Raw genomic sequence first — 112,912 nt, 5'->3', positions numbered from 1 at the left:
AGAAATTACTACTGAACCAAATCTCACACAAACATTCACTTGTCATCTAAATCATATGGTTTAATATGTCAGAGTCTATAACCAGCATTGTTTCAAATTCAATTCATATACACAATAATGATTTATGAATCTTCAGAGATCAGCCAAATCAAGTATGACTCAGGTTGCCCTCACAGACAAAGAGATCCACTACTTAATATATTTTTTGTATACAAATCAAAACCCTCTCACTCATAAAAGAAGTCACCAACATAGCACATGCACCCATAAGCTTGCCTTTATCATCTAATGCACTCCTTATAGCTGAGTTTCAAGAGAAAGTCACTTACCCTTTTCTCATTCATTCATCTTTACCATAATAAGCCCCCCTTTATATATATATATATATATATATATATATATATATACATATAGGCATCAGCCACCCTCAACATAGGTTGATGCCATAAATTAACGTGCACATTGTCTTAACTAAACCAGGGCCAAATGAACTAATTCAAATTCTAGACCAACTTTCCATTAGGCAGTTAACAGTCGTACAATAGTCACCCTCAACTTAGGTATTTTGCCTAAGTTTAAATACACATTGGCCATTAATTGTTCAGGGACAGAGCTAGGAGTCAACATCTGAAAGAGAGTTAACTAGAATCCTTGGTGATGAAAAAAATTAAAAAAGACTCAAAGAAGGGTTCAAACATGGAAAAATTATTTTTGGTGGGGTTAATTACTTTGGCTAAGTATAATAAAAGCACAAGGTGGCCTGCCATCACTTCTTATCCTATCAACTACAGAACAACATCACTTAAACCAGGCAAGTTTTAGGTACTATACTATGTCAGAACTAATACAAATACTCGTACACATAGTGGAAAATAAGTCACACTCATTCCAATATTCTTAAGATTTGCATCACATGTCATGTATATTTATAGGTTAATTCCAACTACAAATTCACTAACAGTCAAGCACATATCCTAGGAGACAAATAAACAGTCACATGGAAATAGTCCTAGCTTTGTGCCAACATCATTCATCATCCATATTTATGACAAGATACTAACAAAAACATTACTTTTATTCCATGGACCAACATAGAAAACATAACCAGACTTTAAAACAAGAAAAATGCAAAACTGAAGTTAAACCTAGAAAATAAAAATGCAAACTTAACATGGCCCTAGACATGCTGATTCTACTAGATAGCACATGGTACGGTTCATAATATCAGGAACACAACCCCCCATGATACAAGTACACCACCCCAACATAAAACCATATGCATAGTTCTCAAAGCATTAAATTGAAGTACAAAGGAATAGATATACTTGTTTTACCTCTTATTCATCTGAGGCATCTGTGAAGTGTGGTGAGGCTCCTGTGACCTCACCTGGTGTAATTTTGGCCCCTATGGTGCTAGGGGCACTCAAAACCTTACCCTCTTGGATTGGATGAAACATCTGTTGAACTGATGCTGAACTTTACCACATTGCTGGGGCTACACTAGTAGATACTCATACTGCTCCATCTTCCTCTTTCTTATTTCTCCTTTCTTCATCTTTCTTTGATTTCTTTAGAGATCTCTTCAGATCATATTGTTCTTGTTGTTCCGATGTTATTTTTGCTATCTTTCTCCACTTTTTCAACTTTTTTTGCAGCTCTTTCATCCATGTTTTACTTTTTTTGTCTTTCACAGGTCTTCCCATTACGTCCATAATTCCTTCATCATCATCACTCATCACTAAGGCTTGGTCAAAAATAATCTGTTGTGGTTGCCTTTCCTTTAACTCTGCTCTATCAGCCTTCGCCTACTCAAATTCAGCCATGAGCTTGGCAAGATCAGGAAGGGACAGTGCATCTACCCTTTTGTTGATGCAGTGCTTCATGTTTTCCATGCCAGCTTGAATAGTATGGAATGGACAGATTACCTCATCTACAATTCCATCAACAAAAGGCTTAAATTCTAACGCCCACTATCTCACTGTCTCTGAAACCTCTTTTACAGCTTTAATGATTTTGCAAAATTTTCATGCGTCAACCTGTATTTCGCAAAGTCTGATCCACCCATAGATTGTGCAAAAACCGAACCTGCAGAAGTACTTAGAGGCACATACTTGGGTGGTACATATGTGGTGATAGGCAAAGGCATACCTTTGGGAAATTCTGTAGCATCAGGAACTGGTGCAGACTGAGTTTGATAAGCTGGAGGCTTGGTGACACACATCTCAAACTTTGAGTCATCTTTCAACTTCTCAATATCCTATCTATGTGTAGCCAGGATTTCATTGTCAACTCCACGAATCAGGGGCACACCGGACTATTTACATAACTTAGTGATTAAGAATGGGAACGGAAATGCACTGGTTGTTTTATATGCCCTCATGAACATCTCATATAAAATAATCTAGCCGAAGTCAACTTGCAACCATGAAACTAAGCTTGCCACTAAAATGGCATGGTGTTTATCCAAGTTTTCATCACCTTTTGTTGGCATCAACTTTAAGCGAATAACAGCCCACCAAAACTTAGGCTTGAAGCTAATGGAATATTTTGGACAATGCTCCCATGGATTAGTCAACCTAGAGGGGTTACAATTATCAGCCAATAATGAAGCCACCCCAGGCCTCTGAGTGGATGCAGTTCTTAACCTATACTCAAGATCAGGTATAGCAGGGAGAGCCTCGTATTCTAGCCTAAAGAGCATCCTATTAATTGTTTGGGCTGAAATATTGATAGTGACTCCTTGGACAGGTATGGACTCTCTATTCATAAGCTTGCAACCAACGTCCCCTTTGGACATTCCATTTCTACTTGTGCAAGATAATTGGCAAAGAATTCTCTTACCCAATTCAGTTGATATTCTCCTGGTGGCCTGCTCATCCATGCTAGTTCATACTCATTGAAATGGTATTCCAACTCAGGAATTCATGTAGCTCTGTTGTCACAATCTGATTTTCCTCTACGAATGTCCTTTTTATCCCTCTTGCTGTAGGTGTCAATCCATTATGAAATTTCTCTCGTGCTCCCTCTATTTGCCTTCTAATCTTCTCTCAAACTTGGGGATCCTTATGATTGATAACATTAGTATCCTCAATTTTAGTAGCTACATAAGTCGCTTCCATTTGACCTCCCATGTTAGCAGCTTCAGTTTCATCCTCAACAGGCTCGGGTTGATTTATAGCTATCGTTGCCCTATGTAGGCTTGAGTTGATACTGCTTGTGCTACTGTTGCTCTCCATTTTAGACTGGGAGAGCGTGGGAATTTACCTTTCACATTGCCTAGTTTTGTAAGCAAGAGCAGATTTGCCATAACTTCTTTGAGATCTTCCTTCTCTATTTTGTGGTCCTTTGTGAGCCATAAGGCCTGGAAAAAAGTAAAGACCTAGTTTATAACACAAAAACATCCAAATAGTGAAAACTTAGACTTGACGGCCATACTGGTGGTCCTTCAGGTAACTGATGGTCCACCAGGTGGGCCGTCTGGTCCTATCCAGAAGACCAAAAAATTTAGAGAGTTTCAATAATCCATATAGTGGTCCGTCGCAAAGTGGACGGTCCACCACTTTGGCTGTCGTATCTTAACAAATGGGTGTCATTTCTGGGGTTCTTGTGACGGTCCATTTGGTGGTCTGTTGCATCATTGACGGTCCACCATTTCAATCGTCACACCTCCTTCTTCATATTCAGGATTCAATTCGGCATTTTGTTAAACATATAGCATACAACCCTAAATTTTTTGGCAAAAATTGATACCAACTTCATATTTATGCACACAATTTCACACTTTTAAGTATATGGGTTACTCAGAATTCTCCCATATAGTATATATTATCGTTCAAACCTCAAAACAAGTTAAATCAAAAGAAGAAAAATAAGATGAGCTTTTATCAACTAACCAATTATATATTTCATGTCTTTGCAATTCAAAAAAAGATGAACAGGGTGATGGTCATACCTTGGTTCTGCAGTAGCTTCTTTTTTACTTGCTTGCAAATTACAAAATCAAGCTTCACTTAAAACTCTATATTTTCTCTCAAGGTTGTTTGTGATGAAAATAAAGAAAAGAGGTGGTCACTTAAATAAGGAAAAAGAGAGAAGATAAAGAGTCCCAGAAAGAGCAAATGCCTTCAGATGCTTTGAATCCAAAGGAATTTGGTCAGTTGAAGAAGTTGAAAAGGGTACAACGTATGTAACCACTCTTTTAACTCTTTAAAATCAATTGGGCCAAATACGGGTCACTTAAATAAAGAAAAATTTTAACCCAACCCAACCCAGTGCTAGGATAACAGCTTTGGCTACTACAACGGCCCGTCAGAAATTTGACGGACCATTATTTGGGTTGTCGCTCCTTACCAGAACAAGGTCACTTCAGTTTCATTTTGATGGTCTAAGTGGCGGTCTACCAAATTTGTGATGGTCCACCACTTTGGCCATTGTACCTTACCAACAGTCCAAGTGATGGTCCACCAACTTTGTGATGGTCCACCACTTTGGCCATCGCACCTTACCAGAACCTGGACAACTCAGTTTGATTTTGATGGTCAGTGTGGTGGTCCACAAATTTAGTGATGGTCCACCACTTTGGCCATAAACTTTTTCTAGTGAATGAATTTTTCAACCTCTTTGCAACGGTTGAAATGGTGGTCCTTCAAGTGGCTGGTGGTCCACCAATTTGGTTGTCACTTTTGTTCTAGTAGCTCAGATTTTCAACCCTTTTTCCAATTGTATTACTCCTTTTTTCTGCATTTTAAATCCTGTACACTTCACAAACACATCAAAAATGCACTAGAACAACAAAATAATTTAACTAATGCTTTACAACAACACACAGCGGGTTGCCTCCCACCAGCGCCTTATTTATAGTCACAACATGACTCAGTTATCTCAATTACTCAGACTTCATCGAGATAGATAATATCAATACGTCTTATCTAGTCTATTCGACCAATATATAGTTTCCCACGCTGCCCATTTACATTGAAGAAACTTTTGTCTTCAATTTCAAGTTCCACTACTCCAAATAAGTAGACTTGACTCACTTTAAATGGGCTAGACCATTTGGATTTGAGCTTACCTGGAAACAGTTTGAGTCTAGAGTTGAACAAAAGCACAAGTCACCTTTTGGGAAATCCCATTTTTCAAACCTACGGTCATGGTACTTCTTCATTATTTCCTTGTATAGGTCAGCCCGATCATAAGCTCCAAGATAGAACTCGTCCATCTTATTCAGCTGCCCCAGTCTCATATTCGCTGCCTTATTCCAATTCAGGTTAAGCCACTTTAGTGCCCACAATGCTTTATGCTCTAGCTCAATAAACAAATGACACGCCTTTTGATAAACCAATTGGTATGGCGACATGCTAATAGGTGTTTTAAAAGCCGTTTAATAGGTCCATAAAGCATCATCCAACTTCCTAGACCAATCCTTCCTTCTAGAATTTATAGTCTTGGCAAGTATAGCTTTAATTTCCCAATTAGAGATCTCTACCTGCCCACTAGTTTGCGGATGGTATGGTGTAGCCACTTTATGCTGCTTAACTCCATATTTTGCCAAGATAGCTCTGAACATCTTGTTGGAAAAGTGTGATCCTCCATCACTGATGATGGTACGTGGTACCCCAAAGCGGGAGAAAATGTTTTTCCTCAAGAATACAACAACTCTCTTACCTTAGCTATCTGCTAGAGCCACTGCCTCAATCCATTTTGACATGTAGTCAAAGGCAACTAATATATACTTCATCCCAAATGAGCTCACAAACGGACCAATAAAATCAATGCCCCAGACATCAAATAACTCTACCTTCAGCATTTTAGACATTGGCATCTCATGTTGCTTTGAGATGGACCCTTGTCTTTGACATTGGTCCCACTTCTTCACAAACTCTTAGGCATCTTTGAACAAAGAGGGCCAATAGTAGCCACTCTGAAGCACTTTCCTTGCCGTCCAATCACCTGCAAGGTGACCTCCAAATAGGAAAGTATGACTTGCTTCCATTATGCTTAACATATCTACTTATGGGATACACCGTCTAATAATGCCATCTGTACACCACCAAAAAAGATATGGCTCATCCTAGAAGTAATGTGTCACATCATGGAGAAACTTTTTCCTTCGATGAAAGGAAAGATTCTCTAGTATCACTTCACTCACCACATAATTCGCAAATTTTGCATACCAAGGTAATTTTTTTAGCACTACAGCCAATATTTTCTTATCTGTAGAGAAATCATTAATATCTAACTCATTCATGGATGTCTGTTTGCCTTTGAGTCTTGATAGATGATTTGCTACCTGATTCTTACTTCCATTTCGATCCTTGACCTCAAAGTCAAATTCTTGAAGTAGCAATACCCACCGTATCAGCCTTGGCTTAGAATCCTTTTTCGCTATTAAGTACCTCAAGGCAGCGTGATCAGTGTGCACCACTACCTTGGTACCAAACAGATATGCCTGAAAGTTCTCAAAAGCATACACAACTGCTAGAAGTTCCTGCTCAGTCATTGTTTAACTCTTTTGGGCCCTATTCAAGGCCTTGCTTCCATAATATATCAGAAGGAATAGTTCCTCTTTCTTTTTGCCAAGAACAACTCCAAGTGCCTCCCACTGGCATCATACATAATATCAAACGGTTTTAATCCATACACACCCTCCACCTAGTAACATGCCTGACTGGGATAAACTCATTCTTCTCGTTAGCCACAACTACCCTGCCCCCTATTTTGGGTACGTACTGAATAGAACTCACCCACTTACTATCTGAAATAGGATATACTACTCCTGCGTCTAGCCACTTGATGATTTATTTCTTTACCACCTCTTGCATAGGTCGGTTTAGATGACACTGATGCTCAATAGTCAAAGCACAATCCTCCTCTAGCTGAATCTTATGTGTACATATACCAGGAAGGATACTGATGATATCTATAATTGTCAAACCAATACCTCTCTTATATCTCTTAAGAATAGAGATGAGAGCTTCCACCTATTTCTCACTCAGATAAGAAACAATAATCATAGGAAGTCTATTCCTACTGCCTAGGAACACGTACCTTAAATAATCGGGCAACTCCTTGGGTGTAAATAACAAGGCTTAGCAGGTGGACTTGGATGATTTTTTAAGTCTAAATCCAACTTATTGGGTGTATATGAATAAGACCCCATGCCTATTAAGGTACACATCGTCTCCTCACAATCTTCAATACCATCATGATCAAAATTCATCAATACAGCAGCTAAAGTCTCCACCGTAATTTTTTCTTCTATAGGTACTTCCTGCTCTTCCTCATAGTAAACATACACAATAGAAAATACGCTTATGTCTTTATGATATTTCATGGATTGACATACATCAAATCGAACTGCTTTATTAGTTAGCCTGAATAGTAGCTCATTTTCCTTCACATCAATGAGTAAACTCCCAGTTATGAGGAAAGGTCTACCCAAGATTATGGGAACCTCGAAGTCCACCTCACAATCAATAATGACAAAATCATCTGGAAATATAAAACTGGACACCTTAACTAATAAATCATATAGAATCGTCACAGGCTTCTTCACAGACCTATCTTCCATAACTAATCTTATGTTCATGGGAGTAGGATCCCCCAAACCCAGTTTCTTATACATAGCAAATGGCATCAAGTTTATACCGGCTCCCAAATCACATAGAGTTTTTGCAAAATCAAGAAGCCCAATAGTGTACAGAATAGTAAAGGCTCCTGGGTCTGTCTTCTTCTGCACTAAAGACCTTGTAGAGATAACACCACAATGATAGATATTGTCCATTGGCTCATAGATAACTATCTATTTCTTTATGAAAAGGTCTTTTATGTATTTTGCATACCCGGGCATCTGTTCCAATGCTTCCACTAATGGCAAATTAATTTTCAACTAATTAAGCATGGCCATAAACTTTCCAAACTTTATGTCATCGGCCTTCTTTGTCAATAGATGGGGAAATAAAGGGGGTGGTTTGGGAGTGTAGTAACTACTACTTCAGTCTCCTTTCCATTCCTCTTCTCCAACTCATTACCCTGCTGATGAGTGGATGGTGTATTATCAATAACTGCATCCAGTCTTATAGAATCCACTAGATAACTTTCTTCATTCTCAATATCCTCTTCCATCATGTCTTTACTCATATCTTTTCCCACAGATGGGCCTAGTAATACCTTACCACTCCGTGTGGTAATTTCCATGTAAGAGCCATCATTTTGAGAGTTCTAAACGATATTACTTGGCAACGTTTTGCTCTTTCTCTGATTCAATACTACTGAGAGTTGGCTCAGTTACTGCTCTAACTGTTTGATAGAAGTAGAGTGTGAATTTACCAATTGACTCATGGTAGATAAATAACTCTTCATAGTAATCGCCCAAGAATTGGTAGCCTCAACTCCCTTCAATATTTCCTCTATTATGTCCTCCATGGACATCTTGCAAGAACTAGGTACAATATTATCTCTGCTTTAAAAAGGTACATATAGTCCACTCCTATCATTGTTGCTCTTCCAGTTCCCTTGATATCTATCTTTACAATAAGCTTTGTCATAATAGTTCCGACCTTGATTTTCTTGGCTGTTGCCTTGGAACCCCCTAATTATTTAGATAGTTCACCTCTTCTTCCTTGGGATGCAACAGCTTTCACCTTCTCTATTTTTCCAGATAATAAATGCTTAGTCAATAAATCCATCTGTGTCTTCAAGTATACCATGTCCTAGTAACATTATTCCTCTTTCTTGTGCTGCTCTACAGTCATACTACCAGACACAGTAGGGCTTGCTACCGAAGAATCCCTAGTATGCCAAGCTCTACTCTATTTGGTCATCCGATCAAGCATCTTCGAAGCCTTTGGAAAAGTAGGTTCAACAAACAACCCTTCTGCAATATTATCCACGACTGGCTTTATGATAGATTTCAAAGCCCGATAAAGAGTCTCTATCAAGTGAATATCCATCATGTTATGGTTCAGGCATTGCATCAGCAGGTCTCATGAAGTTCTTCAGTGGGAAGTTGTCAAAAGTTACTAATTTAATCTCTCAATTGTACCCTCCTAGAATATGGAAAGAACCTTTTTACGAAAGCCTCTTTCAACTGCCTCCAGTTGGTTACAGAGTCAGGAGTCAATCTAGTTAGCCAAAGTATTGCCTCTCCAGGCAGAGAAAACGAAGAAAATGCAGGCGAATAGTATGTTGACCCACTCCTGGATTATCAAAAGACTTGCAAATGATGACAAAGTTCACCAGATGCATGTTTGACTCATCTCCAGGAAGACCACCAAACAACCCCTTAAGATGAAGGAGTTGAATTATCATACTAGTAATATTAAATTTAGCTCCAAGTACTAGAGGTAGAGGAATGATAGATTTAGTTGCACCTACTCTATCCATTCTATCTTCATCATCATTCAGATCAAACTGCACTGTTTGATGCTCTTTCCTTGCCCTAAAGGGCCGATTTCTATTTACATTGCAGTTTACTGGTGCAGCCACATTCTTTGTAGGCCTTGGGTTGGCAGGGTCTAACAAATCATCATCCCCTAAATCATCATTATCAGGATTAGGACGACGTGCCGGTTGTCCATCATTCTACTAATTAGGTTGAGCTCTAGCCAGAGCAACTAGTCTTTCAGCATTTTGAGGGTCTGCCATCCTGACAATTAATTGTGGTTCCGGATGTATTGGTAATAATGGTGCACCTGATCTCCATTTACTTGGAATACATAATAACTACCCTACACAGAGCAAAAACAACAAATAAAAGTAAAATTTGGGAAACTTGACCAAAGGTCAATTAACAAACACAAACTTAATTACAACCGTATTCCCTGACAATAGCACCAAAAATTTGATACACCCAAATTACAAAACTCATTAGAGAGTGTAAGTGGTAACTATCAAATATAGAACCCAACTAGGTTGGGTGTCAAATCCCATAGGGAATACTGTGTTCACTAAGTATTATGGTTATTACTAGACTGTTGATCGAAGGTTCCAGAATAGAAAGGGATTTTGATTTATCAATTATATTCAAATATTTGTCATAGAAAGTAATCCAACTGTAGGTTATATTACTAATAGTATTTCAATAAGAGAAGTCAAACTAGAGTTATGGTTACCAAGATGCTTAAGCAGCTAGGGTTGTGAACTATTTTGGATTCCTAATGAACAATTCTTATTGCAATAGTAATTGAATTCTTTGGTTTACCCATTAGTTTCTCAACCTAGTTCAAACTTAAGGAACATAGTATTAAATCAACTATAATCTCACATGGGTTGATCCGGTTAAAGCATCTACCCTCTGTCCAAAGGTTAAAGCCTTTAGATTTATGTAAAACCTTTATTTTCCCAAGAAGCACTTTTCTATTTGAACAAGTGTTGTTCTTTGGCTCACTTTTCAAGTTTTCAACCAAGAAAATAATTAAAGTGAAGAAGATTTTATGCAATATCAATTACTTATAGGAATCTACTAGATTCACAACCCAAAATCAGCTTTTCATATCCAAGCTCCCAGAACCCTAGTTATGGGGGCTTAGCAACACATTTCCACCCAAGAAAGAAAAGAAACCATTGTGTTATTTTAATTCAAAGTTTACTTAAAAAGTCTCAGTTGTTGTTCTTCAATCTTCAATGGAAAATATAATGAAGGAATCTAGATCCACAAATCTCCAATGAATCTTAGAGAAAGACTATGTAACAATGTATTTTTAGTGTGGAAAAAAGCATAAGAAATCATAAGAGAGACTTGATAAAACCTAAAATTGGGTATTTATATGTTCCCAGCCAAAAGAAATTTAAAATTCAAACTTTAAAAACCCGTATCAAAAGTGACAGCCAAAGTGGTAGTCCATCACAAGGATGATGATTCTCCACTTGGTCAATCGCAATTGATCCTAGAGAGTCACTTTTTGGATAAGACTGCCAGTCAAAGTGGTGGTTTGTCGCAAGACTGATGGTCCACCATTTAGACCATCGCTGATAATCCTTGAGAGTCATATTTTGGATAATCTTGATGGCCAAAGTGGTGGTCCATCGCAAGACCAATGGTTCACCATGTTGGTCGTCGCTGAGCATTCAGGTTACCTGGTTCTATTTAGAGATGACGGCCAAAGTAGTGGTCCGTCGCAAGACCGACAATCCACCATGTTAGCCGTCGCTGGGTCTTCTGAAGTCATGGCTTCTATTTGGACTTGACAATCCACCATTTTGACCGTCAAAAGTGTTTTTCTGTGAATTCTCTGAGTCTTTTCCTTCAGCTAAATTCTTACCCAAAAACAATAAAAACTAGAATTAAATTCAACCTTGGTTGCTTAAAAATATGCAATTTTCCGAAGAAAAATATGAAAAATGTTTTGTCAAAAGTTGGAACATCAGTCAGCTCATCCAAAAAACTATTGATGGTACATAACTTTTCAATTCTACATGAAATGTATCAGGTTAGTTCAATAAAGTACAATAAACCTACAGAGTTGAGAAGCCATGGGGAACATAATCCTAGTGTTCACCTACAACTGTTTACAACCGAAGTTGATATTCGCGACTAGTTCAATATTTCTATCTAAATCCCTTTATTTACTTTTCTAGTTCTACCCTTTGATTACTACAATTGAGAGCCATGATTCCATGTATTTCCTTATGACTCAGCCCCAACTTTTTTTTGGTTTCTATATTTGACAGCGATCGTATCATCTTTAAAGTAAAGGTGTAGCTTGGATGTCACCAAATTTTAGTGTCGTTGACGGGGAATATGGTGTTAATTTGTGAATTATTGTTGAAGTTTATGGGTTTTTATTTTTTTGTTATTAATTAGGTATACGTTGGTGTATATCTAGCACATAGAGTAGAGGTAATCCCTTATTTACAGTGAATCCAAATCTAGAGAGGATCCTAAAAACACCTAGTAGGATGATGGAACAAAAAAGATATGATATTCCTAAGGGGGTTTGTGTTAATGTGCCTACCCCTCCTCCTAAAGAAGTTTAGGATACCTTTGATTAGTAGATAGGAGTGCTTTTAGGATAAGCCATTAATAAGATGAAGGCAATAGAAGAAGCTCAACGGATTGGTAGGGAGGCAAAGTTAGCTTAGCAGAGACAAGAAGCAAACCATCGAGCAGTACTCGATGAAAATTAAAATAGAGCTAAAGGTTCCCTTGTTCAAGTGATCCCAACATATTAGTATGTGCAGCCATATATAGATGATGATGAAGAACTAGAGTACATTGAAATGGTAGAGACTGGAGCCATTATCCCTCCTATTTTATCCCCAGGCATTAAGTTTGACATAACGATTATAATGATCAAGATTTTAAGTCTTAAATGTGTATGTTTTGGTTTGCCTACAGATGATGAAAACATGCATCTTGCGAATATCATTGAGATCTAAAGTTGGTACACTATACCAGGGTGAATTTGGAAGCTCTTAGACTGAGGTTGTTTCCCTTCTTACTTACAAGAAAACCATCATTATGGCTAAGTGAACTGCTAAGAGGATCTATCACTACCTGGAATAAGTTACGTAGGTAATTCTTAAACTGGTTCTTTCTTTCATCTAGGATGTTATCGCTTAAGGATGAGATCTATAATTTCAGGCAGTTGTAGTCAAAATCTATGTACGAGGCATAGTTCAGGTTCAAGAAAAAACTAAGTATGGTGCAAAACCATCAGATGTCAGGGACGAGCTTATTAGAGATAGTTTACAGAGGCTTGACCATCAATTCCAGAGCCATGGTAGAAACCATCTCTGGAGGATCTTTTATGAGACTACATTGAGAGACAACTTTAGAGATGTAAGATCAAATCTCGTTCACTAATTGAGGGTGGAAAACTTAGTAGGTGGAGAGAGGATCTGGCACATATGCTATTGGTGCCTCCTGTGACCAAAAAGTAGCTGATGATTCAGTATCGCAATAGATTGCACTGCTAAGGACTGATCTTGGGTTACTAGCAAAGCAATTTGCAGTAACAAGTTCAGAGAAAGTGAACACATTAGGAGCACAGAGTTCAGCTGCCAAAGCTTATGAGACAAGAGTTAGAGGAGGAAACAAACTATTTGAAACATTAGTTGGTGGGTTTTTGATCCCTAGGGTAAGAGAACCAAGGTAAAAAATACGATAATAGATATTGAGACCATAGTAGGGAGCAAGATGGTGACTGGAAAAAGAAGGATGACTATAGAGAGAAAGTAGATAGATATATTTATCCTAGCAAAAGAGATGCAGCATCAAGAATAGAAGAGATGTTATATAAGCTAGTAAAATATCAAGAAAATTAGGAGATTATCCTCAGGAGATTAAGTTTGACATTTTAGGGTCGACCCAGAAGGCCGAATCCTATGCCACTACTATTAAGTAGTTTGAGCACTAGTTCAGGTAGATGTCAGCCACACTGATCCAGAGGCATTGTAATACCTGACTCTAAAATATGTTTTCCATTATATGAATCCTCCCTTGAGTCGTATTCATAACATATGAGTGGTGTTTTGAAATAATATCCAAATCAGTGTAGCCTGGTGAGCAATCTATTAAAAGTATGACTTGACCCTGGGAGTCGTCATGAAGGGTACGAGTCAAATGAGGCCAAGTCATGAGAAAATCAATGATAACTCCTTAAGAATCTATACAAGATATAAGTAAGGGGTTAAGAGTCATGTGAACATGATGTAAGTCATAGGTTAAACTCATAGGTTGATCAGTGTGTGCCCTCTTAGAGACTGCCAAGCTTACGAGTTATGGAGGCTAGTCGTACCATTGCATATATGTCACAGGGTAGACTTGTAAATACTTGCAAGTAAATTTTGAGAAGTTAAGGGGCTTTTTAGTCTTTTCCCCTTATAATTCTCAACCCACACTCCTATAGTAAGGATAGGCATTACTTTTCCCCTCTTTTCCATCGATTAAACCATACAAAATCTCTCATTCCATTCTCAAGAATAAGATTAAGGATTCTCTCAAGATCATCTTCCAAGTCTCAAAGATCATGTTTACTTCACCAAGCCAAGAACTTCAAGGTATGTAGAGTTTATGAACAAGGATATTCTTTCAACCTTGTGCCCAAAACTTATTTTAAAGTTAAAGTTGTATGATTTGTAATTAGGGTTCATACCTAAATTATATTGTCTTGAGATTATGAAATTATTATGTGATTGAAGTATTAAAGTGCATACATGTTGTCATCTATTTATGTTTCGACATAAAGAATTTCTATGATGATTTGAATATCATAAGTTCGATTTGAAACATTGATTAAAGATTTCCAGTTGAGTTTTAAGTATGATATTGTATTACAAGTTATATGAAAGAAAATATGAAATTTAAGGCTTAAGTATAAGCACTAAGTTTACAAATAAGTTTGATCTTTTGATTCAATAACAAGACTTGAAATCCACAATCGTTCATCTTGATTATGATTTAAAGTAAAGAAAGCATAATTGGTTTCCAGTATATAAACTCTTATGCTATTTTAAGGTAGATTTCTTAAGTAAGAGCACATATATGTATATACTTAAGGAGTATCATTTATCACCTAGAAGGGAATGCAGATGAGTGTATCCTAAATTTCTAAAAACTATGAGCCAACGTAGGTTAAGTTTTTTCCAATATATATGAAGTTAAGGATGGTGATCACTAAATTAAGATTCTATTCTGATGGAAAAGATAGAATAGCTCTTCCCAATATGGGTAAGATGTTGGACTCCATGGTAACTCACATGGTTTAAGTCGGTTAGAAGAATCTCCGATGAAAAGGATTAAAAGTAAAGATTTTGAGAAACTAAGAATTATGGCTTACTAAGTTATTCATATGCTTCATGATTTAAGATTTATGATCTTGAAGTTTTTAAGTTTTACTCAAGTCTAGGGTGAGTCATTTATGTTTAGCTTGCATCATTTAAAATTTTGTAAATTTATTCAGTTATTGTCTTACTATCCATTCACCCCCACATGCTAAGTATATTCTAGAGGTACTATTTGACATATATGTTTGTGTGTTGCATTGTCTTATAATGTAGGTTCTGGTGCCTGTTTGCAACAGCACGAGTAAATTTGGCATAATTAATTACATTTCTCCTTGTGGTAAGTCCTCATAGTCCGAGGGACCAGATTATCCAATTTTCCTTATGGATAATAGTACTTAACCATTTTATTTCAGTTTTATGTTCGGGTCTGTCCCAGTGGCTCTTTAGTCATTAGTAGAGGCTTGTCTGATAGTGAATGTTTAAATTTAAAATCAAGAATTTTGTGCAATGATTTCTAAGTTAAAGATTCACTTTAAGTTATAAGAATTCTTATTTTTAGTTTTTTCCATATGATAGCCATCCTAATTACATGAGTTTTAAACTGAAAAGATATCATGGGTTAGCTTGAGGCTATTCGTAGACCTTAGCACCATGTGATGTCTAGGGGGTGCTCTCAGGGAATTAAAGGCAGCCAGGTACCCTGCCAAGCAATCCTATGCAAAATCTAAAAAATAAAGATCATGTTCATTCCATTACCACAAGGAATGGTATGAATACTATGGATCCCCCATTACCTATTGTGGAAGCACCGAGTCATGAGGAGGCTTCAATTGATAGGACACTTGTGTTGGTGATAGAAAAGGCAATAGGTGGTAATGATGCAGTTGGTAAGGAAAAAGGTAAGGGTTTAATTGTTAAGAAAGAAATAAGAAAGATTCCTAGACCATCCCCACCGTTTCTTCAACAACAAAAGTAGAAAATAAAGGAAGGAAAATTGAAGCAATTCAATGAGATATTGAATAAGTTGAGGTTGAATATTCCTCTTCTTGAGGTGTTAGAGCAGATTCCTAGATATGCCAGGTTTATGAAGCATTGGTCACAAAGAAGAAAGGAGCTATGATTGAGGATGTTAATGGCTTTTACCACTGTAGTTTAGTCACTACTAGGTCGCTAACCTAGAAAAAAGTGATCCTGGAGCATCCACTGTACCATGCACTATTGGGTCATCCCAATTAGACTGAGTTTTATGTGACTTAGGAACCAACATAAATTTGACGTCACTGGCTATATTCAAGAAATAGGGATTGATCCCTTCTAAATCGATTGCAATGCAGATATTGATGGTTCATCGCATGGTGAAGAAACATGTGGGAATTTTATTTGATGTGATTGTGAGAGTTTATAACTTTATCTTTCCAGCTGACTTTGTTTTTCTAGACTGTGAGGTTGACATCGAGATACCTATCATATTGGGGAGACTATTTATGGCCACAGGTAGCGCGATAGTTGATATGGAAAAATAAGAGTTGAAGTTTAGATTCAACGATGAAGAGTTCACGGTATTTGGGTCCAAGAGAGGTCACATAGGAGACTTGAAGGATCTAGATATGCCATATGACTAAGCCCTTAAAAGGGCCAGACAATTCTATGTATACTGCGGTTGTTGAGAGGTAGAGGCATGCAACAATAGAAGAAAGTGCATTTTCTAGTAGTGCACCACTACCACCATTGCCTCTACTAGTTGATATGCCCCCATTTAGGGAGGCTTATGACACGGACTCCTAGTGCATCCCAGGTATGTTCTTACTTGTCTTTGTTTTGTATTATTTTAGCACATTGAGAAAGTGCATAGTTTTTAGTTGGGGGTAGCTAGCCACTGTGAGTTTTTGTTATCGTGCTTTTTTACTTGTCAGCTATGGTATGGTTGTCAAACTAGCATGTCTAGTTTAAATTGTGTCATATTGAGATTTGTTTTGTATTGTGTTATATTTTTGTGTAACTAGGATTCAAGTATTTAGAGTAGTATTCATGTTTTGATTAATTTTTGAGAAAAATAATACCCTTCAAAAATTGTGTTTTAAAACAGTGTGAATGTACATATTTATGGACATTATGGATCTTGTTATCGCATTAGGATTAAGGACATGATAATTACTTACTGACAATTGCATAAACCAGATAAGTAGTAGTTTATAATATTGACTTTAGCTATGCGTGTGTGAGATGATACTTAGTTCCCCTTGTGTGTTGAATTCTGAACTTTCCCAATTAGTTTTGCCTAGGTTGAAGGATAGGCGATTAGGAAAGGACATAGGCTATTTTTTTATTTTAGTCTACTTTTAGCCTAAATGATATTCCCTTTATGAAATAGTATCCCTTGATCCCTGTTTTGAGCCTTATACCCTATTTTTCTTGTTTCACCATATCACCTTCCCATTTGTATTGTATTAACCTATTTTTGCCCTGGTCCTCCTAAGATATTGTACACCTCAACTCAGGCAATCTAAGTTGAGGGTGGCTATCACGGGGGTATGTGATGTAAAGTGGGTATGTAGAAGGTAAAAATAAGAGAAAAAGTTATTAGAGTTGGGTGTGGTTGCAAAAAGAAAATAAAAAAAAAAAGAAAAGATGTGTTTTAAAATAAAAAGAGAAAAATAAGGGTGGAAATAAAGTGAAAATTGGCTGATAAGTGGGATCCCAAAGGTTATTATAGTACCATGGAGTCTTATTCACTTAATATGTCCATATATACCATACCAACCCCCAAGCCTACATTACAAGCCGAGAAGTGTCCTAAAGTGATCCCAACTTGATTTTCTGAATACTAAGGTACAGAAAATAAGGACGATATTAGTATTTAATGCATATTGATTGGAACTTCTCTTATGAATGTGAGTGTCTCTTGATTGTCCCTTTATTGATATGCATTATTTTATATGTGTGAGTGGGACATCTTTGTTGTAAAGGCGTATAAGTCATATTGCTAGCTACTTACGTGGTTGGGTACTTTAGCTTTTACATATGCATCGTTGTCTATTGCTAATATAATTTCATACCTTGATCCCATTGTGTCACACTGTTGTACTTCATGTTTATACACAGTTGGTTTGAAAAGGGAGATAACAGAGGGGTGTTGTGATTTAAGCTTAAAGGTTGATTGACTATCTTGAATAGCTTAGATCTCCTAGTTAAGCATCATGTTTTGTTTTATTGTGTTGTGTTTTGTGGGCTGAGAAAATACAAACGTTCTAGGTTTTGGGTATTGGTGTGCTATAGAAATATAGCACTTTCAATGCTTAAAATGTGGAAAATATGTAAGTTTATGAGGTTGTTTTGTTATATATGATGCGTTTTGGGTATGTTTTGCAGGAAACTAGGTTTTGAATGTTATGTTCATGAAAAATATGAAATAAAGTATTTTTGGCTACTTATATGATCAATTATGGGTGTTCGTTACACTTTTCGAATTATTTGTGACTAAAACATGTGCGAAAATTGAAGAACTGCTGAAAAAAGACTTTCCACACCTACTTAAGTCAATAAGCAGACCGCATGTGGGTAAAGCATGTGTCAGAATTCCAAAATCCCGAGAGCAGACCTACAGGAATTTTTGGTCTGAGCATATATGGTGGCCACATGCTCCCATCCTCCGGACGCATGTGCCATATGCGCCCAAGGCCAGGCTGCATGTGGACACAACATGTGGTCACCAACCCTTTTTTCTCCTTTTTCATTCGGTCTTTGGTTTTAGGTTTTCCTCATATACTATAATTCCCCTTATGTATTTTTTAAGTAGAAGTAACACACTTTTGATATTTACAAATATATTTTGATTTCGAGATTAGATTTTGGTCTCGGAATTCTCTTGTATTGATTTTGGTTAATTAATTCTGTTATGGTTTTGGGTTTTTTCTTGTGATTATTGTGATTTCATCTTCTTCTTTCAATTATTAATATTGTTGATTACTTCACAAGTATGAGCGGCTAAAAACCCTTAGCTGGGGTTGTGAAAACCCTAGAGGATTGAAGAAGTAGAGAAAGTGCTATTGTTGTTCCTAACCAATACCCATGCATGCATTGTATTATTTTTACTTTAATAGTTATCTTAGCAGTTGCAAACATTAGGATCCCCCCTAGATTATTGCTACTTACTCCAAAAAAAGAGTAGTGACTAGAAAAAAATAATGACAATAGTAATATGAAGTTTAGTTATTAATCCATGCTACTAGGTATTATCTAAGTAAGATAGTTAGGTTTCATCTAGTAACTAGAGACTCAAAAGGTAATAGTTAACTGGGATCAAGATAAGGGATAGTAAGGCGACATCTTGAGACTCAAAAGGTAAAGGTTGAAATCTGTCAGCTCATCTAAAAGACTGTTGATGGTAGATAACTTATCAATTCTTCATGCAAGGTATTGGGGTAGTTCAATAAAGAACGATAAGCCTACCGACTTGAGAAGTTAGGGAGAACAAAATCCTAGTGTTCCACCTACGACTGATTACAACTGAATTTGATATTCGCCACTAGTTCGATATTGCTACTCAAATCCCCCCATTTACTTTTACAGTTCTACACATTGATTATAACAACTGAGAGCCCTGATTCCACGTATTCCCTTAGGACTCTACCCCAACTTTTATTGGGATACTATATTTAGCAGTGACCACATCATCTTCAAAGTAGAGGTATAGCTTGGGCATCACTAGGACATTGTTGAAATCATTGGAATACGTGTTGCACTCAATAAAAGTAAGAGAAGGTGTAGTATCAGCACGTAAAAAACCAACAGTGTACTAGTAGGGTCGTTTGGACATCCCAAGATGAGAATATAAATACTTAACCATAACGTAGTACAATAAGTTAATGCATGCTCACCTTAACTACACCTTAATACAATAAGCAATATTTAGAGTAGTTTAGAATTCCTAGCCATAAGTCAATATATCTATAAGTATGCTAACCAATCCAGTCAAGTCAAGCAAATACAACAACATATATATATACAATGCCCGGTTCACTCATGTAATTGTCAAACTCACTTCTACCTTATATAGATACACTAAGGGTATTATAACCACCCTCTAGTCATGACCATTAGAGTAAAAGTCACGTCCATGTACCTAATCCCGCACACGTGCTTGATAAACTTATTCTACCAATATACCATGAGAATATCGAATTAATAAAACATTCCATAATCAACAATGGAATATAACAAATTATATACAAAAAAGATATTAACCAACACTTGTAATGTCCACAAGATTCACATATAATTCTATTTAAAATTAACTACACTAATCAACTTGAACTAACAAAAAATTCTAATAAATGGTTAACATGTACATATAACACAAATTGGATTAAACTGTGTAACCATCACCTACCTCAATCCAAGCTTGTACAGCTCAACTAAGACTGAGCCATACTTTTTTGTGTAAATTTTGCATTCTTTTAGTCTAGCAATAAATGTAAAACATAAAATCAATGAAATGACCTTCCCTATTGAGGATTATAACTCAGTCCTAACCCCTAAGGCCAAGTTCATAATCATTCCCTCCTTGTCCTTGCGCTTTTCTACCATAATTCACCTAAAGCTACCAATTTCATGATTAATTTAGTGAAATAACAACATGCAAGAGTAATTTTAACAATACAAAGCCCAATAATTTTATAACTAAATTATATTTTTTTGTACCAAAACCCAACGACAATCACCCCTTAACCCTCCCCAAACTGTGTAAATAGCAATTTTAAGGCTAGATTGTTAATTTACTAGTAACGAAGAGTGAATACTTACTTTAAAGGAAAATGATGGAAAATTAATGATGTTTTCCCAAAAATGCTTTTTAAAAAAGTAAATTATTTTGGGGGTGTTTTAGAATAAGGGAACAATTTATGTCGCTATAACGATATACTTTGTTATAATGGCATTGCTATAGCAACACATGTTGCTACAGCAATCCATTCGTTGTAGCGGGACTTTATCTGCTTTTGAGCATGTTGATATAGTGGCATGCACGTTGCTCTAGCAACATCGATAGGACAGACTATCTAGTTTCCTCTAAATATCTCTTTTTTTCACGACACACCTTAAATCGAAGATATCTCAAATAATACCCTTTACACTAAGATCAATTTGGGGAGTTCTACTTGCCTGAATTCAATTACATAAAATCCTATGGCTTCCTTATCATCTTAGTTAAATATAAATCAAAACAAATACTGCCACACTTAGTCAATCTATTCTCCAATTGCCCTAAACCATACCTCACCAGATTTCATTTAAGATTAACCTAGCTTAAAACTTAAAATTTCAAATTTAGAAAGGACCTTATCCCAAATTCTTAAATAAGAGATTTACATATAACAACGGAAAGGGTTATTATAGGATAATTCCCAGATTTATTTTCTAGTAAACACAATTTGGGCCTTCTAATTTGTTTTGATTGTAAACTCAAGTAAGTAGGTTGAATGAAGACATAACTAATTTAAGAGATTTAAACATTAAATAGATCATCTGGTATGTAACAAGCCTAGTTAAATTTAAGGTGTAATAATTCTTATTGTGATTTTAGACTCTTGTTATATTTTGATGATTTTATCCTTCTTCATAGTAACATTTTGATATTTTTGGTTTTTAGGAGTAGGTGACATGGTTTCCAAGGTAGATGGTTGAGTATTATGTGAGTTTACATTTTGGAAGGTTAGAAAATTGATATGGTTGAATTCAGCCAACATCAAAATTAGATATGGCTAAAGCATATGACAGAGGTCTATAGTTTTTCTTGATAAAATTGCTGAGGAAAATGGTTTTTCTAACAGGGTGGTGGATGTAACTTGGAGATTGATCTCTAATAATTAACATTCTATCTTGTTAAATGGGCAGGATTTTAATTTTTTTCCACTCCACTAGAGGGGTTAAACAAGGGGATCCATTATCTACCGCTCTCTTTATATTATCTGTTGAGGTGTTGACAAGGGATCTGAATAATTTATTTGAGGACCCTTGTTATGTTGGATATGGAATGCCTAAATGGAGCTCTAATATTAATCAACTAGCATATGCAGATGATAACATAATTTTTCTTCCCCTAATGAATACTCTCTTGAGAGAATTATGCAGATTTTGTAGGATATGAGCAACAATCATGGTAGAAGGTAAACAAAGACAAAACTTAATTTTATATGCATCAAAATACTGGTACTAATATGGTGCAACAGGTGGAGAAATGTACAGCAATGAACAAGGGATCTTTTCCTTTGAAATATCTTGGTTGTCCTATTTCCTACACAAAAAATAGTAAAGAGCACTAAACTGATCTACTAGACAAACTTCGAAGAAAATTATAAGTTTGGAAGGGTAGAATGCTCTCATATGGGGGGGAGAAAGTTCTTTTGACAACTGTATTGCAAAGCATGCCAATATACATCCTATCTGCAATTGTTCCTCCAAAGTGTGCTATTAAGCAGTTGCATAGGATATTTGTAAAGTTTTTCTGGAGTACTAAGGAAACTGGTCGGAGCAAGCATTAGTCTATATGGGATAAGGTGTGCTTACTAAAGAAGGAAGGGGATAGGTTTTAGAGCCCTGAATGATGTCTCTAAGGCCATGTATGCTAAGTTATGGTGGAGATTTAGGATTCAGAGTAACTTGTGGACTAATTTCTTGTGGAACAAATACTACAAGAAATAAATACCATCTTTAGTCCAATGGAAAAGTAGTTCACAGGTGTGGAAAGCTATGTTGAAAAACAGGGAGAAAATTGAAAATTCAATATGGTAGGAGCCTAAAATTGGTACATCTACAATTTGGTTTGATAATTGGAAAAGCATAAGCCTTTTGTTTATGAAGCTTTCTAATGTATACACTTGTCATTCCTGAGAGATGTAGGATATTTCTTAAATAATGAAGGGTGGAACTTTGGGAGAATGTAAGAAGTAGTCCCAGAAGAAGTGGTTGATCATATCAGAACTTACATGAATTTGGTTAAATTTGAGAGTAAAAGCAACAGACCTTGGTGGACCAAAACCAATAGTGAAAAGTTCACTATTAAGAGTGCTTGGGAGATTTTACGGTAGAGATATGAAATTTCAAAAAATATGTAGGATATTTGGTGTCAAGGTATTCCTTTTAAATTCTCTTTTCTAACTTGGAGGGTATGGTGGGGAAAGGTACCAGTTGCAGCTGTTATGCATCACTGGGACCCTAACATGTCCTAGGATTATGTATGTCGTAATGCTTCAACAAGGGAAACTATTAATCATTATGTTCTAAAAGGAGAAGTAGCAGAGAAAGTGTGGCAGCATTATTATGAAGTAGTAGAAATAATTGATATTAGGTTAAATATAAAACAATGCGTAAGATTATGGAGGGAGAAAAGTGGTAATGCTACAGTTAAATTTTTCTATCAAGCGATTCCTATATGGAAAAGAAGAAACAATAAGATGCATGGTGGGTCTTACAGCTAGAGAAAAATTTTTAGGGAGATAAACGACTCAATTGCAAAATTTATGAAACTCAAATTTAAAGTGGAGGTTGTAGGTAAGGATTGGCCTTATATGGTGCATGTTCTAGAGGGCTATACACCTATGTACTTGACAAGAATTTTTAGGTGGTGTTCACCCCCTCAAAGCTGGTTGAAGCCAATACTGATGAGGCTTCTAGGGGAAACCCAGGCCTTAGCTCAGCTGCATTTTGTTTAAGGGATGGATGAGGTAATTTTTTTATGGCTATGGGTCTAAAAATCCCTGATACAAGAAGTTTGGCAGCCAAAGCAACAACAATAAAGGAGTGCCTAACTTATTACAGAAGTTATTACATTCAAAATCTAATTTTGGAATCTGATTCATGAAGTATGTGTCAAATTATTCAGGGAAATTAGGAGATACCATGGTGTGTGATAATGGAGGTCAACATCATCAAGGAATTGATGGAAAAAATATTAGTAAGAGTATTACATTCCCTTCAAGAAGGTAATACTCTAGTTGACTTTTTAACTAACCTAGTATTTGATTTTGCAGGGAATTATATATTTTATAACGTCTCAAAATTGCCAGCAAATGAAGGAGCATACTTGAATTAGATTAAAAAAGGCAAACCATATATTCAGAGAAGAATTCAGCATAACTAAGGAAAGATCAAAAAGGTTCTACATAACTTGAACAGATAAGAAAACAAGCACTGAGAAGCAGATGAGTCAAATACACAGATGTACCAAAGTGAAAACATTTGTTCTATGTATATAAATACCTCACCTGGTGAGAGCTTGGGGGTGACTATTGAATTGAATATCCATACTTTGGCATGGTAGTTTAGATTTGTTTGCACTTTAAGCTTAGTTAGAAAAATCTATTTCAAGTTGTCAAAAACAATTCAAAAGTTGGTACTATGGACTTCTGATTTCTTAGATTTGATGGTGGTATTAATCTTTATCGATGTTCACTCTATCCATATGAGGAAAAAGAGTAAATAGTATGAAAAAGGAATAGAGGATCTTACCTTCAATGGTTTCAATAGAACTGAACTCTTGTAGATTGAAGACAGGAAATATGTAGATTGTAAAAGCTTCAAGCCTTCAAGAAAATGGAGCATCGATTGAGAAGAAAAATGGAGAAACTTTCCTAATCTTGATCTTTGACTTATTTTATGTCTAATCCTGACATTTTTGATTTAAATTTTTATCTATTTGTATTACTTTTGGTCTTAATAAATGGGTTGGTGCCCACCTTTAATTTGAAAAAAAAATTCAACATTTATATAAGTTGAGATCGTATTAGAATTTCATCATTGCCATAAGCTCTAGAATGTGATTTTGAGTGAGTTGGATTATTGTTTTGGGTCTTGAGGAATTTATATGGGTTTTGAAAGAGATTTTTAGTTTTGAAAGTTAAAAACTTAAAGAGTTGACCAAAGCCAATGTTCAAGGTTAGAAAGATAATTTTCAAGTTTTGATAATTCTGCTAGGTTTAAAGGGTAATTGTAGTTTAGTTGAAGGTTTGGTTTAGTTTCCAAGGCTATTGGATGAGTTTAAGTAGTGGTTTGGGAATTTGGAGATTTCTAAGTTAAGAGTTAACTACAGCCAACATCTGGGTAAGATGACCTTGTTTGGGTGTTTCGATGATTCCATTAGGTCTTGAATGTAATGTACACCTATAACACATGTATGTCATTCCTTTAAGACTAGGATCAGGGTGTACGCCTACACCATATGGATTTTATGTCTTTGAGGCTAAGATCAAAGTGTACACCTACACCATATGTATTCATGTATTAGAGGCTAGGATAGTGATGTATGCCTACACTATATATATTTATGCCTTTAAGTCTAGGATCAAGATAATTGCCTATACCAATTGAGTTTTATGCCTTTAAGGCTAGGATCGGGGCATTCGCCTACACCACATGCATTGCATTTCATATGGTTATGTATTTTGACTTTTATTATTATCGCTGGTTGTGTGAGCGGCGTTTAGGTCTGAGTTTGTTGTTTGCTATATGGTGGTATAAGATGAACTAAGGAAATATAAATTTTTCTGTGAGTTGTTGGTAGTAGGTTAGATTATTTGAGGTTACAATTTGTTCTATTCTGATTGTGTTCCATTATATTGCATTTATTATTATGTGATTATGATTGGAAACTATCAAGATTATGGGGGTCAGGATAAGTTGTTGTTTGTTGGTTGAACTACTTGTTATTTATGTGATTTGCATTAGGAACAGGAAAAATAGATTAGTGATTCTATATATATTGAGTATGGTGTATTGTGGTTTTAATTTCGGTTATGTTGTTTCTATTATTATGTTCTCCTACATGCTCAGTACATTATTTTTTACAGACATCCCCATTGCCTAGTGCCATTGCATTCATGCGTTCATATTTTCAGGTAGATAAGGATCCTCATTATGTATGGTCAGGTTCAGTTGATGGTTGGTATGCGTTGTTTCTTTTTGGAGTTATTGAGTTTGGAGTTGTCTTTTTCTTTATAAAGCTAATTGTTAATGTTTGGTCCCTATACTGACTAGCGTTTAAAGGCTTATAGACATTTGTTGTGGGTCTTGTAGCCAGTTGTCACCTTGTTAGTCATGTTGTTTGTTGTAGTTTACCAAAAATGACCTAGACAGCCTTGTGGCAACCCTCATGTGTTGTTTTGTTCATTTTCAATTGGTACGTTCGGTCAAGTGAGGCACCGGTGCTGGTTGTGCCTCCCCGGGTGTGAGACATGACTAAGATGCTAGAGTTGGTCTTTTTTATTATTGAGTTGTCATCTAAAATTGTTACTTGAAGCCTAGCGAATGTTGCTGAAAAACCTACACATTGTAGGTCATGGTTTATACTACCTTGAGCAAGGAGGTTTTTCATGGTATATTTTAGGCCCTTTACTGTGTTGTTTAAGTTTTGTCGTTCAGCCCAGTTCAACAAATTCATAAATGTTATGTATCAATTTAACTGGTTGTACAGTGGAAAAAGTATTTAGAAGTCTTATATTATTGTTGAGTTGGTGCCTAAATTATGGAAAACTTTTTCCTCCAACCGAATGGCAAAAAAAAAAGAGGGAAATCCTAATGTGTGCGCGGAACTCACACTTCAGCTCTTCCATGACACTCTATCAACAATCGAGGGTACTAGTCCATTCCAAATTAGTAACTAGATATCGAGTCCCTTAAAATAAAATTATATGTTCAAACGCCCGTATTTTGGGTTAAATAGCTTCTTGTCAATAGTTACGACAGGAAATTAAAGTGAAAGTGACATTTTGTCCTTGCTTAGCTTTTACTTGCTTTTTCTTTACTAGCCAACATTGAAAGGCCTAAAGAATATGTACTAGAATTTTTATGAGAATACAGAGAGAATGAAATACTTTTTGAGAAATATCAATTAGTATTACTGGCTTAACAACGTAACTTATTTTGAGAGAAATGGCTAGTAGATAAGACAAATATTTGATCAAAGCAATTTCTTCATTATCAATGTTCAACCCCTTTCCTCACCACTTCATATGTCTTTAAATTTTTAGCCTGTTGGTCCTTCCTCTCCCAAAACCTCATTCGGTAGATCTCTCATAATTTTCTCTATAACCTTTTTTAGTTTCCCAATCATAAATCTCTCTACTTCCTTGAGCTCTTTTGATATATCATAGCTAATTTTTGGACCCCATTCCCTTGCATAATTAAGCCATGGAGGTTCCACTACAGTGGAACCCAAATACGCTGCTGCTATTATAGAGAAGTTTGCTCCAATGTCCATCAACTTCCCCTTTACTGTATCATTTTTGATTCCTATATCCCCACTCCCTTACAAATATTGAAGATATCAATACCAGAATATGAAAGACATGGTTATTTGTTTATCTCCATATTTTCTTTGTCTTAAATCATTAATAATTTGTTTAGATAAGCTTTGAATTGTTAGTTGTTTTTTTTAGTGTTTTTGTTTCAGTCAAATTCCAGGTCTATTAGTTATTGATTAGGAGTAAGTTGAGTCCTAGTATCAAGCAATGACTTGCTTATACGTTTGTAAGCCTATATATACAGACTATTTGCATCAATAAAGGATTAGTTCTCTGATTTTTCATCAAATTTTCTGTCAACTTTTTTGTTTAATATTCAACACCTGGTATGAAAGCCAAACTCTTCTAGGTGCTGTCAGGATGGGTGATCTTCAAGTAGTTAGTGGAATCAAGAAACTCAACAACTAAAACTACAATTCTTGGTCTACATGCATGATGTCGTACTTGCAAGGCCAAGACTTGTGGGAAGTAGTAAATGGAAATAAGGTTACGTCTCCAGAAGCTGAAGAAACGAATGGTATCTTACGAAAATGGAGAATCAAAGCGGGTAAAGCAATGTTCTCCTTAAAGGCCACAGTCGAAGAAGATGTACTAAAGCATATACGTGATGCCAAAACTCCACAGGAATCTTAGGATACATTCGTTAAGTTCTTCTCCAAGAAGAATGATACGAATCTCCAACTCATAGAGTCTGAGTTGCTGTCAGTGTCATAATATGACATGACGATCTCACAGTACTTTTATAAAGTAAAGTCGCTATGCCGGGAGATTTCTAAGTTGGATCCGGAGGCTCCTATTGGTTATACTAGGGTGAAGTGTATCATCATTCATGGCATGAAGCTAGAATTTAGGAGCTTCATTGCTGCCATACAAAGATAGCAAGTTCAACCGTCGCTGGTAGAATTCAAAAATTTGTTAGCTGGTCAAGAAGCCTTAGCCAAGCAAATGGTAGAAGTCTCGTTGAAGAAGGAAGAAGAGGCACTCTATGCCAATCGAGGCAGGTGGAATGCCAAATAGCATACCACTGGTATATCCAAGAAGAAGAAGAATATGGCAAAAAGTCATCAAGGCGGAGAGAGTGTTCGTGCAGGAGGAGCTTTACAAAATTAAGACGACTGTAAGAAGTTTCTAGGGAAGTGTTACAATTATGGAAAAAAAGAGGTCTATGGCGAAAGATTGTCTAGACGGAGAGAGTGTTCGTGCAGATGCATTCTTTTCTGTAGCAGAAGAAGGAGAATTGGCTCTCGTTATAATGACAGAGACAATTGATTATGAGAAGGATTGGATTGTCAACTCGGGATGCTCAAATCATATGACGGGGGACAAAGAAAAGCTACAACACCTATCAGAGTATAAAGGTAGCAGGGTAGTCGTAATGGTGAACAACTCAAAGTTACCAATAGCTCACATTCGTAATACAATAGTTTCTCCTCAACATAGTGATATCGAGGTACCGTTCCAAAATGTTTACCATGTCCCAGGTATGAAGAAAAATCTTCTCTTTATGGCACAGTTAACATTTTCTGGCCATTTTGTTCTATTTGGACTATAAGATGTGAAGATCTATCAGGACCTGGATATTATAGAAGAGCCAGTGATGAAAGGTCAAAGATTGGAATCAGTTTATGTAATGTCTGTAGAAGCTGCATATGTAGACAAGACGAAAAAGAATGAAATAGCAGACGTGTGAAACATATGGCTGGGTCACGTTAGCTTTTCCAAATTAGAGGTAATGATGAAGAGGTCGATGTTGAAGGGACTTCCACAACTTGAAGTGAGAAATGAAATAGTATGTGCAGGCTGCCAGTGTGGAAAAGCACATCAACTTCCTTTTGAAGAATCCCACTTTCAAGCAAGAGAATCGTTGGAGTTGGTGCACTCTGATGTGTTTAGGCCTGTGAAACAAGCTTCCATAGGTGGGATGAAGTACATGGTGACTTTTATTGATGACTTCTTAAGGTATGTGTGGATTTACTTTGTGAAAGAAAAATCTGAAACTTTTTCAAAGTTTAAAGAATTTAAGAAGGTAGCAGAAGTGGATATTGGCAAAAGAATTTGTTGTCTACGCAGTGATAATGGGAGAGAGTATACCTCAGAGAAGTTCTGTGATTTCCTTCAAGAAAGCCAAATATGTCATCAGTTCATATGTGCTAGCACTCCACAATAGAATGGCATAGCAGAAAGGAAGAACAGGCACCTGACAAAAATTTGTCAAAGCATGATTCACGCAAAAACATACCAGGATGTTTTTGGGCAGAAGCAATCAGGACGGCTGCATTTGTGGTCAATAGGCTTCCTCAACAAAGGTTATGTTTTATTTCACTTTTTGAAAAATTATGGAATATGAAACCTTCTGTTAGTTATTTTTGAGATTTTAGATGTGTTTGCTATGTATTTGTACCTGATCATTTTCATAAGAAAATAGAAAACAAGGCTATCAGATGTATTTTTGTAGGATATGACAGCCAAATAAAGGGTGACGATATGGTGACCCAACAATCGAAATGTGTTACATATCCCGGAATGTGGTGTTCGATGAATCTTCTTCATGGTGGTAATCAGACAAGGAAGTACTGCTAGAATTAGATGTTCTTAAAAATGTGGTGCAATATTCTCAAATCCAATTGGGTTTAGGAGAAGCAAAAGATGTAGATGATGAAGACAATGTCGAAGAAGGTGTAGCCCAATTTCCCTGGCAAACTGGTGTGTATCAACAACCATGTGAATAAGTTGAACCTAGTGGAGTGGAAACACCAACTCAGCTCAAAAAATTAACAACATTCAGAAAGCCAAATCCAAAGTATGCCAATACCGCAATAGTATAGGAAGAAGGTGTAAATGAGCCTGAGACATTTGAAGAAGCATTTCAAGATCAGAAGTGGAATAAAGCTATGAAAGAAGAAATGGCAGCACTAAAACAAAATCAGACTTGGGAGCTTATACCAAAACCAATTAATGTGAAGCCAGTATCTTACAAGTGGGTGTTCAAGATAAAGGGTCGAGCAGATGGGTCAATCAAAAGGCATAAGTCTCATTTGGTGGCTCGTGGATTTTCTCAACAATATGGAGTAGATTATGATGAAAGTTTTAGTCTAGTTGAAAATCATAAAACCGTACGAGTCCTATTAGCACTTGTAGCTTGTAAAAATTAGAATTTATGGCAAATGGACATGAAGAATGCATTTTTTCATAGGGAGATGGATTGGGAGATCTACATGGATCATCCAATTGGATTTCAAAATCAAGATTACCCTGAGTATGTGTGTAAGCCACAGAAGGAGCTTTATGGATTAAAACAAGCACCGGGGCCTGGTATGGTAAGATTGCTGAATTTCTTACTCATAGTGGGTATTTGGTGACTAGTATAAATGCTATCTTGTTCGTCAAAGATAAAGAATAGAAAATAGCTATTATACTAGTATATGTGGATGATTTAATCATCACAGGAGATTATGTAGAAGAATTTTTTGAACTAAGGAAAACTTGTCAGTTCATTTCCAAATGAAAGAACTTGGACAGCTCAAGCATTTTCTTGGTATAGAGGTTAGTTACTCTGAAGAAGGAATATTTCTCCATCAGCAAAAGTATTCCAGAGATTTGATAAAGAAGTTCGGAATGCTTAAGTGTAAGCCAATCTCGATGCCAATAGAGCCAAACTCAAAAATATGTGCTCATGAAAGAAAAGATTTAGAAGATTCTACAATGTACTGACAGTTGGTACGAAGTCTTATTTACTTAACTTTAACAAGATCAAACATCTCTTTGTAGTTGTTATAATGAGTCGATACATGAAACATCTAAAGAAACCTCACTTGGAAGCAGTTTGCCAAATTCTAAGATATGTGAAAAATATGCTAGGCTATGGTATTATGTACAAAAAAGGTGAAGATTGTAAACTCGTTGGTTACTGTGATGCTGACTATGCAAGTGACCATAATACTCGACGATCAACTACTGGGTATGTTTTAATGCTTGGGTCAGGAGAAATTTCTTGGTGTTGCAAAAGACAAGCAACAGTTTCTCCCTTAACCACTGAAGCAGAGTACTGAGCAGCAGCGATGGAAGCTCAAGAAAGCAGTTGGCTTATGCAACTGTTAAAGGAGTTGCATCAACAAGTGATGTATCCAATTCCTCTATATTGTGATAACTTATCAGCAATACGTTTGGCAGACAATCCAGTTTTTCATGATAGAACTAAGCATGTGAAGGTGCATTACCATTTTATCCAAGAGAAAGTCTTGCAAGAGGAAATTGAATTGAACTACGTTAGAATAGAAGACCAAGCTACAGATTTATTTACAAAAGGCTTGAGTGGTAATAAGTTTGTAAGATATTATCATCATCTTGGCGGGGTGAACAAAGTAGAAGCTAGTGTTGAGGAGGAGTATTGAAGATATCAACACCAGAATATGAAAGACATGGTTATTTGTTTATCTCCATATTTTCTTTGTCTTAAGTCATTAATAATTTGTTTAGATAAGCTTTGAATTGTTAGTTATTTTTTTTAGTGTTTTCATTTCAGTCAAATTGCAGATCTATTAGTTATTCGTTAAGAGTAAGTTTAGTCCGAGTAATAAGCAATGACTTGCTTATATGTTTGTAAGCCTATATATACCGGCTATTTGCATAGTTCTCAGATTTCCCATCAAATTTCCTGTCAGCTTTTTTGTTTAATATTCAACAGCAAATTTTTTCTTGGTTTTGGATAAGCAGCGTGTCCGTGCAATGATGAGTACACCACAGGTTTGTTACCACTTTGAAATTCAAGCTGAGAAGCACTTACCCAAATGCCTCCACTGCGTTTTGAAAAGTATACACCTTGTAACTCCCCATTGAAGTTGCTAATCCTCAATGTAACATGTTCCAGTCGCCAACGTGCTCTCCAATTTTTCCTAAAGTAATGGTCATGAATTCAAGTTTAGCCTTTGCAGGTTCATTGAAGGGATAAAATAGCCATACAGCAATATCAGTATATGTTGCACCAAACATTGGTTTAACGTGTAAGTAGGTGGCGGCACCCAGCAAATCGCCTTTCTTGATGTTACTTTTTGCTGCATCATCAGTCGGTAGGTCCAACCAGTAAGCACAATCATTTAACCACCTTGAGGAAGATTTGAACCCGTGGGCTGAATACCAACAGGCAAAGATTCTTGTCCTTTTGTATATAGTAATACTCCATTCTGAATAATCTAAGTTACTGATGTGGGATAGTTTTCCTCATCTGGATGAAAGTAAATCAGTGGAGAGTATGCTTTAACCAATGCTTGAACTTGGTTAAAATTTGGCCTAGCAGATATATTAGCTTTGACGTTCTTTAAATAAGCTAGTGCATCTGCAGCTCTATTGTTCTGAACCATAAACAAGCTGTTTGCATTCTTCTGTCTCTAGGTCTGGATAAGTACACATTCAACCCATTGGTGCCCCAAATCCAATCATAACTTTCACATCCATCTGTGAGATCATCACGAACACAATGGACCTATCCACAGAAGACTTCTAAGGCGAGGTTTTGACAACATGGCCTATGGCTTTATAACACTCAGGAGGTATTGGAAGCCAGATATAGCCGACACTATCCTGCTTGATTTTTAAGTTCTGAATACTCCATACAAGGGTGTAGTCCGTTGGCATCTTGAATGTACTACCTAGTGTATCTTTCCCAGCAAGATTCCATCCAAAAAGGGGCATATTATTAGGTTGTCTATAAGAAACAAACATAAATAATCCATTTGGTAAATTTGTTGGTTCAAAGAATGTAGATCCAAGATCATCTGGTACACCTTCATAGGCAGACCAAACTTTACTTAAGGATGATATTTGAGACACATGTAATCCTCCAAGATCAATGAAGCCACTTGCAAAGCATCCACCTAAAATTTTGTAACACATTGTGTTGGAAATGAACTTCACTTAAAAATCAAAGTTTGAAAATTGTGAGCAGAAACCATTATTTCCCTGGATGAGATTCTCCTCGAATCAATATTTCAATATAATTTCACCAGCATTTCAAATACTAAAAATACTATCGGACAGAGCAACATTTACAAATACTTATTGGAAATAATGAGGATGCTCAAATGAATGATAATTAACAAGTAATCAAATATTAATCATGAGAAAGTAGGATTTACAACATTGATTTTAAGAAAGTACCTAAAGGCCAAGTGGGCAATGGAGAAGGAAGTCGAAAGGAATTATCAGTAGAGAGTGACATGATGTTTTTTATTGAGGCATTATCCAGAAAAGAAGTTACATTTAAGTTGTCTCCCATGGTTGAGTCTTTCAAGGGAAGATTTGAACAACTGACTCTTACAGCAAGTGCTGAGACTAAAACTATACAAGAGACAAGCTTATTCTGCATGCGATAGAGAAAGTTGAGACAGTATATGTAAGAGATACTTAAACTAAAATATCCCAAAATACATCAACTAAGATGGTTGGTTAATCTTGAAGGGAGAGCTAAATCTGGTAATTAAATAAAGCAACAATTTCTAGAGTTTATCTGCTTCACTTTTTGTGCAGTTACAATTAGCATATTCAGGAACTTCGCATATTTCATAAAATGTTCAAAAATAAATTTAGGATGACAGTACCATAACAGAAAAGGTCATTACATACCAATATAATTTAGGATGAGGTTAGCATAACAGAAAAGGTCATTACATACCATATGCAAAGTGTTCAGTGCATTTAATTATTAAAATAAAAATATTAAAGTGCATGACAATTAGTAGGCATAAGGTGGAGAAAGTGGTATCATTATTCTTGTAACTCACCATATTATCTTTTGTTGTTAGTGGGTATAAATTGTGGTAAAAGATGATCGTTAGTTTTTGTAACTCATATGACCATTAGTTTCTTATAACTCCATGGTCATTAGTTACATGTAACACATGTAACATCAAGACTATTTATCTACTCACATTACTACCTACATTATCCCATTCATTATATGGAAGAATTCTTAACTTATAAATAGAGGTGTTTCTTATTTTGTTATGGGATAAGAAAAAAATGATAAGAGTAATATAATAGTAAAAGAGAGAGTTGAGACAAAGAAAATATTCCAAGTGTTCAACTATATTCACTATACAAAATAAAGAAAAATATAAGTGAAAAGGAGAGTTGAGATAAGGAAAAATTTTTAAGTCTACAACTATATTCACTGTACAAAAGAGAATTTAATATGTTGAAGGAAGGTGTTTTTGTGGTAGAGTTTTGGACTCTTCAACTAATCCGGATTTACTTGAGTTATACATTGTTGATAAGCTGTTGTATCCTCGAGGGAACAAATCAAGAGTTATACTGCTAGATCGATGTAGATTATGCCACTGTGGACTTGAATCTCCTTAAAGAGAGTGAGATATCTGCATCTCAATCTAGAGCAAGATTATTTTATTTTCTTTATTTTTTGTTGATTTTACTATTTCAACTATAATTACTATAATTTGTATTACACCAACAATTTTAAGAAGATCCATCTTTTGTTACTGTTTGAAAAATTGTAGATATCAAGATGAGAGATCTCAACATCTCAATGTTACTAGTCTCTTCAAGAGATGGAAAATATGAAGAGTAAAGTATTTTCTATTTGCTCAACTCAAGTGAAGGAAAAGATAAAAGAACTTTTTTACTTGTTGTGGAAGAAAGGTAAAAAACATTCTACCTATTGTTTTAATAAATAAAGTTATATTACTTTTCATGAACCTAGAGTGGTATTCAAATTCTTAAAATTGTGGGAGGTAATGAAATGAGAAAAAAAAATCACCATAAAAATGTGACATTGGCACTTTTGGAATAGATTAAAAAAGTGTTACCAGTGCATATTTATTATTGAAATAAAACACATGTCATTATTAATTTGCATATGACTTGATGTCTTTAAATTTGGCTCTAACATTTTATCAAAGAAAGAATAAAAAATGTTGAGTATCCATTTGATATTAAATATTTGGGTGAGATAAATTTCATTCTAGGAATGAAAAATACCCTAACATGTGTGATAAAACTTTTCTTGACAAGTCACATTATGGTGATAACTGAAACTGTGGAGTACATTTTGTTGGTTGTATGAGCCATGAAACTCCTTGTAATTCAAAGTTATGAAAACGGTATGACAAATTAAAAAAGAGTTTTGTTATCCTAATAAAATATGAGATATGTATCTAATTGCACTTGGCCTGAGATTGAATAAAAGTACTTAAGCAGATTATACAAGCAAATTGAGTACATTTACTTTTAAAAAATTGTGGCTTGTTTTATTAAAATAAATCTTGTTGTATTTAAAAGTGTTTTTGATGCAAAATGAAAAAAAAAACTTGATGCTATTTGTTGAAATAAAAAATCAAATTATTATTTACTAACTCTATCGTGAAGGTTTAACTAATTATTTTAGGTTCAACTAGTGAAAAAGTGAATTAATCAATTACTTTATTTTGAAAAAGTAATTTCTCTAGTTTTGAGTTATTTGTGATTGCACCAATATTATTAATGAAGCTTGAAGTTGTTATTATAGTGATAAATTCAGACCCATGAGAATAAAATAATATTGTGATATCATATTTGATAAGTGGTACCACTAACATTGAATATGCCAAATTATATGATATCTTGCAGATGAACTAAGCAAGGCCTTGGCAAGATAAAGGGTCTGAATCACATCAAGGGGGAGGAAGGAAGCCTATAAAAAATCATGAGTCATATATGATGAAACCCAATCTGAGGACTAGAGATCCTATAATCAGGTTCAATGGAAAGAACGAATCATATGGTGACTTAATGTGAAATGCAGTATTGTTTAATCCTTTATACGATGTGAGTGTATTTTATTATTGTAATGATTTGTGAAGGTTGATTCTAACAACTCTTAATAAAATTTTATATCTCGCATGAGTGGGGTGTCAAAATTACAGGACCACCCTTAATAGATTTCACCTATGTGGGTGTGGAAGTAGGTTACTTCCCCATGAGAATTGTGCTTATTCTCAAAAACACTCATGAAAAATCGAAATAGCACATGGCCGTAATGTGTTGGCTATTAAAGCTTATGTCAACACCTTGATTGTTGTGTGTAAGCAGTGATACTTTATTTTCCTTAAGCAGTCATGGTTCAAGTCTAAAACCACTACTAACTCTGGAGTAAAGGTTACTGTTTACTAAGTGGAGGTTCAATGCAGAACACACCTTTATTATGCCTATAGTCTTCCTTCAACTAAATTGGTGATAACTCTCTTATAATATTAAAACGAGTTAAAAAATATTTATGCATTTTATTCTTAAAATAAAATACAAAAGTTCATGACAATTAATAGGCATAAGGTGAAGAAAATGGTGTCATTATTCCTGCAACTCACCACATTATCTTTTGGTGTTAGTGGATATAAATTGTGGTAAAATGTGATCATTAGTTCTTATAACTCATATGACCAATAGTTTCTTGTAACTCCATAGTCATTAGTTGCATGTAACATATGTAACATCAAGACTATTTATCTACCCACATTACTACCCCTCATTCATCTTATTCATTACATGAAAGAATTCTTAACCTATAAATAGAGGCGATTTTTCCTTTGTTGTGGGATAAGAAAAAAGATGATAAGAGCAATATAGTAGTGAAAGAGAGAATTGAGACAAAAAAAAAAATTCTAAGTCTTCAACTATCTTTATGATACAAAAAAGAGTAACTATACAAGTGAAAGAGAGTTGAGACAAAGAAAATATTTTAAGTCTACAATTATATTCACTATACAAAAGAGGGTTTAATATGTTGAAGGAAGGTATTTTTGTGGTGGAGCTTTGGACTTTTCAACTAATCCGGAGTTGCTTGAGTTGTACATTGTTAATGGGCTGTTGTATCCTGGAGGGAACAAGTCAAGAGATATACTGTTGGATAGGTGTAGATTATGCCGCGGTGAACTTGAATCTCCTTAAAGAGAGTGAGATATGCGCGCCACAACCGAGAAGAAGATTATTTTATTTTTTTATACGTTATTGATTTTATTATTTCAACTCTAATCAGTGTCACTTATGGTATATTACACCAAACATAAAGTGAATGACAATTGATTAACAACAAGATTATATATGGGATAACTTTTTGGACCTTTTTGTTTCGAGATCTTTTTGGTTGAAAGTTGTTGGATTATTTCAAATTAAGTATTCAATTTTGCACGTCATATAAATTTCATAGTTTTGACTATCATGGTATTACCAAATTTTTTTTTCCAAACTAATGTCAAATAAGAGAAAATGACTTTTCTCCATAACTGAGGTAAGTTATTTAAAAAAAAAAAAAAAAGGTAATCAAATGTAAACAAAAAAATCCTAAGAAAATAACAAAAAGGTTGATTGTTAGCCACTTTTGAACCTGTAATCAAATGTAGTCATCATTTGAAATGCAATTGAAAGATAATCATTTTATAGTGTCAAAATAAAATTTTCATTTAAAAACTCCATGAAAATTCCTGGAGTTTGAAAACTTCGAAAAATACTGGAGTTTCAACTATGGCGGTTCCATGTATTAGCTATAAGGGCATACTTGTCCGACTATTATTTCTGCATTAAAAACATACTTTTTCTGTTTCAAAATAATTGACCTTCTTATTATCAAAAGTAATTATTTCAATTTAATTGTCTCATTTATTATGTTCTCCCAAGATTACCACTACTATTAAATGACTACATAAAGTATATATACTTATATTTATACTTTTCAAGCATAATTAATAAGGCTATTTTATAAAATAGATGTCTAATTAATATTTTCTTTAGGAGAGTGTCAAATCAATAAGAGTCAACTATTTTGAAATGTAGAAAGTAAATTCTAGTGGTTTGGTTTATTCTCGAACCTCGAACATAAGGGGATTTTTAGTACATCGAACTATTTTTCTTATAAAAAAAATTTAAAACACTAAATATAAAAGTTTCAAGACACAAGCTATTCTCCCTTTATCTCAATTTATGTGGCACTTTTCATTTTTCGCAAGTCAAATAATTTAAATTTGACCGTAATTTAGACATGAAATTTTAAGATTTTTTTGAAATATAATTATATAGTTGAAAACTACATAACTGTAAGTCATAATAACTGATAATTTAAAATATTTAAAAGATATATTAAAAAATTATCATAAAAAGTAAATATATTTAAATCTCAAAATTCAAAATATATCACATAAATTAATACGGCCAAATATCAATTAGCAGTACTAAAAATGGATATTTTTCCAAATCATTGGATGTGTGAGATTTAAAGTCATAAAATTGCATGTTTTGCCCTTTAGTTTTTGCCCCTGCTGAGACATAAGTTTTTTAGAAACTAAAGTGACGTACCTAAATAATTTCTGAGATATTATGATACATAAACATCAACTTCTGTCTCATAAAAAAAGAAAAGTTATTTCCTTCGTTTAAATTTATTTTATTTTACTTTTTTTGTTAGTCAACTTCAAAATGAAAGTCTCTTTCCTCTTTTAATAACTCCATTTTAATTTATTTGTCCTACTTTCATATTTCTTTTATTTTAAATTTGTTGTCTTACTTTTTTTTTTTTTAATTTGTTTCAAAAAAACTTCTCTTCCCTTTTTTGGGAACTCCTTAATTAAAATTTTTGTATGACATGTTTAAAACCACAAAATTAAAAAAATTGATATATTTTATATATATATATTTAGTTTAAAATCACTAAATTCAAAATTCTTCTTTACTTTCTTATACTTTATGTAAAGCCAAAACAGAACAATCAAATTGGAACGAAGGAAACACTTATTGGTATGAGTTACATAATTAAAGCACAAAATAAACAACAACAACAACAACAGACCCAGTGTATTCTCATAAAGTAAGGTCTGGGGAGGGTAAAATATACGTAGTTCATACCACTATCTCCGAAGGACCTTCGGCTCAGACAAGAGAAAATATCAATTCATGACTATCAGACTTAGCTAATGTTTAAAATAATTACTTTTTGCAATTAAAATTTAGATTAAATAATTATATATACATTTCATTTGTATTTGAGTACTCATATATTTTAAGACTCATATATAAATTTCTAATTTCGAAGAGGCGACTCTCTAATTTTGGGGCTCTTATTCATTTATACTTATACACAAAGCAAATTTCGAAATTCATATACAAATATCTAAATCGAATTTATATTTGTTCATACAATTTTTAATTTGTATATTTGGTTACCAAACTATTGCTACATCCTATAATCAAGCAAAACTTTAGCTATAATGTCTCATTGTCTAAATATCAGCTATTTTTTAAATTTTGTCTAAAATGAAGGTAAAATTGAAAAGAGAAAACTACATAAACAATCTTTAAGCAACAAAGTAATTACTCGTGTTTGCCCTACCTATAACCAAAAAATTATATGAATGGTCCTTATAATAGTGTGTGACTTTGATTTTTTATTCCTCATAAGAAAAGTCTTTAACGACTAGTCTTTCTTTCTTTTTATATATAATAGAAGTATATTTTTGCCCCTCTATACCTCAAATCTTTTAAAACTTTTCATGCACATTTATCTTTCAACTTCTATTTTTATTCATTTTTTATTTTTCTTGATTTTTATTTTTTCTTTCTTTTTTTCTTATTGTAATTTATTTGTCTAATTCTTTATTTTCTCTTACTTTTTTTCTCTTTTTTATTTTTTTTCTCAAACATTATATATTTCTTCATTTCTCTCTCTCTTTTTAATTCATTTGTCTCAATCTTTTTTTTATTTTTTATTTTTATCATTTCTCTATTTAATTTTAATTTTTTGTAAACTTTATTTTTATTTTTTTTATCATTTTTATTTTTGTCGATCTTTATTTTTCTTTTATTTTTCTCATTTTTTTAACCTTTATTTTTTTCTTTTTCTGAATCTTTTTTTTCCTTTTGTTTATTTGTTTTCTTCTCTTTTTTTTCTTTTTTCTTAGTTTGTATTATATTTTGCTAATAAATAAAAAGTTGGATAATCCGCAAGAGATCTTGTTTCGTTGACATTAAAGTAAATTTAAGGGAATGATTTTTTGTTTGAAAGTCCTTTGGAATAAGTTTTGCCTCTAAGACAAAAATTATAGAATATATCATAAATCAAGACACAACATGGTAGTGTCAAGTCTTACTCCTGAGCATAATTTATTGTTTGAAAACTCCTGAGTCAAGTCTTCCATTTAACACAAGAGTTGTAGGACATCCCATAAATCAAGACACAATATGGTAGTATCAACACTTGCCCAGTGGGATTAATTTTTTTTTGGAGGTTTTTAGGCTAAGTTTTTTCTTAGAGACAAGACTAATAGAATATCTCATAAACCAAGACACAATATGATAATGTCAACTCTTGCTCATGAAGCGCAACTTGTGGATTAAGTATTATCTCTAAGGTCAGAGTTATAAGTATCTCATAAATCAAGACATGATGGGTAGTGTCAGCCCTTGCCCATTGAGCATAATTTGTTATTTGAAAGTCCTTGGACTAAATTGTGCCTCTAAGGCAAGATTTATAGAATAATTCATAAATTAAAACATAATGTGATAGTGTCAACTTATATCCATGGGACATAACTTCTTGTTTAAAAGTTCATGATTTATGAAACATCTCATAAATCAAGATATATGAGGTAGTGTCAGCTCTTGCCCATGAGGCGTAACTTGTTGTTTGAAAGTCCTTAGGTTAAGTATTGCCTCAAAGGCAAAAATTATAGAACATCTCATAAAATAAAACACAATGTGGTAGTGACAACACTTGCTCATGGGGCCTAACTTGTTGCTTGAAAGTTCTTGGTCTAAGTAGTGTCTCTAAGGAAAGAGTTATAGAACATCTCATAAATCAATACACAATGTGATAGTGTCAACTCTTTCTCACGAGGTATAACTTGTTGTTTGATGGTCTTTGGGCTAAGTCTTGCCTCTAACTGAAGAGTTATAGATCATTTTATAAGTTAAAAACATAATGTGGTTATGTTAACTCTTGCCCAATGTACGTAACTTGTTGTTTAAAAATCCTCAAGATAAGTCATGCATCTAAGACAAGAATTGTAGAATATCTCATAAATCACGACATAACGTGATAGTGTCAACTCTTGCTCATGGGGTATTACTTGTTGTTTGAAAGTTCTTGGGTTAAGTCTTGTCTCTAACGAAAGAGTTATAAAACATCTCATAAGTCAATTCTTGCATATAGAACGTAACTTGTTGTTTGAAAGTGCTAAATCTTACATCTAAGATAAAATTTATAAAACGTAGCATAAATCAAGATACAATAAGGTAGTGTTAACTCCTACCCATGAGGCATAACTTGTTGTTTGGAAGGAATCTTGAAAAAAAATAATAAAAGTTTCAAAAAAAAATGAAGTCAAATATTAAAAAACTAGAAATAAAAAAATATAGAATTTGAGAGAAGAAAAGAAAAAACATAAACGTTGATAAAAAAAGAAAATAAAATAAAATAAAAATAAAGACTGAGAATTTTTTTTAAAAAAAGAAAGAAAATAAAAACAAAGACTATAGAAAATAAAAAAAATAGAAATTGAAAGGAGAAAAAAGGAAAAAAAATAAGAATTGAGAAAAAATATGAAAAGAAAAATAAAAAAATAAAAAAGAGATGAAGATAGAAAAATAGAAGTTACGAGGATAAAGAAAAATAAGTAAAAATCGAGAAAAACTAAAAGAAAAAAACAGAAGTTGAATGATAAATAAATATAGAGTTTTTAGAAATATTTGAGATATAGAGGTGGAAATAGTTATTTGCATTATGGATTAAAAGAAGAAAATTTAATTTTATAAGATTTTTCTTATGAAAGATTTTTTTTTTAAAGTCACTCGGTTCATTTATGCACTTACTTAGACGCAATCCCATTAATACAGTTAGCTCATTCTGTGGGCATAGAATGGAATCTCCAGAAAAGAGTGAAAGGATAAAGTCATTGCTTCTTTCCTCAATCCTATTGCAAAATTCGGAAATGAAATACAAAAACACACCTTTGAATGCATGAAATTCTTTTCATACTATGGTTGCAGTGCGTCAAATCACTTAATTATATATTTACCCCATTTAAGATAATTAAGTAAAAAAAAAGTAAATGTGAAATCCACAGAATGATATAAGAGAAAATTGGGTATGTATATTTATCTTGAGAATATGAGAAGAAATGTATGCCATGATGATCGACGAGATTCACACACAACTCAACAGCTCAACAGCACTAGGTAGCTGGTAGCTACATTTGTAGTCTCATCTCCATAACTTTTTGCAGGTGTTTTGCTTGATGAATTAAATAAATGAAGAAGGAAGGGGGTATGGGATTATACCTTTTTGGACAACATACAACTGATTGGTGGGGATATGGTGGGGATGTGAGGTTGGTTGGTTTTGTTGCTTGTCATTTTCAGCTTTGCATTTCTATTAATCAATTGCGGTTCAGCTGCCACAGGTGTTGCCGCATTGGGACATATTTCTTTGTTTTAAAATGGTTGGTCCTCATTAACTTCATATTTTTATTAAGAAAATATTTATTAAGATTTTATTTTATTAAATTAATCTTATTAATTATATTTTAAAAATATAAATTTGTGTAAATATATTTTATTTAGTTATTTAATATTCATGATAGTATTAGAAGAAAATAATAAAATTCGATTGATTCCATCAAAGAAAAACTAAATTAAAATAAATATTTTTAAAAAGAAAGTCAACTAAAATGAAACAGAGGGAGTACTAATTATCTATTGGAGGTAGCAAATGCATTTCTAGCCTCTTCTTACACTTTGTTTGGTGGTTTTCATCACATGGTATGATATATTTACTAAAAGATCATGTTTATTTTGAATGTTTCTGAAAGTGTATGATATGATATGATTTGATAATTATAAAAATTATCACTTTATATAATCACCGACTGATCGTATTCTATGATTTTTTTTTAATTCTGTCCTTACTTAATATTACATAATCTTATTTTACTATTTATCTTATATCATTTAACTCTACGCCTACCCCAACTTCCAACACCACTAGCTCCCCTCCCCTCAAACAAATTATTTTATTTTTTAAATTTCTTTTTTAGAAAATTTTAAAAGAAAAATTCTTATCCTACCCCCTAACCCCGATCCAAACCCCAATTTTCTTAAATCGTTCTTTTTAAAGATGTCAAAATATTTTTCTTAACCCTTCCTGTAAGACCTTGCAAAAATTCCTAAGCTTATTTCAGTCCTTTAAGCTTGTCAAGGGAGTCTCAGACTTAGAAAATTCTATCTAAGTTTCAAGACTTACTTTGTTTTTTGCCTTCAAAAGTTGGCAATCTCATTTCGTGACCTTAATGTCCTTTAATGGTCGGTATTCTTGCTAATTCATGGTCAGGGAGGTCAATAGGTATTTCCGGACAAGTTTCAAATTTTTCGGACCTCGTTTAGACCACGTTTGGTGTCCCAAAATAGTGGACCAGCGTGATCTTAACGTGCTGCGTTGCCTATCAGTTGGTTAACATTTTTGCAGGTTTCCAGAGCCAAAAGTACTGAGGCTTGGCGCGATCATGGCTCGACGTGTCAAGTATCGCGTCGGTGCCATTGACGCATCGCGTCGCACAACGCGTCAGTGCCCAGTTTTAGTCATTAAATGATTGCATCTTTAAGGGTAATTAGGTCATTTTTCTTGACCTTCAGCCCTCATAAACACGAAATTTAGCCCTCTTTTGGCTAAATACATTCCTTATTCCACAATTGCTCAAGAATAAGAAACCCTAGGTAATCAATTTTAAGCCAAGGATTCAAGCTTTCCTCCATCAATCTTTAAGAAACCATCCACCTAGGTATGTAAAGTGTTCATACAAGGATCCCTTTCATCCTTGGAGTTCAAGAAACCATTTTTTAAAGCTTAAACAATGATGTTCATGTTGTGGATTGAAATTGTGTCCATGATGGAATCTTTATGTATTCCTTGATATTATGTTAGCATGTGGATTGAATTTCATGAAATTGAGTTGATTAAAGTAGCCATGATGTAATTGTTTAGTATTCATTCCAAAGCCTAAGTATATGCATCCCATGTGTTTGATAAAATGGCTAAGTGAGTAGAATCGTGTTTTATGACCCTTTGTTGATCTAAATGATGAACTTAGGCTACAACTAGATGTTCAAAATGACTCCCATGCTAATTCTATATCTTATAGTTGTTTGGTGGAATGCTTATGAGACTAGAATTGTGAAATTATGATATGTTTGAATGCATTCCTATCTATGTACAAGATTATGAATATCAAGTGCTTCATGAAATCCCCCAATGATTGAATTATGAATTGTGGCCTATGATTATGTATTCAAAGAAGTTTCATGTTTTGGTAGTTTCATGCTATCGAGTTCTAGGGGTATTTGTACCCAACAATTTAGCTGTATGCCTAGAGCAAGCGTCAGTTTTCAATATACTCCCAGTCAAGCCATGATCCTTAGAATTCAATCAGTCACATGACTCAGGAAAACTCGGTAAATTCAGTATCAGTCTAGTCTTTCACAGTACTTAGTTATCTCAGTCAATTATCAGATCTCAGTAGTATTTCATCAGTCAAGGGAACTTAGTGAAATCAGTCCAGTTTAGTCAATAACACGATCAGTTAAAACTCAGTCAAGCCTAGTATGAAATAGGAAATCAGTTCAGTGTCTATTCAGTTAGGAGTAGGATTAAGCACCGAGGGAACCCAGGGATAAGGTCTTACTTGTCAGTCAGTAGAGGGTGTAATCCTTAAAAGAAATCCTTGCATTCTAGAACTATGTAGCCAGTAGGTTGACATGTACCCCTATGAGTCTAGGGATTATACATCTCATTTGAGTTGTCTTACTAGGAGGGGTTGAAGGGTTAACTCACAACTTGTCTTTACCCATGGCAAGTACTGAAACCCTTCTAGCTGGTGTTACAGGTTGGACCCCACCAGTTCAGATCGGGGAATGTCGGTTAGATGATTACTTCCTACAATCTTAGTCTTAGTCTCAATAAAAGAACTCAGATAGTTCTTCAGATTTAGGACTGTCATATATAGTCACTCAGTTTAGTATGAAACTTAGCTAGTTCTATTAAAATCAAGACTGTCAGGCAGAGTCTCTCAGTTAACAGTATAGCAGTTATATGAAACTCATGTTATCAGTATTGAGACTCAGTAGTCAGTATTATCATGATCTCATTTATAGTTATGTATTCATGCATTTATTCTCACGTTCATGTTATTTAGTCAGTTAGTATTGTTCATAAATATGAACCCCATCCATTCAGCCTACCTCACTTTGCATACCAGTACATTCAGACATACTTATGCATACTTTTCTTCTGCGGTATGGTGTTTTATACCATAGGTTCGGAAGCTCAAGTTTTCGATCGCACTTAGCTTTAGATTAATCCAGCAGTAGTAGATTTGCAGTGATCCCTCATCATTCAAGGATAGCATGATTATTTTATTAGTTCATTATTTTAGTTTTAGTAGATGGAGTTAGTTGGGGACATGTCCCATTAAATCCACAGTTTTCAAACAGTTTAAAGGCTTTCAGACTAGCATGTTTAGACAGTTTATTTTAGTTTTGGTATTGATATACCATAATTCCAGATGTTATGTTTTATTAAATATTTGAACCTTATGGTCTTTCAGCCTTTTATTCAATATTTATACAGTTTATTATGTAGTGCTCAGGTAGAGATATTAGTCATGGGTTAGCTTGTGGTCCTTCAGGGTCATGAGCGCTGTGTAGTATTCTGGGTATCTGATTTGGAGTGTTACAAACTTGGTATCAGAGCCAAAGGTTTAATAGAGTCCTAGGAAATCTGAAAAGCCGCATCTAGTAAAGTCTTGTGCATGGGTGTGTTACGTGCCACATTTATGTATAGAAGGCTATAAGAGTTTTTAAGAATAGTTTCCCTTCTTTTAGTATTCATGTCATACCAGTGAGCATGAGCTCAAATTTAACTCTTAGTCTAATCTATTTCTCCCTTTACGTTTACAGAACATGCCTCCCAAAAGAAGAAATGGAAATTAGTCAGCCCCTCAGCACTTTCAGGCAGATCCCCTGGACGAGCATGTCTCCCATGAAGAATTCAGGACTATATTCACTACTCTAACCAAGTCAGTCATAGCTCAGAATGAATGGCCAACTGCTGTTCCGGCCAACTCAGTGGCCAATACTTCTGTAGCAAGGATTCAAGACTGTACCCTAATGAATCCTCCCCTATTCTCAAGTTCTAAATCTGAAGAGGATCCATAGGAGTTTCTTGACCAAGTTCAGAAAGTCACAAATATCATAGGAGTGACTTCTAGTGAGAGTGCTGAGTTAGCCGTTTATCAGCTACAAGATGTAGCTCATGCATGGTTTAAGCAATATAAGGTAGACCAAGTTATAAATATAGAGCCCATAGAGTGGGAAAAGTTTGCTACTGCTTTCCTAGACCGATTCTTTCCCCTCGAAGAGTGTGGTAAGTATTATAAGGAGTTGTGTAGAATCTATAGTGATATGTGTTTCAGATATGGTGAGATAGGTCATAAGGTCCAAGACTGTCCTAAACCCGACCTTTGAAGTCAGCACAGTCATCTTTCATCCCAGTTCGGTTGCCTAAATCAGCAGGGTGTAAATTCCAGCGCTATCAGTGGACAACACCCATATAGATTCTATGCTCTTCAGTCCCGATAGAATCAGGAAAATCCTCCTGATGCAGCCACTGGTATGTTGCTGATCCCTCATTTACATGTTCACATTTCTTCAGATTCAAGAGTTTCTTTTTCTTTTGTAACTCTTTACATAGTAGTCAACTTTAAGGTCAGACCAAATGTTAACAGGACCTTTCTCAGTCTCTACTCATTGGGTCAGCCCATCATAGCCCGACAGGTATACAAGGACTGTCCGATTATGATATCTCAAAAAGGTAGGCCTTCAGGTTCTAGTAGTAATGCCAGTATATGTAGAAAATCCATAAGGAAAGATGATTCCCGACCCATTCCTACCTCAGGGCGAAGTTTTGTAATTCAACCATCACAGTACTTATGCATGCTTTATGTTTTAGTCCCACAAATGCTTTAGTATGAGGAGTTCCAGTTCACCCAGTGTTATGAATCATGTCCCATGAACACAGAAATTTCAGGCTCAGGTTATGCAGCTCATGACTCATGCTCCACTCTTAGTGATCAGCTAAACTCAGATTATGTCGTGTATACTCTCAGTTTAGGTCCCTCGGTGAATCCATGGTGTTGATGCTTTATCCTTCAGGCCTCAGTTACAGCGTCGGTTCGGTAATCAATATTCAATAAAGAACTCAGATAGTCCTATAGGACCATGGCTTTTAGTTATTAGTTACTTAGCCATCAGAATTTAGTACATCAGTACCAGTATAATCCTTGGTTATCAGAAACTATCATTTAGTTTTAGTTACCATCTTAGTTACGGTTATAGTCTCAATTACTGTCTTAGCTATAATCTCAGTCCCAGTCCTAGCCTAGTAATAAGTTCAGCTACTTAGTTCTATTTCAGCATTTCCCGACCATAGCATATGGCCATCAGTTACTTAGTTATTATTATTTTAGTACCCTAGTTTATAGAATATTTCCGAAATATGTTAGATGCCTGATCTTGCATTCTTAAGGTAATACAATTTTCAGTCACTCATGCTCAGGTACCTCATGTTACCCAGTTAGTTATTACCTTCTATGTATTCAACTCTATAGTTTTAGTCCAGTTATTCAGAATGAGTTCAGTTAAGTCTTGCAGACCCAACATTCAGCTATCAGTCCTTCAGTTAATTAGATAAGCAGTATATTTAAGTAGTCATGCTCAATACCCATTTGACTATTTTTAATAGTCTCGAGTGACGTGTTGTACTAAGGTGGAGAGTATAGTTGAAAGAGTTCCAAGGAAATGCTTCAGTTAAGTATAAGTTTTTAGTATGAGTTAGTTTAAGCAGCCAGTAATTCAGTTTAGCAGTCAAGCAAACAAGTTCAGATGGTGTGGTTTCCCTTCATTCCATCTAGTAGCACTATTTGAATTCCTACGAATGTGATCATTCTAAGATGGACCAACCAGGTAGTTGTATACTCATCTTAGTTCATGTATCACGTCTTAGTTTTAGATCCTAGATATTCAGTCACAATTCAATTCGTAGGTGCCTTGTGCATCACCCTAGCTTTCCTTAGTATCTCAGCAAAATTAGTATTCTTCAAGGGACGTAGTGTCCCAAGAGGGAGATACACTATAATCCCCCCAACTTTCATGACATAAACATGCCACTCTCTCTCCTCGTAATAAATACAGTTAGGAGTAAGGGGTACTCATAAGCTGACCCTCAAACTTTGACCTCAGCTACAAGCCACGTATTCAAGGTGCTTAGTTCAGATCATGATATTCAGTTTATATACCACATTTCAGGATCAGATATGTTCTCATGTTCCTATTCACGCATGCCCAGTAAGTGATCTCGAGTTCATCAGTATTTTTGGTTTAAGGTAATACTCTTCCATGAATTCACTCAATTCCTTGTTAAGATTCTATTACAAACATAGTAGTCAGTTTCATGCTTAGATTCCCATTATAAACTTGGTATCAACTACCATTGCACATTTAGTCATATGTATATATGTCAGTTCAGTCATGTATTCACGCATCAGATTGAGTCAGCTATTCATGCATCAGATATGCATGTTCAGTATAATACATTCAGCTTATTAGTCATGTCAATCATGTACTCATGTTTCAGTTGTTCATGTTTAGTATGTACTTCCGTTTATCATTTTTCCCATCTCAGTCATTCCTATTTGAGGACGAATGTTCACAAGGAGAAGATATTGTTAGACCCCATAAAAATTCCTAATCTTAATTTAGTCCTTTAAGCTTGTCAAGGAGGTCCCAGACTTAGAAAATTCAAGCTAAGTTTCCAGACTTAGTTTATTTTTCGCCTTCAAAAGTTGGCAATCTCATTTCATGACCTTAATGTCCTTTAATGGTCGGTATTCTTGCTTTTATTTTTGGCCTTAGAAAGTTGGAAATCTTATTTCGCAACCTTAATGTCCTTTAATGGTCGGGATTCTTGATAATTCATGATCAGGGAGGTCAATCGGTGTTTTCGGACAAGTTTTGGATTTTTTGAACCTCGTTTAGACCACGTTTGGTATCCCAAAATAGTGGGCTAACGTAATCTTGGTGCACCGTGATGCCTATCACATTGGTTAACATTGTTGCAGGTTTTCAGAGCCAAAAGTACAGAGGCTTGGCATGATCATGGCGCGACACGTTAAGTATCACGTTGGTGCCATTGACATGCGACATCGCTCAACGCATCGGTGTCTATTTTTAGTCATTAAATGATCACGTCCTTAGGGGTAATTAGGTTATTTTCCTCGCCTTTCAGCCCTCATAAACATGAAATTTAGCCCTCTTTTGGCTAAATACATTCCCTATTCCACAATTATTCAAGAACAATAAACCTTAAGTGATTAATTTCAGGCCTAGGATTCAAGCTTTCCACCATCAATCATCAAGAAATCATCCACTTAGGTATGTAAAGTGTTCATTCAAGGATCGCTTCCATCTTTGGAGTTCAATAAACCATTTTTTTAAAGCTTAAATAATGATGTTCATGTTGTGGATTGAAATTGTATCCATGTTGTTGATTTTTATTGTTTCCATGATGGAATCTTTATGTATTCCTTTATATTATGTTAGCATGTGGATTGAATTTCATGAAACTGAGTTGATTAAAGTAGTCATGATGTAATTGTTTAGTATTCATGCCCAAGCGTAAGTATATGTATCCCATGTTTCTGATAAAATGCCTAAGTGAGTAGAATTGTGTTTTATGATCCTTTGTTGATCTAAATGATGAACTTAGGCTACAACTAGATGTTCAAAATGACTCCCAAGATAAATCTATGTCTTATAGTTGTTTGATGGAATGCTTATGAGACTAGAATTATGAAATTATGATATGTTTGAATGCATTCCTATCCATGTACAAGATTATGAATATCAAGTGCTTCATGAAATCCCCCAATGATTGTAGTATGAATTGTGGCCTATAGTTATGTATTCAAAGAAATGTCATGTCTTGTTAGTTTTATGCTATTGAGTCCTGGGGGTACTTCTACCTGACAATTTAGCTATGTACCTAGAGCCAGTGTCAGTTTTCAATACACTCACAGTCAAGCCATGATCCTTAGAATTCAGTCAGTCACATGACTTAGGAAAACTTATTAAATTAAGTATTATCCAGTCCTTCACAATACTCAGTAATCTCAGTCAGTTATCAGATCTCAGTAATATTCCATCAATCAACAAAACTTAGCGAAATAAATACAGTTCAGTCAGTAACACGATTAGTGACAGCTCAATCAAGCCTAGTATGAACTAGGAAATCAGTTCAGTGTCTATTTAGTTTGGAGTAGGATTCAACACCGAGTGAACCCAGGGATGAGGGCTCACCTGTCAGGTAGTAAAGGGTGTGATCCTTAGAAGCAATCTTTTCATTCCAAAACTATGTAGCCAGTTTAGGCTGAGATTGATAGCCTAATGGATATGAACACATGAAAATGGTTACTAAGATGCAAATTTCAGCAACCAAATAAAGAGAAAACAACACATAGAATAGACATGAAGAAGAAGAATGCTTGAAATTAAAGGATAGATAGAAATACCCTTACTCCTATTCAATGATTAGCACTAGAAGATGTTTCAAAATCTTTAACACACCTAACAAGTAAGAGTTCAAACCTTCCTCTAAGGTGACCTAAAGGAAATACTCTTCCTTAAGTACATGTTTCTTGTCAAATTATCCAAAATAAGTGAAACCCTAACTTCAAATGTTCTTGGACCAATTTTTAGATTCTAAGAGCTAAAACTAGAGACTAAAGCTACACTATAATAGTAATATTTAAATGTCATCAAAGTCTACAGAAAATAAAGATACACTATAAGAGTAATATCCAAATGTCATCAAAGTCTAATGAAAAGAGAAACAAAATGGTCTATTTATACTATTACATGCCAAATAACAAAACTACCCTTAATGAGCTAGGGGAATTGGGCGCCTCTTAAGTATTTCCTTGAAGTGCAAAATGTCTTCATTAACCCACACTTGAGGAACCTATTGAGTGCATAAGTTTTCCTCCTTCCTTCTCTTGACCAAGGCTTCAAAATACTTCGAAAAGTCTTCAATTGCTTGCTAATTCCGAAGCCTTGACCCCTTAGATAATTCCTTGTACTTTTGATGCTCCTTGTGCTTATATCAGAGATGTACTCCTACGAGTCTAGGGATTATACACCTCATTTGAGTTTTCCTACTAGGAGGGGTTGATAGAAGAGCACCCTGTCAGAGAAGGTTAACTCAGAGCTTGTCTTTACCTATGGCACGGTACTAACACCCTTCTAGCTGGGGTTACTGGTTGGACTTCACTAGTTCATATTCGGGGCATGTCGTTTAGATGATTGATTACTTCCCACAGTCTTAGTCTTAGTCTCACTAAAAGAACTCAAATAGTTCTTCATATTCAGGACTTTCAGATACAGTCACTTAGTTCAGTATGAAACTCAGCTAGTTTCATCAAAATCGGGACTGTCAGACACAGTCATTCAGCTAACAATATAACAGTTATACGAAACTCATGTTACCAGTATTTATACTTAGTAGTCAGTATTTTCATGATCTCATTTACAGTTATGTATTCATGCATGTATCCTCACGTTCATGTTATTTAGTTGTTAGTATTGTTCATGCATATGTACCCCATGCATTCAGCTGACCTCACTTTGCATACCAGTGCATTCAGACGTACTGATGAATACTTTTCTTCTGTGCTATGATGTTTTATACCATAGGTTCAGACGCTCAAGTTCCCAATCGTACTTAGCTTCAGATTCAGCCAGCAGCAGTAGATTTGCAGTGAGTCCTCATTATTCGAGGATAGCATGATTATTTCATTACTTCATTATTTCAATTTTAGTAGACGGAGTTAGTTTGGGACATGTCCCATCAACTCCACAGTTTTCAAATAGTTTAGGGGCTTTCAGACTAGCATGTTCAGACGATTTATTTTAGTTTGGTTATTGATATACCGTAATACCAGGTGTTATGTTTTATCAAATATTTGAAACTTATGGCCTTTCATCCTTTTATTTCACATTTATACAGTATATTATGCATTTCTCAGGTACAAATATCAGTCATGGGTTAGCTTGTGGTCCTTCGGAGTCATGAAAACTATGTAGCATTCCAGATATCAGATTCGGGGCGTTACACATCCTCATCCCCTACCCCCCCCCCCCCCCCCTTTTTTTTTTTTTTTTAAAAGTTTCAAAAAAAAATTCTTAACCCCCCCTCTCCCCACCATCACCTTAAAGAAATAATTTTTTTAAATAATTTTTTTTCTAAAATAAATTTCAAATATTTTTCTTATCCCATCCTCGACACCGACCCCCCACTCCATATACCCCCTCCCCCATATTTTTTATAAAAAAAAATCAATTTTTTTCATACTCCACCACTTATCCTATTCATTCTCATTATTTTATCTTATTCTTTCTCATTATTTTGTGTTAAATATATGCAAATACTTTTAGAAGATAATTTTCTACTTGTGTAACGAACACAAAAGATAAGTAAGAAATGACTTATTTTTCTATAAATATTTTGTATGAAAAATATTTTCCTCGATACTGAACACACCCGTAGCATAAGAAGAAGGTTCATTCAAACTTTTTACTTGTCGTCGGTCGTCATGTCTCAAAACATCAAAAAAAATTATTACTATTAAAACTGATTACATTTATTTTGCTCTACTCTTTTATTGATTTTGTTAGAATTTTATATGAATTTAACAACTTATTATATTTACATAACATAATTTGTGATAAATTAGCAAGAAGATAATTATTTTAAATAATTTTTATTAATAATTAATGATAAATTTTAACATTTATAATAATGAAGGACATTTTAGTAAACTTACCAGTTACGATATAGCACTATACCAGCAAATCGGAGAATAAAATTGTTTAAAAGAACAGTAAATGATACGGTCTATCCAAACAATATATCATAGTATACTACATAATACAATAGTATACCATACAATACCCTACATTATGAAACCACCATCCAAACAAAGTGTTAGGATCCGTTTTCCCATGATAATATTTTACTCCCTTCATTCAAAATATAAAACCAATTTTTGAATCTATGGTCTTAAATGAAGGTTATGTTAGATGTACCAAAATATCATTTAAACTTGTAGTCTTAGGCATGCTACGTGAAATATTGAAATTAAAGTGTTGTCAAAAAACAAAAAGGTTTATTTCTTTTGAAACATACCAAAAACAAAAGTAGGTCATTTTTTACAAAACAGATGAAGTATTTTTATAATTTTACTACTTTCAACCTCATCCATAATATAAGGGACTTGTTGGGAAAGGGTGGGCTAAGTGGGGTTTCAAATCTTTGTTTAATCCATGAATAATTGAGTGTTGTCACTTAATTAAGAGTCTTCTTCACTTATGTGAAATTATTTTGGACTTTATTAAGTTAAAATTTAAAAAATAATGCATACAAGCTAATATGACGATAAAGTTATAATAATAAAACAACAATATATTCATTATAATTTCACAAGTAAAATTAAAAAGGGTAAATTACATAATACTATACATTAACTTATCATTATTATCTAAACTTCCAACCCCTTAAAATACTTACATAATCTCTTCTTACACTTTCTTTTTCCAAAACTTCAGATACATCGCATAGTCCCCCTTTTCCCAGCTAAACCTCTTTCTTCATCACCATTCTCCTTCCCCCCTCCTAATTTTCCTTTCTTTAACTATCACTCGCGAAATTCATCATAATTTCTACCATGAAACTCATCACCAACCTCCTAAAAAAGCTCTTTAAATCCAAAAAACCTCAATTTATCTTCCGATAAGATAATTCTTTATCTGGATCTACAACAACAATAACCTTCACCTCGTCTTCATTCAATTTATTATTCACTCCAAAAAGTGTGTTACAAAACGACAAGTGGAAAATAAACAAGGAAGAACTCGAGGTGATATTGATTAAAGTTGGAACCAAACCACTAAGCAATAAGGAACTATTATTGATACTTAATGAAGGATTAGAGTAGATGATGGAAATAAGAGATTAGTCCATAGATGTTGAATATGATGATGTTAATATAGATACATAAAAATGATGTATGTGTTACGGAAGTTCGAAGATAAATAATGATGTTTCTAGTTGAAAATAACTAAAATATACATCACGCTATCCTCCATCAAATGTACAAAAGCTATGTATCTTACTGACTATTACGTTATAGATACATTAAAAAAAATCTTTGATTGAAGATAAGACAAAAATCATGCATCAAAATGCTTTTTGTGCTATTGTTACCTAAACTTATATATCTAAATGTATCACTACTTATGTATCAGTCCATTAGTTTGGTACTTATGTATTATGTTATGTATCACGAAGGAAAAATCAACATTTTTGTAAATATCAAAACAGTCAGAATGGAATGTAATTAGTACTAGACAATCTAGATTTATATTGTTTGTCCAATTAAAAAATATTATGCTATCCAAATAATTTTAGGCTATTAATATATATAAGTTAGAATTCAATTTGTTTTCATCATGTTTTATTTTTACCCTTGAATGGAAAAGCAAACTTTGGCATCATAATTGCCGATGTTTCTTACTCAATGCTTTTTAATTTATGTGAGCCAATTACATTGATTATATAAGAGTTAAAAGAGAAAGAATTTTGAAACTTGTAGTTTTTTTGTGTTGCTACGAACGCTTATCATTGAGGGTAAAATGAGAAATTCAAATAAACTATTTTCAAATTAAGAAACAAATCATTCTTTTCTAAAGATTTTTTTTAAAATGGGGTCACACAAATTTAAACCAAAAACTGTAATAGATAAGTAAATTTTAATGTGTTTGTCGCATTAAAGATTTAACTAGCTTTAAAGGAAACTACTATAATCCATAATACTTTCCCAAAATAGAAACAAAACTTACATGATATGCAATGATCAAATGTAACGATCCTTTCATCCTTATTGAAAAGAATTGTGGTAATAGGGTAAGAACCTCGCTCATCATAAATTATGGGACCAATTATTTAGCATGGGAGTGCATTATACATGTACTAAGGTCATACAATACCCCTAGCACTAAGTTACGTTGAAAGGGTTTATACCGATTAAGTTTTGAGCAAAGTTTAAACTACGATCAACTTCAAACAAGCATATCTTCTACACTATAAAGATTTATAGGTCTAAATACAAAAAACTAAAAGATATTTGAGTCTTCTTTCTAATGCACTTGACCATTCATTAATTTGCTTTCAGAGTAAACAATTATGACCATTTTACTGAACATTGTCTAAGCTAAGAAGTTAACCGCTGCAACGGTAACTGATGTCTCCCAAACTATGCCCTCCAAGAAGATACAATGCTGTCACTGTCAAATTATTATAACCCAACTAAGTTGCATTCGATCCACATGAAATAGATCAAATCTATCTCTTGAACTTGCTGAAGTAGCTCGAAGTGCAAGAATGTAAATTAGGAGGGGGGATTATAGTAAATAGTAAAAAGTAACAAGTCGTGAATGTTTTTGGTTGTAAACAATCTGAGATTAACACTAAGACTGTGTTCCCCTAGCGTTTGAACTCTGTAATTTTCTCATGCTCAATACGTCTATCTCACTGCTACATAAGAAGAATTTGATAAGATTCCAAACGACTTGTGAATTCTTTGATAAATCTCAGCCTTCACCTTGAGAATCTCGGGGTGGCTCCTTACAAACCCTTGCCTTTGATCCCAGTTTAAAAATAACCTTGTGGGTCTCAAGTTATTAGAAGAGGGTTGATAGCCTCGAACCACTATTGTAATCTTCTTTTCCTAATATTAATCTCTCTTGTGAAGATGATCTCAAATACAGACGGGTTCTCAGTGTTGTCTATCACTAAGAAAACAATTAAACCGAAGGACATCACAATGCAAGTATAAAAAATAATCTAGAAGAACCTCACACTTCCCCTACTTCATTATTCAATCAGGGATCCCAAAACCCTGGCTAAGGGAATTAGCTGCTCGTAGCAGCAAAAAAATTCATGCAATTCACTAAAGAAACCATATGAACAATCTCACCATAATTGAAGAGTAAAACCCAAATTCAAACTAATTAATCAACCAAAAACCAAGAACACGAGGAATCAAAAATCAAGTCAATCTTAGAATCAAATATATGTTTGTGAATAGTATGAGTGCATAAATTGAATAAAAACAACAAAAGAGTATTTATAGAGTATATAAAAACCCTGGAAATCTAAAACCAAAATGTACAGAGAAAACCAAGTCGGTGGCCACTTACAGGCCATAAGTGGTATCTACACCACGTAGGTGGCTATCGTAAGTCCAGTCTTCACTAATTTATAGCTTCTTCTCTTGTACTAGTACCTACAGGGCGTAAGTGGTACTTACATCCCATAGGTTGCCTCATTGTAGATACCAGAAGACTTATTTCAAAATAAACTTCTCTGAGCCTAAAATATTTTAATTGGTACTAGAATTTACTGCGTCGTAGGTGGTACCTAAGGGCCGTAAGTGACCCATGGTAACTAGCAGGAAAAATATTTCCAACTTTTGATTCTCTAAAGTTCCATCTCTAACTCTAATGACAAATACCTATAGTACATAAGTGTTATCTACACCACGTAGGTAACCTCGTAGTTGGGCTTTTTCTGCAAACTTGTCTCTTTTTGTTAATGTTAGGCTCCAAATCCTAGTTTCCTGCATAATAGAGACAAAAACACATTGTATCTATCAAAATAAACCTAAGTACTTGCATATTTTTTTGTTTTAAGCACCGAAAGTATCATGAAACTATGACACATTAACACTCTCAACTTAGAACGTTGGCTTGTCCTTAGGAAACAAAAATACAACAAGACACAACACGATACTTAGCCAAGATAAACTTAAGATACCTGATTTGAGGTAGATTTATGCATCTCGGTTCTATGCTCATATAACTTAGTTTTGAGGACTTCGTGTGTGCATAATGATTGTTTAGTGATATAAATAAGAATTTAAGTGTTTAGTTCTGTATTTTTAGTGTTTAAGGTGTGTTCATAATGATTTTGGAGTCAAAACACTAAGCTAAAGTTTAAACGAGAAAACTAGTACTCTTAGCTTGAGCTATGTTCTTTTCTAGTTCAGCGTGTTGGATTCTATGGTGTTTTGGACTCTAATTTTTGGTGTTTGATGTCATAGAATGCTTGGTGAGTTTATAAAGATGATAAATGGATGTTTCACAATATGGATTTCAAGAAGAAACAACACAACAAAACTTGGATTAGAAGGACAAACATATGGGATAAACATTGTACAAAGTTGGACGTTTCAGAGTTATTGGCGTGCCACGCTGCCTAGATGCTGTGTTAAGGTAGTGGAACACCCTTGGATGCATATAATATACAATTTCCAGTATCCCAAAATAATTAGGCCATTCCACACTTCTTAGATGGCGCGATATTGGTGTGGCATACCCCTAGTATTAATTGGACAGCTTTCTCCTCCTATAAATAGGACACTTAAACTCAATTGTAACAACCTCAGACGACCTTAGGGCTTCAACACATGATCAAGGAGTCTGAAAATAGGGTTTTTATCTCTTTACTTAATTTTTTTTATGAATTTTAACCTGGACCCATCTATTGTGATTACGTGCATGTCTATGAGCGGCTAAAAGCCTTTTTCTTGGGTTAAGGCCAAGAACATGATTGCTATTGTTATGAATTGAATTGGTTTTGGTTTTTTATCATTGTTTGTTGTTTATTTATACTTGTTATCACTATTTTAAGGATTTGTGACCCTTAGAATATATGCTTAACTCTATTATGAACCCGGAAGGATGAATGATAGAGTAGAACATAGGATAGATATAACAGGATTGTAATTTCAACTGAATGATATTATGATTTGTATTTAGGATAGGAGTATACCTAATCGCCCTATTTGGTTAAATTTTGGGATAGAATATGAATGCATTTAACTAAGTTCTCACATCCCTGCTCAATGATGTAGTTGTAGGGCTAAGTTAGATAATTGATTAGAGGTTCAGAAGGTCGTAGTCATAATATCGACCCCGTGAACCGACAACCACGATAGTTAACCTAACCAACGAAGTTACATAGCATAGTATACTTATTCATAGTTCCTTAACCTTGGATTTCTCCCTACTGATTGTTCAAGAATCTTACTTTATCGCAATGTTTTAGTTTATGTTAAGTTATACTTCTCAACTCTAGTGGTTACGGTTACATTTGTATAATCTTAACAGTTGAACTAAAATTGGATAGTTGCTTAACACTAGTCCCTGTGGGATCAATACTTGTCTTTCTTTAAGGCCACTAAATTACTAGGGTGGACCAGTACACTTGTGTGTGCGCTTGGGTACAATAAGTGTTTGGCACTGTTGTCGGGGACTTATAATTTGGCAACTGATTTAGTTTTAGTTTTGCTTTTTGATTTCGTGAGTGCAATTCACTTGATCTTATATTCTTGATTTGCAGATATAGGTTTCAAAAACTAGTAAGTTGGCAAGGGATAGGGAGTTGGTTGAACCAAACCCCGAACCAGAGCAATGTTTACACTAATGAATGAGAGAAGTAGTACTTCTCTACAAAATTTCTCAAATTCAAGAAGAGAAAGATCATCCTACACCTATAGTGGAAGATCCACCAGCCCACAGGACCGTATGAGAAGTGGTAATCCTACTCTTAAATAATGTGACCTCTGCTATTCGAAGACCCACGACCGGAGGTAGATTTGGGCTGAAACAGAACATGGTGAAACTATTGCACAACACCGGGCAATTTATCGGCTTGTCATATGAGGATCAATAGGTTCATACCCACTGGGGTATCAACTGATTATGTGAGGCTGACACTCATTCCTTCTCAGTTTTGGAGAAAGCTAAGAAATGGTTGAATATTGACCTGACAAGTTCTATCGCTACATGGGATGACTTGGCTCAGAAATTCCTCATCAATTTCTTCCCATCAGGTAAGATAGTGAGATTACGTAGTGAGATTTTGAGGTTCAAGCAGAAGATGGATAAGAACCTTTATCATGCTTGGAAGAGATTCAAGTCTCTACTTCGAGACTGCCTATCACGACCCGATTTACGAGTCATAGTGGCACCTACTAAAAGCCACAGGTGGGTAAACTAAAACATAACCCAAAGCTAACACAATGGGTTAATTTGGTGGAAAATTCCTAAAGTAGGTGAATTTGAAGAAGACAATATATAAATAAACCAAATGTTCTAAATAGATGAAAACCGTCAATACAATATATCATCCCATGACCTGGTAGAGCCAGTACAACAACATCTAATAATAATAATACAACTCAAATGTTCAAAGATAGTCAATACATCTGTCTTAACTCAAAAGACTAAATATAAAAGATAAAGGAAAATAGGCAACTCGAACTCCAAGAGCTCACCCTATCTCCAAAATCAATCACTACATGAACGTCGATCAATAGTGACAACTAGTGCTCAGATCTACACCAAAAAGGTACAGAAGTGTAGTATGAGTACCAAAACAATGGGTACTCATTAGGTATCATTGGTTGACTGAGCTAAATCATATTATAAGTATGATAAATGCAAGATAACATAACTAAGTCAAGGTACATAAACGAACCTGAATCATCTCTAATACCACTGTACATAATCAATAAGTAACCAGGATACTAACACAACGCAACATAATATCACATAAGCAATCATAAACTACAAAATTGCTCCCATAAGCCAATTGGTGCAGAAAAGTAAATAACTTATCACAGTCTCCCATATGCCTGGAGAGCACACTCAAGGATAGAATAAAGAAATCAACCAACAATATAACTAACCTTCAGCATAATTTAGCCATACGTTCCACAATTTACTAATATTTCATAATGTACCTACTTTCCATAATGCTACCAGTATTTAACAACTATTTACCACATATTCGGTAATCTCCATTTATTAGATAACCATAATTTATCAACTAGTCATTTTACTACTAAAGTTCATTTATGCCATGCCACTTATAATCATTTCCTTATTTTTCTGACTTAGCCAATTTGCTACCTTCAATCTCGCACCCCGATATCATTAATCATGAGAAATATATCATCATAGCATAATATGCATATTCGAACTAGAATCGATAAATATAATCAATAGCTAGACTTGAACTAATAAATAATCAATATCCAGACCCAAACCAATAAAAATAATCAATAGCGAAAGTTGAACTGATAAATAATCAATAGCTGGACTCGAACAAGTAAATAAAATCAATAGTCACACCTAAGCCGATAAATAATAAACTACATAATTATCTTTAGAACTCAAACTGGATATGTAAATATAATCAACATTATAAATAGTATCATCAACATCCATAAATAATAGCATAATCAATAAGGACAATTTTCATATTAACCAACATAACCATCAAGTATCAAGATTTCTCAATATTACCTTAATACACATTTCCAAGAGTCTAATAAGCGTACAAGGTTTTACCAATGATAACATGTGTCATAGCCTAAAGTTGTTTAAAATTCCACTTCTACTCCTCGAGTACCATTTTAGGCAAATATCTATCCGAACTAGGCTTAAGGTATCTAATATCCACTTGTAGATGTTACCCGACCTCAATTAGCCCTGAGATAAGAGATTCCCCTAAATATGAGCAACTAGGTTAATTATGCCTAATTTGAGTAATCTAAGGCATTCTCATGCTAAACATGAGGAATGAAGTTCAATTCACCAAAGGCGTAAAGAAACAAGCTAAGTGTTCAACTATACAGTTTCAATATGGCCTAAATGGTCCAACTACCCCAAGTTTTGCATTTAATAAATCCAACACCTAAAACATGTCCCAAATCTAACTCAATATTATATGAGTACTATGAAATAACTTGATCTAATAAAGGATAAACCTAGCCGACCTAGACACCGAAGAAAGCTCAACGAACCGCTAAAGCACTACTTTTTCCTTTTGAGAATCCTCCTTAAGATGCCAAGCTATCAAAAATACATCCTACTCATCAATACAAGAATATCGACATCCACATTGCACCATTGTGCTTCAGGTTTGAAAATCACCTCAAAATTCCATATGCGTCTCGCTTATGGAAATTGCATTTTTGAAACTAACCCAATATTTATACAAGCTCAAGGAATCATTACTCTAAAAAATTGTTGAAAACCAAGCTAAATAGGGGCTAAATTAAGCCCTAAAGGTTTGGGGGTTTTGAGTAAATAATTAAGAAATTTCACCAAGAAAATGGTGAATTTTTACCTCAAATCAGAAGTTAATCACAAAAATAAATGTTAATCTAGCTTCGTAATCTCCATAAGCTTCATTTTTAAGCTCTTGCACTATTTAGGGTTCTTAGCTCTAAAGAGAGTGATGAAAAATAGCCAAAATCGTGGGAAAGGGGTCCTTTTATACCCAGTCTAGGTCATTGACAGTCGTTATCATGACCTTTTGCCTTGCGATCGCACCATCTCTAGTCTACCACAAGACTTGCGATCGAACACCCCTTTGTGATCACAGCATCTCTTCTACAAAGAGAGTCGCGATTGTGGTCCAAAGTGTCGCTATCGTGGTGCACCAGAAACCTAGTGCACCAGATTTTGTAAGTCTAAAAATAGGCTTAATCGGGTGCTTGGGATTCGTTCAAAATCTTGTATGCACAAATGAAGTGTGAAACCATACCAAATTTGACGTTTCAGACTCAATGCTACAACTATATTTTCCATCCGAGGTCATTTCGACCAATTATGGGTTCCACACCATATTTCATTTTAAAATTTTTTTACCAATAGGTCAAATTGAGCTTGGATGCCTGAAACCCTAAACTAAGGGTCTACCTAGCCTAAAATCGACATTCCAGAGCTACTGGCATAGTCAGAATTTGCATACAAGATTATTTTTCTAAAGTTTTTTCCTGACGGTCATTTGGAACCAACAAAGACTTCTAAATAGGGAATTGGCTCTTAAAAACAAATGAATTGCCTAATAAATGCACTGTAAGTCCCAGCAAGTCAGAAATGACTCAAGGCAGCTATGGAAAAGCTCCAATAGCAAAAATATGCTGAAATATGGAAAATAGCCTAAAGGATCATTACAATATCCACTACTAAAGAAACTTTTGTCGGTAAAAGTTAAGGATTAGGATATACTTAAAGTCTCAAATAGGTGAGGATACCGGGTACGCATCTCGCTCTCATCTCCCAAGTAGCCTCCTCCACCAGGTGGTGCCTTTACTAAACCTTAACTATAGGAATCTCTTTAGTGTGCAACCATCTGACATCACTAGCCAAAATAAGCACTGGCTTCTCTACAAAAGTCAAATTCTTATCCAACTGGACTGAGTACCATATAAGCATATAAGAGGGATCAATGTATTGCCGCAACATAGAAACATAGAAAATCGAATGAACAACAACAAAAATTAGAGGTAGAGCTTACTTATAAGTCACCTTACCAATTATGGGAAAAATCTCAAAAGGTACAATATATCTAGGGCTAAGCTTACCCTTCCTCCCAAACCTCATGACACCCTTCATGGGTAACACATAGAGGAATACATGATCACCAACTCTAAATCTCAAGGCACAAGCCTACAGTGCGCATAGGCTATCTGCCTCCTTTGAGCCTCTCGCAACCTATCCTGAATTACCCTGACTCTATCCAACGACTCTTGAAGCAAATTAGTACCATGTACCCTAACCTCGGACGTCTCAAACATCCAACCAGAGAATGATATCTCCTACCATATAAAGCCTCAAAAGGTGTCATCTCAATACTCGAATGCTAGGTGTTATTATATACAAACTTTGCCATGGATAAATGCTCCTCCCAATGGCCTCCAATATCCATAACATAGTCACGAAGCATATCCTCAAGGACTAGAATAGTCTGCTCAGATTGACCATCTGTCTACAAATGAAAGGTTGTAATAAAGTCCACATGAGTGTCCAACTCCTCTTGAAATGCTCTCCAAAATCTCAAAGTGGACACAGAACTAGTCTAAAATAATAGAAATGGGCACACCATGAAAACAGACTATCTCATTAACATAGATATGTACTAACCTTTCAGCACTGAAGGACATCTTAATAGGAATGAAATATGCTGACTTGGTCAAACGATATATGATGAACCAAATACCATCAGAACCACAGGAATTGCGAGGCAAACCACTAACAAAATCTATTGTTATCCGCCCGCATTTACAATCGAGAATGGGCTGCTTCTGAACCAAACTACCTGGTCGCTGATGCACGACCTTTACCAGCTGACAATAGAGGCAATGAGCTATAAAGTTTTCCATATCTCTCTTTATCGTACTCCACCAATAATGTTGTCTGAAAGGCCTTTACATCTTGATTGTGCTAGGATAAATAGAATATGAAGAGTTGTGGGCCTCATGCAAAATCAACTGAGTTAAGTCATTGATCCTCGAAACATAAATGCGGCCGTAAAAGGTCAAAACACCCTCACAATCTGTGGTGTTGCTCTTGGACTTACCACTCTTTACCTGGTCACGAAGGAAGAGATGCTTACTATCCTCAGAAAGATGATCATAAATCTGCTAAAATAGTACGAACATTGCCTTCATACTAGCCAAAATTCTCCTAGAATCTAAAATATCAAGGAGAACCATCAAGTTGGCTAAAGACTGAATGTCATGTGCTAACGACCTATGAGAAACTGAACTACAAGCCAAGATACCCATGCTCACCATCTTTTGACTTAAGACATCTACTACGACATTTGCCTTGCCTAAATGATATAAGATCAAAATATTATAATCCTTAAGCAACTCCATCCATCTACAATATCTAGCACTAAGATCATTCTGGGTCATAACATATTAAAGACTATGATGATTGGTGAAAATATCACAACCCACACCATAAAGATAATGCCTTAAAATCTTAAGCATAAAAACTGCTGCTGCTAACTCCAAATCATGAGTGGGGTAGTTGCGCTCGTGCACCTTAAGCTATATAGAAGCTTAAGCAATAACACAACCCTACTGCATCAACACACAACCCAAACTAATACCAAAAATATCACAAAACATGGTGAATCCATTACCCTTAATAGGATGAGCTAAAATAAGAGTTGAAGTAAGGAAGTACTTGAGCTTCCCAAAGCTCAACTCTCACTCCTCGAACCATAGGAAATGAACATCTTTTCGAGTCAATCTCATCATAGGGGCTAAAATAGTAGCAAAAACCTCAATAAAGCATCTATAATAACCAGCTAAACCAATGAAGCTACGAACATCAGTCAGAGATATAGGTCTAGCCCAATTACAAATCGCCTTAGTCTTGGTTGGATCTACCATAATACCATCTTTAGACACCACATGTCCAAGGTACATCACTGACTCAAGACAAAATGCACACTTAGAGAATTCGGCAAAAAGCACATGATCTCTCAAGTTCTTGTCATGACCCAAACAAGGGCCAGGCCATGACGGGTATCCCAAGTCCACTGAGGAATGGAGACCACCCCCTTTACCTAGTCTACACAAAACTTAACATCAAGCAGCGGATGAATTCAAAACATATCACATGATAGAAAAGTAATAAACTCAAAGACATCTAAGAATGTCAACATCAATATCCAATCCAGAGTAATATCCTCAAAGCTTCTACTAATCTGAAATAAGCTAAGTTGGGATATGCCCCCGACTTTGACAATGACAATGAAAATGATAATGAAAATTTTAATGTGAAGTCTTGAATTCTAAAATATGAAAGGAAATCGATGGAATAATTAAGTGTTCACTGATGAATCGAGTCGATCCACCTAACAATGTGCAAGAAAAGTAGACTTGCCTTTGGTTCCTGTATCACGTGGGGATACAATGTTCGGAGATGGTTAGTAGGTTGAGCACCTACATGAATAAGGGGTAAGTAATGTCATGATCAATAATTCAAAACCAGTTAAAATGTAATACACATAACCAAATGATGATATATATATATATCACATACTGCGGTAGGGAACAAGGCTTATCATGAACTTTGAAACCTTAGCCTGGATTGTGTAGCATAACTGCCATAATAAGGCACCCATGGGCTATACGGGCCCAGCTTTTCCCCAGCTAGAAGGGCCCTAGTGCGTGTAGGCGCATGAACCAAAGGGTAATCATACGTGCAAATACCTTATGGAGGACTCGAATCTCCCGACATATATCAAGGTGACTTTAGCATTAAATCATGTAATATGGGGGACTCAAACCTCCCAGTCATATAATTAGGGAGATCAAACTACCCAATCATTTAGACCTCTACATCGGTAACTGTGATTTTTAGTGGTGATCCCTAGGACTTCCACTTTCACGGCCGGCTACATAACCCTCTTTTAAGACCAATTAAAAATATTTAGCACTTATTCCCATTTCTTGAACCAATTATGAATTAAGGCATCCCGTTGGTATCTTCATACCAACAACACTTGTAAGTTCATTATCATGCCATAACCAGTAACCATCACACAGGGGAATTTATAGCCTCTTAGGTTTAATTATTCATTCATATGGGGAATCTACAAACGCCAAGGTTTAATAAAATCAATCCATGGTTTATTATCCTTTTATGCCAATGCGTTAGTATAAGTAAGCAAGTCAAAATCATGTGAAAAAGATATATTCAACATTACTTCCACATTTGGGTTGAGGGAACACAATTTTCAAAATAATATGACAAGCCAAAATTATTAAATTGGGGAAAATCATGACCCCTTAGTTTATTCACCATACCCATGCACCCCATAAGTTTAATTTCATTAATAAAGCATGAATAATGCATTATAAATCATGGGAAATCAGTAAGATAATCAACCATGCCAAAATCCTCAACCCATATCATGACCCATGTTCAAATCTACATAAACAACCATATAATTTCATGCTTTAAGTAAAACAAGTTTAAGGGTGGAGTCACATGCCTGAAATATCAAGAATTATGGAGAAAGTTTACCCTTGGAAGCTCTAATGTATCCACCTCTTGAAAACCTTAATGCTTTTGCTTGAGAGAATTTGAGAGACGAAAGAATATGTTTTGTTTTGCTAAGGGGTGAGAATAAAGCCCCAAAGGTATTTTATTATGGAGGGTTTCAATTAGGGAGTTAGGAAAATGACCAAAGTGTGCCTATTTGGATAAAGCTAAAAGCTATCGCTAGTCATTACAGGTAATCTTACGACTCGTGACCCTTAATTGTAGTATGGACAATATCTATGGGTACCCATATTGGTTTGGTTATGAGTCATACCATACGTTTCATACTTAGACATTATGACTCGTATGCTCCTCTTGTACTTAGGCCAAAACTATTTGGGAATCACATTGCACACACTACGATTTGCCATCATACGATCGTATAGAGCCATTATGACTCATAAGGTATAAATCATAGTTAAAACAAAACACTTAGCAACAACACTGTACTCCTTACAGTTGGGGTCCTATAAACCATAAAGAGATACTACGACTCGTAAGGAGAGTCGTAATCTAGACAGTGAGTTCAAAATCTTAAAAAGTTTTTGGGCCCAAAATTTAGGGTGTTACATTCTCCACCCTTAGGATCATTCGTCCTTGAATGATGGGTTAAGGCATGCTTTAGCATTATTTAACATAGAAACACCCCCCTCCACTTACCTTTAATAAAGACGGAAAACAAAGTCATCAAGAAAATCACAATGTCCTCTAACAGGGTCTGAAAACAAATATGTTAAGAAATACAATACCTCAAGCACAATTATCCAAAGTGGGAAACAAGAATGGATATCTAGACTTCATGTCCTCTTCAGCTTCCCATGTAGCTTCTTCAGACTTTTGGTTCCTCCATAAAACCTTCACCGATGCCACGTATTTAGTTCTCAAATGATAGACCTGCCTATCAATAATCCTAATTGGGACTTCCTCATAAAACAAGGAATTTGAGACACCAACACTTTCCAAAGAAATGACCATGGAAGGATCACTACACACTTTTTTAACATCGACACATGGAAGACCATATTAATAGAACCCAAACTCAAAGGCAATTCCCACTCAGAAGCCACATTTCCCACTCGCCTCAAAAAACGATATGGACCAACATAACAGGGACTGATATTCCCCTTCTTCCCAAGCCGCATCACTCCCTTAGTAGGAGATACCTTTAAGAAAACCAAATCATCCACAAACTCTAAGTCCCATCGCCTTACATTCGCATAGGAATTTTGGTGACTTTGGGCGGCCTTAGGTCTATCTTGAATCACCTTCACCTTTTCTACATCTTGGTGAGACAAGTTGGGACCATACAACCTATTCTCACCAACCTCAAACCACTAAAAAGGGTACCTACATCTTCTACCATACAAAGCCTCGAAAGAAACCATCCCAATACTAGAGTGATAACTATTATTGTACACAAACTCTATGAGAGGAAAAAATAATCAACCCAACTACCACAAAAATTTATCACACAAGACCTTAGTATATCCTCTAAAGTCTGAATCATCCTCTTCGCCTATCCATCCTTCTGAGGGTGGAAAATGGTGCTAAGGTTTATCTTTGTTCTCAAAACTCTCTCAAAGGAACGCTAAAGTGACATGAGAACTGAGTACCTCAATCAGATATGATGGAAACCAGAGCACCATGCAACTTCACAATATCCTGAAGTAAAAGCTTAGCATAATCCTCTACTTAATACTTATTCTTCACTGGTAGGAAATGAGCGAGCTTGGTCATCCTATCCACGATGACTGAAATAGAATCACATTGTTGGCGAGACCGCGGAAGACCGTTATAGAAATACATATGAATCACTTCACATTTCCACATGGGTAATTTAATCTCTTGAGACAAACCACCAGGCTTCAAGTGCTCAACCTTCACTTGTTGACACACCATTCACTTAGCCACAAAATTGGCGATATCCCTTCTCATGTTATTCCACCAATAGATCTCTTCCAAATCATGGTACATCTTCATAGAACCTGGATAAACAATGTACCTCAATTAATTAGCCTCAGAACAGATCCTCTCTCGCAGTCCATCAACATCGAGAACACACAATCTTCCTTATTACCTTAAGATACCATCACCACCAATCTCAAAAGCCATCACCCTCTGGTGACCCATATCGCCCTTGATATGCATCAATATAGGATCCAATACCTATTTCTCGTTCACCCCATCACCCAAATATGAATTTACCACTTCTTGCACAATCACACCTCCATCGACGGAGTCCAAGAGATAAACTCTAAGATTAGTATGAATATATCTCACTAAATATCATTTTTCCTCATCTACATGAGATAATCTTCCCATATATAACCTGCTAAGAGTATCAACAACCACATTAGCTTTATGTGGCTGATGGTGAAGACTCATATCATAGTTCTTGGGCAACTCAAGCCATCTTATTTGCCTGAGATTTAACACTTTCTGGGTAAACACATATTGCAAACTCTTATAATTAGAATAGATGTCCACATAAACCCTATATAAAGAATGATGCCAAATCTTTAAAGTAAAGACCACAACCAACAATTCCAAGTAATGCATCGAGTAATTCTTCTTATAAAATTTCAACTGCCTAGACACATATGCCCTTACCATACTGCATCAGCACATAACCCATTCCTATATAGGACACATCATAATATATGACAAAGCCACTAGTACCCTCGAGTAGATTAAAAACCAGAGTCGAAGTCAACTTATTTTTCAACTACTCAAAACTACCCTTACAAGCATCAAACCATAGAAACTTTACCTTTTTCTGAGTCAACTTAATTAATAGGGTAGCAATAGAAGAGAAACTTTCTATGAACCTCCTATAATAACTAGATAAACCCAAGAAGCTCTGAATATCAGTTAGAGTCATGGGTCTAGCCCACTTCTTAATTGCCTCAACTTTCTATGGATCCACCTTAATCCCTTCAGTAGAAATAACATAACCTAGAAATGTAACAACATTCAACCAAAACTCACACTTAAAAATTTTTGCATATAACCGCTGGTCTTTAAGGGTCTGCAACACTATATTGAGAAATTGGTATGATCCACCTCACTCTTAGAATACACTAAAATATCATCAATAAACACAGTTATGAATAAATCCAAGAAACGATAAAAGACTTGATTCATAAGATCCATGAATGTTGCCGCACATTAGTCAAACCAAAGGACATTAACAAAAACTCAAAATGACTATACCGAGTTTGGTAGGTCATCTTATGGATATCCACCTCCCTAATCTTTAACTAATGGTACCCAGGCCGAAGATCAATATTAGAAAAGTACTTAGCACCCTAAAGCTGGTCAAACAGATCATCAATCCTAGGAAGTAGATACTTATTCTTCATGGTTACCCTATTCCGTTTGCGGTAATCTATACACATCATAAGGGACATATCCTTCTTATGCACGAAGTGTATAGGATAACCCCACGAAGAAACACTAGGGTGAATAAAACCCCTATCTAGAAAATCTTTTAATAGCTCCTTAATTTCTTTCAACTCTGCTAGAGCTATTCTACAGGGAAGGATAGAGATAGGATGAGTGTACAAAAGAAGATTAATCATAATATACCAGGAAGATCATCAGGAAATACCTCAAAAAACTCATAGACCACAAAGACAATTGCAATGGAGGAATTCGGAACTAGAATTCTTAACATGCACTAAATGGTAAAGACACTTCTTGGGGATCAACCTCCGGGCTTTAATATAAGAAATAAACCTTCTCTTAGGTACTAAGAAACTACCTTCCCACTTAATCACATGTTCGTTTAAGAACTAAAAAATGACCCTTCATGTATAACAATCAAGAGCTGCATAGCATGAGTGTAATCAATCCATTTCAAAGATCACACTAAAGTCTAACATATCTAACTCAATCAGATCCACCAAGTTCTTCTTACCACTTACCGATACCACACAACCCCTATATACCCTCTTCTAGAAATAATAGAGTCACCTACTGGGGTTGACACAGAAAAGGAATTAGGAATACACTCAGGACCAAAACAAAAATAAGTAGCCACATAAGGGGTCATAAAAGATAGGGTAAACTCGGGATCAAAAAGATAATATACATCACTAGAGTAAAGATTTATATGTACCAGTAACAACATCAGGAGATGCCTCAGAATCTTAAAGGGTGGCAAGAGCATACAGATGATTTCGACTAGTGCCAAAGCCAAAATTAAAACCCTTTAGTGAAGGAGCTGCTGGCGTAGCAAGCAAAACCTTATTAGCCCCAGAAGCAACCTAAGAAGGACAATCTCACTGCATGTGACCAAGATGATTGAACATAAAGCACTTATTCCTCCTCTCATCACACACTTCAGATGCACCTACCTATAAAAATGTTATGAAAGATATAATAGGACTGACTGATCTCTACTAGCCTAAGACTAGGTACCCTATGCCCTATACCCACTGTCGCCTTGGAATTGGCAATCACCTAACAACTTAGGATACTAAGAACTAGCCATAGAGGCAGAAATAGAATTTTTATACTTCTTCTTAGACCACTTCCTACCATCTCTACTACTATTCTGTTGGCCCCCACCCTACTCAAAATACCTAGATCTCTTACTCTATCTTTCCCTTAATTCAGCTTACTTCTTCTTTTTATCTTCAATCATTGTAGATACACTACAAGACTAGAGATATCCATGTCATTGTGCAGCATTACAACTATGCAATACAACACCAAGTCCTGATATAAGCCTGAAGAAAACTTTTTTATCTGAGCCCTCATGCTAGACACTAGCTCAAGAGCATAACGTGACAATTGATGAAACATCAAGACATACTCCTTCACAGTTATCTTGCCTCGCTTCAAATTAGCAAAATCTTTAGCTTTCACCTCCTTCAACTCCTAAGGAATAATGTGATCAAGAAAAGCACCAGAGAAATCCTTCCATAATGCCAATTCCACATTATTATCCCTACACTGGTCCCACTCCTCATACCAATGATACGCCATATATTTTAGCTGATATGCAGCGAACTTTACACCCTTTAAGTCAGAAGCATGCATCACACAAAAAATTTTCTCTATCTCATCTATAAACCATTGAAGATCCTCCTCAATCTTAGAATTAGTAAAGGTTAAAGGATTTAACCTCATAAACTGGGCAACCCTGGTGGCCTCAAAAGAACTCATAGTAGCACCAGCAGGACTCGACTGACATGACTGACATATCACCAACTAGGTTAATAGATGAATAGAATGGCAGAACTCTACATTAGTAATATCTCTTGGTGGTGACTAAGTAGAAGCGTCACCAGAAAAATAAATATCAGTAGGGATCGATAGGACTAGACCCTGTCTAAACTCTATAAGTAGAATGAGTCCCATCCACATTTTCCTCAAGCAGGAAAGAAGAGTTTCCACGAGCAACAAATCTTCTGGGAGGCATGATCTAAAAAGCAAACAAATGGAAATTAGAGAAGATTTCAACACCCTAGACTTGACAGCCCATAAGTAGATCACAAAAAAAGGAAACAAACCTAAATACCTTGTAGTCTCAATCTTATAGTTGTGGCATCCTACACACCATAAGAGATAATCTACTTGACACGGCTTTTTGGACACCCAATGATACCAAACCTAGGCTCTGATACCAACTTTGTCACGATCAAAACCAGAGCCTAGCCGTTATGGGTATCCCAAGTCCATCAAAAACCATAGAAAATCCCCTAAGCCTAGTCAACATAGAACATAACACTTAGCAACGATTAAATTCAAAACATATAACAAGATAGAAAAGTAATAAACTCAAAGACATCTAAGAGTGTCAACATCAATACCCAAATCCATAGTAGTATCCTTAAAGCCTCTACTAATCAAAAAATAATCTAAGTCGGGACATTCCCCTAATCTACTAATGAACATGATAATGGCAATGATAATGATGATGTTGATGTGAAGTCTTTAATTCTAATTTATGAAAGGGAATCATTGGAATGATCAAGTCTTTCAGAGAATAAAATCTTACCACTTCACTGCAAACGATTGACGAACTAAGTTGATCCACCTAACACTACTCAGGAAAAGTAGACTTGCCTTTGGACCCTACATCACGTGGGGATACAACATCCAAAGATGGTAAGTAGGTTTAGCACTAGTATGTAACTCAGGAATAAGGGGTAAGGTAATGCCATGATCAATAATTTAAAACTAGTCAAAATTAATATACATAATCATATACAAGTACACACACACATAGACACACACACACATATATAATATATATATATTTATCACATACTGGGGTAGAAAATAAGGCTTAGCATGAACTTTGAAACCTTAGCCTATATTATGTAGCACAACCGTCATAATAAGGCACCCACAGCCTATATGGTCCTAGCTCTCCCCAGCTAGAAGGGCCTAGTGCAAATAGCCATATAAACCAAAAGATAATGATACGTGTATATGCCTTATGAGGACTCAAACCTGCCGACATATATCAAGGTGAATTTAGCACTAAATTATGCAACATGGGGCAATCAAACTTCCCAATCATACAATAAAGAAAGCTCAACCCACCCAGTAATTTAGACCCCCACGTTGGCAATCGTGATTGCTAGTATTGATCCTTTTAGATCTCCACTATCATGGATCAACTACACAACCCTTTTAAGCCCAATTAAAAATATTTAGCACACATTCCCATTTATTAAACCAATTATGCATTATGGCATCTCGTTGGTATCATCATACCAATAACACTTGCATGTTAATTTGCTATACTATGAGTCGTAAAAAGACATTATGACTAGTAAGGTATAAATCAGAGTGCAAACAGAACACTTAGCAACCATACCGAACTCCCAACAATTGGGGTCCTATGACCCATATAGAGACACTACGACTCATAAAGAGAACCTTAGTCTGGGCAGTAAGTTAAAAAACTCAAAAAATTTTAGGGCCTAAAATCTGGGGTATTATAGGTCAGGAGCATGATCCTAAAATTTTGCACATGCTCTTCCATACTCCTCGAATACACAAGAATGTCGTCAATAAATGCAATCACGAAGGAATCCAAATAAGGCTTGAATACTTTCTTCATCAAATCATGAACGTGGTTAGGGCATTAGTCAACTCAAATGACATCACGAAGAACTCATAATGACATAACGAGTCCTAAAAGCTATCTTTGGGATCTCCTCAGCCCGAATCCTCAACTAATGGTAAACAAATCTTAAATCAATCTTAGAAAACACTGTTGCTCCCTAAATCTTGTTAAATAAATAATAAATGCGAGGCACCATCACTTTATTAAGCTACTTATAATCAATACAGATTAGCATGGAGCTATCTTATTCTATACAAACAATACATGAGCTCCCAAGGAGAAATACTCAGTTTGATAAAACCCTTACCAAGAAGATCCTGCAGTTGAGAATTCATCTCTTTAAGCTCAGTAGGAGCCATACGGTAAGGTGCCAGGCTCGAGATCAATAACAAACTTAATCTCCCAGATAGGGGAATACTAGGCATGTCAGTAGGTAACACTTTAGGAAACTCACAAACTATAGGAATAGAGTTAAGTGATAGACTCTCCACACTAGTATCACTAATATAAGCAAGATAAGACTTGCAACCCCTCAAAATATGTCTCCTCACACACATATAGGAAATAATCCCCATCAGCTTATGGATAATAACTTTCTGCCATCAGACTGGGGGTACATCAGGTATGGCTAAGGTAACGGTCTTGGCAAAATAATCCATGATTACATGATAGTGGAATAACTAGTTCATTCCCAAAATCACATCAAAATCCACCATATCCATAACAATATAAGGTCATCATAAGTATCAACATTACTAACAGTCAAGACATATGATCTAAAATTTGATCCACTAATAAAAAATTACCCATGGGAGTAGATACATGCAATAGAACAGATAATAAGTCACACGACAACTCTAATCGTGGTGCATAATAAGCAGATATATAAGAATAAGTGGATCCCATATCAAATAAAGCAAGGGCCAACTGATGACACACCAAAATCATACATGTAACAATAATATTCAAAGTCTTAACCTCGGGTCTAGCAGGTACTACATACAACTGACCACACCCGTCACCTTGCTAGGCACCTAATAGACCTTCTGTCTTGCCTGCCTGAGAACCTCTTTGAGTACCCTGGAAATCATCCCTATGACCATGAAAACCACCTCTATCTAAGAGGTAAACTTTTCTAATAAGGGAAGCACCCTAAGCTGAAACAATAATTATCCCATTATTATGGCATTCACTCAAATAGTGACCAGAAGTTGTACAAGTATAACATGGGTCTTGAGCTGAACCAGAATCAATAGATCCATCTGACCTGGAGTAACCACCACAACTAGAATAACTATAATATGAAACTCTCAAAGATTGACCACCACCCTGACCAGGGCGGACTTTGACACTAGGCTGACCTCCATTTATAATCTGAAGTGTTGCTTGAATAGGTTGACTGGGCTGACCCAGATTCTAATAGGATGGATGTGGAAAATACCTACCATGAGAACTACCACCTTTAAATCAAGAACTACTATGAACTAGACTAAAACTGCCCTGGTATCTATCCCTCTTAACGTTGGCCCCTTGGGCCTCATGATGTATCTACTACATCACCCAAATATGATCTGAAACCAAAGAAAAAGTATATCTCCATTAACCAAACTTTGAGTAGAAATAAAATTGGGAAGTTTCAACCCTCTAATAAATAAATGAACTCTCTCATACTCAGTATCCAGAATAGAAGTCGCCTGTCTAGCCAACTCTGTAAATGAGCCTCATACTCTGAAACTATCATGGATCCCTACTCCAGTCTAGAGAACTGATCCCTCAAATAATATCTAAGACTTTGAGGTATGTACCTCTCCATAAATATCTCGGAGAACTGAGTCCATGAAAAGGAGAAGATCCAGCTGGTCTAGAATACATATAACCTCTCCACCAATGTTGAGCATACATATCCAATTAAAATATGGTATAATCCATACCACGAGTCTTAACAAGGCCTAAATTATGAATCTTATCCTTACAAGCAATCAAAAATACGTATACATCCTTACCTAGAGCACCCGACAACCTAAGTAGAGCCAATCTCAAGAATCTACCCAAAAACCTTTGCTCCTCAGAAGACATTATAAGCTGAGAAACCAATGGTTGAGAAACTATCGATGCAAGAGGAACCTCAACTCTGGGAGCCACAGCTACATGTTGTGCCCTCACCTCAGAACTACTCTAATTAATAAATTATTCATCATCAGATGGAACACTACCAACTATCCTTAAAATCTAAACCAATGTAACTCTGAGCACTAAAGAAAAAAAAACCTTAGTGGATCCTGGGCTAGTCCCTGGCCCACTGTTGGTTAGGGTAGAAAAAACTCTGGTTTAGGAGTGGGATAGGGCCTTGGGAAGGTGGCCTGTCCTGGCCCCTGGCTGGGGATACATGACATGACTGTACATGACCTCTGGGTTATCCATGAATAGTATTAAGATCCTTAGGCACAATCTTAAAAACCTTATATCGTATAGTGGTAGCGTGTGTCCTAGCCATCAGCAAAAGCGTAAAGTCAAGGGAATAATTCTACAAACCAACTCAAGACACTTAGAATAATATGAGTGAAAAAAGTAGAAAAAACTTTAGAATATCCCATAGATTCTTGAAGATAGGAAATAGATGTCATCGTTTTGATCTGCAAGACTCTACTAGACACTTGCTCTTGTACCAATAATATAGGTAAAACCTAAGCTCTGATACTAATTTGTCATGAATCAATTTATGAGTCATAATGGAACCTACTAAATCCCACCAATATGTAAGCTAAACCATAACCTAGAGCTAACAAAATGGGTTAATTAAGTGGAAAATTCCTAATGTTGGCAAATTCACACCTATCTCAACTCAAAGGACTGAATATAAAAGATAGATAGATATGGCCAACTTTGACTCCAAGAGCTCACCCTATCTCCAAAAATCAATCACTGCATGAACATTAATTAATGACAACAACTAGTGCTCAAATCTTCACCAAAAAGGTATAGAAGTGTAGTATAAGTACCAAAACAATGATTACTCAGAAGGCACCATTGCCCCACTGAGCTAAATCATGATATAAGTATGATAAAATGCAAGATAACATAACTAATTCAAGGCACAGAAGCAAACTTGAATCATCTCCAATACCGCTGTACATAATAAGTAAGTAACTAAAATAATAACATAACATATCATAATATCACACAAGAAATAACCAATTATAAAATTGACTCCCATACGGCAATTAGTGTAGAAAAGTAAATAACTCATCACGGACTCTCATACGTCTAGAGTACACTTAAGGATAGAATAAAGCAATCAACCAACATTATAACTAACCTTCATCATAATTTAACCATAATTCCATAATTTACCAACATTTCACAATGTACCCACTTTCCATAATGCTACCATCATTTAATTACTATTCATAACATCTCTACTAATCTCCATTTATAAGATAACTGTAATTTATCAACTAGTCATTTTATCGCTAGAGTCCATTACCATGCCACATTATAATCATTTCCTAATTTTTTAGCTTAGCCAAATTGCTACCTTCAATGTCACACCTTGATATCATTAATCATGAGAAGTATATCATCATAGCATTATATCCATATCAAGACTCGAAATGCTAAATATAATTAATAGATGGACTTGAATTGATAAATAATTAATAGCTAGATGAAACTGATAAATATAATCAATATCCAGACTTGAATCGGTAAATAATCAATAGCCAAACTTAAATCGGCAAATATAATCAATAGCCGAACTTAAATTGGTAAATAATAAACAACATAATCATCTTTCGGACTCAAAAAGGATATATATATATATACGTAAAATCAACCTAATAAATAGTATCATTGGCATGTATAAATTATAGCATAATTATTAGACATCAATCCTGATATTAACCAACATAACCATCAAGTATTAAGGTTTCACAATATTAACTCACTTCACATTTCCAAGAGTCTAATAAGCATACAAGGTTTTACCAATGATAACATGTGTAATAGACTAAAGCGGTTTGAAAGTCCACTTCTAATCCTCGAGTACCATTTTAGGCAAATTTCTACCAAAACTATGCTTAAGGTATCAGATATCCATTTTTAGATGTTAACAAGCCTCAATTAGCCCTAAGATAAGAAATTTACCTAAATATGACAAACTAGATCAATTATTCCTAATTTGAGTAATCTAAGGCATTCTCATGTTAAACATGAAGAATGAAGTCCAATTTGACCTAAGTAATAAGAAAACAAGCTAAGTGCTCAACTCTACAATTTGAATATAGCCTAAACGATCAAACTATCCCAAGTCTTGTATTTCATCAATCCAACACCTAAAATCCATCCCAAATATAACACAATATCATTAGAATACTATTAAATATCTTGATCTAACAAAGAATAAACCTAGCCCACCTCGATGTCGAAGAAAGCTCTGTGAACTGCTTAAGCATCATTTTTCACTTTAGAGAAGCCTTCTCAAGATATAAATCGATCAAAAATACATTCTACTCATCAATACAAGAATGTCAACACCTATATTGCACCATTGTGCTTCGGGTCCAAGAAGCACCTCAAAACCGTATTTGTGTCCCACATATGGAAATTATATTTTCGGAACCAACCCAACATTCATACAAGATCAAGGAATCATAACCCTCAAAAATGGGTGAAAACAAAACTAAATTAGGGTTATAATCAGCCCTAAGAGTTTTAGGATTTTGAGAAAATAATCAAGAAATTTCACCAAGAAATGGGTAAATTCTTACCTTAAATCGAAATATAATTGCAAAAATAAATGTTAATGAAGCTTCGCAATCACCAACAAACTTTACTTTTAAACCCTCACACTATTTAGGATTCTTAGCCCTCAAGGGAGTGATGATGAATAGCAAAAATCATGGAAAATGGGTCCTTTTATACCCAGTCCAAGTCCTCGACAGTCGCTATCACGACCTGTTGCCTCACGTTCGTACCATCTCTCATCTACCACATGAGTCCCTATCACAACACCTCTTCATGATTGTAGCATCTATTTTGCAAAGATAGTTTTAATTATAGTCCAAAGTGCCACTATCGCAGTGCCCCAGATTTTCTATGTCCAAAAATAAGCTCGATTGGGTGCTCGAGATTCGTTTGAAATCCCGTATAAGCAAATAAACTATATAACTATACCAAATTTGCTAAACTCAATGTTGCAATTAGATTTTCCATTCAACATATTTTTGACCACATATGGGTCCCACACCCATATTTTATTTTTTAACATTCCGACTAATAGGTTGAAATACCCATATTGTATTTTCTTAACTTTCTGACCAATAGGTCAAAATAAGCCTGGGTGCCTCAGGACCCAAACCAAGGGTCTCTAGTCTAAAATTGATATTCCAAAGCTATTGGCATAGTCAAAATTGCCATACGAGATCATTTTATTAAAGTTTTTCCCTTGTGGCCATTGCAACGAGTGAAGACTTCTAAACAGGAATTAACTCTAAAAATCAAACAAATTGCTCGGTGACCAAACCGTCAATTCTAGCAAGTCATAAATGACTTGGGCAGCTATGTAAAAGCTATAATGGAAAAAATATGTAGAAATATGGAAAATAACCTAAAGGGTCATTATATTACCTACATTACCAGCAGTCCAACAAGGTATTAGATCACACCTTATTTGAAGCTCTTGACCATACCACAAATATTTTCTAGATTCAGCTACAGGTGGTCAGGCTCTGGAAAAGACTTATGATGAGCTCTATACCTAATCGAACTATATTGCATAAGGAAATCTAGACTGGCATATTGACATGTCTAGGAGCTCAGTGAAGAAGACTACGGGCATAATCAAAGTTGATAGTATAACATTCTTAGCCGTCCAATTGTCAACCATGAAGAATTAAATAATGAACCAATTTAGAAAATTGGGTATGAACCAAACCCCAGCTTAAGTGAATGCAGTGCAGTAGACCTCAAGTTGGTGTGAGATTTCTGGCTATAGTGGCCACTCGGCAAACTTGTGTGGTGTAAATCCTGAGTCCATGAATTATTTAGGTCATGCACATAAGCCCACTTATCCTAATTCCTACAATCAAAAGTGATAGACTCCGCCCAATTATGCATGGGGAAATAATAGAATCAGTAGTTCTAGCAACAACACAATACAGAGGCCAACAATATTAAGAAAAAATTGAAAAATATCCTGACAAAACAATAGTTAGGAAGAGAAATATCCTGGGTTTTGACCCTTAGAAAATTTCATAGAAATCCATTCTTCGGACCTAATATGTCTCACGGGTATGATCCGTATGCTGGGGTATGAGTGGTATGGTCCTGTTGTATGCTGACCAATGTTAATTGGTGGGAGGGTTTTGATCACTGGAATGGGTATGACTTAAAGGTGTGAGTTGTAAGGTGATAATGCCCAAACACACATGCAAGTGTACGTGGTCTATCAAGTTGTAAAGTGGCTTTCAAGAAAGCCAAGTATCGATTCCACAGGGACTTGGTTTAGCAACCTTCAATTCTAGTTCACAGTTTAGATTAATTTAGTGCAAGGGTAACCAAAAAGAGAGTTTGGAAATTGTAACTACAAGAAAAGTAATAGTGCGTAAAGTAAAGTCTAGAAATAATCAATAGATTAAAGACCAAGGTTAAAACACTTCGAACAATCATAATATGTTATTGAACTTCATTTGTTAACTTGATTATCTTGGTTATTGATTCATAGGGTTAATCGTAGGATCATGGTCTCCCGACCTCGAATCGTTTACCTAACTTGAACATTATAACTACATCGTTGAGTAGGAATGTAATAGTCCAATTAAGTTCTCTAAGCTATCATCCTACGTTTGAATAAGTAAGGTATCTACGTACATCCCTTTCCTAGAAGCTAATTCGAATTCCTTATTTTATAAAATAATACAAACCATACTTTGTTCATTCCCGCATTCTATCTCCCTATTCCCTCTCCCAATATCACAAGGTTGACAATAAATGTATTCTAAGGGTGATCAATTATCAAAATCATTAAATTAAGAATAAAAAATAATCTAATAATGATAATAAAAATTAAACAAACTTAATTCAAAACAATAGTACTCATGTTCTTGATTTTAACCCTGGAAAGGAGGTTTCTAGCAACTCATAGTCATAATCATGATCCAAAAGCTTGAATGCATGATATAGTCTAAAAGAAAGCTAAAGAATAAATATAAAACCTAAAAAACTTGTAGTAGCATCTCCTTGATGTCCCAATATGATTAAAAACGTGTACAGTTATGTATTTATATCAAAAGGTCAAGCCAAAGCTGTGTAGGACAAGGAGAAGGAAACTTTGGCTGCAAGTAGATAGAGGAGGTGTCGTCTCCTTAAGTGCACCTATATAAAGGATTATAATAAGCTGTTTAGCACCAGTCCAAGGGAGTCTACATGGGATCCATAGCCTGCTATGGCTAGGGTGTCGATGTCCTTTTGCGTCCAATATTTCTCTAAGTGTTCCTCCGCTTCTTCCTTTACCTTATGGTGTTGTTTTTCCTTGGTTTTAATCTTGCATATCCACCATATATCACCATATTAAGATCAAAAATCTTCCTAAATAGTCACACCACGAATTAGAGATGATACAACACAATATCCTCAATGATGAATCAAAAACACAAGCTAACACAAGGCTAATTCATGTTGATCTTCAACTTATTATTCCACCTCTACACTTAATAAAATTTAACTTTGCACATCATCAACAAGTTATTACACTTATAATTACACATTTAAACCATTTGGAACTCCTTTAACATGTTAGAATCAAACGAAACCAACTAGACACACAACTAGCTCAAGCTAGTAAAACTAGTTTTCTCGATTGAACTCTAAATGACTCAATTAAGCACAAACTTGTTTGAAAACACTTTTAACCATTGTAAACACATCCTTGAACACTTATATGCTTCTTTATATCATAATTAATACATAAAGCACCCTAATTATCCTCAAAATTAGGCTAAATAAGCTAGAATAATGACACAAGAGTGCATAAATATACCCAACATCACCACCCCACACTTAAAGACTTGTTTGTCCTCGAACAACTCTAAACTCCAAGCATCATAAGACAAAAAGACTCTACACTTCCACTACATGCAAGACACTCAAGATAGTATTATAATAACTATACAAAATACAAGTTTCTACTCCAAGCATGTTACTTACACAATTGCAAGCTTATGAATTCTACTTCAAAACATCCTAGCCTCAAGAATTGACTCACCTAAGTGGGAAACTCATGCTTATCATTCAATCAAGGACATCATACAAATCACACAAGTTTACCAAACATGTTCCCTCACAACAAGAGAGTTATCCATAATCACTCATAATTAAATAATTTATTCCATGATGGATACAAGAATCAAATTTTTCTCACTCCCACAAGGAATTCACAAGTTACCCATAATCAGCCATAGGCTTTCCCTTAATGTAGTACTCCACTAATATCAGAACGATAAACTTAGGATTAATTAGGTCTTTTTTGGGTTGTAATGTAGGCTAAGGGACGGGTAGGAACTATTTTGGAATAATAGTGACTATCATCCCTAAGCGCTTTAATACATCTCTTTTTATTGTTAAAACCAATCTCCAACAACCAAATTACACCATTTTTGGCTACTCCTTTCTTTTGTTTTCATCCCTTCTTATTAAGCTCATTCACATACACTATGGTGGGAGTATTTTATGCACAACTCATTCAGTTTGGAAAATTTTTTATTCTTTTTCATTACTAAATTCCCAACCACAACACATAACAATTCTTTTGAACACCAATAACTATCACTTTGGGCTTCAATTTCAACTTTTCCTTTTTCAATTTCACATTCCTTAAATCACTAATTTTACACTAAAGCACTTAGGAGATTTGGATCAAATTAAGGTCTATAAACGAAGGGATTAAGCTATATATGAGGATGCCAAAGGAAAAGCTAAAGGCTCAATAGGGTTGACTAGGATTATACGCAATGGTAGTTCAAATAGAGGGTATAAAATAAGGATATCAAAGAAATACCTATATCATCTCCTAAAGCCACACTCTTTATTTTACTTTGCACATATATCGGGAAAGTTCTAGACATCACTGGAACAAAGAATACACAAAAATATTACATGCACATGGCACATGCTTGACTCATATAGGATCATCATAGACTCTCAGCCAATAATAGCATGAATTCAAAATTTAATCCACGAGAACAAGAGTCACAAACTTAAGCCTAGGAGTCTTAAAAGTAGCAATTCACTCAATCAACATACTTTTACCAAACAAAACACTTGCACCATCGAATAAAAAATAGCATCAACAAGAATATCTTACATAAAAAATTTTAAAATTGAGCCTAAAATTAGGAATTTCCCCACCACACTCTTAAAAATCTACTTTGTCCTTAAAGCGAACTTAAAACCAAGAGATAGAAACACTCCTAGTAGAATTTTTTGCATTAATGAGATCCATGGGACCCTACACTAAGTTTCTACTATGCTCCTTAACTCAGCTTTCTGGTAAACAGACTTCCCATTAACCTATGACTTAATAAAAAACAAAAAACTACGTGAAATAAAAATTAAAAACTAAAAAGAATACATATGTACTTAACTTGGGTTGCCTTCTAAGAAGCGCCTAATTTAGTGTTGTGACATGACCCAACTATGACTTAGTCATTCTCTTTCCTTCTCTTTCTCACTCTTGGTCTCCATTTTCTAATTCTTTTTACCCCTCTTGGGTGTAAACTCTTAAGGGTACTTGATTTTTCAATTTTAGCCTTCTTTGGATCATCAATTTGCATTATGCCAGGCTATAGTGGTAGTGTCTTAGGAAGCTCAATAAGTTCATCTAAAGAGGTCCTTCACACACTAACTACCCCACACTTATCCCCTTCAACAACATTAAACATACATAAGTCTTTATTGTGGGATAGTATGTTAAGCAGTTTGTATACTTTAAAAACTACCTCTTCATCCTCCAACCACATTATGACCATACCTTCTCTAATATTAATTAAAGCTCCTCCAGTTGCTAAGAATGGATTCCCCAAAATAATTGGTATCTATTTGTCTACTTGAAAATCTAAAATAATAAAGTCAGCGGGAATAACAAATTTACCAACCTTTATGAGGACATCCTCAATAATTCCTTTTAGACGAGCTATAGTCTCGTTCGCCAACTTCAAAAGTACAGAGCTCGGTCTAGGTTTTCCCAAACCCAATGTGTTTCTTGCCCATAAATTACTAAGTGCCTGCACCCCTCGCTGTTGCCAATCTAAATAGGGAGAGTAAACTTCCCTGGTTCTTTAAGATTTTTGGTATCTTTTGAGTAACCATAAAAGTAAACTCCTCAGTGAGTGCTACCGCTTCTACATCCTACAACTTTACCTTATTAGCAACCACATCCCTTAAGTACTTAGCGTACTTAGGCATACCATACAAAATATCTAAAAAAGGAAGGTTAATATGTAGTTCTCTAAATGTGTCAAAGAATTTCTTGAAACACACATCCTCCTTTGCCTTTTTATGCTTTTGTGGAAAGGGTAGTTGTGGGACCTTCTTCACTTCTCCAGCAGCTTTTTCTTTTGAGTACTTAGACTTCTTTGAATTTTCAGCAAATTTTTTGGATACCAGTTGGGGAGCATCTACCTCCTTAATTTCCTTGGGAGTTTCTCCATGACGCTCTTTACCACTCCTCAAAGTAATTGCCATAAATTATTTTGGATTTTTGTATCTTCGAGCAACCCACCTTAAGGCCTGGTATTTAGTGTCTATTGTAACTGCCCCAACCACAACTCTAAACTTCTTATAGCAGCTTGCTAATAATTTATTTTTACCTGGTTACTTTTCATATCCACAGTCATTTGTTCTTGACCAGTCAGAATATATTTCATCAATTCTTCCAGGTTGCTCTTTGATTAATTTTGTTGAGCTTGTTGTTGCTGAAATTATTGTGGTTGGGCATTCCATTATTGATTCGGTGGCTGAGTCTGTCACTTTATGTTGTAAGGATTACCATAATTTGGACTTTGAGTATTGCCCATATACATCACCGATTCCAAATTTGAAGTGCACATGGCTGCGAAATGGACACTATAACTACAAACTTCACACCAACCTGTAGCTTATTGGAGTGCATTGAATGTGGTTGCAGGTTGTGCTTCTCCCAACTTTAGACTACTAATTTGATTTTGTAATGCAGAGATTTGAGTAGAATGGCATTGAATTGGTCAACCTTTAATACACCTGCAACACTTTTTATAGTGCTTCTTAAATATGAATAAAATTTTAGATTTTCTTGAGCTATACAGTTCAATAAAGTGTACAACTCATCATAAGTCATCTCAAGAGCTTGACCACCTGCAGCTGGATATAGAAAAATTTTCATATCGTGATGGTGTGGACAGTCTTGAAGAAGTGCTTTGAAGCACTCCCAAGCATGATAAAGATCTTTTCTAGCTTTCTTTTAAGAACACTATCTTACTCGAAGTCTTGCAGTCTCACCTAATGGGAAGAACCAAATTAGGAATTTTCTAGTCATGTCATCCCATGATGTGATTGAATTTACTGATTTTGAATTCAACCACTTTTTTTCTTCCTCAATTAGTGAAAAGAGGAACAACGTCATCCTTACATAGTCTGTATTCACACCCGTAGGACTGAATGTGTCATTGATTTCCAGAAAATTTTGCAAGTGGACTGTGGATTTTTATGTTAAAGTCCTGTGAATTTTCCACTTCTAATTAGAAGTTGTACCATATTCTGTTTAAGCACAAAATTTTCTCCTACTGCCGACTTCTGAAATGGCGAGGTCAAATTAGTTGGAAGTGGGATTACCACTTCTCTAACTATCCTACGGGTTGCTTGTTCATCAACCATGATGGAAGGATTCTCTTGGTATTCTTGGATTTGTGGAATTTGGGGAAGAAGGATTGCGTCTCTCCCTTATTAACAGAAAAGTTGCTTAGGTTTGGAACTTGGTTCAACTAAGTCCTGATCCCTTACTAGCTTACTACTTTGTAAAACTATTTCCTATAAATATACAACCAATACCAGGAGTAAAAACACCAAAGAAATCTAAAAAGCAAAACTAAAATATAAAATAGTTACCAAATTGCAAATCCCCAGCAACGGTGTCAAAACTTGATAGTGCACATGTAAGTGTACGAAGTTCATCAAGTAGTAAAGTGGCCTTCAAGAAAGCCAAGTATTGATCCCACAGGGACTTGGTTTAAAAATGCTTTAATTCTAGTTCACAGTTTAGATTAATTTAGTGTAGGGGTACCCAAAAAGAGAGTTTGGAAATTGTAACTTCAAGAAAAGTAACAGTGCATAAAGTAAAGTCTTGAAATAATCAATGGATTAAAGACCAGCGTTAAAGCACTTCAAACAATCATACTATGTTATTAAACATCATTTGTTAACTTGATTATCTTATTTGTTGATTCGTAGGGTTAATCATATGATCATGTCTCCCGACCTCTAATAATTTACCTAACATGAACATTATAATTACATCATTGAGTGGGGATGTAATAGTCCAATTAAGTTATCCAAGTTATCATCCTACGTTTGAATAAAGTAAGTCATCTAAGTATATTCTTGTCCTAGAATCTAATTAGAATTCCTTATTTTATAAAAGAATACAAACTATACTTTGTTCATTCCCACATTCTATCTCCCTATTCCCTCTCCTGAATCACAATGTTGATAGCGGATGTATTCTAAGGGTAATCATCCTCAAAATAATTAAATCAAAAATAAAAAAACTACCAATAATGATAAGCAAAATTAAACAAATTTAATTCAAAACAATAGTACTCATGTTCTTGGCTTTAACTCTATAAAGGAAGATTCTAGCCACTCATAGTCATAATTATGGTCAAAAAGCTTGAATGCATGATATAGTCTAAAATAAAGTTAAAGAATTAATGTAAAACCTAAAATCATATTGTAGAAGATCCATGATATCACAATATATCCAAAGATAATTAAAAGCATGTACAAGGATGTATTTATATAAAAAGGGAAAGACAAAGCCATGTAGACCAAACAGAAAGAAACTTTGGCCGCATGTACATGTAGATATAGGGGGCGTCGCCTCCTTGAGTTCACCGCTATAAAGGGGGCATCACAGTCTATTTATAACCACACCAAGGGAGGCTACAGAAGCTCCATAGCCTGCTATGGATGAGGCATCACGGGCTAATCGCCTCCACAAAATGGAATATCCTTTTGCATCCAATATTTCACTAAGTGTTCCTCCACTTCTTCCTTTACCTTGTGGTGTTGTTTTACCTTGTTTTTTCATCTTGTATATCCTCCGTATATCACTTTATTTAGATCACAAAGCTTCCTGCATAATCATACCATGAATTAGAGATCATACAACACAATATCCTCAATGATGAATCAAAAACACAACCTAACATAAGGCTAGTTCATGTTGATCTTCAACTTAATGTTCCACCTCCACACTTCATCTAATTGAAATTTTCACATCATCAATAACTTATTCCACTCATGATTACACATTTAAACCATTTGGAACTCCTTTAACATAGTAGAATTAAACAAAACCAACTAGACACACAACTAGCTCAAGCTAGTAAAACTAGTTTAGTCGATTAAACTCTAAATAACTCAATTCAGTACAAACTTATTTGAAAACAGTTTGAACCATTGTAAAAATTTCCTTGAACACCTACATGTTTCTTTATATCATAATTAACATATAAAGCACCCGAATTATCCTCAAAACTAAGCTAAATAAGCTAGAATAGTAACACTAGAGTGTATAAATACACCCAACATCATAAGGTATTGGTACAAGTAATTTTAGGGACTCGTATTGTAAGCATTATTTGATCCTTCACATATTTTATTCTGCTATGGATACGGGTAATAGGTACGGATCGTATGCTGTGGTTACGACTTGGTTAGATGAGTCATATACTGGAAAGTATTTGATCAAAGTGTTAAGGCTTGGATACAAGTGGTAGATACCAATTGTATAAGAGAGCATGACTCATATGGGTCAGTCGTATCCCTATGATAGTTTTTTAAGGAATTTAAGTGAGAGTATTCTAGACATTTCCCTACTTAACCTAATTAGGACCCATAATTTCTTATACATTTAGGAGTTTATTTACCCTATTATTCTATTCATAAAAACTTATAAAATATTCCAAAACATCTCATAATTTTCTCAAGAGCTTTTTGGGAAAGAAAGCTAGGGTTTCATCCTATGGATTGCTCTGGGTCTTGCTTTGGTGACTTCTTTCCATCAATTCTTTCTTTCCCTAAAAGTTTATTTTTACTAATATAAGGGGTCTTGATAACCACATGTGAATGTCATATTTTTTATTAGAGGGATGTAGTAGTCATACCATGGGATATTCCTAGATTAAGCGGTTACATACACTAGGGCTCTTTTAGTAGGGAGAGCTGAACCAATATCGCCCGTGGGTTATTAGGATAGCCAAGAAATACAGCCCAGATAAAGGGTTTAAGTGCATGCTAAATTCGGTCCCTTTTCTCAAAACTGATATATGTATGGTTGTATGCATTATGGATGATTTTTCTTGGTTTTATGACTGGTATTATTTTATCCTTATCCTAGGATTCATGCTTGCAATTATTCTTTAACCCTGTCTACTGGAGTCTACCCATGCTATGCAGGAATCAGTCATTCACTACTCCTATTTACTATATAAATTTGGTCTCAACATTTGGAATGAAGTGGTGAGCTTCCACTCTTTTGGAAGGCATTATTCCATATTGTGGATTTTCTTTAGACACTTTTCTTTTAATTTGGATATTGGTTTTGGCCAACCAAATTTTTTTACTCTTTTGGATAGACAATTTATAGTACTTCTTGGGGTTAGTACAGGCAGGATCAGTATTGGTATCAGCCTTGGCAATGAAATAAGTCTATAGGATAACATCATTGGATGATATTGTTGGTTGTTCCATCTTATTACATTTTGGGATTAATTTTCATATTATGTTTTGGTATGCCTTTTAGTTTATGGTCTATGGTTTGGTTTGGTACGATTGGACTCAGTTGGGTCGGTCACGATTATGACCCTATTCCAGAGTCTTAATGAGAAAAATAATGCTATCATGTAATATATTAAAAATTCAACCCATCTAAGGATGGACATAGGTGGTTGGGCTGGGTAATAGGAGGCAATCCCCAGTCCTGGTTGGACTTAGGATGCCCATTATAACAAAGACTAAGGTCGGGTAGTGTCAAGTTGGTGTTAGAGCCTAGGTTCATGGTCAACTGGGAGTCCATAAAGCCGTGTTAAGTAGAGGCTCTTTTACGGGTGTGACGCATGCCACACTCATAAGAGAGAGGCTATAAGATATTTAGTAATGTTTCACTTTCTTGGTATATTATATTCAAGCTTGAGTTTTCAGTCTTGGAATCTCCTCTAATCCTTGTTTGCTTATCTTTCAGATCATGCCTCCTAGATCTGGAACATAAGAAAATTCTTCTATTTTATCTGGGGATAATGTGGAAGGGGTACATCCTATGTCTGGAGTACATCTTCGATCTCATGGTCCTATTCTTGATGGTGCTGGAGTTTCTGTTATTCCAGCTAGTTATCATTAGGTCCCTAAAGGCAATATGATAAATGCAGAATTTCATTAGTCCATTTATGTCATTGCCCAATTGGTTATTTCTCAAGTTGAACGAGGTGTAACTGGTGGTTTTTTTGATAAGGTCACAAGGGTTGGGCAATTTATGAAGATGGGTCCTCTAACTTTTACTGGAGTAAAGGTGAAAGAGGATCCATAGGGATTCTTAGATGAGATAGAAATAATCTTTTGGGTAATACAAGCTACTAATATAAATAGGGTTAACTTTATAGCTTATCAGCTCAAGGATATTGCTTATCAGTAATATGAGGAATGGGATAGGGATAGAGGTTATATGGAAGAAGGAGGGTTATGGCAGGCCTTTTCTAATGCCTTCATGGATCATTTCTTTTCTTAAGAGTTGAGGGTATTAAATATGGAGGAGTTTGTGAACCTCAAGCAGGGAAGGATGTCTATAAAGGAATATACCTTGTAGTTCAATCAGCTATAAAGGTATGCTCCTAATTTGGTAGTTCTATAAGGTCGACAATGAAGAAGTTCACTTCTAGGATAAATAGAGATTTGACTTTGGAGAGAAAGACTGCCTTGCCGATTAAAGATATACACATCTCGAGGTTGACTATTCATATACAGCAGGTTGAGAATAAGAAGAGGAAGTAGGCAGTATTTGGAAATAGGTAGGGAAAGTGAAGTGTGTTTTCTGATCAGGGAGTTACGTAGTCTCATAGAGGTAGAGATAGTGGAAAGTGGCAGAAAAGGATATGGGGGAGTTTGGGCTTCTATTATTCTAGTGCTTTTTATCAGTCAAGAGATAAGCGTCATCAAGGTGGTGACTATTATCAGTCATAGGTTGCCTAATATCAGGAGAGCAAAGGTCAGTAAATTTTTTTGTGTCCTCCTTGTCGATTCTATAGTCGTCCTCATTGGTGTTATTGCGAGAAAGAAAGGGATAAGTTCTTTAAGTATGGATAAGTAGGCCATCTGCTCAGGGATTGTTCGGTTAATAAAGTTGCTATGGGGGTGAATAAAATTCTTGTGGATTTATCTTTTGCTCCTATGCCTGGTGGTGTGACATCTGCTTTTGTTAGTACTTCTGGTTCCAGTATTGGTCGGAATGTATTGTATGCTTTGGTGTCGCAATAGAAATCCAAGTCATCACCAGTTATCATTACTGGTACATTACAACTTTTCTTTTGTGATGTATATTATTTGCTTTATCTGGGGTTATGTGACTCTATATGTGCCTGTGTCTTTTGGTTTTGATCTAAAAGTTATCTCAGATCTTTTTTCCATTTCTACCTCGATAGGTGACTTAATTATTGCTAAGAGAGTTTATAAGGGGTGTGTGCTAGCTATTGGTGGCAAACAGACCTTGGTGGATTTTTTTTGTTGGATATGGTAGATTTTGATTTAATATTAGGTATGGATTGGTTGCATTTTTGTTATGCGTCAGTGGATTTTTAGACTAGTAGGGTTATTTTTAAGTTCCTTGGTGAATCGGTTATAGAATGGGAAAGTAGTTCCTTAGCTCCTATGGGGAGGTTTATTTCTTATCTTAAAGCTCAGAGGTTAATCTATAAGAGTTATCATTATCACCTGGTCCAGGTTAATGATTCTAACTCAGAAGGTCCTTCTTTGTCTTTAGTCCCTATGGTTAATGATTTTCCAGAGGTCATTCCAGATGATCTTCCTGGTGTTCCTCCGAATAGGGAAATAGAGTTTGGCATTGATTAGCTTCCGAACACTCATCCAATTTCTATTTCTCCGTATAGTATAGCTCTGGCTTACTTGAGGGAACTCAAGGAGAAACTTAAGAATCTTATGGATATGGTCTTTATTCATATTAGTGTTTCTCTGTGGGGTGCATCGGTATTGTTTGTTCAAAAAAATAATGATTTTTTTTGGATATACATTGACTACAGACGGTTAAATAAGGTGACAGTCAAGAACAAGTATCCTCTTCCTTGGATAGATGACTTGTCTGACCAGTTACAGGGTGCCAATTTCTTCTCTATGATAGATCTTTAGTCTGGGTACCGTTAACTTAAGATATGGGAGGTGGATATCCCTAAGATAGATGTTCTTACTCAATATAGGCATTTTGAGTTCTTGGTGATGTCGTTTGGGATGACTAATGCTCCAACAATATTTATAGACTTAATAAATAGGGTTTTCATGCAATATTTGGATTTCTTTATAATTATGTTTATTGATGACATTCTGGTTTATTCACAAAGTGAGGTGGATCATGCTAATCACCTCTATGTGGTATTGCAGACCTTTAAGAAACAATAGTTGTATGCCAAGTTCTCTAAGCATGAGTTCTAGTTGAACGTCGTCACCTTCTTGGGTCATGTTATTTCTAGTAAAGGGATCATGGTGGATCTATAGAAGGTTGTTGTGGTAAAAGAGTGGCCTAGGCCCATTACTCCATTCGATATTTGAAGCTTCTTGGGTTTGGCCGAGTATTATAGGTGGTTTGTGGAATGCTTTTCTTTGATAGCTGCTCTTTAACTAAGTTGACTCAAAAGAAGGTTAAGTTTTCTTAGTTGGATTCTTGTGAAGAATGTTTTAAGAAGTTAAAGAATAAGTTCACTTCGACTTCAATCCCAACCTTGCCAGAAGGCAATGATGGGTTTGTGGTTTATTATGATTCATCTCAAGTAGGGCTTGGTTGTGTTTTAATGCATCATGGGAAGGTCATTGCCTACGGTTCCATTCAGTTGAAGGTGCATGAGAGAAATTATCCCACTTATGATTTGGAGTTGTTGGCAGTTGTGTTTGCTTTGAAAATATAGTGGCATTATTTGTATGGATGTTCATGTGGATGTCTTTTTTTATCACAAGAGTCATCAGTACATATTCACTCAAAAAGAGCTTAATCTCAGACAGAGGAGGTGGCTTGAGCTTTTCAAAGATTATGATATGAGTCTTCACTACCACCCAAGTAAGGCTAATATGGTTGTTGATGCTCTTAGCAGGTTATCCATGGGGAGTTTAGTTCAAGTAGAGAAAGGCAAGTGGGAATCGGTGAAGGATATACACTGCTTGGCTAATCTTAGAGTTCATCTCTTGGACTCTAAGTAGGGTGGTGTGATAGTGAAAGAAATGTTTTGATCATCTCTTGGTGTAGAGATTAAAGAGAATCAAGTGCTAGACCCAGTATTGATAAAATTCAAGAATGACGTTGGTGGGAAAAAGGTAATGGTGTTTGACATCAGTGGTGATGGTACTTTATGGCACTAAGAGAGGTTGTGTGTTCCTGATGTTGATGGGTTATGGCAAAGGTTTTTGGCTGAGGTGCATGAGTTGCACTATGTTGTTCATCTTAGCTCGACTAAGATGTACCTGATATCAAGGAGATCTACTGGTGGAATAGAATCAAGAGAGATATGGCTGATTACGTGACCAAGTGCATGGTGTGTCAACAGGTTAACATTGAGCACGTGAGGCTAGAAGGGTTGTATTAAGAAATTAATTTGCTCGAATAGTAGTGGGAAGTGATCAACATGGACTTCATTACCGGTCTTCCTCGGTCTTGAAATCAGTATGATTCGATTTGGGTCATCATGGATATGATGAACAAGTTTGTGCTTTTCTTGATAGTATGGACTACCTTTACGATGTAGGATTATGGGCAGTTGTATATTCAGGAGATTATGAAGCTGCATGGGGGTTCCTATTTCTATTATTTTTTATCGTGGTATGCATTTTACATCCCATTTCTATTAGACTTTCTAGAAAGGGTTGGGGACTAAGGTTAGTCTAAGTACTGCTTTTCATCCATGGTTGGATGGGCAAGCAAAGAGAACTATTTAGACACTTGAAGATATGCTTCGAGCCTCTGTGATTCACTATGGTGGCAATTGGGGTAAGCATCTACCTTTGGTGGAGTTTGGTTACAGTAATAGTTATCATTCGAGTATTGGTATAGCTTCTTTTGAAGTGTTTTTAGGTAGGTGGTGTAGATTTCCTATTGGGTGATTTGAGATTACAGAAATGAACATGTTTGGTTCTTATTTGGTCTATCAAGCTATTGAGAAGATGAAAGTGATTTTGGATAGGCTTAAAGGCACCCAAAGTCATCAAAAGTCCTATGCGGATGTTAGGCATAGAGACTTGGAGTTTGAGGTTGCGGATAGGGTATTCCTCAAGTTGTCTCCCATGAAAGGGGTGGTGTGGTTTGGCAAAAAAAGGAATCTCAGTCCTCGGTTCATTGGTCCTTATGTAATTTTGCAGAGAGTTGGCAATATTGCTTATGAGTTGGAGTTTCCATCAAGCTTAAGTTTGGTTCATTCAGTCTCTTATGTTTCTATATTAACGTGCCTTGGTGATCCTTCTTCGGTTGTTCCATTGTAAGGACTGGATATTTTGGATCCTCTGTCTTATGAAGTGGTCTCGATTGAGATATTAGATAGGCAAGTTTGTCTATTACGAACAAGGAATATGGCTTCATTTAAGGTTCTATAGAGGAACTATAAAGTCGAAAAAGCTACTTGGGAAGCGGAAAAGGACATGAAGTCCAAGTATCTACATTTGTTTTTTGCTCTTGGGATTCGTGAGGAAGTTATGTCTTTTTTTTGTGTTCTTTAAAGAAAAGATTAACATCCTTACCTCTTTATTTCAAAACTTTGTTAAAGAGATGTTTGACAATATAAATGACTTTGTATGTGGTTACCCCTACCTTGTCCGCCATTCAGGGATGAATGTTCCTAGTGGGGGAGACTAAAATATCCTAGATTTTCACCATTAGAAAATTTCCTGGAAATCTATTCTTCAAACCTAATAAGACTCATAGGTAAGAGCCGTATGCTGGGTACAAGTGGTATGGTCCTGTCATATGCTAACCAGTGTTAGTTGGTGGGATGGTTTTGGTCACTGGAATGAGTACAACGTAGTGGTGTTAGTTGTATAGGATTGGTATGAGTCATATCAGGGACTTATACAGTGGGCAGTGTTTGATCCTCCTTGTATTTTATTTTGCCAGGGATACGGGTAATGGGTATAGATCATATGTTGTGGTTACGACTTGGTTGTATGATTCGTATACTGTATAGTGTTTGATTAAAGAGTTGAGTCTTGGATATGTGTTTTGGATACCAATCGTATAGAAGGGTATGACTCGTATGGGTCAGTCGTATCCCTGTGATGGGTTTTTAAGGGATTTAAGTGAGGATATTATGGACATTTCCCTACTTACCCTAATTTTGAACCCACAACTTCTAATATACTTAGGAGGTTATTTACCCTATTATTCTATTCATTAATACTTAGAAACTATTCCAAAACTTCTCATAATTCTTTCAAGAGCTTTTGGGGGTAAGGAAGCTAAGGTTTTATTTTGTGGATTTCTCTGGGGCTTTCTTCAGTGATTTCTTTCCATCAATTCTTTGGTATAAGGCATAATTCTCTTCCCTAATTGTAATTTCAACTAAAGGCATAGTTTAAATGATTGATTTCATGGTTTTACTATTTCCTAATTATGGTTTTTCAACTATTATTTGGGGTGTTTTGATATTGAACACTTGGTTATGGTTTCCTGTGGTTTTAACTATGCTTTTATATGCATTATTGGTGGTTTTGAACTATTGGATTTCATGGTAATTGTTTAATGATCTTTAGAATTAATTTTGGTTATATTATGCCCCTAAGGTGTTTGATAACATGCTAATAAAGATATGTTTATTGCATTGACTTCTTTTAATGGAACTCTTGTATGTTTTAAACTAGATAAAGGATTTATGCATGGTTTAAATGGTTTGAAAAGTATAAAGGCCAAATATTTATGCTTGTGGAGAACATGGAAGTCTCCCAAGTAGATTTAATATGGAATATGGAAAGGGTACCTAAGGTCCTCTTAATGTATGTGGTTTGGCTAGGGATATTACTTGCAAGTAAGGAGTGGTATGACGATACCACTAATATTGGCCTTGGTTAATAAATGGTAAATGTTTTGTTTGGACATAGTTTTAATTGAGCATTAAAGGTGAGGTATGTAGCTAAGCCATGGAAGGTGTCCATCTTGGGGGAACCAAAACCAGAAACTAATATTTACTAATATAAGTGGTCTTGATGACCACGTGCGAATGTCATATTTTATATTGGAGGGATATACTAGTCATCCTATGGGATATTCCCTGGTCATACGGTTAAATGCACTAGGGCCCTTTTAGTAGGGAGAGTTGCACCCATATCGCCCGTGGGTGGTTAGGTTAGCCAAGTTACACAGACCAGGTAAAGGTTTTTAAGTGCATGCTAAACTCGGTCCCTTTTCCTGAAACTTATTTATGTATGGTTGTATGCATTATGGATGGTTTCACTTGGTTTTATGACTGGTATTATTTTATCCTTATCCTAAGATTTATGCTAGCAATTATTCTTTAACCCAGTATACTGAAGGCTACCTATGCTATGCAGGAATCGGTCATTTTACTCCTCAAGTTTACTATGTAAATTTGGTATCAGCATTTCGACTGAAGTGGTAAGCTTCCACCCTTTTGAAAGACATCATTCTATGTTATGGATTTTCTTTAGACACTTTTCTTTTAATTTGGATATTGTTTTTCGCCATGGTTGGGGGCATGTCCTAACCAAATTTCTTTACTCTTCTAGATATAGAATTTGTGGTACTTCTTGGGGTTCGTATGGGCGGAATCGGTATTGATGTCGGCCTTGGCATTGAAATAAGTCTGTGTGCTGACATCATTGGATGATATTATTGGTTGTTCAATCATATTATATTTTAGGATCGATTTTCATATTATGTTTTGGCTCCTTTTTTACTAATGCTTTTTATTAGTTGGGAGACAAGCATTACCAAGGTGGTGACTATTCTCAGTCACAGGTTGACTAATATCAGGCAAGTAGAGGTCAGTCACTTTTTTCATGTCGTCCTTATCGATTCTGTGGTCGTCCACATTGGTGTTACTGTAAGAAAGGAAGGGATAAGTACTTTAAGTATGGCTAGGTAGACCATCTGCTCAGGGATTATTTGATTAATAAGGTTGCTATGAGGGAAAATAAAATTCTTATGGATTCATCTTTTACTATACATCTAGTGGTCTAGCATCTGCTTTTGTTACTACTTTTGGTTCTAGTGTTGGTCGGAATATATTGTATGCTTTGGTGTCTCAACAGGAATCCAAGGCATCACCAGATATCGTTACTGGTACATTATAACTTTTCTCTCATGATGTCTATTATTTTATTTATCTGGGGTTCACTCTTTCTTATGTGACTCCATATGTGGCTATGTCTTTTGGTTTTGATCCAAAAGTTATCTCAGATCTTTTTTCCATTTCTACTTTGATAGGTGACTCAGTTATTCCTAAGAGAGTCTATAAGAGGTGTGTGGTAGCTATTGGTGACAACCAAACATTAGTGGATCTATTTCAGTTGGATATGGTAGATTTTAATTTAATATTAGGTATGGATTGGTTGCATTTTTGTTATGCGTCAGTGGATTTTTAGACTAGTAGGGTTATTTTTAAGTTCCTTGGTGAATCGGTTATAGAATGGGAAAGTAGTTCCTTAGCTCCTATGGGGAGGTTTATTTCTTATCTTAAAGCTCAGAGGTTAATCTATAAGAGTTATCATTATCACCTGGTCCAGGTTAATGATTCTAACTCAGAAGGTCCTTCTTTGTCTTTAGTCCCTATGGTTAATGATTTTCCAGAGGTCATTCCAGATGATCTTCCTGGTGTTCCTCCGAATAGGGAAATAGAGTTTGGCATTGATTAGCGTCCGAACACTCATCCAATTTCTATTTCTCCATATAGAATAGCTCTGGCTTAGTTGAGGGAACTTAAGGAGAAACTTAAGAATCTTATGGATATGGTCTTTATTCATACTAGTGTTTCTCTGTGGGGTGCATCGGTATTGTTTGTTCACAAAAATAATGGTTTTTTTTGGATATACATCGACTACAGACGGTTAAATAAGGTGACAGTCAAGAACAAGTATCCTCTTCCTTGGATAGATGACTTGTCTGACCAGTTACAGGGTGCCAATTTCTTCTCTATGATAGATCTTTAGTCTGGGTACCATTAACTTAAGATATGGGAGGTGGATATCCCTAAGATAGATATTCTTACTCGATATAGGCATTTTGAGTTCTTGGTGATGTCGTTTGGGATGACTAATGCTCCAACAATATTTATAGACTTAATAAATAGGGTTTTCATGCAATATTTAGATTTCTTTATAATTGTGTTTATTGATGACATTCTAGTTTATTCGCAAAGTAAGGTGGATCATGCTAATCACCTCTATGTGGTATTGCAGACCTTTAAGAAACAATAGTTGTATGCCAAGTTCTCTAAGCATGAGTTCTATTTAAACGTTGTGACCTTCTTTGGTCATGTTATAACTAGTGAAGAGATCATGGTGGATCCATAGACGGTTGTTGTGGTGAAAAGGTGGCCTAAGCCCATGACTCCATTCGATATTCAGAGCTTCTTGGTTTTGGCTGGGTATTATACTTGGTTTATAGAAAGCTTTTCTTTGATAGTTGCTTTTAAACTAAGTTAACTCAGAAGAAGGTTAAGTTTTCTTTGTTGGATGCTTATGTAGGAAGTTTTACGAAGTTAAAGGATAAGTTCACTTCGACTCTAATCCTGACCTTGCCAGAAGGTAATGATGGTTTTATGGTTTATTGTCATGCATCTCGAGTAGGGCGTGGTTGTGTTTTGATGGATCATGGAAAGATGATTGCCTACTGTTCCAGGTAGTAGAAGGTGTGTGAGAGAAATTATCCCACTTATGATTTAGAGTTGTTGGCAGTTATGTTTCCCTTACAAATATAGTGGCATTATTTGTATGGGTGTTCAAGTTGATGAATTTTATTATCACAAGAGTCTTCAGTACATGTTTACTAGGAAAAAGCTTAATCTCAGTTAGAGGAGATGGCTTGAACATCTCAAGGATTATGATATAAGTCTTCACTACCTCCCAGGTAAGGCTAATGTGGTTGTTGATGCTCTTAGCAGGTTATCCATGGGGAGTTTAGTTCACGTAGAGGAAGGCAAATGGGAATCAGTGAAGGATATACACCGCTAGGCTAATCTTGGAGTTTGACTCTTGGACTCTAAGTATGGTGGTGTGATAGTGCATGAAATGATTCGATCATCTCTTGGTGCAGAGATTAAAGAGAATTTAAGTGCTAGACCCTCTATTGATGAAAATCAAATATGACGTTGGTTGGAAAAAAGTAGTGGTGCTTAATTTAAGTGGTGATAGTACTTCACGGTATCAATAGAGGTTATGTGTTCCTGATGTCGATGGGCTGTGGCAAAGGGTTTTGGCTGAGGCGCATGAGTCATGCTATGTTGTTTATCTCGGCTTGACTAAGATATATTATGATCTCATGGAGATCTACTGGTGGAATAGAATCAAGAGGGATGTCGCTCATTACGTAACTAAGTGCATGGTGTGTCAATAGGTTAAGGTTGAGCACATAAGGCTAGGAGGGTTGTATCAATAAAATTATTTTCCCGAATAGTAGTGGGTAGTGATCAATATGGACTTCATTACCGATCTTCCTCGATCTAGGAATCATATTGTTCGATTTGGGTCATCATGGATAGGATGAACAAGTTTACGCATTTCTTACCAGTGTGGACTACCTTTTTGATGGAGGATTATGCATAGTTGTATATTCAGGAGATTGTGAAGCTGCATAGGGTTCCTATTTCTATTATTTCTGATCGTGGTACGCAGTTTATGTCCCATTTCTGGCTGTCTTTTTAGAAAGGGTTGGGGACTAAGGTTAGTCTATGTACTGCTTTTCATCCATGGTTGGATGCGCAAGCAGAGCAAACTATTTAGATACTGAAAGATATGTTTTGGGCCTGTGTGATTGACTATGGTGGAAATTGGGGTAACTATCTATCCTTGGTGGAGTTTGCTTACAACAATAGTTATCATTTGATATTGGTATGGCTTCTTTTGAAGTGTTATATGGTAGGAGGTGTAGATTTCCTATTGGATGATTTGAGCTTGAAGAAACGAACATATTTGGTCTTTATTTTGTCTATCAAGCTATTGAGAAGGTGAAAGTGATTCAGGATAGGCTTAAGGCTTCCCAAAGTCATTAAAAGTCCTATACGGATATTAGGCATAGAGACTTGGTGTTTGAGGTTGGGGATAGGGTATTCCTCAAGTGTCTCCCATAAAAGGAGTGGTGCGGTTTGGTAAAAAGAGAAAACTCAATCCTCGGTTCATTGGTCCTTATGTGATTTTGTGGAGAGTTGGCAATATTGCTTATGAGTTGGAGTTGCCATCTAGCTTAAGTTTGGTTCATTCAGTATTTCATGTTTCTATATTGAGAAAGTGTCTTGGTGATCCTTCATCGGTTGTTCCATTGGAAGGACTGGATATTTTGGATTCTCTGTCTTATGAAATGGTCTCGATTGAGATATTAGATAGGCAAGTTCATCTATTGCGAACCAAGAATATGGCTTCGGTTAAGGTTCTATGGAGGAACTATAAAGTGGAAGAAGCTACTTGTGAAGTGGAAAAGGACATGAAGTCCAAGTATCCGTATTTGTTTTCTGCTCCTGGGATTCATGCGGAAGGTATGTGTCTTGAACACGCCTTTATTTTCTGATTTCATTAAAGAAAAGATTAGCATCCTTACCTCTTTATTTCCAAACTTTGTTAAAGAGATGTTTGATAATGTAAATGACTCTGTGTTTGGTTACCACTTCCTTGTCCATCATTCGAGGATGAATGTTCCAAGGGAGACTTAAATATCCTGGATTTTCACCTATAGAAAATTTCCTAGAAATCCATTCTCTGGACCCAATACGACTCATAGGTACGAGCCGTATGCTGGGGTACAAGTGGTATGGTCCTGTCATATGCTAACCAGTGTTAGTTGGTGGGATGGTTTTGGTCACTGAAATGAGTATGACTTAGAGGTATTAGTTGTAAGGGATTAGTATGAGTCGTATCAAGGACTCATATGTTGGGCAGTGTTTGATCCTCCCGGTATTTCATTTCGCCAGGGATATGGGTAATGGGTACTGTAGTACCCCGTATTTTTGTGCTAGAATTCTAACTGTCATTCCTGGGCGTCTAAGCTCTAATTTAAGTGATTCTCACGTGAATACATGTTGCATGATCATTATCCTAGTCTATGGAGTAGTTTAGAGGTGGAAAATGTTTATAGCAGTGACCTAGAACAAGGTTGAGCTAAGACTAATTGATTCATCCAAAGTTTGACATTAGATTCTACAAGGGTCAACTTCAAACGTGTATATCTCTTAATATACATGGAATTTTTCATCTCAAGACCTATAAATTGTAGATAATTGAATTAGCTTTCCAACGATACCAATTTCACAAAACATCGATACCCAAACGAAGAGTTATGCCCATTTTCGTGAGAGCCAGTAAGGGTATCCGATGAGCAATGCGCCGCCCAATCAAATGTGTGCGATTGGGAGTGCGAGGCATACTTAAATGTCTGCCATAAGGAGTGCGATGCACACCTTAAGGTCTATCTTTGGTTGTGCGCCGCATACCTCACTTCCCAGTGCCAAAAACACCCCTATATATGTCTATAACATGGGATTAAACTCCCATAACACCGAAATAAGTTTACTTTCTCTCAAAATCACCAAGAATATTCATTAGGGTTTCAACCTAAAAATCCAAATATCTCAAGATTCAACCATGAGTTTTCAATAATTCTTTGAGATTCGAAATCCCCATTCCGAGGGCTACAAGTAACACTCATTATTTTCACAAATAGAGTCCCAAGGTCAAGAGTTCATTCAAAGCTTCAAGTTTAAGGTATGTGGGATTTTTCAACAAGAACACCCTTTCGTTCTTGTGTCCAAATTAATTTTTTTATGAAGATACATGATTTTACATGTTTTGATATGAATTTGAAGTATGAATTTATACCCTATATGGTTTTGCATGAGATTATGATACCCTCTATGTTTTGGAAGTTGAATTGAATGAGAATGATGACATTTTTGTACATAAAGCTGAATTTTCCAGATTTTAAAGTAAGTTATATATATTTATGATGAAAAGCATGAATCTTGAGAAAATTTCATGTGATTTTGATGTATGAGACCTTGAGTCCTAATTGGGATTGTACTTTGAGAAATTATGTGTTATAAGAACTATGATATTTGAATCCCAAAGCTAATTTTCTTTACCAAGATGTATGATTATAAAGCTGAAATTTTAAGTTTTAAGTGATTATTTTTGTCCTTATGTCATAAAGTATGAAACTTTGGAAGGTTTTATGGTGATATTGATGTCTGGGTTTTTGGAACCCTATTTGAGATTATTATTTTGAGAAAATCATGTATTATAAACACCTTGAGTTTAAATAATTGAAGATGATAATGAAGCTTTGACCTTTTGGTCGTAAAAAGGGGTTGATTTGAACCCGACATGAGAAAATAAATCCACTTTTATTGATTATTATAAAAGGGTAGCATGATGGCTCCCGTTGTGAATTGTTGAATTTTTTATTTGTCGATTTTCTTTTGAAAAGATCTGAGCTAAGTGCGGGAGTAGTCTTTAGCACCGAGCGGGAGGTATAGAAGGATTGGTACTTCCCTAGAACTACGTGCCCCCATAGGTTTTGAGCTTGAGGCAGATTTATATATTGATCACTAGAGTTTGGATTGATGATTTAAGGTCCTACTCCGATGGCAAAGATAGGATAGCTCTCCCCAACGTGGGTTAGACGTTGGACTCCATGTAGCTCACATGGTTTATGTCGGTTGTAAGAGACTCCCAATGTGTGTGTGTGTGTATTCTCCTATCTAATATGAAAAGTCTTATTCTTCTATCTGAGATGAAAGCATATTTATTTGAAAGACTGAGTTTGAGAAGGTCATTATTTTTGAAAGATTTAATGAACATATATTCCAACGAGAATTGTTATAAGATTTGATTGCTTTGATGATTTGGAATCAAGATGGAAGTGAATTGAGATTTATTATGATGACTCACATGTTTCACCCGATATATTTTACTCTCTTATGATTATGCTGATTTTAATTCAAGCTAAGTGAGTCATTTATATCAGCATGCATAATTTTATAAACTGTGATGATATTAAGATATTATTTTATATATGCATTGCACCCCCATATGCTCGGTACGTTTCCATGGTAGTGACCCACATATTCGTATGTGGGCTACATTTTCTCAGAATATAGGTACAAGGTATAGTGTACATCTTCAGATCCAGTCAGTTCGCGGCATCCAGTCAACAGGTGATGAGTCCTTTTGATTCAAGGGCTTGAGTTACTTCTACAGTTCGAGAAGTGTTGTATTTTCTTTATTCAGTCATATTGAGTTGGGTTAGTCGGGAGTCATAACCCAGTTACCTACAGTCAGTACTAGTAGAGGCTTCACAGACAGTCAGTAGAAGTTGATGTATTTCGTTTCAGTTTTGGTTGTAAAAGAAGATTTGTAATCTTGTAAATTTAGTTTTTTATCTATCATATTCAGAAAAGAGTTATTTTTCGCAGATTTGATTAGATTTATACTTTTTGTTCAGTTGTTTATGAGTTATGCCAGTAGAAGGGTTAGCTTGGGGTCACTTGTGATCCTAAGCACCGTGTGATGTTTCAGGACCTGATTTCGGGGAGTTATAAACTTAGTACCAGAGCACAGATTTCAAGTGTCCTAGGGTGTCTATGAAGCCATGTCTAGTAGAGTCTTGTTGAATGGTACGAAAATGTCTGTACTTTTCTTTGAGAGGCTACAGGGCATTTAGGAAAGTCTTCATTCTTTCAAGTCTTAAATCGTTCTATAGAAAAGTTCTCCAAGAAACTTATACAGATTCTCATCTTACTCTAGTCAGGCTATCTCTGCCTTATTTCTAAGGTATCAAAAATAATTGAGCTTAATTCTCCATAGATGGTTATCGAATTGTAAGAGAGCTACAAAAGTATCATGTCAGTACTTTTGAGTTCCAAAAACTGAAGTGCTTTATCAGGCTAGTAGAAATCGTGTACTAATCCCGAGTCAGATATGCTTTCAAATTTCTTCTCAGAATCCATAATGATAATCTATACTTCTCTATCTATGTACTGTTCTTGAGGTAACATGTTTGGCAATTTCTAATTTTCTCCCCAGATAATACTATTATATTTGCTGGTAGAAGTTTTAGAAGTTTTATAAAGCGTCTTGAGAGGAGCCTTCTAGTATGTTATAAGTCCATTAGATTTGAAGTTATACCCTTGTTCTTATGAGTTATTTTATTAAGACAGAGTACGGTGTATTCTTAGATCGTTGAATGTTGTGTGTCAAGTTTCTATCTCTTGTATTATGTAATCTTGTTATCATTATATTTGTGAAAAATCAAAGTCTAGTGAAGTCGTGTAAGGCCTATTTTGATTCACTCGCATAGTTGCTTTATTATTCATCTAATTTTCTTGTTCAAAATACAAAACCAAAGTCTAGTGAAGCCGTGTGGGGCCTATTTCGATTCACTAGCAACTTATTTTTTATCTTGTTGTTCTGGTGTTAGTTGAGAGTGTGGGTTTCTGTGTAGTGACAGAAGTAGTAACGTTTAGTTGAAAGTCTTGTGTTAGTTGAACTTGTGGGTTTAAAAGTATAGTGGCAAGAATGGTGGTAAGGGTGATTTATTGAATATGTATAGCTGAATTTTTTCTTATGATTGAATTAGTAATGAAGTGATATACCCTTGTTTGTTAGTTTAGTGAAGTTAGAGAAGGAGATTATTAGTTAAGGTGGATTGTTGTTTGGTTGAAGTATGAAAAGAGTTATTGATGGTATTTGTTGTGCTAGGAAAGTATAGGTTTTGATGGAAGTACTTGGTGGTTAAGTATTGTTAATTTAGGGTTTCCTGAGATTGCAAGAGGAAGTTTAGTTGAAATTTATAGAGCTACAAAAGTAATTTAGATGTGAAGATGGGTAAATAGTAATGATGTGAAGAAGGAGGATGTGTTAACAAATTATGAATAAGATAGACCATATGATTATGATCGATTGTTATTGTGTACTAGTTTTTCTTAATGCTATGTTCTATATTTTTGAAGTGAAAATTGTATGTGAGATTGGGTTGTAAATCATGTTTAGCTCTAGACATTAAGTTTGAACAGTTGATGCTAGTTATATGGAGGTGATCTAGTAGACCTGAACAGTGTATGCAAGAGTATAAGATCATATGTTCGTAATTAAGTATGGTGTAGAGGTGTGCCCAAGGTGCTATGGGGCTGCATTATTTTTTGAGGATTATTACATATTGTGTGGTTAGTAGTAACGTTGAGTTGCTAGGTGGAGAAAGGCTAGTTAGATAATTTATGTTGTTCTCGATAGCTAAGTTAAGGAGTTATGATTGAAGATGTTGAGTCTTTTTAGTATGATTATTATTCTCATGATTTAGAAAAAAATATAAGTATAGAAGTGCAATCTTGGTAGGCTATTATTATGTGAGTAGAGATGTAAGTATGGTTGCAAATGAGAGTGTAAGTCTTTGATGATGATTATTAAAGCTAGAGATTAAGGATGGCATATGGATGGGTTGTTCAAGAATAAAGTCAGTAAGTTTAAAATTAGTTTATTCTTCTAAGTTTAGCATTTATTTGTAGCTATTAGAATGATGAAATTATGGCTTAATCTCGAGCATATGCGAAGTATGCCTTTATAAGTATTTGCCTTAAAGTTATATGTGATTTTTAATGATAGGCTTGAATGTCATGTTGGGTGTAAGATGATGAATGCAATATGCAGTAGTGAATCCATATCAAGAGTTTTAAATTAGTCATTGAAGTGGTAAGGCATGTTATGCTTAGGGTGTGAGCTCTAAGAAAATATAGAATATTGAATCGTGTGGTTTAGACTAGTATTGTGGAGTGGCATGTTGTATCTTATAATTTTTGAGTTAGTCTTCGCCTTGGTGAGAGGACTTAGTTTACTTTAGACCTTGCAGAAAGATTTATCAGTCCCTATGTGAGAATTATAAGTTGAATCAAATGAGTTTGGTATTTAAGGGGAATAGTATAGTTAAGAGAGTATTTGAGAAGTGATGCTAAGCTTGAAAGTAAGAAGTTGCATTACCTACGGCCTAGTAATCCTATCCTAGTTTATGAGTTATATAATTATATGTCATGCTATAGAGTTATATCAATGTTGTAATTCCTTAGTCAAATGTCTTGTTCAGAGCATGCCCAAAATTCTTTGCTCCCTAATGTCAATAGAATTTCGTAGAAAAGTGCTGAAGAAATACTCCATTTGAGTATGGGTAGTCAGTATGATCCAGTCCATATAGTCTGTAATCTAGTTTAGCAAGCAAGGAGATAAGCTCCTATAGATTTTAAATTTTCCAGCTAGTCTTACTATCCTCAGTCTTATACGTATGTACATTCCAAGAGGCAATGCGTTTGTGTCCAATTAAATTATGAATTCAGCTCAGTTCATGCATCAGTTTCAGTTTCAGTTATTAAGTCATGATTTAGTTCGTAAGTATCCTGTGTAGTGTCACAGTCTCTTCCTAGTATTTCTACCAAATTATTATCATTCGGGGATGAACGATCCCAAGAGGAGGATGTTGTAATACCCCAAGTTTTCATGTCATAAACCTCTCATCCTTTCTCATGAGATCACATCCAATGCAAAGTAATGGTTACTCATAAGTTGACACTCTCATTTCTATCTTAGCCATATAGTTATTTTTCTTGAGGATTCATGCACTTGCAGACCAGTTCAGTAGCTCATTATTCTTTAGATCCAGTGATTAAGTTCTATCAATTACACATGATAGCTTGAAAATTAATAATCCTCTGTGTTTCAGGTTAATTATCCACATTCGAGGACGAATGTTCCCATGGGGGAGATAATATAATACCCCATATTTTTGTGCTAGAATTCTAACCGTCGTTTCTGTGTCTAAGCTCTAATTCAAGTGATTCTCACATGAATACAACTTGAATGATCATTATCGTAGTCTATGGAGTAGTTTAGAGGTGGAAAATGTTTATAGCAATGACCTAGAACAAGGTTGAGCTAAGACCAATTGATTTATCCAAAGTTTGACATTCGATTCTAAAAGGGTCAACTTCAAAAATTTATATCTCTTAAGTTACATGGAATTTTTCATCTCAATACCTATAAAATTGTAGATAATTGAATTAGTTTTCCAACGATACCAATTTCGCAAAAATCCAATACCGGAGCGAAGATTTATGCCCATTTTCGTGAGAGCCAGTAAGGGTGTGCGACGGTCAATGCACTGCCCAATCAAATGTTTGCGATTGGGAGTGCGAGGCATACTTAAATGTCTGCAATAAGGTGTGTGACGCACACCTTAAGGTCTGTCATGGGTTGTGCGCCGCATACCTTACTTCCAAGTGCCAAAAACACCCCTATATATGTCTATAACATGGGATTAAACTCCCATAACACCAAAATAAGTTTACTTTCTCTAAAAATCACCAAAAACATTCATTAGGGTTTCAACCTAAAAATTCAAATATCTCAAGATTCAACCATGAGTTTTCAATTATTCATTGAAATTCGGAATTCCCATTCTGAGGGCTACAGGAAACATTCATTATTTTCATGAATAGAGTTCCAAGGTCAAGAGTTCATTCAAAGCTTCAAGTTTAACGTATGTGGGGTTTTTCAACAAGAACACCCTTTTGTTCTTGTGCACAAATTGATTTTTCTTTTATGAATATACATGATTTTACATGTTTTGATATGAATTTGAAGCATGAATTTATACCCTATATGGTTTTACATGAGATTATTATACTCTCTATGTTTTCGAAGTTGAATTGAATGAGAATGATGATATTTTTGTACATAAAGCTGAATTTTCCAGATTTTAAAGTAAATTATATATATTTATGATGAAAAGCATGAATCTTGAGAAAATTTAATATGATTTTGATTTTAGAGACCTTGAGTCCGAATTGAGATTGTACTTTGAGAAATTATGTGCTATTAGAACAATGAGATTTGAATCCCAAAGCTAATTTTCTTTACCAAGATGTATGATTATAAAGCTGAAATTTTAAGTTTTAAGTGATTATTTTTGTGCTTATGTCATAAAGTATGAAACTTTGGAAGGTTTTATGGTTATATTGATATATGGTTTTGTGGAACCCTTTTTGAGATTATTATTTTGAAAAAATCATGTGTTATAAATACCTTGAGTTGAAATAATTTGAGATGATAATGAAGCTTTGACCTTTTGATCGTAAAAAGGGGTTGATTTGAACCCGAGATGAGAAAAGAAATCCACTTTTATTGATTATTATAAAAGGGGTAGCATGATGGCTCCCGTTGTGAATTTGAATTGTTTATTTGTGGATTTTCTTTCGAAAAGATCTGAGCTAAGTCTGGGAGTAGTCTTTAGCACCGAGCAGGAGGTATAGCAGGATCGGTACTTCCCTAGAACTACGTGCCCTCGTAGGTTGTGAGCCTGAGGCTGATTTATATAGTGATCACTACTGTTTGGATTAATGATTTAAGGTATTAATGATTTAAGGTCCTACTCTGATGGCAAGGATAGGATAGCTCTCCCCAATGTGGGTTAGACGTTGGACTACATGTAGCTCACCTGGTTTATGTCGGTTGTAAGAGACTTCCCATGTGTGTGTGTATTCTCCTATCTAATATGAAAAGTATTATTCTTCTATCTGAGATGTAAACATATTTGTTTGAAAGAATGAGTTTGAGAAGGTCATTATTTTCGAAAGATTTAATGAACATATATTCTAAAGAGAATTTTTATGAGATTTGATTGCTTTGATGATTTGGAATCGAGAAGGAAGTGAATTGAGATTTATTATGATGACTCACATGTTTCACCCGATATATTTTACTCTCTTATGATTATGATGATTTTAATTTGAGCTAAGTGAGTCATTTATATCAGCATGCATAGTTTTATAAACTGTGATGATATTAAGATATTATTTTATATATGAATTGCAACCCCATATGCTCGATACGTTTTCATGGTATTGACCCACATATTCGTATATGGGCTACATTTTCTCAGAATATAGGTACAAGGTATAGTGTACATCTTCAGATCCAGACAATTCGTGGCATCCAGTCAGCAGGTGATGAGTCCTTCTGATTCAAGGGATTGAGTTAGTTATATAGTTCGAGATGTGTTGTACTTTCTTTATTCATTCATATTGAGTTGGGTTAGTCGGGATTATTGATCCGGCTACCTACAGTCAGTACTAGTAGAGGCTTTATAGATAGCCAGTAAAAGTTGATGTATTCCATTTCAGTTTTGGTTGTAAAAGTAGAGTTGTAATCTTGTAAATTTAGTTTTTTATCTATCATATTTAGAAAAGAGTTATTTTCTGCAGATTTTTATATATTTATACTTTTTGTTCAGTTGCTTATGAGTTATGCCAGTAGAAGGGTTAGCTTGGGGTCACTTGTGATCCTAAGCACCGTGTGACGTCTCAGGACCTGATTTCGAGGCATTATAGGTACAGATCATATGTTGTTTTTATCACTTGGTTGGATGATTCGTATACTATATAGGGTTTGAACAAAGGGTTCAGTATTGGATATGAGTGGTGGATACCAATCGTATAGGAGGGTACGACTCGTATGGGTCAGTCGTATCCCTGTGATGGGTTTTTAAGGGATTTAAGTAAGGATATTCTGAACATTTTCCTAATTACCCTAATTTTTGACCCACAAATTCTAATATACTTAGAAGGTTATTTACCCTATTATTCTATTCATTAATACTTAGAAACTATTCCAAAACATCTTATAATTCTCTCAAGAGCTTTTGGGGTAAGGAAGATAGGGTTTTATTTTGGTGATAGCTCTGGGGCTTGCTTTCGTGATTTCTTTCCATTAATTATTTGGTATAAGGCATGATTCTCTTCCGTCATTGTAATTTCAACTAAAGGCATGGTTTAAATGATTGATTTCATGGTTTTAGCATTTCATAATTATGGTTTTTCAACTATTATTTGGGGGTTTTGATATTGAATGTTTTGTTATGGTTTTCTATGGTTTTAATTATATTTTTATATGCATTAATGGTGTTTTTTAACTATTGGATTTCATGGTAAGGTTTTAATGGTCTTTGGTATTGATTTTGGTTATATTATGCCCCCAAGGTGTTTGATAACATGCGAATAAAGATATGTTCATTACATTGACTTCTTTTAATGGAACTATTGCATGTTTTAAAATGGATAAAGGATTTATGCATAGTTTAAATGATTTTAAAAGTATAAAGGCCAAATGGTTATGCTTGTGGAGAACATGAAAGTCTCCCAAGTGGATTAAATATGGAATATGGAAAGTGCACCTAAGGTCCTCTTAACCTAAATAGTTTGGCTATGGATATTACTTGTAAGTAAGGGGTAGTATGACTATACCACTAATATTGGCCTTGGTTAATAAATGGTAAATGTTTTGTTTGGACATGGTTTTAGTGGGGGGGGGGGGGGGGGGTGTAGCTAAGCCGTGGAAAGTGGCGGTCTTGGGGGAATCAAAATCAGAAACCTATATTTACTGATATAAGGGGTCTTGATGACCACGTGCGAATGTCACATTTTATATTGGAGGGATATACTTGTCATCCCATGGTATATTCCCTGGTTGTGCGGCTTCATATACTAGAGACCTTTTAGTAGGGAGAGCTAAACCCATATCACCCGAGGGTGGTTAGGATAGCCAAGATACACAGCCCAGGTAAAGGTTTTAAGTGCATGCTAAACTCGGTCCCTTTTCCTGAAACTTATATATGTATGGTTTTATGCATTATGGATGGTTTTACTTGTTTTTATGACTGGTATTATTTTATACTTATCCTAAGATTCATGCTAGCAATTTTATTTAACCCCATCTACTGGTAGTTGTATAACGATGCTATGCAGGAACCGGTCATTCTACTCCTCCTATTTAGCTCGTGGATTTAGCGTCCACATTTGGACTGAAATGGTGAGCTTCCATCATTTCAGAAGGCATCATTTCATGTTGTGGATTTTCTTTAGACACTTTTATTTTATTTTGGATATTGGTTTTGGCCATGGTTGGGGGCATGTCCCAACTGGATTTGTTTACTCTTTTGGATAGAGGCTTTGTGGTACTTCTAGGGTTGGTATAGGCGGAATTGGTATTGGTGCCGGCCTTGGCATTAGAATGGGAAGAATTGATATTGGTGTTGGCCTTGGCATTTGAATAAGCCTGTGGGCTGACATCATTGGACGATAGTTTTGGTTGTTCCATCCTATTATATTTTAGGATTGATTTTCATATTATGTTTTGGTATCCCCTTTGGTTTATGGTCTAAAGTTAGGGTTGGTATGATTGGACTCAGTTGGTTCAGTCACGGTTATGACCCTATCCAAGAGTATTAATGAGAACAATAATGATATCTTGTTATATATTTGATATTTAGCCCATCTAAAGATGGACATAGCTGGTTGGGTCGGGTAAAAGAGGGTGGTCCCCAATTCTGGTTGGACTTGGGATGCCCATTACGACAAGGCCCAGGGTTGGCTCGTGTTAGAAAATAAGCTCAAATATAGAATAGTAAGTAGGCCACAAAGTGGATTGACAAGTAATACCGAGCATCCAAAGTAAGTTATGACAATCACCTTGAGGAGGGGTAATGAGATTAGTGACAGGCTTCTGAAGAAAAATCTGGAAGTACAGGAAGAGTTGATTCCTCAATATTTTAAAAGTACAGATGCTAATAATTCGAGAAAGTATGAGTACTCGATAGCTAAGGATTTTTAGCAGTTTGCTTAAAGACCACTATCACTGTTCCCTCAATGGTTCAAAAAAGCCAAAGTGGATACTTGTTTTAATAAGTTTTTTGACACGTTTAGTAAACTTCAGATTAATTTGCCTTTGTTAGTGTTTTATATGGAATGCCCAAGTATACCAAGTACTTAAAGGATGTGGTGACTAGCAATATTAAGCTACAGGATATTGAAACAGTGGGACTAACTAAGGAGTCCAACTTTGTGGGGATGAATAAGATGCCCAAGAACTTTAAAGACCTAAAGAGTTTCACCCTCCCAACACAGATTGGTGACATCGATGAGGTCTATGATCTGAGTGATTTGGGATAAAGTATAAACTCGATGCCTCTATTAATATTCAATATTCTTGGCTGGGAAAGCCAAGACCATGCTCTATGGTACTTCAAATGGCAGACAGAACCTAAGTCTGTCCCGAAGGAATTATTAAGCATGTGCTCATAAAGGTTGGTAAATTTAATATCCCTATTAACTTTATTATTTGGATGTTAATATAGATTACATGGTACTGATCATTCTGGGACATCGATTCTAAGCAATGGGAAGAGCACTGATAGATCTGAGGGAGGTAACTCTCAAAATGAGATTGGATGATGAAGAGGTGTATTTTAAAGTCTACAAACCACTCAATCCACCTTCCCATTATAAATAATTGTGAATAATAATTGTGATGGAAGTAGATAAGTATGAGGTGGTGGAGTACAAACCACCAAAGACCTCTTTCGATTGTCTCGTAGAGTTCTCTAAGCCACGACCTAATCCCGAAGGGATGAGGATTGATATGCCTAAAAAGGATTTTGTTGAGAAAAAGGATAAGCTTAAGATTTCAAACTTAAGAGGTCAGAAATGAGTGAAAAATTACCCTCTGATTAGGAGTAAGAGGATGAAGAATGTGGCTGAGTTGTAGTTATGAGTTTCGTGCCACAACACTAAATCAAGCACTACTTAGGAGGCAACCCAAGTTAAGGTAGGTATTTTTTTTATCCTATTAATTTACTTCATGTAATTTTTGTTGTTTTCAAGTCGCAGGTTGATGGGAAGTTTGAGTGTTGGAGACTTGAGCTAAGGAGCATGGCGAAGACTAAATGTAGGGTACCTAACCCTCTTGATGTTAAAAGATGCTACTAGCTAGGCCTAGAGGCCTCAGGGAGTATTTCTATCCTTACTTTTAATTGTACTCTGGGAACTAAGTGAATTATACGTGTGGGGTGGGGAAATTCCCATGGTTTTGGGTGAAGTGATACTGTAGGGTCTTTATTTTTAGTATTTTCTTAGTTTATTTAAGGGTAAGTTTGAAAAAATACAAAAATATTTTGCTTTTTAGTTTTAATTTATGGGTCAATTTAGTAGGTGCACACTTCATCCACCCCGTGGTTGTTCTTTTCAGTTCTTTTCCACAAGAGCGCCCTTTCAACCTAGTATCCCTTTTTCACTTTAGGAGTAAATTTTAAAATTTTTTGTGTTAGGTAAGTGAGATATTTTAGTTGGTGCTATATGTGATTGCATGATGCTAGTTATTTTGTATGTGAAACATGTTGATTGTGTTGAATAACTATATTTGAGACTCCTAGACGCTTGACTATGACTCTTGAATGTTGTTGGCTTAATGTTAAATTTATGTTATTGCTTGGTTGAGAGTCTATGATGATCCTACTTGATTTGATCATATGTCATGTGTCATGTCAGGTTTTTTATATGTTCCTTGTTGCATTTGATGTCTAGAACTTGCCTGGTATGTGTGAAAAGCGAAATAAAAAGTGTCAGTTTAGGAAATTATATTGGTAATTATTTGATAGCCTTGTCTCATACCCTATTTTACCTACCCTTGTATATAATCCTAGTCAGCCTCATTGAGCCTTTAGCATGTGTTCTTTGGTATCCTCATATGTAGCCTATTCCCATTCTTTGATTGACCCTAGTTTGATCCAAAACTCCTGAGCGCCTTAGTTGAAAATTAATGCGGTTAAGGAGTAACAAAAATAAAAAGGAAAAAAGGTGAAAGTGAAGCCCCAAGATATTATCTATTGATGTTGAAAAAGTGATAAGTTGTGACGGGAAGTTGTGTACTGAAAAGAAAGAAAAATGTTATTAAATTTAATCAAGTGTTGATAGGAAACACACCCTTCCATAGTGTTTGTGAAAGAGCTTAATGATATGGGGTAAAACAAGAGATTTGTGTAGATAAATGTTGTGGAAATTGGTTGTTAATAGAGATATCTTAATGTTCTTGTGATGTATTAAAGTGCTTAGGGAAGATAGTCACTATTCTTGGCCAAAATCGTCCCTACTCATCCCTT

General features: G+C 35.3%; 1 pseudogene; it reads right to left on the bottom strand.

The window, feature by feature from the left end:
* Window positions 1-26,743: 26,743 nt before the first annotated feature.
* LOC124887721 lies at window positions 26,744-83,955 on the bottom strand (annotated as a pseudogene).
* Window positions 83,956-112,912: the final 28,957 nt, after the last annotated feature.

This window comes from Capsicum annuum, chromosome 10 (genome assembly GCF_002878395.1).
Source record: "Capsicum annuum cultivar UCD-10X-F1 chromosome 10, UCD10Xv1.1, whole genome shotgun sequence".
Lineage (NCBI taxonomy): Eukaryota > Viridiplantae > Streptophyta > Magnoliopsida > Solanales > Solanaceae > Capsicum > Capsicum annuum.
Note: the sequence above shows the minus strand (reverse complement) of the source record. Positions and strands in the feature narration are given on the sequence as shown.